Genomic DNA, 134,245 nt, shown 5'->3' on the forward strand with positions numbered 1-134,245 from the left:
CAACACAGGACTCCTTGTCGACGGGGAAGGGAAGAGGCTGGCGTCTGCCCCACAAATGCTGAGGGGCTGCAACTTGAGACCCTGGCACACGGTTCTTCCAAGACGCCCCCCCATGGAAACGGCCTACCAGTCTCCAAGGGTGGCCCTGAGCTGTGACAGATGGCAGGGGGAGCCGGTGGGCAGCTCGGAGCCGAGGGTCGTCCCAGCTGGCCCTCCTGCCGGCAGGGGCCCCCGATGGGACCTGTCCAGGTCTGCAGTTGGCCATCAGGGAGCCAGGGGCCACATGGCCAAGTGCAGCTGTGAGCGCCTGCTGTATGCATGCTCTCACTGTGGGAGGCCGGCAGAAGACATGGCCATGCCCTTGAACCCCTCAGGACCTGCTGGACAAGGGGCCTGAGGGGCCAGCTCTGGGCTGCCCTGGCTGCAGTCTCTGTCACCTCTCCCTCAGATGTCACCTAGGTCCAGTCTGACTCTGCACGTGGTCAGTCCTGAAGCCCCATGACAGGCGATCACTCAGCTTGGTTGGCCATGGCCTACCCCCTACCCTTAGGTGACCCAGGTCACACCTTTCACGGCTGTGTGTTGGCAGCCCAGTCCCGCAGACTCTGCATGGAGCCCAGGCCCAGGACCGCAGCCCACCTGCCTGGCCCTGTGGCCCTATCCCCTTCCACCTTCCAAATAAGAGATCTCTAGTAATATGGCTGAACTGTGTCCTTGGCAGCTTGTGGTCCACTGATACCTTCGGTCTTTTCCTCGTGACCGGATCTCAGCCCAGGACAGTGACTCAGGTCTCTGGGTCGGGACAGGGCTCTCCTTCCCTGGGACCCTCCTTCTGAGACCAGAGTCCTGAAACTGTCTCCCTGTGTGCATCGGCTTCCAGGCAGTCCGCTGGCCGGCGTGTGTCTGGTGGTGGCCCCACCCCAGCCGCCGCGTCCTCCCGCAGCCGTGGCCCAGGAGCTGGAGGCAGGGCTCAGCCGCATCCTCCAGCAGACGGGGGGTCGGAGCGGCAGCCGACTCCGGCACTGACCTTCAGAGCTGCTGGGTTTGTGACGCGGGGGCGGGGGCTTGGCATTTGCACTGGAATCAGCGTTTGTTGACTTCCTCGCTGCTCAGCCGTGTGGACGCCAATTCTCCCGGCTGCTCAGCCGTCACGGCCTATGGCCCAGCCAGCCCAGGGGAGGTGCTGGGGGCCCTCCACCTCAGGACACGGCCACCCAGCTTGCCCAGGGCCTCCCACAGCGTGCTTCCCCCACGAAGTTCTCCGATGGGCCCTCATCCTGGGGCCGCGGTCCCTGGTGAGCCCTGACCACAGCCCCTGTGCCCCCCGTCACTCCCAGGGGTCAGGAGCTGGCTCCTTTTCCCTGTCCACTCAGCACTGACATGGGACAGGCCTACGCTATGAGCTCAGTCTGGCAGGGTCACTCACTGTGCCTCTCTGCCTCCGGCTCCTGCAGCGGCCATGCCCGCCACTGGCACAGATGGGTGACACACCAGCCCCTCTGCAGACAAATGCAGCCTGAAGTGGGAGACTGGGAGACGGACGAGGCCCCGGGCGGATTTGCTGGGAGGAGACCCATTCGGGGGGCCAGCCCCTCCCCCGGCTTGTGGTGGGTGGGGACGGAGGGAGCTGGCCAAGTGGCAAGTGAAGGACAAACCCCAGGCAGGGCGTTGTCCTGGGTGGGGAGGGGTGCTGGGCCCGGCTCCCCAGTCAGTGAGGAGCCAGCGAGAGGCCTGGAGACAGCCCCTCTGCCAAGGAGGCTGCTGGGACTCGGCACCTGTGTGTTCTGGAGTGTACTCGGTCTTCCCGGGGGCTTCCAGACAGTGCACCTGGCAGGACAGGTGGAGGTGGGAGTGGTGAGGGGGAGAGGGGGCCCCAGACTCGCTCTCCTTAGTCCCTAAGTCAGAGAATATGCCATTGAGAGCTTAGTCCCGTGAAGGGGCTCAGAGCCACACAGAGAGTTCAAAGTTCGTCCTCACACCTGAGTCACCCCTTCCCTGCCCTCAGAAAGGCCCTGGACCCCAGCCCACTGCTGGCTCTCTCCAAGGATGCAGGCTGTCCTGGGGGAATGGGCTTCCCAGCCCCAGGTTGCAGGCTGGCTGATCGGGCTGGTGGCTGAAGGGAGGCCAAGGTCAGCGCCTGAGGTCACCCTGCCAGGCAGTGAAGCCACCTCCCGGCTGCCTCTACAAGGCTCCGTGAGGCAGCCACTCGCCCACGGCCATGTGGGCGTGGGAGCCAGGTGGCTGCAGACCCCCACTCTGCTCTCTGCACCCCACATCCCCATCCGTGCTCCCGGTGGGGGGCTGCTGGGTGCGGGTACACACTCACTTGCCCAGGGCAGTGGTGCCCGGGAGCCTCGGTCTCTCCCCGTCCCGGCAGATGGAGGGAGCAGGGCGGGGGGCGGGCAGTGATAGGGCTCCCCAATTCCAGCTCCGCATATGGCTACAGAAACGGTCACGGCATCATGTGTTCACTTTGTAATTTAAAACACCAAGCCAACTTCGATCGCTTCCCCACAAAGGAAGCAGAACGACGAAAAAGCCGGGGTGGCCCAGCCGCCTCCTCCTGAAGCCAAGTCCCCTGGGTCTGTGGCCGTGACCTCCCAGGCTGACTGCGGCAGCTGCACAGGACGTGAGGGCAAGCCCCTTTCTGCAGGCAGCGAGAAACGACCGTATAAATGTTTTATGAGCCTTGTAAAAAGGTTGGGCCTAGAAAGGTCTCTGCGTGTCTGAGCCACGCCAGCCCCCAGGCAGGTCAGCGGGTGGACACTGACCGCAGCTTGAGGTCCTGCCTGTTCCCTGCCGCTGGGGGCCAATGTAGGGGGAGGGTGCCCGGCTGTCCTGGGCAGCTGTGGCTGGGGAGGATGGCTACCTCTGACCGCAGGTCTCTGGCTCGAAAGGGCCGGGCAAGTGGACTGTCCCTGTGGGAGGGCCCGCCCGGGTGACAGTCCCCGCAGTGATGGTGGGGCGGAACCAGTGACAGAGGGCACACGCCCGCACTAGGCAGGATCCAGAGCTGACGCTGCGGGGTTACCCGGGGTCCCAGAGCCCCTCACGGTGGAGTTGCCTCCTGGGGGGCAGCATGGGCAGATGGGGTTTTCCTGGTCCCGCCCAGACCCCTGTGCCCGACCTCACTGAATGGCCAGCCAGGCCACGGGCATGGTGCGCGGAGCTGCCCTCCCCCTGGGGGTGGCCTGAGCCAAGACCAGGGAGAACCCCAGTCCCGGGAGGGTCCCCGGTCTTTCCTGCATTCACTTTTCCTTCCAGCACCCGCCCCAGGACAAGGGCAAGACTTCTCATCTGCTGGCCTGTGCTCAGCCTGCCAGCTCAGCCTCCCTGCGGTGCCTGCGTGTTTCCAAGGTGGACGCTGGACCTCGAGTGCCGTGGGTGAGGGGGGAGCACCCACCAGACCGCAAATCGGGGCGGCGATGCTGCCGCAGAGATGAGCCAGAGGTGAAAAGCCATTGCTGATCCCCAGGCTCAGACAAGACAGCAGGAAGGCAGATAAGGGGCTTGCCCCGGGCCTGGCGAATGCAAGGGCTCAGGTGGGAAGGCCGCAGCCACACCCTTCCCCTTGGCCAGGTCTGTGTTCTGTGCACCTTGAGGGGGCGAGGTCTTCTACCCTCTGCCTGACCCTCTCTCTCGCTGGAGCCAAATGGGAAGGTTCTCTCTGGCCCTTAGTTTCCCTGTCTTCAGGGTGTGTTCCGGAATGAATGAGGCCGTGAACACAGGGCCCTGCTCACTCGCCGGCCCCCGGGCACTGGGCCAGCTTCACGGAGTCCCAATCTCGTCAGCAATCCAGGTCACGGCTGAGCCTTCAAAGGCTGTAGTCCGATGAGATCGGCAGAGGCGCACGCCGGTTGCTATGGAAACACGCACCGGCTGTGGGCTGGGGGATGGGTCCCAGAGGGTCTCCGGTGAGGTGTTGAAAGATGCATGCGTTTCTGAGCAGAGACGCCCGGAGGAGGTGGGGGTGGGGCACCTGGGAGGTCCTTCTGGGAGGCTGGAGAGGAGTGGAGCGGGTCCACTCAGGCAGGCCAAACCTACGCAGGACTCAGGATCATCCGTCCATCCGTCTGCTCCCTGGTGCAGGTGTGCTCAGAGCCCAGCGCTCCCACCTGTAAACACCTTCCTCCCCGCCCCCTCCCCATGTGCCCGTGTGTGGCTCCCCGAGCGGCACCGGAATGAGTGCCCTGGGCTGTCAGCCAGGCCCAGTGATGTCCCAGTGCCCCGCAGTCACAAGTGGCCTCTGTCACCCCTCAGAGCCGCTGTGTGTGGGATCCAGGTCTCACAGACGGCAGCATCCAGACCTGCAGGTGCTTCTGTGACAAAAAGGCAAGGAGCGTCCGGGCGGCCATGGGGCTGTTCAGCCACCCGCCCTCCTGTCTGTGTGTCCCTGGCTCTGCCCCCGAGGGACAGCCAGACCCCAGCCCCCATGTGGGGGTGCAGGGACAGCCTCCTATTCCGGCCAGCACAGGGCTGAGTGGCATTGGTCCAGTCAGGAGACCGAAGCCCTGGGTGGTGTCCATGCTGAGGGCGGTTCTGGTCCCTGACGAGCTGCGGCCCCCGGCCCTCCGTGCTGGCAACACTGTCCCTGGTGAGGCTGGGCCAAAGGAGGGACACATGCCACAGCCAAGCCTGTGGTTCCAACGCCGAGAGAACGTGTTTGAACTCTCCCGGCGATTGTCTTCACGCAGCATCAGGACCCGGTCCAGGGCCCCCCGAGAACAGTCCAGGGGCTGTCAGGAGAAAGCAGCGCACCGGGCGGGCCCCTGGCACCCAGCCAGCCAAGCAGGTGCTTACGCCTGGGGCAGAGAGGGACATCCAGGACCACCTGCCCCGTCCCCAGGGCAGGAAGGAGAGACAGACAGGGGACGGGAGCTGAGAGTCCAGGGACTGGAGCCTGCCGGGGAAGCGGGAAGCGGGAAGCAGGAAGCGGGAATCGGAAGTGTAGTGGCTTAATTGGCAACAATCAGGAAGATACCTGAATATTCATGAGCCATGAGCCTTGGCTGGCCGGCCCAGGGATGCTGGCAAGGGCGGTGCTGGGCCCCAGAGTTGGGATGAGCTGCTCACAGCCTCGCCTTTGCCAACAGGGAGCTGAGCCGCGGGAGGGGGGGGGGGCGGGGGGGGGGATGGAGCCCATGGCCCAGGCACAGCTGGGAGCAGCGTGGTGGGGTGGGGACTGCAGGGCGTCGAGGGACAGGCAGCCATGCCTGGGTGGGCACCAGGCCCTGTCCTTAGTCAGATGACCTCAGCTTTGTCATCAGGAAAGTGACAGAATAATCACACTGCCCCAGATGCTTGTGGCAGCCCATCTGCTGTGGCGAGGGTCAGAGCTCGATGGAAGTCGGAAAGGGTGGCTGAGCTGCCCCTCCCCGCCATGGAGGGGGGTGGATGTGGAAGCCCAAGGGCAGGGGCCATTTCTGCACTAGCGACAGGCTCGGTTCCAGGGATGGGGCCAGCTGGGTCCCAAGCAATGTGCTACTCAGTAGGGACCTCGCCGATAAGCTCTGTGTCCTCCTTCCTCGTGCCTCACCTGGTCCCAGCTCCCCGCTCCCTGTCTGAGGCTGAATTTCCAGCACCCCCTCCCAGAAGGGATGGAGGCCGAGGGCCAGAGGGCCCAGCCAGACGTCACTGCATCCGTGAACCTGGGACAGAAGGTGTAGCAGCAGAAGGAGAGCAGATGGCCTGGAGCTGCAGGCCTCCCCTCTAGCTGGTGCCAGGTGTGGGGGCCGAGACAGGGCGAGGTGACCGGAGGCGAAGGAGAAGGACAAGGCCTTGCTGAAGGGTTTGGCATCATCGGAGGTCACACAGGCACCCTGTCCCCAGGCCTGACCCCGGCTGCTGAGCCTCTTCATCCAGGAGCAATGACTCAGGCTCTCCCACCCTCTCCCTCCCAGCCTTTCCTCCAAGGGGCCTGCCTGGGACATCTGCAGCACTCAGGCTGGGGGTCACTGGCTGGGGGTCATCAGTGGGCACCAGCTGGCCGGGACAAAGGGCTTTTCTCTGCCGGGGGCCAGTCCCGGTGACATAATTCTTCACAAAGAGCTGACGCCCTCCCTCTCCCGACGCTTCGCTGTGTTGCTGGCTCAAGAGGCAGGCGGGCGTGTTTGGGTCCTGGGTTAGGTTGCCTGGGACAGAGCCCAGTGTAGGGGTTCTTGGCCACAGACCCGGGCCTATGCCGCCGGGACGCTCTTCTGCGCCTGGGGTGGGGGGCAGGGCCCACCCCTGGCCTGGCCCACAAGCTCGGGAGGCACCTGAGCTGTGAGCCTGCCCCAGGCCCCTCAGTGGTGGGCACAGGGACCTGCCCTGGAAAGAGCAGAGGAGTGACCACCAGGTGACCCCTGGGCAGCCAGTGGGACTTCAGCGGCAGGGGTGATTTAGCAGCTTCCAGGCCACACCCATCTCACAGCGGGCAATGAGCTGGGGACTGTGGCTGCTGCACCTCACAGCTGGGGACGCTGTTGCTGGGGCTCAGAGAGGTGCCCAGCAATCAAGCTCACGGCCAAACTCCTGCCCGCCGGTCAGTGGCAGGACTGCTAATGGTCTTTACTTCACACGCCAGCGTTTCACTGGAAGCCTGGGGCCTCTAGAGAATGCACCGGTGTTGAACTCCTCAGCAGCGAGGCGGGCAGGGCCGGGTGGGGTGGGGGCGGGGCAGGCGTGCTCATAGCTCTGAGTCGGAGCCGGCCAACGGCGGATCGATACCTGGCCACCAGGATCCTGCAGGGCATGGAGGACAAGGTGCAGCTCGCAGGGTGCCAGAGGTGCTCTGGAAGGTCAGGGGGTGGGGACCCACATCCAAACTCCAGCGGTGGGCCAGGGCCGTGTGTGCCAGGGAGGCGGGGCCCGGAGGAAGTCTGCCCAACTCCATTAGGCTCTTTCATGGTTTAAACCCAGGCTGTGGGGTGGGGGCCCCCTTTAGGCGCTGGACACTTCTCCCCTTCGGGGATGCAGCCGCTGTGTCCTCTCCCCGACCTCACCGTGGCACCTGTGTGGCCCCACGTGACGGGTCTGCCGAAAGCAGGCGCAACCGGAGGAGGGCACTGCCCCTTGGAGACATTGGTCCAATGGCCGCATTTCTGCTGCACCTTGTGGCTTCCAGAAGTTGAGTGGCAGACGAGGCCATGACAGGCTGAGAGCTAGCCATTGCCGCCGCCCCGCCCCCCCCCCCCGCCCCCCCCCTGCCCCAAGGGCTGGGCAGGGACAGAGCTGTCCGTGGTGCTGAGAGCAACCTGTTGCTGAGAGCTGCTCCGTGCTTTGAGGCCCCGCCCGCAGCGTGGAGGGTGCAGCTGGGCCAGCCTGGGGCTGTGCTGGGCTGGGTCCCCTGCGTGTTGCGGAGGGTCCCACGGGCAGGACTGGTTAAGGGGACTGCTTCAGGGGCTGCCTGATTGGTGACCCAGACCTGGGGGCAGGCAGGGTGGCTTCGCCAGGCCCAGGGAGGCAAAAGCCACTGAGGTCACTCTGGTCCGTGCCTGACAGGGGACACCAAAGAGGCAGACAGTGGCGGCTCCAGCCCCTCCCCAGGTCCCAGCACCCTCGCTCCTGCCTGACCCAGTGTGGCCGTCATTTTTCCCTCCCGGGATGTCAGCGGCCTGAGAGCTCAGGGACAGCCAGAGCCCCTGCGTCCTCGTGGCCTGAGTGGGCAGGGCCTGGCCCAGGACGGGGTTGGTGTGTGGCACACAGGGGCCCAGGTGGGCCTGGCCTCCCTTGTGCCCACTTGACAGACATTTGTTCAGCCCCCGCCTGCCCACGCTGAGACTGACCCCAGGAAGAACGGCAGGAACACCGATGGCTGAGTCACCTGTGGGACGAAGGTTTGGGTAAGGCAGGCCTGGACCGCCCCCGCCCTGTGGGTGAGGCCTGGCTGGAAGGTTGGAGGACAGGCAGGACCCTGCCTCCCGGGTGTCACAGAAGCCCCACCAGGGCCTGGTGCTGATGGGCCTCCTCCAGTCCTCTCCATGGCTGGCCTCCCTTCGTCCTCACAGGCTCCCGCCCTCCCAACACTCTGGGCAGCTTGGACTGGGCCCCGAGCCGCAGCTCCCACCTTTAGTTCAAATCGTTGCTCTCACCTGGAACTGGTTACCATGGCGATGTCCTTGGGACAGGGCGAGGGCGGGAGAGCTGCCACAGGGAGGGGGCACCTCCTGCAGAGACACCTTCCCTCTTGGTCCTGGCGTGGCGTGGCACCGGCTGGGGGTGCGTGTGCGAGGGGTCCTCGGGGAGCCTCCATCCCCTCAGCTCCCGCCACGGCCACCCTCAGGGGACACGTCCTGCCTCAAAGGCCCAAGACTCGGGGGCATGGAGGTGCCGGCTCTGTAGAGCTGGTCTTGTTCTTCCTCTGTGAATTGGGGTTTCCCTTCCAGGGAAATAGTTTCGGGAGCAGCCAGGGGAGGAGCCGAGAGGCCTGGAGTAAGAGTCCAACACAGAGGCTGCGCTGGTCACCAGCTTCCTGAAACCGGTGACTTCCAGCAGGCACAGGTGGGGAGGGCGAGCCGTGCAAACTAATGAGTTAGACCCGATTAATCTGGCCGCATTAGCAAATCCACAGGGAGAGCCGAGCGGGGTTGGACAGACGCGTGTGAGCGTGCATGCTGGCAGTCCTGTGCGTCCGCCAGGTGCGCTGGCTGAGCTCACCTGTGGGGTGGCCCGAGAGCCACCCTCTCGGTGCCTGAGTCCAAGTGAAGGGGAGCAGAGGACAGAGCTGGCACCCTCTGAGCTGCTGTGGGTCCCTCCCTGGAGACCCCGGCCCCAGGGGCCACTCCAGCACTGCCCAGGCCGGGGGCGGCAGTCCAGCCTAACGTCTTCACGAGTCCTCAGGCCAAGTCAGCTCTGAGTCTGCGACTCCCTGCGTCAGACCGCCTGCAGGTGGTTGTCATAAGTAGCAGTTTTGGGGAGTCGCTGACCAGGCTGACTAGTCTCAGGGTCTCTGAGGGTGAGCAGCCAGAGCCTGGAGCTGAAGTGAACTCCACAGGCGATACCCTGCACACGGCCGCGTAGACATCCATGTTCCCCAGGGCGCCGTTCCTGTGTGCACCTTCCTCCAGGAAGCCTTCACAGATTGGCCCTGCTCACCCTGCACCTGTCTCTCCCCTGGCTCCAGCCGGACACTCACAGAACACCCAACTTTAACAGGCCCCGTGGGACAAGCCTAAACACAAGGGCACGAGGGAGCGTCCTCACCCCGAAAGACATGTGTGTGAGCAGAGGATGGGACAAGGCAAAGTCGCCGTATCAGCCCCTGAGAAACCCGGTCTATGCCTTGCCTTCCCATGTTGTGGGCCCACTACAGGATGAGCTCTGTGTCCCGGGCATCCTGACCCCGTTGGGGAGAGATGGCCGGCAGCGTGCTGTCCTTGCCCGCTAACAAGAGAACACAGACTCGGCTCTGTACACGGTCACACCGGGCACTGAGCATTTGGGACAGCGTGGAGCCAGGGACTCCTCGTCAGGGCTGCAGGGGCAGGCTCGGGGCCGTCCACACCTCCTCTCACCCAGGAGCCTTTAGCCCTGTCATCACCCCCTGCCCCGGGAGGGGCTCCGGCTCGGTCTAGGCCTGGGTGGCTCTGTCCCAGGGAGGAGGTGGCCTTTGCCTGCCATGGGGACAGTGGTCCCAGACCCTTCTCCCCTCCCGACACCCAGTCAGGGCCAGTTCATCGGCCCCTGCTTCAGTCCAGCTCTCAATCAGCTTGGAGAACATTCCTAGCTCAGAGCTGGCTCATGATGGGACATAAAAATGCCAAAAGAATCCAGGGCCCGGCCCTGCCTGGGGGGCTTGGGTGGGCGAGGACGAAGGGATGAGGGGGTCCTGTTTGGAGGGACTTTGGCCTACCTGCCGAAATGGAACAGAAACTAGACCTGGGTCCGAGGCTGTGGGATGGTCCGTGGGAGGCGATTTGTCAGGCCTGGGTGGCCCAGGCGGTTTCCCTGAGGGCAGACCATGAGGTGCCTCCAGGACATGGTCCCATTAGGGGCACAGGCCAGCCCTGGGACACGCTAGCCCGAGGCTGGGAGGAAGCCAGGGTGCAGCCCCGAGGGCAGGTGGCCTGGGTTGGAATCCTACTGCTGGCTGTGTGACCTTGGGCAGGTGGCTTAACCTCTCTGTGTGTCCATCTCCTCGTCTGAAGGAAGGGAGAGCAAAGAGCCCACCTCCAGGGGCATTGTGGGAGCCCAGTGAATCTGCGGGGTCTCAGAGGCCCGGGCAGCTGTAGGGCTGAGCCGGCAGTCTCAGGGCCCAGCCCTGCCAGCTCCGTCTGTAGCCCGGGCTCCCGTGAGCAGGTGGGAGGTGGGAGGGCCCTGTCACCCACAGGGTGCTGGGTATGGGTGGGGGAGACCGTGAAGGAACCCTGACAGACACTCTGCCCCTTTAGGGGCAGAGGCGCGCATGCGGGGAGCACAGAGGCATCACCGGCCCCTCCTTCTCCGTCTGGTCCGGGACCCCAAACCACTGTTTGGGGGCTCAGTCTCTGCCAAGCCCCAGGCACAGGGTTGGGGGGGGGTGGTTGGAAGACCTGGGCACAGGGATGGCTGAGGGTCCCGAGTTTGTGCGGAGTGCACCTCTCCTCCCTGCAGACTTCGGCTCTTCCCGGTGCAAAGAGGCCCCTCTGCCCCTCCCCCAGGCACCTGCTGCTCGGCCACAGCCACCTTGACCTGCCTGCCCAGGCTCGAAGAGCAGCGGCCGAGACCTCTCGGTTCTGGCCAGTTCTGGCCCCTCGGGTTGAGGACCAGTGGGGGGCACGGGCTGGAACCTTCCTTGGATGCCCTAGGGCAGTGGCCCAGTGTGTGGTGGGGTCACCCTCACACCCCACAGCCCAGGGGCTCTCAGGCTGCTTGGAGGTGGGGCCTCGAGGCTGCAAGATGGGGTTTCACGGGGGCAGGGGCTTGGGGCTCCTTCCCTCTCCCCAGAAAGGCGGGCTGCGGGCCAGGCTCCCCACAGGACGCTCCCAGCCCGGTCTGCCAGTAACAGGCGGATGGGGGTGGGCTGTTTCCCGAAGCCTCGTGGGGCAGATGAAGAGCGACCTGTGGTTTCCAAACGGCAAAGTGGGGCGGAAGCGATGGAGTTAACCAGACCGGTGCAGGGCACCCTTCCTGGTGCCAGGAGCCCCCGGTCCGACGCAGGGAGGGCCCCCACCCACGGCTCTGACACACCCCCAGTACCGGGAGGTTAAGGAAAACTTTACCCCCGCGGGCGAAGCGCAGCTTCCTCCCCTTCTGTCCTCCTCTCCCTCCGGGTCCCTCCCTCTCGCCCTCCTCCCCTCCGGCTGGAGGCAGGCAGGTCCGGGCGGGGCGGCGCCGCTGAGCCCACAACCCAGCTCCCGGCCACGCGGGAGCAGCAGCCGAGCCAAGCCCGGTGGACGGAGCGCCGGCGCGGCACGGGGGGCATGAAGTTGGGCGCACGCGGGCCGCGGGGCGGGGGCGCGGTGGAGCTAGGAGCCGCGGGCGTCTAGAGCCCGCTCGGCGCGCCATGGAGCTGGGGGGCCCAGGGTCGCCGCCGTCACCGCCGCTGCTGCCACTGCTGCTGCTTCTGGGGGGCGGCCTCCTGCCCGGTAAGTTTCGGGGAGCTGGACGGGCCCCCTTTCGCCCCTTTCCGGGCGGTCCAGGACCGCCGGAGCCGGAGGAGGGGAGGCTCCTGGCTGCAGTCCCTGCCGCGGGTGCGCGCATCGGGGCAGCTGCGGGGGCTCCCCACCCCCAGACGCAAGGGCTGTCCTTCGGCCCGCCGGCCGAGCAGGGCAAGGACGGAGTTAATCCGACCGAATGTGGGGAGAAGGGTTTGGGTGGCGTTGGGTAGGGGGCTGCTGTTTGGGCAGCCGGACACAGAAGCCCCACCTTGGGTGGGGAGAAACGCGGGTCTCAGTCACCCCTGCCCCCATCCGGCCAAATCCACCTGCAGACCCCGCCCCCATGCCATGGGCTGTGGGCTGGACATGCAGGGTCTGGGTGTAGGGCCCACCCCAGGGGTGCAGCGACAGGGGACTCTCCCTTCTCCCCCTCAACCGCTGGGGATGCATGGGGCTTGGCCCGATGAGGGGCCCCTTCACAGGCCCTCCCGGTGGGGGCTCCCTCCCGCCTTCCCAGAGGGCAGCCGAAGGTCCACCCAGGAGCTGGGGCGCTGGCTCAGCACTCACAGTGCCCCTCAGGCGACTGGGCCAGACTCGGGGTGCGGCAGCCACTGGAAGCTGGGCCCTTACACTCCTTTTGTCTCCTGCCTGGGCTTGCCCCCCACCCCTTCCTGCAGGCACCCTGCCTTGTTCTCAGGACTGTGCTGGTGGCTGGAGGTGCAGCCTTTGTGGGGGGCTCTTCCGGATCAGAGCTCGTGGGACCTGTCCCCTTCCGGGGAGGGGGCCTATGCTCAGAGGGTGGGGCTGGGAGGGCTCCCCTGAGGGTGTGCCAGTCACACTGGGGGTAGAACCCGAAGCCGGGATTGGGCAGTATGGGCAAAGGCCCTGGGGTGAGAGGCATATGCCTGAGGAGAGGGAAGGAAGCAGGGCAGCTGAGTATGGCCTGGCATGGGGCAGGGGATGGGGGTCAGCCTGGGGGGCCCCGGACCCTGAAGCCGAGCCACCCACCTGCCTGCCTGTCCCCAGTGAGCAGCCACGTGGAGACGCAGGCCCATGCAGAGGAGCGACTACTGAAGAAACTCTTCTCCGGCTACAACAAGTGGTCACGGCCTGTGGCCAACACCTCGGATGTGGTGCTTGTCCACTTCGGCCTGTCCATCGCGCAGCTCATTGACGTGGTAGGTTCGGGGGTGGGGGATGGGGACATCGGGTCCTAGCCTGTTGCAGAGTCCTGCCAGTGGCCCTGGGCTCAGGAGGCTGCAGGGAGTCCAGGACTGCAGTCCCCGCCCCACCCTGGTCCCCCCGGGAGCGCAGCACCTCTGTCATGGGGTCTGGAGGAGGGGCCGGCCCTGTGCGCCCTGCCCCAGGCCCGACGCCTCTCTGGCCTGCATGGAAAACCAAAGTGCCAGTTTTCAGTTTTCAGCTGTGAGTCAGGGCTGTGAGCTTCAGGAGCAAAACTGTCTCCGGGGGCAGGCAGGTGCCCAGGTCAGGCTGTGGGTGGAAGGGCTGCCAGTGTCCCTGGCTGCTCCACCCGTCCCCTGCAGGCTCACATATCTGCCGCAAGTCTGTGCCGGGCGGGAGTGCTCAAGTGTGTGAGTTCTGTGAGTTCACGCCCGTGAGGAGCCTTAGGCAGCCAGGGGCTTCCAGGCCCTGGGCAGATGTGGGGTGAATGGGGCTGGGCGGGCCCCTGGAGAAGGGGGCTGGAAGCTGTCACCTTGAAGCTCTGTGAGCCTGGGGGTGAGGGGCAGGCACAGAGGGCAGGCTGTCCACCCAGAGAAAAGGGCAGCACTGGCAGCTGTGGGTTCCCTTGCTCTGCACTCTTTTTTAGGGGGGTCCCCCTTGGTCAGCTGAGTGGCTTGTCCCAGGTGGACCCACAGGAGAACAGGACCAAGGGCAGTACCTGAGGGTCGGGAATGTGGTCCCTTCTCCTCAAACTGGCTGAAAGGGGGAGCTTGTCCCCTGGGGGAGCCAGCAGGGAAGCACCAAGGCCTGTGCCTTTGGGGACACAAGGCCCCCCCCTGTCCAGAGCCTGCGTAGCAAGTGGGGCCTCGTGCACCCCAAGGTGGATTTGGTGGTAGCAGGAGGGGGCAGGGGCCTGCTCACCTGGGGCCGGAGTGCAGAGAGGCTGCCCCATTCCTCCCTCAGCTGGGAGCCCTGGGGCGCCCCCTCTCCCCCACACCCATCCACAGTTGGGGGAGGGCCAGGCCCCAGATGCCTCTGCAGATGGCCAGACCGTGTCTTCATTTTCATTCTGGAAAGGTTCAGGGCAGCCTTGTCTCCATAGCTCTTAAGTCCCGTTCTGGGCTTGGTTACCTCCAGAGAGGAGGTGCTCATTGCTCCCATCTCAGCCTGGGCCTGTCCTTGTGGGTGAGGACACGCAGGGCTGAGGGAAGTGGGCCCCATCAGGGAGGGCCACGACTGCTTCACTTGTCTGGGTCCTACCTAGGACGAGAAGAACCAGATGATGACGACGAACGTGTGGGTGAAGCAGGTGAGTGGAGGGCCCCACCTCTGCCCCGCGCCAGCGCCCGCCCCCTCGCCCCTACCCCTGGCCTCTCAGCTTCCGCTCTCTGCGCCCGCACTGCCCAGGAGTGGACTGACTACAAACTGCGCTGGGACCCCAGCGACTACGAGAACGTGACCTCCATCCGGATCCCCTCGGAACTCATCTGGCGGCCAGACATCGTCCTGTACAACAAGTGAGCCTGTGAGGACTGGGGGTGGGGCTTATCCAGCGGTGGGGCGGGGCTTATCCAGAGGCGGGGCCCGGCGGGGCAGGGCCTGCGTCTATACAGCGGAGTCCCACCCAGCAAGGCAACTCTGCTCAGGCCTGGTGAGCAAGGGACGGCCTGTGTCCAGGCCTCACCTGAAGCAGCGAGGAGCCTGAGGGGCCCCGTGGCCACCAGGCCAGCCCCAGGACATTGGGTGGCCACCACCTGGCTTGGCCTCGGTCTCTTTCCCATGGGGGCAGGAAAGGGAGCTGGACCCCCTCCCCCAGAGCTGCTCCCCTTCAGCCTGGAGTCACTTTCAGCATCTGTCCCCTGCCCCATGCAGAAGCCCTGGATGGCCTGTCACGTTCCAGCTCTGAGCCCCAGTCCCCCGGCCACATTTCTGTCTGGGCTCTGGACCCCCGCTGGGACCCTCGAGGGGAAGGGGGTTTCCCTGAGCCCAGGGCAGCCTGATGCCCTTCCATGTCCCCGTGTCCCTGCTAAGCCATCGTTGAATCCATGCCCCCAATCCCCGTTTCAGGCTGGGCTGGGGGCTCGCAGAGAGGAGCACTCAGATCCCTGTGCCCCTCCTTGTGCATACAGGACCTGCCTCCCAGCCGGCCGCCCGATCTCCGCACACAGCCTTTCCAGGGCCCCGGGCACTGGGTCTGACCCACAAAACGCTGCTATTTGATTAAGAATGACTGGGCTCCTCTTCCAGCTCAATTGACCCCAGTATGGCCACAGGAGAAGTGGCCACATGTGAGGGAGCTTGGAGGTGCTTTCGGGATGCATTAAGCGAGGGCAGCTCGGGAGCAGGGAGGCGGGTGCAGGGCGGGCTGGCTCTCTGCAAGCCACCGGTCTGCCCCATGGCCTGCCCCACAGGCCCTGAGTCCCCAGCCACCCCGCCTTCCTGGGGTCTGTGCTCAGCTTCCCAAGGCCTGCCCAGGACCCTGGGTCCTGAGAACACACACCAGTGTCAGCTATGGGACCTGGGGAGCCTCAGGTACCCAGGGGAGCCAGAAATTCCCTGTGGCAACTACCTCCCCGAGCTCTGGGACCCGTGCAGCCTACAGCCCTGGATAGTGGGGTCCACCCCTCAATCCTCCTCCCTCTCCTCCCTGCCAGGACCCATGGGAGGGAGCAGGGTGGATGCCAGCTTCTCTGTGGCTGTGGTCAGTGCCGAGGCCCTCTCTGGACAGGGCCCGAGGGTGAGGGTGGGTAGTGAGGAGCTGAGCTGGTGGCTTCAGCCACAGAGGCCCATTTCCAGGGGCAGCAGTGGCTGCTGGCTGGAGGTGTGCACTTGACCACGGCTGAGTGGTCAGCCTGCACTGCTGGATGAGTTGAAAGGCAGGGGGCGGGGCCCGGCTTTTCAGATGGCTTTGGGACACCCCGGTTTGCAGGCCGTGCACCTGAGGCTGTGCTGCCTGTGAGAGGCTTTTCTATGTTGTCCCTTTGGGGCAGAGGGTGTCCCGTGGCCAGTCGTGGGGCCTCTCAGGGCCTGGAGCAGGAACTTGGACCAGCCTGACAGGCTTCTCTGCTCTGCCCTCCCTGCCCCACAGCTGCCGCCCAATGCAGAAGAGGCTCAGGGCTGGACAGTTCCACCCCAGGACTGCTGGGGGCAGGAGGTGGGCCCAGGGAGGAAGCCAGCTCGGGGAGGGGGCCCAGGACTTCCTGCAGGGGTCACAGTCCTGCCCGAGGAAGCTGCTCCTTCCGGCTGCCCTGCTGGGTGGCTGGTCCCACCTGCAGAGCATAGGGCTATCCCTCAGCCCTTCTGGGAACCCTGCCAGGGCTGGATATGCTCCCTGGGGTGCTGAGACTGAAGCCTCAGGGCTGCCCTGGGAGCTTGTGGGCGGACTGCTCCATGGGTGCCACTGGGCCTGTGGGGAAACTGAGGCTGAGAGAGTGGCACAGCCAGGCTACACCGGTCTGAGGTCTGGACCGGGGGCCCTGTGCTTCCGGCAGCAGCGGCAGGACAGGCATGGGCAGGCAGCAGGCACCCAGGGGGTCTCCTCTCTGTGGGGCTCACCCCTCTCTTCCCGCCCAGTGCGGACGGGGACTTCGCCATCACCCACCTGACCAAGGCCCACCTCTTCCACGACGGGCGGGTGCGGTGGACGCCACCGGCCATCTACAAGAGCTCCTGCAGCATCGACGTCACCTTCTTCCCCTTCGACCAGCAGAACTGCACCATGAAGTTCGGCTCCTGGACCTACGACAAGGCCAAGATCGACCTGGTGAGCCTGCACAGCCACGTGGACCAGCGGGACTTCTGGGAGAGCGGCGAGTGGGTCATCGTGGACGCCTCAGGCACCTACAACACCCGGAAGTACGAGTGCTGCGCCGAGGTGTACCCCGACATCACCTACGCCTTCGTCATCCGGCGCCTCCCACTCTTCTACACTGTCAACCTCATTCTGCCCTGCCTGCTCATCTCCTGCCTGACGGTGCTGGTCTTCTACCTGCCCTCCGAGTGCGGCGAGAAGGTCACGCTGTGCATCTCGGTGCTGCTCTCGCTGACCGTCTTCCTGCTGCTCATCACAGAGATCATCCCGTCCACCTCCCTGGTCGTGCCGCTCATCGGCGAGTACCTGCTCTTCACCATGATCTTCGTCACCCTGTCCATCGTCATCACCGTGTTCGTGCTCAACGTGCACCACCGCTCCCCGCGCACGCACACCATGCCCACCTGGGTGCGCCGTGTCTTCCTGGGCGTTGTGCCGCGGCTGCTCCTCATGAGGCGGCCGGCCGTGGTCAAGGACAGCTGCGGGCGGCTCATCGAGTCCATGCACAAGATGGCCAGTGCCCCGCGCTTCTGGCCAGAGCCCGAGGGGGCGCGTGACTTTGTGAGCAGAGTCCCGAGCCGGGGTCCCTCGCCCGCCTCATCTTTCTGCGGCCCCCTGGACGAGTCGGTCAAGCCCCAGCCAACCTGCACATCGCCCTCAGGCCAGGCACCTGCTCTGCAGCCAGCAGAGGCTGGGGAAGCCAGCACCTGCCCATCGCCTGGCCCCTGCCACCCGCCCACCAGCCCTGAGGCCCTGGGGCTGGCCACAGCCCGGTCCCTGAGCGTCCAGCACATGTCCAGCCCCAGCCGAGCCACGGAGGGCGGCGTCCGGTGCCGGTCTCGGAGCGTCCAGTACTGCGTTCCCCAGGATGGGGCCGCCTCCCAGGCAGACGGCCCCAGAGCCGGCTCTCCCCGCTCCCTGAAGGCTTCCTGGGCCAGGCTTCCGCCCCCAGCCCAGGCCTCTTCCTGCACCTGCAGGTGCAAGGAGCCACCCTCGGGGTCCCCAAAGGCCACGTTCAAAGCCCATGGCTCCAAGGCTCCACCCCGGCCCCCACCCCTGTCGCCCGCCCTGACTCGGGCCGTGGAGGGCGTCCACTACATCGCGGACCACCTGAAGGCAGAAGACGCGGATTTCTCGGTGAGTCCCCACCCCAGCAGTGCTTGAGGTGCCCAGGCCCATGTGGGACCCTCTGAAGGAGGGAGTGGCCGGTGAAAAAATGCAGAAACTGGGCCCAGACCTGGGCTGCCAGCTTTGGGGCATGCAGTGGCCGGGCTCTACCCTGGCCTGCTCCCTCCCCGCTAAGCTCCCAGCCCTGCCCCTGCCCCACCAGGTCCCTGGGGTGGAGCTGGGGCAGGTGGCCCAGAGCGGCTCTGGGGGCAGATGGTGGGGACACCCCCTTGGGCTTCGAGAACCCTCGGGTGGCAGGGCAGGGCCCTTAGCCCCATCTGTGCCTGGTTAGCTCCGGCTAACGGCCTGGCCCTCATCAGCGTCCCACTCGGCCTGGTTCTGGTTCCCAAGCACCGCCTGCTCTGGGGAATGAGCGGACTTCACAAAGGGCCCGGGACTATGGGCAGCTTGGGTCTGCGCTGGCTGGCGTTTCATCCTCAGGTGGCGGGGGGGGGGGGGGGGGGGGGGGGGGGGATGTACGGTGGATAAAAGGCAGAGGGAACAGCTCGGCCTCCGGCCCCAGCGGGGTCTGGGCAGACGTTTTATTTTTAAGTGCCCTGCTTACTCTTGGGCTCCCTGTGAATGCGCAGCTGCTTGGGCTTGGTTTGAACCCATCAGGACGCCTGACCACTAAAAAAGCCGAGGGGAAAATGGCGATGGAGAACCCACTTTCCCTCCGCGCTCCCACAATGGGACAGCTGAGCCCTGTGCCAGACGGGGTCTATCCTGCTCTTCGTGCCGGCCTGGGCGCCGGGGCTGCATCCTTTCTGCTCACAGCAACCAGGGCTGTGCCTCTTCTCACGCATGCCCCGCACCCTTGGGGGCCTCCAAGGACAGAGCTGAGAGACCCCACTGACCCCGGAGGTCCCTTAGCACACCTGGGCAACTGGCCCCTGAGCACCTGGGTGGGGAGGGCCATTGGGGTGCCCGCGCCAGGCTCCAGGCCGCAGGGTGGCAGTGACGCAGGCCTGTGTTGCAGGTGAAGGAGGACTGGAAGTACGTGGCCATGGTCATCGACCGCATCTTTCTCTGGGTGTTCGTCATCGTCTGCCTGCTGGGGACCGCGGGCCTCTTCCTGCCACCCTGGCTGGCCGGCATGATCTAGGGGCCCCCCTGGGGTCTGTGCCTGCCTCCCAAGGGGCTCTGCACGGGGCAGGGCCTCGCCACTGGCCAGATCGTCCCCCGTCTTCCGTCTGCTGCCCCCCAGGGACGCCATGCGTTCCGGCAGCTGGGACCCAGGAGGTCTTATTAAAGTTCACCCAGAACTGGGCTGCGTCAGCCGCCTGCACACTTGTCTGCCCTGTCTGTTTTTGAGGGTCCCAGCAGCTTCGGGGCCCTGGGGCCACACACTTCAGCCCTCCCAGTCCCAAGTGCCCCACTTCCCCGTGGGACCTGGCATGTGGGGCCCGGTCCCCTGGTCCACAGGCCTGCTCTCTGTGCCCCCACACACATGGCTGGGCTCTCCTTTGCCAGGGTGGGCCCAAGCTTTGTGCCCGAGGGGCCTTGGGGAGTGGGGCAGTCAGACCTGGTCCCCTTGGAGGAGATGGGTGGCCGGTCTCCCACAGGGGAGGGGCCCTTGGGCTTGGGAAGTCTAGATGTTTGCCTTTCAGGAGTCCTGGGGGTCTTGGGCAGCACTTCTCAGGGGCCCGCAGGTCCCTGTGGGCCCTGGGGGTTTGTGAGGGACCTAGAGTAGCATCCAGGACCCAGGCTCTGGGGCCCCATCAAGGCTTCCTCCCCCAACACCTCTCTGTGGGCTCCCCCTCTGTGCACAGCCCCCACCCGAGCCCCCCAGGGCCGGCTGGGACCCTCACATGTGGTGCTGGGGATGGGGCCCCTAACGGGGTGGTGGGGACCCCTCACAGGCCTCCTTCCCTCGGACTCACCCACTGGGGGCCAGCTCAGCCAAAGGACTGCTGTTACCCCACAATGCAGGGGCCGTCAGCCCAGGGGTGGTGGGGGAGCCTGAGAGCTGGGATGGTCCTGGGGGCCTAGTGTCACCCCCCAAAGCTAAGTGCTGGTGGCACCGACAGTGTGCTCTGTGATATGGGAAAACATTGCCCGGGGTGGCGTGGGGGTGGGCACGGGCTGCCCCCTTGCTGATTCTTTGGGATCCTCAGTCAAGAACAGCATGTCCCCTCCCAGGGGTGACACTGGGTGGAGGGAAGAGGCAGGGGGGTGAGGGGGGACCCGTTTGCACCGTGCTCAGCCAGGGACCCCTCTCTGGACCCCACTGGTCAGGATGGCCACAGGCAGGTGCCTGGCCATGTGTCCTGGGTCCTGAGGCACTTGGGGGAATTGAGGGAATAATTTGGTGAAGTTTGGAGCTGAGCACACCAAGCACCCAGGGAGCCTGGCTGCTGCAGGGGTCGGGCTTGCGGGTCTCAGCTGGCCAGTGATGCCCATGCAGGAGACGGGGCCTACACCCCTCACTGGCGCCATGACTCGAGGGGCCTAACTTGGGCCTAGGGGTCCTCCTGCCCTGGAGCGGGAGGCAGAGGGCCCAGGGTCTAAGTCCCAGGCATCCTCTTCTCCCTGGCCCCCAGACCACGCATGTGGGACCCTGCCTGCCGGGCTCTGCTCTGCTTCCTGGGGGCCTGGGGGCATTATTCCGGGATGCCCTGGCCTTCCACCCCGGTGGGGCGGCTCACCCCGGACAAATGAGACTGAGGACAAGTGAGACTGAGCAGCAGGGACAGCAGGCCCCGGAAGGGGAGCAGGGACGCAGATCTCCAATGTGAGGCCCTCCATCCTCCTTATGTAAGTGGATGGGGCCGCCAGATGCGCCAGCATCTGCCAGGAGCGGGCCCTGGCGCCGGGCCGGCTGCAGACGTGCTTCTCTGGGCCGGGAGGAAGGCCGAGCACCAGCTGTGGGGACCGAAACGACGAGTCAGGAAATCCACGTAGTAACGGAGTGCCCCGTTCCCACCGCAGCAGACGGACCCTGGGCACTGCTAGCCTCCAATGGGGGCGGGGGGCGGGGGCGGGTTCCTTTGATCTAAATTTACAAACGACAAAACCCAGATCTGCAGCCCTCAGATGAGTGAGGGTCACTGCCTTTGACACCAAGGACCCAGGACACCGCTCCACACGCAGGGCGCCGCCAGCCCCGCCCCCAGGCAGGCGCTCCCTGCTGTGCGTGGTTGCCATGGCGCCGGCCTCTTTGCGCAGCCCAAGTCCACCGCTCCCCAGCTGGGGGTGGCGGCCCCTGCACCGCAGCGGCACCCAGCCCACTGTCCCACCGGCGAGCGGTCCTGTGATTGGCCGTGGGTGGCGTTCCTGTCGGGAAAAACCGTGCCCAGCTGCTTCCTGTCCCCGGGGGTGAACTTCGCCTCCCGCGGCTGTGAACACGCAGCGAGGTCTTCGGGGACGTGCGTCCTCATTTCTGGGCATTAACCGGGAGACTGCGGACCCCGGGGGTGGGCGGACAGATGGCCCCAGGCAGGGCCGCGCCCCCACCTCCCGCCATCTCTCGCTCACACTCCAGGCCAGTGCTTTCCGTCCTAAGTCACCCAGGGCCTGGAGAGGAGGGACAGGCCAGTGCCCCGGGGCCTGCTGGGATTGTCCCAACCAGTCACTCCTGAGCTGCCCGGCCCTGGCCCTGGCCGTTCCATACGGCGGCGAGGCATAGCCCTTCTCCAACGAAATCAAGTAACATTCTTCCCTCGAAGGCGCCAGCCCCCTTGTGGCGAGCTTTTGGGTACAGAGCACTTGCAGGTGCGCGCACACCTGTGTGGGGTCACGAGGTCACGGGCCGAGAGTCTTCCTCGCCAGCTGCCTGGAAGCATCTGCGGGCTGTGCCGGTTGGAATGGTTCGCTTGTTGTCTCCTCCTCTGATCTGTCTGGTCTTCCAGTGAGCGGCAGGAGCTCCCAGTGTGTTCTGGTCCGAGGCCTCCGTCTGCCCTTGACCGAGGGTGTCGGGGAGGTTTCCCCACCGTCTGCAACCAGTTTTCATTTTTAACCACGGCTCTGGAAGAAAAGCTTTGGATTCTGATGAGGGGCGATGACTTCTTTGTTCTTTCTATGGCTGTTGCCATATAGATCCCCGTGTAAGAGACCCTTGCCGTCTCCAGTTTGCGAATACCCTCCCACACACACACACACTTCCTTCTGGAACCTTCACAGCGCTCACGTGTCTTCAGGTTCGCCACGTTTTGGGAATTAAGTTTAGTGTCTGGTGCAGTTGAAGAAGGAGCGTCAATGTAGCTGGTTCGAGCCTGCAGCTGTTTCCATTTGTTGAAAACACTGCCCCTCCCCCAGGAAAATGCCTAAAAACCAGCAGCCCCTGAGTCTCCCCAGGCTTCTCAATCCCGGCCACAGCAGGAGCTGTGTTGTGTCTTCTGTCTGATGTGGTCGCAGAGGCCACCTCCTCGATGTGAAGACTAGCCCCCGCCCCACGGCCCCCACCCCTCACAGAACCAAAGCCCCTGTCTCTCAGGAGTCCTGCCTTCTTCCTGCACCACCCCAGTGGAACTATCTAGACTTTTCGATTGCTGCAGGCGGGATTGCCTGGGGAGGCCTCTGTTGTGCGGCCCACAGCCTCCTGCACCGGGGTCACTTCTGAGCGTTGGGTCCGGCCCCTGACCCTGTCCTTTCTGCGGTCATGCCTCAGTCCGGCAGGGGTCTGTCTGGTGCCCGCTCATCCCAGTGGGGGTTTCAGGGGATGTGACATCTGAGTACTTTTCCTTCCACATGCGGAGGTCTCTACCCTCCCAGCTCCGCCCTGCAGCAGCTCTCGTCTGGTGGGGGTTAAAGAACGTTCCCTTCGTCATCCTTATGCTTCGTGGGAGTGAACCTACATTTAAAAAATCAATCCCGTTGACACGCTGAGCCTTTGGATCTGAGATCATAAACTTTCTCTAGGTCTCAGATCTTACAAACCCACTTCCTTCAACATTCCCACCTCATCAACTCTGGGCCCTGCCTGGTGGTGGAGCCTGCAGGGGTGGTTCCTGTTTCACCTCGGCCTGGGGGTGGCCCCGCCCTGCCCTGACTCCTCAGTTTCCAGCTGCATCTGTGGTTACTCAGCCCACTCCATGGATTCATGCCTCTTTTTTAAAGACTTTATTTCAGAGAGAGGGGAAGGGAGGAAGAAAGAGGGACAGAAACATCAATGTGTGGTCGCCTCTCACTTGCCCCCTAGAGGGGGCCTGGTCCACAACCCAGGCATGTGCCCTGACTGGGAATTGAACCGGCGACCCTTTTGGTTCTTAGGCCGGCGCTCAGACCAGTGAGCCATGCCAGCCGGCTCTCCAGATGTGTTCTCTGTGTTGCATATCCAGTCAGCTCCCTGTGCCCCACGCCACTAATACCGCCCCTCCTCCTCAAAGACGCCGTGGTTTTCAGTTAATGGGCCACGGAGAAGGTGACCCCCTCTGTCCGGGTGTCCCGCGCAGCTTTGCTGTGAGGTGCCCCGTTTTCCCCGGCGGATTCATCCCCCAAACCTGAGGAGACTGCTGTGCAAGTGGCAGTGAGTGCGTGTGCACATGTGTGCACGTGTGTGCATGCTGGTGCGTGGGCGTGTGCGGCCAGCCCACAGCAGCGTGTCTGGTCTCAGCTCAGGCCCCAGGCGGGGTGCTGTGGGCAGGGCAGGCAGCCGAGGCCTGGGGTCCCTCCAGCCTCCTTTCCGTGAAGACACAGAAGTGTCCTTACTTGCCAGCCTCCTCGACCACACGTCCCAGGGGCCCCCGGCTCCCCACCTCGCTGTCCCCAGCAGCGTCCTGACAGGTGGCCTCTGCCCCGCACCCTCTGCCGTGTCCCCAGCTCTCTCCCTCCCACCCCTGCGAGGAGCCTGAGACTCGATCCTGAAACTGGTCTGGCCACCTTTGCCGCAGGGAAGCCTGCCCACTCATGGCTTCTGCTCTCCTCTGGGATGGTGGTGCCCACACTTCTGCCCGAGGAACCCTAGGCTCCCCAACCTACCCGCCTGCTCCCCTCTTCCACCTGGCCACTGCCAGCACTGGGAACCTGCTCTCCAGCCCGGGGCCTATTCCCGGGGCCCCCGCCACCCCACCCAGGGGCTCAGCCACCTCCATCCTGGCGGACAGTGGGTGAGGTCCCACCCACCTGGCTCCCCAGGGTCTTTTATCTTCAGGTGGTCACAGCCCTGGGGCTTCCAGCAGCTCTCAGGACAGAACCCAGACCCTCCTGCAGTGCTGTCTGAAGCCCAGCACTGACCCCTCTCCCAGCCCTGTGCTCAGCCTTCCTGCACCCCAGTCCTGCCCAGCCTCGTCCAGCCTCAGGCCTTTCAGGGCTCCGCCCCTGCAGCGCCTCCTCCCACCTTCCCTCCTGCCCTCGTTCCTGCCTCTGCTCCCCAGGTCCCCATGGAGCCCCCTGTTGGCTTCCCACCCTGCTCCCCCAGTTCTTCCTGGTGTTTAGAAAACTATTTGGTGTTGAATCAGTGAATCAGCTGGAGGGGCCCACAGCGGGTGAGGTTTCCAGGATGACCAGGGGCAGACTGCTGGGGGGGCACCGAGACCATCCAGACTCCAGCCTTGGAGGGCAGGCTGGGCACCACTCTCAAAGCCCACTCCCCCTGGGTGACTCAGTATGTGGCTCAGGCTGAGGACCCCTGGCCTGCAGGGGGCCGAGCTCTGGGGGCCGGAGCTGGGGCTTCAGTGTCCTTGAGGGAAGGGGGTGAGCCCCAAGGCAACGGGGAGACTGTGGGGTTGGGGGTCCTTGGGATGGCTCCTCTCTGAGACAGTCGGGGAGGGGATCTCCATGACTTGACAGGGACGCCCACGCCCCTCCCGTAAGGAGCAGCTGCCGCCCTTGCTGCGTTCAGGTTTATGTGACCATGTGACGGTGGGAACAGTACTCAGGGGTCCCAGCCCGCCCTCTCTGTCTGGGCTCCTCCCTCACTGCCCGACCGACGTGGTGTGTGGCACTCTGGGACTGGGGGGGGGGGCGCTGGTCACTCGAGGCAGCACGGGGACTGTCCTGGCGGGAGAGAAGACGGGTGGGTCTGGGGCCGTGGTGGACAGCTGACACCTGGTCCACCCGCCCAGCCCCCACTACCTGGCGAGGCCAGCTGGGCACAAGCAGAGCGGGGATGCCCCCACCCACGTCTGCCCAGCCCAGGGTCCTCCCTGGGCTCCCGCTGGGTGGGCTTCCTGCACCCACAGCCCCGCTGAGCTCCCACGGGACCCCCACTGCCTGCTGCCCCCAGTCTGGGCTCACCTGCTCTTCCCGGGGGCCCCGGGACCCCACTGCCCTGGGGCCGGCGGTTGCCTGTCCAAGCAAGGGCTTCAGGCTCCCCTGAGGGAAGGGCTGTGTTGGGATCTGGGGAAGGCGCCCCTGCCCCTCAGGCTGAGGCCCCAGCGGGCACTGACTGAGGGCTCCGTGGCTGAGGTTGAGGGTGAGGCGGGCTAGGTTGGGGCAACGCCCGCAGCTCAGCTGATCCAGGGTGCGGCGCCTGGGCTCTGACCTGGGCGCTCTCCCACAGGTAGGGCCCCTCCCTACCCGCCCCCCCCACGGTGCAGTGCCTTCCCCACCCCCCAGGCTCCTTGCTCGTCTCCATCAGCCTCTCCAACCGCTCTGTGCCATCAGAGGGACAGACACAGAATAAGGTCATTGGACCGGGTTTCCGGTACATCCAAGGGGAGGAGCGGGGGGCGGAGAGACAGGAGGGGACAGGAGGCCAGCGTGGGCCCTGAGCTGAGGCTTCCTGGGAGGTTGCGGGGAGGTTGCTTCGAGGAGCCCAGGGAGCCGGGCAGCCTCCAGTTCTGCGGGGCTGACCTCTGAGGGGTCTGGTCTCCCCACCCGGGCACACAGAGTCCATCCCCCCGACAGTGCGGGGGTGTCATCCCCCCAGATCCTTCCCCACGGGGCTAGTACCTCTGTCCTCTAGGTGGGGGCCAGCATGTCCCCCACCTCCAGGGAGCTGGGCCACAGTGCGTGAGATTGGGGGGCCCGAGGCCTCTGAGACGGGCAGGGGGGGCCGACTGCTCTCGTGGAGGAAGGAGTCAAACTTCAGCACGTGCGCTGGGGGCGGGGCGTGAGTCAGCAGGGGTGGGGCAGGGGAGACCCCTGGCCTCCCAGACCCCGGGGTGCACAGTGAGGAGAATGACCAGGGGAGGCCGGGTCTGCTGGCACCAGGTGTGGGACTTGTGCCCAGCCTGTCCCTATGGGGATAGCGACATGGTGTGGGTCCTCGCCAGGAGGCTGGGACACTCACTCTGGATGGCAGACTCGCAGGCCTGGCTCACAAGCTGGTAGATGGTGGCCAAGGACTGGGGCTCCCCCTGCGAGGGAAGTCGGGACACAGACCTGTGACCAGGCAGCCCGGTGGGGTGGGGCCAGCGCCGTCCCCTGCCCCCAGGAAGTGCCCCCCCCACACACTCACCTTCTCTCCTCGCTCCCCCTTGGGCCCCGGCAGCCCCTGGGCCAGAGGAAAAGGAGAGAAGTGAGCCCACAGCAGGGAGGCCCAGACTGGCCGCTCCCCTCACCCCCTGACTCTGGCAGCCCTGACCGCTGTGCAGCCTGCCGTCTGTCCACCTGGAGAGAGACCAGGCACCCGGCCCCACGGGTGGGCACAGTCTCTGATCCTCGGAGGGACAGAGCCACAGGGCCCCGGCAACCTGCATCTTGGATGGGGACGGTCCCTGCCACTGAATACCCCAGGAAGGACAGACCTTCCCCTGGCCTGAGCCAGCCAGACCTGGACACCCCCGACCCAGCCTCACCCGCCTGGCTCCCAGGACCCTGCTGGAGCCCTGTCCCTCCCTGAGCCCCCTGGAGCCCACAGTCCCAGTGCCTGTTCCCACCTGTCTGCCCCCAGCCTGGCAGGGGGCAGCCTCACCCTCCCTGCCCCAACCCCACCCTGCGTGCGCAGGCCTCAACACAAACGTGCTGGCCGCCTTCCTCCCTGGGCACCGGCGGTGGTGAGCGAGCACACGTGTGTCCCCTCCCACCATGGGCTGCGGGGCTGTCAGGAAGGGAGAAGACTTACCGTGGGTCCCACAGCCCCTGGCAGTCCTCGCTCCCCACTGGCCCCCCGGGCCCCTGCCATGCCCTGGAATCCCTGGGGAGACACACAGGCTGGGGTCCTGCTGGACTGCAGCCCCCCACAAGTCTGGCCCCCCGCCCCCCAGCCCTGCCTGGTCCTTTGGGTCCCCACTGCCTTGAGCCCAGACCAGGCCCCTTGGTCCGTCCACAGCCTCCACAGACCTGTCCCTACCGCATGCTGTGCCCTGCGTCCCCCCTCAGAGGGGCAGCTCGGCTGCTCTGGCACCTGGCCCGGGAGCCCCACTCAGGCACCAAGCTCAGCACAGACCCCAGGAAGGGCCAGGCTGGGAGAGAAGGTGCTTCTCAGTGACGGAGGGCCCCCAGTCCACTTGCCAGCAGGCAGAGAACCCTGGCACTTCGCTGCTGAGTGGAGTTGGGGCACAGGTGTGACTGGGGCTCCACATGGAGCTGCCCGGTGTGCGGGAGAAAGCCGCCTGCCGGGTGGACGCTGCAGGGCCCTGGGGCCCAGGACACTCTCATGCCCGGTGGGACCCAGGAAGGTGCCTGCCCAGGAGAGTGGGACCTCCCAGGCCACCTCATGGGTGGCCTTGCTCAGTTCAGCCGCAAAGAACCTTGGGGAGTGGGGGTGGGCAGGGTTGGGGGCTCTCGGGGAAGCGGTGCCTACCCGGGGTCCGGGGGGTCCAGGCAGACCAGTGGTGCCCTCCAGGCCTCTCATTCCCTGAGGGCAAAGGAAGGGGGGCTCGGACCCCTGTACACCCCTCCCACCATCCCCAGACCCTTCCCACTGGCTTCTCTCCCACCTTTGGACCCTGGAGGCCGACCTTCCCGGGGGCGCCCTGATGGCCGGGGTAGCCCTGGAAGAGAACACAGGCACTGGCCAGGCTGGGCCAAGTCCGACCTGGGGAGGAGGCGCTGTCCCTGAGCCCCTCCCACAGCTACCTGCAGGCCGGGGGATCCGTGGTCCCCCTTCTCTCCTTTGACCCCTGGCGGACCCTGGAGGAGAAACAGGCTGAGCAGCACAGGGGTGGGGGGGGAAGGGGATGGGGGGGCGGGGGGGACAGCGGGGGGGAGGGGGAGGGAAGCAGCACCTACCATGGGTCCCTGGACAGTTCGGCCCTGGGTCCCTGGTGACCCCTGCTGCCCCCCAGGACCCTCAGGTCCAGTCTGTCCGGGTGGCCCCGGCTCTCCCTGGAGACACAGGCAGGGGAGGGGCTGAGCAGGCCCTCAGTCGCGTCCCTGGCAGCAGCCCTAGGCCTGTGGCCGGCCTGAGGCATCCAGACCCCGGGCCACAGAGCGGCTCCTACCCCACGGCTGCCCCTGGGAGAGGCCCCACCGCGTCCACCCTGCAGCTGGGACCTGGGCCCGAGGCTGCCACTCCGGGCCCAGAGCTGGTGAGCAAGGAAACCCCGGACACCAGGCCTCCGAGGAACACAGAGGGCAGCACCCAGATTCAGACGGAGACCACGGGGAAAATGCCCTTAAGTCATCTTTGTGGATTAGCGGGTCAGCGCTCCGCACTCCAGAGAGAAACCCAAACTCTCTGGTGACCGTGAGCACGAAAATCCAAATCCAGGACCACAGGCAAGCAGCTCAGTCCCACCAAGTACAGAGCCTCCGAGGGAAGGGGAGGGGGCCCAAGGACGCGTGTCCAACAAGAGTCCCAGCGACTTTCCAAGGCGCCACCGCTGCTTGGGAGGGACTCAAACAAGTAGCCAGGGTGCGTCTGCCCCTGTCACTGGGCCAGGACCAGTCAATGACAGGGTCTCGGGCATGTGGCAGGCAGCTGGTCCCTTCCAGGGAGGCCCCTCCACCCGGGGTCAGGCGCCCTTGTGGATGTGCTGGGGGCCCTCCCTGGGACCCCCACGACTTACCCTGGGCCCTGGGACTCCCTGATGTCCTGGGGCTCCGTCCCTGCCAGGGAGGCCCTGCGGGGACACAGCAGGGCTGAGCCCAGCACGGCCCACGGGGAGCAAGGCCTGGAATCCAGTCCCTGCTGCCGTCGGTCCCATGGCGCCCTGGGCCCCTCTCACCCCCACAGCCGCTGGCTGCCCTGCAGGCTTGGGAGTGGGCGGCCCCGCACTGGTGATCTCTGCATACCAGCAGGCCCAGGGAGAGGCTCATGGACCCGGGGTGTCCCTGCTTTCAGCCCTGGAGCCTCCCTGGGGGGTGGCAGAGGGGCTGGGCCTGCCCCACGGTGGGGAACATGACCAAGCTGCAGGCAGAATGTTCCTGGGCCTCCTCCTCAGCTAGGAGAGGTGGGACATGCTGGGTCCCTCACTAGAGGAGGGGACCAGCTCAGGAGAGGGGGCCAGGAGGGGTCCCATGGACTGGGGGTGGACAAGACAGTGAGGAGACACAAGACGTGTGCCCCACATGGGTGGCAGGCCTGGGGACAGCTGCTGGCGCCAGGCTCCCACCTAGGAGCATGGGAAGGGGCCTCCCTCCTCCGCGCGCGGCTGGGAGATGTTGCCAGGCTCACCGGAGGTCCCTGGGGTCCTGGGGGCCCAGAGGTCTCTGAGGAGCAGGTGCAGGCAGACAGGGAGGCAGGGCAGGCCTCTCCATCCTTCTGGGAGAAAGGAGACCCGTGGGTAAAGGGGCCGTCCCCAGGCTCTTGTCTGACCCTAGGTCTCAGGGAGCTGTCACACCCATGCCTGGGAGGGGTAGGGGCTGGCTCCTGGGGGCGAGCCCAGGCTGCCCATCATGAGCCCCAAAGCAGGAGCCCCTCTCTCCCTGCCAGGCAAGACCCCAGCCTGGCCAAGCCCAGCGTGGGTGCACGAGGGAGTCCCAGGAACAGGGTGTGGCCCCATGGGCTCGGCTGTGAGCACCCTTCGGCTGGGTCCTTCCCCGTCAGCTCCAGCCAGCTGTGTCCCCAGGGACTCCCAGATACTCCCAAGAGGCTGCCTCCTTCAGGAAGCCCACCCGGGTGTCCCCCAGCGCCGTGATGACCCGGATGGCCCATTTGCCCGCCGACTCTCAGTCCGTGGAGGGCACACACCCACCTACCGATGCGGGGAGCTCGCAGCACCTGTCCCCCTCCGCCCAGGTGTCACTGCACAGGAGCTGCAGCGTCTGGAGCTGCAGCTGCAGATCAGGGCGGCAGGCGGTTGGCGACTGTGGCTCTGCTGGGCAGTCCGCCAGCCCCCAACCCTGGCTGCCAGGCAAGACAAAGCCAAGCTCACCGTGGCCGAGCCGCCGCGGGGGCCCCGGGCCTTGGCCAGCCTCCCCAGCGTGACAAAGCCAGAGGCAGGAGGGCTGCCTGCCGCCCTGATGGGCCTCTCGGCCACCTTCTTGCAGTCCACGTAGAGCCGCACCTTGGAGAGGCCCACGGCCACGTGTACCTGAAAGCGAGACAGGTTCCCACAGCCCTGGCCAGGCTGTGGCATAAGGCTCTGGGCCCCCACCCCCTTGCTGGCCCTCTTTCCCCTCTGTGAAATGGACCAGGTGTGCCCATGTGGGCGGGCCCGTCCTGGGACTTGTACCCGGGACTTGTACCCGGGACTTGTAGGGGCAGATCTGTTTCAGAACTTGGGGGCAGGCGAGGTCCTTAGGCAGGAGAGTTTCAGTCCTTCCAGAACCTTCCAGGACCTTATGGAAGCTCCCAAAGAAGATCCTCTTCACTTCGGGCAGGTCAAAGGTCACCTCCTGCAAGGCCGCTCTGGGGTCGTGGCTGAAGTAGGTCAGGGACTTCCTGCCAGCTGTGGGAGCAGAGCGAGGGGCACGCTGTCCAGGGTGGAAGGGGGTGACCCTCAGCCCAGCCTGGGTGGTTGCTCAGGACCCACAGCCTCCGAGGCTCAAGGGCCGCTGGGCCTGCTGCCTGCCCACCCTTGACTGACCGTCTAGCAGGACCCCTAGGACAGGCTGGAAGTCCTCGGCAGTCATCTGCCACAGCGCAAAGGCCTCCCGCGGCGTCTCGGGCAGGAGGCGCAGCAGGAAGACCACCGTGTACTCCAGGGGGAGGGGGACCGGGGAGATGTTGCTGTGGGAGCACAAGGGGTGGGGCCTGGAGGGGGCACAGCCACTCCCCAAGGCCCAGGCCCATGGGACAGCAGAGTCGGGTCCATGGGACCACGAGCTCTCCCACCTTGGTTTCCCCACGTGTAACACAGGGTCTCGGGGAGCTCCTTCCCTCCCGGGTTGTTGTGGAATCAACCAGAGGTGCCCAGGGGGCCAGAAGGCCACCCCATCACAGCAGATGTCTTCCCCCTGGGCCACAGCCCCTCCCCTGGCCGCCCACCTGGCCCGGCGGGTCAGCTGAGCGTCCCTGAGCAGCGTGAAGGTCCTGGCGGGGCCCAGCACTGAGGGCTCCATGGCGACGCCGCGGATGGACGCGTAATCCTTCTCCACCAGCCCAAAGGCCGCCATTAGGTCGAAGCCTGGGGCCCGGTTGGGAGGGCCCAGGACGGACGGGATGGGAGGTAAGGGTGGGGTGGGCAGAAGGCGGAGGGAGCAACTTGGGGGTTGGCATTGTGCAGGGCTGAGCCGGGGAGACGCAGAGAGGATGCCCAAGGCCGGGAGGTCAGGGCAGAGATGGGACACAGGGACAGAGACAGGCAGGGAGGAAACGAAGAGGCACAGAGGGGAAACCTGGGGCCCTTGGGTGGTGGGATTCAGGAGCTCGGGGTCTCTCCAGGTGGCCACACCCTGACCCCAAGTGGCCCCTTCCCCTCCACTCTGACCTGGTCCCACCGCGTCCAGTCTCAGCAGCCTCATTGCTCCCTCTCGGGACACCCCAGGGAGACTCAGCGAGACAGAACAGGCGGCCCTCCCATGCCCAGTGGACACCCCCCCGACGTCAGCCCTCTGTGGAGAGGGTCTCAGACTCGCCAAGTGGCTCCGGGGACCCCTCTGCCCACCCAGAGCTCGGTCAGCAGGGCCAACAGGGCTGCGCAGGACCCAGGGCCCCCAGTGTTGGTGCCGCTGCGCCCGTCACAGATGTGACCTTGGACAGCGACCTTGCATAAGTCTCAGTGACTGGGACTGTGAGTGGGGGATAAAGGTGCTGGCCACTCTGGAGGGACCCTCCTGTGAAGGGGTGAGCCCGCCTGGATGACGTCCAGCAGCCTGGCCCCATTCCCCAGAGGCCCCAGAGGAGGAGAAGCGGGTGGGGGCGGGGAGGGAGAGCGCATCACTACGAGGACCCACCTGCAAGGGAGCTGTTTGGGCGGAGGGCTGGGCAGGCTGCTGAGGGGCGACAGGGAGTCAGGGTCAGTGGAGGGGCCCTGCCCTGTGGTCTGGAGACAGTTGCTGTCCCGCCCTCTCCAGGTTCCCAGGCCTGTGGCCCCTGTGGCTCAGTGACGGGGAGGGACAGGGGTGGGGTCCTGGCATCTCAGGGGTTGGACTTCCAGCCCCCGGACATCCACAGAGAGGTGCCCTGAAGGGCTGGGCCAGGGAGATGCCTGGGTGTGTGGGGCAGGGGGCGACAAGCCCCGCAGGTCCTGGACGTCTGAGGCTGCCGGGTCCAGGTCCCTGTGCCCACTCACCCGTCCGGCCTGTGGTGGCCACGGCCACACTCTCCCCAGCCCCGTACACTGCAGAGACCAGGACCCTGTACTTGGTGGCTGCCAGCAGGTCGGGGAGGGTCACCTGGCTCCTGGATCCTGGAATGGAGACCTGGGGGACCCGGTCACCTGAGCCTCCTGCCCAAACACCTTGGCTCGCCTGGCCTCTCAGCTCCTTTCTGGCTGTGTCCTGCTGGTCAAGCTCAACAGACAGGCAGGACACGCCTCCCCCACCCCTGCCAGCAGGGCCCTGGGGTCCACGAGGGGCAACGGGTCCCCGCTCTGCCGAAACCCACCGATTTCTCTGGTCCAGAGCCTGAGGCCAGCGCGTAGGTAAGCTGGTAGTGCAGGACGTGGCCAGTCGGGGGCGTCCAGCTGACCTGAAGGCTATTCGGTGACTCAGAAGCCAAGGCCAGGTTGGAGGGTGGGCTCCAGCTGACTGAGGGGGTGGGGCTCAGAAAGGACAGGGCCCGAAGCCCATGCCATGCTCCGCCATACCCACCCTCATCCTCAACCCATGACCCTCACTCCCTCCCAGCCCCACGGTGCCCACCACACCCCACTGCCCTGTGGCCTCGGGATAGACAGGGCTGCCAGCTCAGCCCCGGGACCCCGTGAACAAGTGTCACGCCAGGTGACTTGGACCCTCAGCCACCCCAGGAGCACCTGCCCCAAGGGCTCAGGGAGGCCCTGGGACCCCAGCAACCAGGCTGGAGGGCCAGGGACCTGGGGAACTGCCTGTCAGCGGTGTGGGCTCGTGGAGTGGGGGGCCTGGGGTCTCCCGGGCTGTCACTGCCCCACGAAGCTGAGGGCCACCTACGGGGGGCGTAGCGCAGGGACACAGGGTCGCTGCGGGCCCCGTCCCGGTAGTAGGCCATGATGGTGATCTCATGCTCCGAGCGCCTCCCCAGGCCAGGCAGGATGGCCGTACCCTGGTTCCCCGGGACGGAGATCTGTGGGGGGAAGGGACCAAGTCCGTCCTGCGGGTGGTGGCCTCACACCGGGGCCCAGCTCACAGGCCAAGGGCCGGGCGGGCAAGTCCCTGAGGTGTTGCACTGGGGCGTGAGACCCCCGGGGCTGGGTGTGGGGAGGGGCCCTGCTCCCCCACACCTCATGGGCCTTCCCGTCCTTCCCGTCTCCCAGAGGCGTCCACTTGATCTGATAGGCAAGCACACTAGAGGTGGCCGCCGCCGCCCATGTCAGCCGGACCTCGTCCCCCGGCAGCTCGGTCACTGACAGCCGGCGGGGGCTGGGGACTTTCCCTGGAAAACAGGGGGTCAGACTGAGGCTGGGCGGCAGGGCCAAGGTGACACCCTCGGTGGCTCATCCAAAGGGCTCTCGGGTGCCTGGTAAGGAGGTTTCAGGGCCATGCCTCACCCTGGGGGCTGAGGGGACCCCACTCTCCACGTGGTGGCTGTCCCCACACTCCCCTCTTCCCTGGACTGGGCTGCAGACCGAGCCTGGGCCTGCTTTCTGGAGGTGGCCCAGCCCCCAAGTCTGCTCCACACCCAGGGCCCCCTTGCCACGTCCTGCACCCCACCATCACCCCTGTACAGGTGCCCGTCCCAGCTGGCTCAGGGCCACACAGAGCAGACACTGTGGCACGCGTGTGGATTTGATGCACCCACAGGGCAGAGGGTTGCAGCCCGACTGGGACACGCCCCCCACCGCCCACTCACGTGTGGTCAGGCGTCCAGTCATCGTGGAGGAGCTGCCCCCGGGGAAGAGGCAGGTGACGCGGACGTTGTAGGTGGTGGAGGAGGAGAGGGGGCCCAGGGTGACTGAGGTGGCGTTCCCAGGGGCCTCCGCCTGCAAGGTGGGTGGGGACGTGGGCCAGGCCTGGAGCTGCTGCCCAGGATGGCCCCTCAACCCCCTAGAGTGGGGAAAAGGGTGGGATCCCCACAGTGGGGCCCCACCCGAGCCCTGGACAGCCTAACAGCTCCATTTTCACCCCCACAGCGTCCCACATCCCCCATTGGGCTGTCATTTAGGGTCATTTTAGCATTCTTTGCTTCACACACATCCCCCCAGCCCAGGCCTGCCAGACTAGGGACCTGGGGAGGGGTGGCTCTGTGGACCCCGGCACCGGGCAGTGAATGCAGAGCAGGGCAGCTGGGTGCACCGGGCCCCCAGAGACCCCATAGGACAGCAGCCTGCTCTCACCTGTCCTGAGTGGCTGCCGTCACTGGACATGTAGCTGACCCTGAACAGGCGCACAGGCCTCGGGGGACCCTCCCAGGACACACGGGCTGAGTCGTGCATGACATCCAAGAAGCTCAGGTGTCTGGGGGCAGCCAGGGGTGCTGCGGACACAGCAAGGCCTAAAGGACCGGCCACCACCCCCAGGTGTACAGGGACATGAGGGTGGCAGCCGGGGCAGTGGGCACTCACGGGTCCTGACACGGATGCCGCGGGCCTCGCTGGCCTGCGCCCCCTGCAGACTGCGCACCAGGACGTCGTAGTCCCTGCCAGGCTCCAAGCCTCCCAGCAGCACCTGCGGCCGCCCCACCTGCACCTGTGTGGGCGGTGCTCACGTGGCCCGCTTGGCTCCACCCGTCGCCCCAGCCGCCTCCGCCATCCTCCGCCGCCCACCTCTCTGGCCTCCTCCTCGCCCTTCGGGGCGGCCGACACGCACTGCACCAGGTACTGGGTGGCCCCGGCCGAGGGCTGCCAGGTGAGGCGAATGGTCCTGGGCGTCACTGCGGCCAGGGCAAGCGCCTGGGGCGGAGGCAGGGGCGCTAGAAGAGAGGACACCACAGGCAGAGGTCACGCCACAGGCCGGGGCCACGGGGTCCCCTGTAGCCAACCCTAAGTGTTCCCACATTTCACCCTGGGCCAAGCCGCCAGCCCACAGCTCTGGGCACACGCGGCCACCTCGCGGGCTTCTGCTTAGGGTGAGAGGGCCGTGGTCCCCAGCGGGCTGCCATGGGCTTGGGCTCCGGGGAGAGCTAAGGGGCGCGGGGCTCGTGCTGTGACCGTGGTGGCGGGGGCACAGCTCTGCGAGCGCACTCGGAGCCGGTGGCCTGTGTGCCTCACACACTTAGTCGTAGGCTGAGTCCCGCCACATGTGACAGGGGTCAGGGCAGTCTGGGCTGTGGCCCAGTGTGGGTGGGGGTCCCAGAAACCCGGGAGAAGTAACAGCAGCAAGTCCCAGTCCAGGTGGGCGGGGACGCGCATGACGTCACTGGTATTCGGAAGAGGACACCGAGGGTCAGAGCGGTTCAGTGACGCCCCATCACACAGCAGACGGGGGCGGTGCCTCGCTCTGGATGAAGACTGGACCCCTGACTGCCGACGGCCCCCACCTGTGGTCACCAGGGTCCGCAGGCCCTCGCCGACCCCCGCCTCGGAGACAGCGTGCACCGACAGCAGGTACTCCGTGCCGGCGGTCAGGTCGTGCAGCTCCGCGGACGAGCTAGTCCCGGACACCACCACCTGGAATGGAGCCCGGATGGGGCGAGCAGCGTGTGGCGTGGGGCAGGGGGCGCCGCGGACTCGGGCGGGCTGGGGTCGGCCCTGGCTTTCTAAGTGCCCTGCACCCCTGCACCCCCGTGCCGGGGGAACCGAGCAGTCCTGGGCCAGCTACACCCTGCTGTACAGGCCGGAGTGCGCCCTGAGGACTCGGGCCTGAAAGGGGCCACACCCCGTGCCCCTCCCCCACGCTGACTTCTCATCCGGGACTCCGCCCGGGGCAGCAGGGGGGCTGCTCACCTCCCAGGGGGCGCCGCCCCTGGAAGGCCGCCACACCACCAGATACTTGAGTGGAGGCTGTGGGGCCGGAGTCCAGGACAGGTGGACGCTGGAGGAGGTCACCTGGGTCAGGACCAGGCTGGTGGGAGTGGAGAGGGGGTCCCCAGCTGCTGCTGGCTTGGCTGAGGGAGGAAAGGCAGCGGGGTCAAGGGTCCCTGCCAGCAGCGGGCGCGAGAGGTTCTTCTGCCCCCCCCCTGGCGGCCACTTGAGGTAGCACAGTGGGGACTGCGGACGCCCATGGAGCCGGAGCCACGGAAATGGGGTGGCAGGGGTTTCGGGAGGCCCTTGCAGAGGCCAGGAGCTCGTCCTTTTGCCTAAAGCGGCTGGGCAGCCAGTGTGGGTGGCCCCACCCTCCAGCCCCCACCCGCCTGCTCACCTGGGCCCTGGCGTGGGGTCTTGCTCTGGACCTTCTGGCAGATGAGGCGGCTGAGCAGGCCGGCCAGTGTGCTGAGCTGGGGGAAGTCCTGCACGTTGTGAATGGTAACGTCCAGCGGCTGGGACGCCAGCAGCCTCAGCTCGGCCTCGTCAGCGTTCTTCACGCCTGCCCATAGGGCGAGGAGGTTGAGGCGGGGCCTGGAGCTGCTGCCACTTCTTACAGCTGGAACCCCCGGGCTGCACCCCAATCACCCAGTGGGCCAGGGGCCGTCCCAGGCCTGTACCCCAGGCCCCAAGGCCTGGGCGGGGCTGCTGGGCAGGGGCTGGTGCAGAGGCGGGTCGGGGACGTGTTTACAGAGGATTCAACGCTCCCCATCGGCTGTGTCAGATCTGCAGCCACCATCCAAGTGCCCTTGGGGGCTCACGTCCTGTCCTGGGTACCGTCACCACCTCCAGGAGCAGGGACAGGCCTTCCCGCACCGCAGACTCGGGGCTGAGGCTCAGAGAGGCCACCAGGCCCCTGTGCGAGACGAGGCCGGTGCGGCAGGAGGCCCGGGCTACTCACCCACAGTGAAGACGTCGACACCCAGGCCCTTGAGTACTTGGCCAACAGTGCGGGCATCGTCCTGGGACTTGCCGTCCGTCACTAGGACCACCACTGTGGCTGCTTCCGGACGGGGACCTGCTCCAGGCCTCAGGTTCTGCTCCAGCACGTGGGTCAGGGCCAGGCCTTGGGAGCAGTGGGGACACAGTGCAGGCCCACACGCTGACCCAGCACCCTCCCCACGGGGCCACTCCTCCAGCCATGGACCCCGAGCTCTGCCCACCAAGGCCAGCCATCCTGGGCCATCGAAGCCAGGGTGTCCGCAGGGCAGCGACATCTCCTCCCTGCCTGCAGAGGCCCTCTGCAGCCTGCCAAGGAGCAGCTGGGGTAGTTGGGGCAGCTGGGGCAGGGGGCCCTGTGTGGGGGTGTGGGGAAGGGGAGCAGACTGTGCCAAGGAAACACCCCTGGGGGCAGGGCCTGCTTCCAGCAAGGCCACACCCATGCCCACTGGTGGCCCTTCCAGAGCTTCTGTCTATGGGAGGGACTGCTTACTTGCTGCGGACAGAACCCACATTCTCCCTGAAGCGAAATCGTGTGATTCATTGTTCACGCAGGTGGGCGTGGGGTCGGCTGCACCCAGCCCTGGGCCTGGTTTGTGCACAAGTTTGCAAGTCCAGGAGGGGCATATGGAGGGAGGCCAACTCCTGGGAGGGGCTGCGGGGACAGACCTGTGAATGTGTTTCCTCCTCTGTAGTGCAGGCTGCGGACGGCTGCCAGCACCTCCTCCTTGGTGCCGAAGGTGTTCAGGTCCCACTCGGTCTGGGGGTCTCCACTGTACTGGGTCAGGCCTGGAAAGGGGGTGCCGGGCACGGGATCACTGAGGACAGAGCCCATGCTCACAAGGTCCCCGCTCTCCACAAAGGACCCACCAGCTGTCCTCCCAGGAGCTGGCAGCCCCATCGGTCCCACAGGGGTCCCACAGGGGCCCAGCCTGGCGGCTGCAGGCCACACTGCTACACACTGGTCAGCAGAAAGCTCTGCTCCGGCCCCTGGGAGCTGGGCCAGAACTGCGAGGGCCACGGCAGAGGGGCCGCAGGGCAGGGGGCAGGACCCACCGACTTGGACTTTATCCGGCCCGATTTCAAAGGGCTCGATGACTCTGGCCAGGAAGTCTTTGACTTGCTGGAAGTGGCTGTGGCCGATACTCCAGGACCCGTCCACCAAGAAGATCATGTCCGCGGGTGTGGGGGGTGTGCAGCGGAACTGGGAACCAGCTGGGCAGGCAGGGAGGGGGGTGCATTGTGGGCAATGTCCAGTGCTGCTGCAGGGTCCTAAGTGGCTCCCACCCTATCCCTGGCCCCGCGCAGGATTGCCTTCCCTGGGGAGGTTGGCGGGGTGAGGGGCCGCAGTGCTTGGCCTCCAAGTGAGGCCAGGGCTGAGTCTTGGAGGAGGACAGGGACCTCAGAGGTGCTCGGGGTTCACCAGACTCAAAAAACTCCTTGTGTGCCCTGGTCCATGGGGTCGGCCCCTCTGCCCTCGGAGGCATGGCCAACTGGCCACCGGGCATGACCACCTAGTGAGGGCTGCTATTTGAGGCCATCCCCCCCCCCCCCACACACACACACACACAGCCAGCTGACACCCAGGCCCAGGGGCAGAGGCTGCCCAGCGGTGGGGACTGGGGCAGTGGGTCAGCACCCTGGACAGCTCTGCTCGACTGCTGAGGCCTCACCATGGGGTGTGGGCTCGTCCTGAGCACCCAGGAGCTCTTTGGAGACAAAGCCTTGCGCCTCAGTCTCCAGGGCCCTGCTCCCTGAGTTTTGCCCAGAGTCAGGGCCAGACTGGAGGCTCCTCAGAAGGTGGGTGGCGTGGGACCCCACCTGACAAGGGAGGCACGGCCCTGCCTGCCAGGCCTCATGCAGAAAGCAGTACATGGCGCCCCTGCCCTGCAAGACCTGGAAGCTGGTGCCCTGGATGCGCTACTGGGCTTCTCTCTCTCTCCTGCAGGACCCCTGGTGTGGCTCTGCCTCTCTGGACTGGGCAGGGCAGGGGCCTTCCCCTCAACCAGGGCCCTCCTCGGCGCGGGGGCGGGGGGGCACAGCTGTGTCACCTCCCACCAGCCACCCCCTGTGGGTCTGAGTGGGCCCCAGAGAGCGGCTACAAGCTCCAGCTAAGCTCCAGTGGAAGGTTGGGCAGGAAGGAAATGTTTCTAGCCACATGCAGAGAACTCAGGAGAAGCCTGAGCACCACGGCCCCCACCCCACCTCAGCTACTTACCCCCGCCCTCTGTGGACCCACCAAGAGCGGGCGGGCCTTGGCTTGAGGCTGAGGTGACTTGGAGCTCAGGGTCCGGGCTCCCCTCAAGGGTGGGCATGGGCTCCACAGATTCCCCCAGGGTCTGTCGGCTACTCCCACTCACGGGGTGACTTTTCAAGTCCTCGACTGCAGGCAAACACGGGGGGCTCTCAGGACCCCACTGGGGCAGGAACAGAGCCTCAGGGGGCCTGGGGGCCCCTAGGAGATGGGCAGGGGCGTCAGGGGTGATAAGCGAGGCTCCTGGTCGGCTACTTGGGGGCAGAATGCAAATCCAGGTCCGGGGGCCCCCACCCAGAGGGGCTGCCAGGCTCAGCTCCAGCCACCCTGCTGCGAAGGGCCCCCCACCCCACCCTGAGGCTGAGAGCTGGCAGAGGGCAGCAGACTTACTCACAAACTCCCGCTGAGCCAGCAAGACGCGCCCGGAGCCCGTGAGCTCGAAGATCTGCAGGATGTACCCCTTGGAGGGGCTCAGGCCCCCCACCGTGGCCTTGGGGGTCTTGGTGGTCAGCATCACCTCCTGCTCTGAGTCCCCTGGGGCGGGGGCAGGGAGAGCTGTTGAGGCCACCGAGGCTGGTGTGCATGCCAGGTGCTGACATCCTCCAGGCCTTGCCCACTCTCTGCCCTTCCCTGCGGCTGCACACCTGTGTCTGTGAGCTTTCCTTAGGGTTTTTAAAACTCGCAAACTGGTCACGGCTATGGATCTTGGTGGCAGGCCTGCTTGGGCAGGGCCTTGCAGGACCCCCAGGCCTCCCTCCTGTCCCGGGCATCCCTCTGTGCCCACTGCCGGCACACACAACCCAAAGGGGCTCTGAGCAGGAGCAGAGACCCGCTGATTTTGCTAGAGTGGGAGACTGGCACTTTCTGCCTGTGCTAGGCACCAGCCCGTGTGGGACATGCACGATTCCCCGGCTCCGTGCCCCACCCCCAGAGCAGGTGTGGCGGAATCCCACAGACGTGTGGGTGCTGAGATGCAGAACGGGGCGCAGTGAGGGCCGCACATGCTGCCACCCTCACAGCGACGGGGAGGCGCAGGCCTGTACCTGCCATAGGCTTCACCTGCACCAGGTAGCCGAGGCCAGGCCCCTCCGACTCTGCCCACTTCATCTGCAGCCGGTCCTCGGGCAGCACTGCCAGCCACAGGTGGCCGCTTGCTGAGGGGATGGGACAGGGTGGGTGGTCAGGACTCACCACCAGTGACCACACCAGCAGCTGGGGGGTGGTGGCTAGGGTGCCTGCTCTATGGTGTGAGGAGGCTCTGGCCCCACTGGTGGGCACCTTGAGAGGAGAGGCCCCGTCCAGGGCTGGAGCAGGACCTGGACCTCCTAGGGGTCCCAGGTGCCAGGGCTGACCCTGCTGGCTCTCTGAGGGGTGTCCCTGGCCCTGGCTGAGGGGGGCCCAGGCAAGCTTCCTGGAGGTGTGATGACCACCCTGCCAGCAGCTGCAGGTACTGATCCCACCAGGCAGCTGCTGCCTGCCCAACAGCTGGAGCGTCCCGGCCTCCTGGCCCGAGGCTGAAGGGGGAGGGTGGGCAGAGCAGCTGTGTGGCTGTGGCTGCCCCCCAGCTTCCAAGGTCACAGCAGGTCCACACAGCCCCATGAGGGTGGGGCACCCTGGGATGTGAGGGTGCCATGGGCAGTGGGGGTGCTCCACAGGAGTAGGGGTCCCCTGGGGGTGGCCGTCCTGGAGGATGGGGACAGCAGTGGCCTGAGCCCTAAGGCAGGGCCTGAGCTCCTAGGGAGGCTTCTGGGAGCCCCAGAGTGGGGGCAGCTATTTTTGGAAAACAGAGATGGGTTTCTTCTGGCTGCTCCACAGCGGGCTGGGGTGCGCGGGGCAGGGGGCCGGGGCTGGGGGTGCCCAGGCAGACACAATGCTGGCTTCAGAGCAGGGCAGAGGAGCCCAGCTCCGGGTGGCCCAGTGGCTCCCAGGGAGTGTGGGGCAGAAGGACAGGAATGTCTGGTGGTAGGGGGGGCTTTGAAAAGCCACTTGTGAGCAGGGGGCCCAGCTGTGGCTCATGAAGGGCCCTCTGTGTGTGGCTGTGCCTCTGAGGACCCCATGCTGTCTTCCGGGGCCCCACACAGACCACTGGGGAACCCCATCCGCAGGCCTCCTCGGGGCAGAGCCGCCCAGCTCAAGAGTTCCAAGCTCATGTTGTCATTGGTCACCTAGTCACTTGGCTGCACCCGGTTGTCTTGTCAGAGCCACGGAGACCAGAGGACCCCCCGGGCAGCTGTCACCCCCCCCCCCCCCGGCACAGAACCAGACAGAGGACGACGTGCCACAGACACAGGAGGGCAGGTCAGCCCCCGCCTGCCTGGCTGTGGGGCGCCCAGCAGGTGAGAACGTGACCCCCCCCCCCCCCCCCCCCCCCCCCCCGCTCCATGTGCCTTAAACGAGCTGGGAAGGTGCTAGAATCCAAAAGCCAACATGCCACGTTCAGGGTGGATGGGGTCACTTTTACTGTAGGCTTCTGGTGTTTGAAGGTTTGACATGGAAAAAGCATCCATGGCAGAATTAAAAATGAAACATTAATACGAGAGAATGAAGAGCGGTGGGCTAATACCTGGTTTTAAAAAAAAAGAACCAGAAAACAGACGCATCCCCAAGGCAAGGTGAAAGGTTGCAAGGCTGAAGGTCACGCAGCAGCTGGGGCCTAGGCTTCCGCAGAGGGGCCCACACCAGCCCTTGGGCTGTCCCGCCCTGTGTGCTGCCGACTGGGCACAAATTTCACTGGGGATAACCACAGTGGGGGTCGGGGGCATTCAAGGGCTCCGTCCCCAGCAAGTCCCTACCCCGTGTCCTTACCTTGTCCCCAGCTGAGGCCCAGGGCCACACCCAGCCACAGCCAGACGCCCATGTGGGGGCGCATGTGGACGCCCATGGTGCTCGTTCTGCAGGAGGAGAGGCCACTCAGCTCAGCCTTCTGTGGTCCGTCTGTCTGTCCTCTCCTGACCACCACGCCAGAGCTTCCCCACCCATGCCCTGTGGGCCAGGACCTGAGCCCACTCTGGACGTCCAAGTACAGTTGCGGAGACCCCGAGTGCTCATTCACAGCCAGCCACCTCCCCAGCAGGGCCCCCCACCCCAAGATGCTGGCTCAGTCACTGCCTGGCCACATCCCACCCTCACGACCCTGTCCCATGGGCCAGTGTGCGTCCCGACCATGGCTGCGGCCCCTCGCTCATCACGAGACCAGACTAGGATGGCTGCTGTCAGGGCCAAGCGGCCTGGGGAGGAAACTGAGGCAGGGCAGGGGTAGGACCCTGGCTTGTGCAGAACCTCTGGGCAGGTTGGGGTCCCTGGGGGGCCCTCTGGGGTCACCCCCACAGGCTACCTCTGGGCCTCTGCTGATGGTTCAGAGGGACACCCAGCATAGGGTCTCAGGCCCCAGCCACCCTCAGCCCAGCATCACCCAGGGAGGGGCAGCCAGGATGGGCATGCCCCTCTGCCGAGCTCCTGGGCTCCTCAGGCAGGGAAGGGGCTGGAGGGCTGTGTGGGTGCCTCGGTGCCTGGCCCCTCCTGACCCACACTCTGAAGCCACACCGTTCCCTCCCTGGAAGCCGGGCCTGACTCAGTGGGACCTTTTCCAGGGGCCCAGAACCCTCAGCACCACCTCCACCCTTGGAGCCCAGCCCCTGCCAGCCTTTCTGAATAGTCAAGGTCACAGGCCTGGGTGGACCCCCAGAGCCTCCTCATCCACCCAGCCCCCAGGACTGCAGGCCACTCACCAACCCACTCACGCCCTGGGGTCCTGCCTGCCGCAGCCCCAGGGAGGCTGGGCTTATGAAGGCCCCTACCCTCGACGTCACTGTCCAGCCCACCCCTCGGCCTCTTCCCCGCCCCTGCTCTCCACCCTTTCCAACAGCTGCCCAGGACGTCCCTCGAAGAGCAGGGGCACAGTGGTCCCTGTGTGAAGGACCCCATGTCATGGTGGGGCAGGGACCCCTTTCGGTGGGGATACAGCCTTGACCCAGCACCTCTATCCCTCACTCCATAGGGCCGGCCCCAAAGAGTGGCACTGGAACAAAGGCCATCGTGGGTGGCCCTGGACACCAAGACGTGGGTGACAGGCACTGGGATTCTCTGGCAGCCTGGGGGTGGAGCAGCACCTGGAGCCCGGGGCCACACCCACCTGTACCCCAGCCCATGCCCCCGATCTCCCCAGATCCCCTCACACAGGCCATGAGGCTCCCATCCCCTTGGTCTGTCCCTTGGGGAGCTTGGCCCCTCCACCCACCCAACCTCCTTGGCCCAACCCCAGGAACCTGAGCCTAGACGGGGCACCCAGTCCTGCCCAGGGAGTTGAGGGGTGGGGAGCCTGCCCACTGGGTGCTCTCAGGGGCCGCTCTGGGTCTTGCATCTGCAGAGGGGCTTTGGGAGGTGGGCGCGGATGGCACAGGCCTCCGGCTGTAGGTCGCTGGCTGAGGGGGATCCACTGGAGGCTGGCCAGGTGGGGCAGCCCTCCCTCAACTCCTGTGGGGGCTCCCCACCCTCCCAGACCTCCCCTGGCCCCCCAGCCTGGTCCACACACTGGAAGCCTGGATGAGAAACCCAGCTGCTTTGCCCCAGTGCCCCAAGGCCCCTGCTGAGCCCTGCTTCTCCCCAGCTGTCGCTGCTCCTGCAGCCAGGAACCACCCCTCCTGAGAACTGGGGTGTCCAACAGGGACCTGTGGGCCCTGGGGCAGTTCCAGGACCCACATGGGCCATCCAAGGGCCCTGCAGTCCTGGGAAGCAACCAATAGAGAGTGCCTGGGCAGGCGGCCGGTCACCAAATGTGGCTCCCTGGCACTTGGCACGCATGTGCACTCACATGCTCCACACGTGAGATTTGTCTTGGGCCTCACGGCTGGACCCGTGTGCCCGCCCACGTCCCTGCACCCAGCAGGCTGAGGCCCAAGACGCCCTGCCAGGGGCACAGCTGGGAGGGGCAGGGCAGCCTATGTCCTGGCTGTCACCCCCGACCTGTCCTGTGAGGGCCCAGGGCCCACCCCAGCCCCTTGAGCGGGGAGGTGGCCCCAGGGGCTGACTCTGACCTGAGGGAGCAGAAGCCCCCTGCTCCCCTAGCTCGGGTGTGGGGTTCCAGGGGCCTCTGGACAGGGCTGCCTGGCTGAGCAGGGAGGGGGCCCAGCCGTGTAGGAAGGGGGTGGGCACCAAGGGTCATAGGGGAGTCCCAGGATGGGAAGTTAAGTGGGGCAGAGGCTGGCCCTCACTGGCCTGTGTCCCGCCCGCACCCCCAGGGCCCCAAGTCACACTGGAAGCGGCCCTTTCAGGGCTCACCCAGACCAGACTGCCTGCTACCTGCTGTGCTGTGCCACCAGTGGCCCCATGCAGGAGGGGCACCAGCAAGGGTGTCAGTGCTCTGCCTGTGGGGGTCTGAGACCCCCACACCCCGGTGCTCCAGAGAGAGGCCCAGGCCAGGACTCATGCTGACCGGGTCTGATATCTCTCAACCAGCTTCACTGTCCTCACCACAAAGGGGCTCCTGGGCAGACCAGCTGTCCTGTCTTCCTCACACTGTCACCGGGGCCCCCTGCACACAAAGGCCCCTTTGTGGCTGGCCTGGTGCGGGAGGGACCCACCTTCCTGCCCGACCACCCCTAAAGCCCCCGTTTTGAGCTGTGCAGGGCACCCTGGGGCCACCGCAGGTTCAGAGGACCAGGCTAAGGCCCAGTGCTGACCCAGCTGGGGAGAGGGTGGGGGGTGAGGCAGAGCCCCTGGTGGAAGGTGAGGCAGACACAGCAGGGGCCCTGGTGCTGCCCTTGGAACCTGTCTCCTGAGACTCGGGGCATTTTCTTCCCAGAGAGAACGACTGAAGGCAGGGAGCTCAAGGGGCAGCACGTCACGGCAGGGACACTGGCTGCCGTGCAGCAGGGGGGAGCGTGTTTATTAGAGCGTGTGTAGTGGCCTCCCGCAGTAGCGATTCCGAGAATGCAGGACAGTGGGACACTTTGGGTGAGACAGCGGCCCCGCCCCTGCCACCCACGGCCACTGGGCCTGCAGAGTAAGCCCCCAGCCCCAAGTCCCCGGTGTGGGCAGGCAGCACAGCGCCTGGCCCCAGGTGCTGTCTCCACATCCCGGCCGGTGTCCCTCAGGCCACGTGGAAGGAGATGGAGGAGAGCGAAGGGCACACGTGCGGCCGCCCGGGAGCTACCAGTCCTGGTCGTCCCAGCCCTCGTCCACCTGCGCGGCCCTTGGTGCGGCCCTCCCGGTGGGCTTGGCCGGGCCCTCTGCGCCGTCACTGTTGTCGCTGGCCCTGTGGTTGGATGCGGAGCCCGCGCCCCACATGTCCCAGCTGTCTGAGCTCCGCTTCTCGGCGGAGGCATCCGCGCACGTCCAGCTGTCGCTGCTTGGGGACCTGTGGGCCTTGGCGGGGTCGGTGCTCCCGAAGGTCTCCCAGAAGCTCTGGTCGATGGCGCTGTTCTGGTAGCCCTGGCCCTCCAGGGACCTTGGGAAGAGGGCGGCTCTGAGCAGCCGTACCCTGAGCCCCCTTTCCCTCAGCACCTCCCCTGAACACCCCCCCCCCAACGCTGAGCCCCACTGGGCCAATCCTCCCGGTGCCAGAGCAGACGAAGAGTGGGTGTGTGTAGCTCCCGCATGGCCTGCGGGTGGGACTCAGATGGCCTCTGCTCAGCACGTCAGTAAGTGGTGGCCTTTGGCCCACAACCAAGGGGAACATGTCCCATCCCAGAGTGGACCAACACGGCCCATAGGGCTGGCCAGGAGCACCTGCCCATCAGACAGACCCTCAGCACCCCGTGGGTCAGAGGACAACAGACTGGGCTCCAGAAAGAAAGCCCGGGCTCAAGCAAAGTACAGAGGGCGAGCGCCAGGACAGGGGACGGGCCACCAAGGAGCCCGGCTGCCCTCCACACAAGGCCTCCTGCCCACCCCCCAACCCACTGCCACCCTGGCCTGCCCCCATCAGCCTGCCCTTGGGGGTGGAGTGAGATGCCCCCAGCCTAAGGCAGCAGCACCCCCCACCTGGTCAATAGAAGAGCACTGAGTGAGGGGTGGGGGCACAGACTGGCCTCTGCACTTCTGGGGGCTCCTGCCCTGGGACCCCCAGAGCCCTGGGACCACTGCCCCCGAGAGACCCCATGGGAAAGTGCATGTCTGGACGGGGAGCTGGCCTACCTGTCTGAGGGGTCCTCCCCTCTCCCAGAAAAGAAGGTGGTGACATCTCGCCATCCCTTGCTGCCAACTCCCTGGACCTGGAAGGGGATGGGGATGCAGCTCAGCCGGGCTGGGACACCGAGCATGCATACAGCCTCTGTTCAAGGACCCGGCAGAGCTTGAGATGCAGCCACACAGCCCTCCCCACGGTCCCCACTGTCCCCACGGTTCACCCAGCCGGGGTCTGCTGGAAGGTGGGTGCCCGGGCCAGGGAGGGGCCTTGGCTGGCCCTCAGCAGGGAGGGCAGCAGGCACACACACACACCCACTCAGCAAGGGGGTAGATGCAGGCGTCCCAGCAGGCCCAGAGGGCCGGCACTCACCGGGGACGGTCAGCGGCAGCAAGGAGGGGGCAGAAGAAAAGCGACAGGTTAGAGGCTGTGCCACCCCGCTGCATGCTCCACATTCCCGCAGCCGTTGGCACCGAGGGCCCTCCTGCCCTGCTCTCGCCTCCGGCATGGCAGCGCCTGGGCCCGCTGCGCCCGGCCCTCGGTTCCCGTGCCGGAATGTGGAGACGCTCAGCGGTGCCTGCACGTCAGCAGGCGCCCTACCTTAGACGCCAACTGAGAGACCCCACTGGACACATCATCAAAGAGCTTTCCCTCCTTCACCTGCGTGGGTCAGACAGTGTCATTAAGGAGGGCGGAAGCACCTCGCCCACTGGCGCAGCTGCGTCAGGGGAGACTGCAGCCCCACAGTGACCCCGCCTCCAGAAGGGGTGGGGCCAGCAACACTGCCCCTCTCTGGGCGCACAGTGCGTCCTCCCCTGGTCGCACCTACCACACCCTCCCAAGGACAGGCTGCATGGCCCCTGGGAGCCTCTGCCCGGTGTGGGCCTCCTCCATGCCACGGGTTCACGGGGCCCCTCTGAGCCCGGGGAACACACAGCCTGGGGCCCGGCATAGGGAGGCGGCGTGTTACCTTCTCCTGGGCAGGTTTAAGGACGCTCTCGTTCAGGCTGTGGCCCAGTTCTGATGCCTGCGTGAAGAACAGACTCCATGAGAGGTATGTCGGGGGGCCCCTAGTGTCACATGCACCCAAGGGTGAGGGTCGGCACAGCGGCCGCCGACTCTGTGGACTGTGGCGGGGAGCAGCCCACCAGCACCCAGGACGCCCTGTCTCACAGCAGCTGTGCCGCTGTGGCCCCCAGCACCCTGGGGCCCGGCCTGCTGCCCCGCTCTGCAATAGTGCGGAGGAGCCCAGATCAGCACAAGCCGTTGGGTCCTTCCTGCCCAGTGGGGACAGCCGCATGCTGACAGCCGGCCACACGCTCCCCCAGAGGTGCTGGGGGTGCACCTCCAGCAGCCCAGAGTGGCCCCACCTGCCCTGAAGCGGGCACTCAGGAGCTGGCTGCAGAGAAAGGGACAGAAGCTGACTAGGTGGGTGTGGGGACAGGCATCAGGACGTCACTCCCCCAGCAAGATGCCTTTGGAGGGTCTGGCTCGAGGTTGTCCATCTGTGGAAGTCTTGCCCAGCCGCTGCAGGGGCTCCGAGGACATCACCCCTCTGCATTCCGGTCACAGAGGCAAGTGAGGGTCCCCAAGCAGCAAGCACGGCCCCACAGGAGCCTATGGGCTGCGAGAGGCTCTGAGCATGCACACACGGAAGCACAGACACGAGACAGGAGGCAGCACGTAGCATGCGGTCGGCTCGGAGTCCCACACAGAGAAAAGACGGCAGGTGGGGCGGACGCAGGGCCTTACCGGCTCTGGCTGCGGCTTGGAGCCCCAGAACTTTGCCCAGCGGCACGGGCGTTGGGCAGGGAGAGAGAGGAGAGAGGAGGCAGTAGCACGCAGCACAGGCGCCCCCAGGAGGCACCTCAAGACACATCACTAGCACCCACCCGAAGGGGCCCGGGAGTGACCTTGGAGCAACCTCTCCCACCATAGAAGCTGACCACGCTCCACTCCCACCTTCTATCGCCCAGACCCTCAGGAGCCCCAGTGGGCAGGGGAGACCATCCCTCCCACACTTGGGCAGGGACAGCCCCATGGCTGCTGCTTGGTTCTCAGTCCTGACCTCCAACCCTGGACCAGCCAGCCCAGGGCCTGGCACCAAGTGGGCCACAGGGCCACAGCCAGGGTTTGAAGAAAAAGGGCCAAGGTCAGAGACCCCACCTCCAGAAAGAGAAGGCACTGACCCGGGACAAGCCCCGCCCTGAGCTTCCAATGCCGGTGCGCGGGAGCCTGCTCCTTCCTGACTGGGAGGCTTTGCAGTGGCCTCTCAGCCGCCCAGCACCCAGACTGTGATAGATGGGGTGATGGCTTCAGCACCACAGGCCCTAAGCGGGTGCAGCCTCTCACCCCACCTGCCCAACCGGCAGCCACCTGACGTGCCACGTGAGCCTGGGAGACCAATCCCCTGTGGGCCTGTCAGTGCCCAGAGCACGTGGCATTGTCTCCCCTCCCCGAGTGCCCAGCTCGGGGAGGGTCACCAGGGCTCCCCGACCCCTGACGGGATGCCAGACAGGGACTTCACAGAGCACAGGGTGGAGGAGGCTCCTGTTACCTTCTGACTTGCCTGGGATCCCAGCTTCGTAGCCTGGAAGGAAAACAGACAGACGCTGTCCCGGGTGCACCAGCGGACACCATGAAGGCCCCTGAGCTCGCCCTGTGATGGCCCTCAGGGCCTGACAGCAAAGTGGGCCCAAAGCCAGCCCCCACTGGAGGGAGGCTGGCGAGGGTGGGAGGTGCCTGGGCAGCCTACCCAGTCCCACCTTCAGTGGCCCAGCCCACGCCACTGGCCCTTGCTGGCCAGCGGGGCCCTGCACCCCAGGCAGCACCACTGTAACAGGGGAGAAAGAGAAGCCTGGCCACATACGTTCCCACTGGAAGGTGCTGGACCCCGGCCGCAGCCCACTCACGATGACCTTCCCTCCAGGCCAGCCAGGCTGTCCGGTCCTACAGGGCCAGGCTACTTACACCCTCCTTGGCAGCTGAGGCGAACTTGCTTGCTCCAGTGGCGAAGCTGCTCCAGCCCTGGAAGGACGCAGAGCCTGCGTCAAGCTCCAGCCCAGGAGGCTGCTGTCTGGCCCAAGCACGTCCCCTCCCTCAGGAGGTCCAGCCATCACCAGTCCCGGCAGGAAGGACTCTCGGGAGAGCCAGGCCTGGACACCAGCGGAGCACCACTGGCCCGCCCGAGCCCCCACCTGCCCTGAGGGGCAGCAGTCCCGGGCCCACTCCAGACGGACAACCCTGGGTGGGTGGCCACTGTGACCCGCCCTCTCCTGTCTGAGTTCAGGGTCCTCCTAAGCCTCCAGGAAGCACAGATCCGCCCAGGGACACAAACATCCCCTTTAAATGCACCGGTGCCCCCTGCTCCCAAGGACACGCAGAGGCCCATGTGGGCAGGGACACTCGTCCGCTCAGGCCCCAGAGACCCCTGGTGGGGGTGGTCCTAAGTGACTCCTGCTGAGCAGTCATTGAGCCAGGCGAGAGAAGGCAGGACAGAGCGGTGGGTGAACCACCCGCTGTGCCTGAGTCAGGACCCCACAAACGGCCGGGAAGGGACAGCTCCATCACGCACATGGCGCAGACGGCCTCACGGTCGCCCCCACTGACACCGGCGTCCCTGCTGGCTTCCTCCATGCAGCCCCTTGAACACCCCGCCCCCGCCCCTCAGGAGGAGACCCCCGCCCCAGCTAGGCCCTCAGGGGTCTGCAAGGGTCCCTGTCACAGCGCAGCTTCAGGGAAGCATAGCCACCCATTTTTTTTAGAGGAAGAGAAACATCAACCAGTTGCCTCTCGCTCGTCCACAACCAGGGACCCGGCCCACAGCCCACCCATGTGCCCTGACCTGGAACTGAACCAGTGACCCTTCGGTCCGCAGGCCGGTGCTCAGTCCACTGAGCTGCACCGGCCAGGGTGGCATCGCCATTTGCAAAACCAGCAAGAGTCTCCTCAGAGCACGACGGTCTGGCTGGGGGCGGTCGGGGCAGGCGGGGGCAGGCTGGAACTGCGCGTGGCTGCGGTGCCGTCCACAGAGAGCGCTAGAGCATGCAGCTTAGAGCTGTCACCTCTGCTACCAAACCTCACAGTCCCCAGGCTGGCCAACCGAGCAACGTGGGCCCGGGCGGGGCCAGGCCGGTTAGCCGGCACTCTCTAGGGGGACACGGCCACACGGGACCCTCACTGGATGTGCGCTCTCTGGAGGAGACGCGTCTCGTTAACTTGAAATGCAGTTGTTGCCAAAGCAGGTAAGTCAGTGAGACCTTCTGGGAGCTGAGTGACTCCCAGAGTCCGTGATGGGGGGGCTGCACAGGCCACCCCACGACGGGCTCCCGGGCAGCGGGGGGGGGGGGGGGGGGGGGGGGCTCACCGAGTACAGAGACGACATGGCACTGTTCAGGAAGTCCTCATCTTTCTTCGGAGGCGGCACTGTGTTCCCAAACCCCACGTAGCGGCTCTCCTGGGTCCTGGTGGGAACACAGCAGCCCCGCGCGGCTCACGGAGGCCCCCGCGCTGCCCCCAGCCAGGGAGCCCCCACAGCCAGGCCCAGGATGGGAATGGGTCTGAGGGTCAGGCTCCCCCCACCCCAGCCCCAGTTCACAGTGGGCCTCACCCCTGGTAGGAGCCGAGGTCCTCGTCCAGCCAGTCCTCGAAGGCCTTGTCCGAAGATGCGGTGGAGCTCTGCGGCTGGCCTGAGGCCCTGAAACGGAGTCCCGTGTTGGTCCGGCCACCAGGGGGCAGCAAAGGCCCGCCCAGCAGGCAGGACCACCTGGTCCCACAGGGGGCCAAGCTGGGCCCTGCTCCACCTGAAGGGAGCTCAGGAGGACAAGAAGCAGGGGGACAGTGTGGCCTGACGGTGGGGCCACCTAGACCTAACACGAGGGGCAGCAGGTAGGGAGACCTGGACACCCCAGGGTGAGGGAGCACCTCCCGAAACCAGCCGCCCAGACGGCAGCCTCCTAAGTGTGAGACGCAGCCGACAGCATAGGGTCGGCTCACCCCCAGCGGCCTGCGCTCTAGGGTGGCGGGCGGCCATGAGACAGGACACGCGTGTCACGTGCCTGTCCAAGCATGGTCTGCCCTGGTCTGCCCTGGGCTGGCGCCTGAGGGGTGGGCGGATACAGGTTTCTTCCAGACCCTCCCTCACTGGCTGGCAGCTAAAGCCCGTGTGTCTCCACGACCCAGAGAGCCGCTTCTCCCCACCGCCTTCAGGAAGAGCTCGCACTGAGCTGAGCAACAGCTCGGGTCAGGGCCAGCCAAGGACAGCGGCCAGAGGGGCAGCTACCGGTGGGCAGTGGACGGCAGCGTCCTGGACTGCGGCGGAGTCCAGTCCTGCGCAGGCGATGCCTCCAAGGACCATTCTCTCCCCTCAGCCAGTGTGGCCACCTGCCGAGAGGACACAGACCTATCAGGGCAGCTCTGGTTGGTGTTGGCTCCGGGGAACTCGCAGGCCACGGGCAGGGTCTCTGCCGAGGGGGAGCACCGAGCCCAGGCCTCTCAGCAGTGCTGCAGGCGGGTTCTCAGTCGGGGCTGCAACCCCAAGTGTGGGGGACCCACCTCGCTGTCCTCAGGAGTATTCTAGCCAAGATGGCCGGGGGTGGGGAGGAAGGCCCAGCCCCCACCCCTGCTAACTACTGGGTCCTCCCGCTTCACTGGTGGGGGCTGGTGGGGAAGGGGAGGGACGGGCGCACCCTGTCCCGGAAGAGGGCGGCCGCTTTGCTGCTGTACTTGTCCTGCAGGGACCAGCAGGGGTCGTAGTCCTCTTGCGACTCCAGGAACTGACGGAACTTGGCGTTGCCGCCGGCGCGCATCTTCTCTAGCTCCACGTCCTTCCACTTGTCCATGGTGGCAGAGCGCACGAAGCTGGGGGCAGAGGAGTGCTGGGGACCTGACCACGAGTCCCCCTGGGCTGGGGAACGCAATCTTTCAGGGGCCGAGGTGCTGACGCCCCGGGGGGCGTGTGGGGCTGGGGAGGGCGGAGCCCGTGCCTCCCTCGCTCCTGGCCGAGGAGCAGCGCTGACCTGAGGTGCACACCGAGCCCGCGGTGCTTGCCCGAGCACTCCAGGCAGATCCAGATGCCATAGGTCACACTCGCCCACTGGGGGTTGAACGCACCGCACTCAAAGCACACCTGCGGAGACGGCCACGTGCGACTCGGCCAGGCAGCCATGGGCAGGGCCCAGGGACCCCCAGCCCCAGAGGGCACGGAGGCAGAATGGATGGGAGGCGGGGTGGGAGACCAACAGTGACAGGGAGGCGGGCTCAGGGCTGCCAGCAGCTTCTGGGAGGCTTGCCAGCCCCAACCCAGGCCGCAAAGCAAGGCCAACACTCACGTTGTTCTCATCCTGCACCCTGACTTCCTTGAGAACTTTCCGGGTCCTTGGGCTGGCCATGGCACTGCAAAGGAGAGAGACAAACTCCTGAAACCCCCAAGGTCACCTGATGAAAAAATCCACTGTCCACAGACCGCAGCTTCAGAGCAGTTCCACTGTGTGGCTCAGCAGCAACAGGGCACGCCCCGCCCTGGTGGCCGTGCAGAGTGCCTCTTCCTAGAGAAACCCACTGCCCCTCAGGAGCACCAAGAGCAGCTTGGGGGACTGGCCAAGGCGGTGCAGCCGATCACCAGAGGCGACACAGGTGTGCCCTTGGCGCTACGCACCACCAGACTCGGGAATTCACACCAAGCCCTGTCTTTCAGTGAAGTCCACCCACAGAAGGTGGCCTTTCCTGCCAGGCGCACAGGCTGCCCACTAAAGGGCAACACCCCAGAGATGGGAACCCCTCGCCCTCTCCCTACCTGCCCCATGTGGTGCTGGGAGGTTCCTGGCCTGGGGGTGGGGGGTGGGGGCACTGTGGTGGCCCTGACTGATGCATGAAGGGGCTGGCTCATGGGAGGGTCCGTCGGTAGGTCCTCCGTGGGGTCTTCATGAGGGATACAGGTGACAGCACAGCCACAGTGGGGCAGACCTGTCAGGGTGCCTCACAAGGACACTGCTGGGGAACAGCGGGCACACAACTCAGCTAAAAAACCATTTGTTTCTTTACAAATCTCCTGGCTCTGGCCAAATTCAGCTTTCTCTGGTGGTCCACTGACTCCGTGACCAGAAGGGTCAAAATGACAAGACTCAGCAGAAGGCAGGAGTGGGCACCAGGCACAGAGTTCAATGTAAATGTTCCCCAGGGTTCCTGGGCCCACGCCCAGGAGTCAGACCCCGGTTCCCCCCCACTCTGCTGCCTCCGGCCCCCACCGAGTGTCTGCAGACGGCCCCTCTCTGGGCTGTGAGAGGAACCTGGGAGGCGCCCCTCTGTCTCACGTGGCCACCCACGCCCTGTGGACAGCACACGAGGACCGTCAGTGTGATACCACAAGCCCAGCACGCTGCGGGCGTCCCCACACCTCCACCAGGTGACAGCTCAGACCAGCGTTCGCGCTACCCGTGGCGTTGCAGCTTCACGTTGAGATGCAGGTGAGAACGAGACCAGAAGACTCGCCGCCCAATTCTGACTTTAACATTAAGTCCCTCCCTGAGGGGAATCCTGACCCTCACACACCAGGCCCCCTAGGCCTGGGAGGCCCTGACGCTGACGCTCCTTGGTGCCCACTTCTGAGCCAGATGAAGCGGAGCACACGCTGTTTTCTGTAGCTGATGGAAACAAACCAGAGTTCACCTGCGGCTCCCTTCCGCCCTGGACTTCTCTGCGCTGCATGGGGCGGTCCCCGTGGTCCTGCCCTTGACTGGCCCCTGGCCCGGCCCTTTTGAGGGGAACGCTGTCACCACATCATGGAAGGCAGACGTGGGGGCACACACACGTGGAGAGATGCTCCGGTGGGTTTGGATGCACAAAGCCCTTTGCAGACCCTGGTCTCACGGAAGCCACAGGAGAGCCCACAGGGGCTGGCGTGCAGGGCTGACATGAAGGCCTGCCGTACGGGTTCCCACAGAGCTGTGCCCGCCCCCTTGTTCTGGCCGACAGGACAGCAGGCAACAGAAGTCAGAGCTGTGGGGAGCCTGCTCTGCGTTCTCACTGTCAAACAGCATGGAAGGAACGTCTGCACGACCACCGCAGTGAAAATACGTGAAGGGTGAACGACTTGGCTTGGCGGTAAGAGGAACCCCCTCCGCGACTGGTTTTGGCTGTGAGGATCCCTGAGTTCCCTGAAGCACTGTTTTATACAGATGCCTCCACTCTTTCAACACTTTAACTACAATTTATCCTGAAAGACGATCCCTGAACTCCTGTTTTAACACTGGAAACCAAGATGGTCCAACGGAGCTCTTGGTGCAACTGAGCGTCACCTCGGTGTCCAGGGAGGACGCGGTCTTCGTGCAGCCACCCGCCAGGCTGCCGCATGTGTGGCACCGCCTGGTCCTCAGGGCTGTGACCTGAGAGACAGGCAGAAGGCACCGACGGTGGCTCCATCCAAGAACAGCGCTCAATGTTTCCACAGGTTATTTCTGAACTGGGGAGGGCCCGTCAGGACGCCAACCCCAGCCAGGGGCACCACCGCAAACGAACAGCGCGGCAGGACCATCGGGCCTGCGTGCACCCGCACAAATGCTTCTCCCAATCGGTGGCCTGCAAGGAGGTTGTGTAGCCAGCCAGGCGAGGAGCACCGTTCTTCTATGTCCATCCACGTAAACGGGGAAGAAAACGGAAGGTCGTCTCCCTGTTCCCCCTCCCAGCCCCCGGACGATCATCCACCGCTAAGGGCGGGAGAAGGGCAGGAAAACGGGCCGAGGCTGCCCTTTTAGACCAGCGTGGCCCCCCGACACCTGCGGGGGCGCTGGAAGCCCCTTTAGGCTCGGCCGGCCCGGACGTTGTGTGCAGGTCAGCCCCTGGGTCCGACCGGGGCAGGGGCCGGGCCGGCTGGGCGCAGAGCGGGGGCGATGGTAGCGGCGGTGACCGCGGAGGTGCGGGCGTGGGGGCAGCTTCAGAGGCAAGGGTAGGGGTCCGGGGTCCGGGCGAGGGCGTCCGCCGAGCCGGGCGTCGGGGACTCGGGCCGCGCGCTTACCGGATGGGCTCGATCCTTGGCACCGGGATCGGGCGGTGTCAGCGGGGTCCGGGCCCGGGTCCGGCCGCGTAGCAAGCTGCACCGAGGACTGTAGCCGGCCGCCTACCCCGCCGCCACCAGCTTCCGGCAACGTTGCATTCGCAAGGCATCACGGGAAGCCGGGAGCTGCTGGCAGGGGCGGACCTTCTGCCTCTGCCCGTGGGACCGGAAGTGCCGCCCAACCACAGTCGCCACGGGGACGCGTCCCGGGTGCGGTGCCGCTGCCCCGGCCCGCGGGGGAGCGCACGGGAGCAGGAGGCCCGCGCTGACGGCCCGGGGGCCGGACCCCGGTCCTCTTCGCGCCGCCCCGCCGCGTCCTGGTCGGCCCTGCGGCCCCCAGCGGGCCCGCCACGGCTCGCGGACCGCCCGCCGCCCCTAACTCGGACACGGAAGGGCGTCCGCGTGCACCGCCGGGATCTGAACGAGAAACGGATGGCCTGCTCAACGAGGGTGACTTGAGGGCCGTCTATTTACAGGGGGGCTAACTAGGAAGGTGTGGTGGGTTTGGGGAAACCACTGTGATTCCGAGGCTCCAAGGAAAGGGGCAGCGGAGGGGTTCCCGCGCCCTGGAAGGGGAGCCTTCAGGGCCGCTGCCACCTGTGGTTGAGGGCATCGCCAGCCCAAGGTGAGGAGCAGAAGAGGCTGCCAGAATAAATACCTGGCGTGTCTGGCCTCTCGCCTCTGATCTGATTTCGCCTCCCGTTGGACGAGCCCTTTGCTGCAGTAGGAGGTGGAGAGGGTGGGAGGGGGTGTGGAGCCTCTGGAGAGAGAGGGCGGGAGGGACAGACAGACAGGCCGACACGGACGGTGAGAGATGGCTACAAAGTAGTGTGCATAGCAGGAGCCGGAACATGTGACCATGTGACTGTGGAAAGGTGACTGTTCTCAGTGAACTGCTCTGGGGGGCATAGCTGCAAGTGATACTTGGTATCGTTTTCCTGTTGTGCTTTCTGTGCGTGCCACGTGTTTTCATTGATCTTTGTGTCTGTTGGAATGATCGAGTGTGGACATCTCCCTGAGATCTGACCTACACTCAGTTAGATGTGCAGTTCGGCGGGTTTTGACAAAGGCATGCCCCTTAGAGAGGGGGGGAGGGAGGGAGAAAGAGAGGAAGAGAAACTTCAATGTGTGGTTGCCTCTCACATGCCCCCCACTGGGGACCTGGCCTGCAACCCAGGCAAGTACCCTGACTGGGAATCAAACTGGGACCCTTTGGCTCTCAGCCCACGCTCAGTCCATTGAGCCACACCAGCCAGGGCCCGTGCAGCAGGTACTTAAAAACATGTAATGTGTTTTAAGATCCATCCACGGGGTTGTGGGTGTCTCTTCTAGGTGTTGCCTATAAAAGGAATCGTGCAAGATGTGACCTTTTGGGGGTGACTTTCACTGAGCATCGTGTTTCCAAGGCTCCTCTATGTTGTCCCATGAATCAGGCCCCCCCCACTCCTTCCTATGCTGAATAGTGTCCCACTCAATGAGAGTGCCACACTGTCCACCCACACATGGATGCTGGAATCGTTCTAAGTTGTGACGATGTCGAATAAAGCTGAGATTCACGCACAGGTCTCTTTGTGGTCATAGGTTTTATTTCTCTTGCTGGATGACTTAGGAGTAAAATCTCTGGGTGCTGGGGTCGGTGTAAGTTGGACCGTATAAGAAGGGGGCAGTCTTCCGGCATGGCTGCACTGTGTGCACTTCCCCCAGCGGCCGGGGAGTTCCCGGTGCTCCGCGTCTTTGCCAACACTTGCTATTGTCAGTCTTTCCATTGCAGCCCCTCTAGTGGGTACAAAGTGGTATCTCACTGCAGTTTAATTTGCCTTTCCCTGCATCGCTGGTCGAGCAGAGCTGGGTGCTTGTCTTAACTAGCATTCCCAGCCTGCCCTGTGCCCAGCTGGGCACGTGCACCCCCCACCCCAGCAGGGCTGCCCATAGGAGGAGTCATCAGTTCCTGCAGTGAGAAGCTGGTGGCATTCAGAGAAGTGGCAAGGGCTGTGGCGATGTGGTCGCGGCACCGGTGGGGTCTACACAGGCGGTAGCGTGAGGCTGTAGATTTCAGACCCTGTGGTTGGGCCTGTGTAGGCTCCACGGGTTCAGAGAGTGACAGGCAAGTGCTGGATCAGTCACCGTGGGCTTCCAGGAGGAGGCAGGCCAGGAGGGGAGAGCCGCTGAAAAGGAAGGAAGGAAAAGGGAAGGCATCCTGGAGAGAGGTCTGGGACCACGTTCACTCCAGAGCGAGGCTCATGTCCCCACAGCTGTCTTCCCAGGACAGGGCAAGCCTGTCGCCTCACAGCCTCTGCCTCTCCCCGCTAACCCAGGGCCGGTAGGGTGACGATGATGATGGTGTCACAGAGAAGGTGAGACACTCGCTGACGAAGGCACCTTGGGTGCTGAAGCGTGGAGTGGTGCAAGGCTCGCAGCAGCCCACGCGTCTGTCTTGCTCCGTCCAAAACGTGCAGGTGGTGTGTGTGCTTCTCAGAGGGGCCAGCGGCCGTCCGTCAGCTTTCAGCCCCAGCGCCGGGATCCTCTTTGTGGTCCCTCCCTGGGGCTCTCGTGGTCCTCGCTGTGGATCAAATGGAAGGGAGTTAAAGGGCAGCGACACGGACGCCTCAGAATCAATGGCTGCGCAGTGCTGGGGGCTCCTGGCATGGGGGTGGGGGGCACAGAGGGGAGCAGGAGGGAAGCCCCTGCACGCCAGGCAGCAGCTCAGATCTGTGGGGTTGCTGTGGGGCCTGGGGGAAATCTCTGTTTCATCTCGGACTCAGTTTCCCCATCTGGAAAAGGTCTCCAATCCCCCTTCCAGGCCAGGGGCCGGGAAGCTCCCACCAGCAGCCAGGCCAGGGGCCTGATAAAGACGCACCGTTTAAACCGGACAGCTGAGATGCGCCCCCTGTCCCGGCAAAGAGACTGAGTCCGCAGCTGTCCCCAGAGCAGAAGGAGGGCGTGCAGAGCTGGGCCTCTGATCCGGGACCCAGTACTAGTCTCAGGGCAGAAGCTCAGTGGTTTTGTCCCAAACATACGCAGGTCACGGAGAGCCCAGCCACGGGGCTGTGAGTACTGGTTGTCACAGGGCCCTCAGCCCGGCAGCCAGGTGTAGGGGTCGGCTGTCTCTGGCAGGGGTGGCCCAGACTGGTTTTCCCAAGTCAACACGTGGCTGGGGTCACGCTTCCCCCACACCCAGCGCCTTGCTCGGCGGGCACATTTCCTGCCAGTCTTCGCGGACAGACCTCCCTCTCCTGGGCACGTGTGCGTACCCTCTGTCTGTGACTGGCCCCCGTGGCAGCCCAGGGTTCCATGGCCCCCACTGCCATCTCACTTCCCCACGGCTGTGTGGGACGCCCGTGTCTGTGTATGATGGCATCTGCTCACGCCTGTTTCCAGGCATAGAGCTCTGGAAGGGGGCGTACTGGGTCAATTTGGATCGGTGCCATCAAGTCGCTACCCCAGACTCAGTACCACGTGCCCGCCCTCATGCGCAGGGCTATGCCTGTGGCCTCTCGCTGGCTGGGCATCACCGAGCTGGCCATCTTTGCCAGAAGCCCTCCTGTCGTCCTCGCTGGCCTAGTTTCCGTTTCCGTAATGGTGGGGAGGGGAGGCAGGGGGCAAACACATGTGGGCAGAACAGCATGCACCGCTCCTGAGGACCGGCTTCTGCTGGCCGCCTTCCACCACCAGGCCCTCCCCATGACAGCTCTGTCCTCACCTGGAGAGAAGAGCATGGGGCTGGTTCCGGTCTGCATGGCTGGGCGCCCGCTGCTGGCCTCGGGCTGCGGGCTGCTGGGACTCCGCCCCACCTGACGCCTGGCTGCTGCCTCTGCATGATGCTCAGGAAGAACTGGGACCAAGACAGAGGCAATAGAAGGAATGTCAGGGCATGTGGCCTTGCTAATTCGAGAGGCTGCATGTCCCACAGAATTGCGACTGTCCCTGAAACTCTCCCAGTATCATTCTACCCCTGACACAGCCAGGACACGCCCAGGACCAGCAGTTGTGCTGGATGGCACTTGTCCCACCGGCTAAGGAGCCACGACTAAGAATTGTGGAGACTGGGCCAGCATCTCAGATTGCCAACCCGATGACTCCGATCCTGGGGCTGTGACCGGAAGGACCCTTGGCCCTGGACCACTGGACCAAGAGCAGCAGCCCACAGCTGATGGGAAGCCCTGCCCGTGTCCCCCCACCCCCATCCCCATGAGGACCTTCCTGCCCCCCAGCCACGTGTCCCTCCGTTCAGGTCCCCCCAGCCCCAGGGCCTGACCAGGACCATCGCCTGCCTCCCAGCACAAGGTACCCCCCTGAGGACAGGCGTGACCACGGCTCACCCCGACCTGGGGTTCAGCTTACCCAGCCTACCCGCAAAGCCTCCAGACCCGACCCAACCTGCCTCCCTCTGGCCATCTGCCCCACAGGGAGCTCAGACCCACCTCCATGCCTTGGTCCAGCGGAGTCCGCCCCACACACAGGGTCCCAGCCCCCAGGCTGCCAGCAAACCCAGGTCTCCCCACAGCCCAGCCACTCTCAGAGCAGACCTGGACAGCAGATCCCCTGCATTCCCTAGGCCAGTGGAGTGCTCCCACTCCTGAGCCCTCACCCCCAGGAGGGGAACCTCTGAGCCCTTGACTCAGGTCCAGGACACCTTGGGGTTGGGAAGCCTGGGGCCCCCGCTAGGACAGAGTGTGATTGGGAGGGCAGGTCACACCAGGGCTGGGGTGGTACCCGGAAAAGGGTTCCTGGTGGAGGGGCAAGGATGGTTATCCTGGGGGAAGGGCTTGAAGCAGCCTCAGGTCTGTCGTGGGGCCACTGGACAGCCCCTCTGCGCTCCGGACGCTGGAGAAGCCGGGCCATCGCCCCTTTAAGAATGAGTCCCACACCCCCTTCCCAGCTGGTGCCAAGTCCCTGGAGGCTACAAATGGAGGGCGGGAGAGAGAGAGGCGGGGCACAGCTGTTATTCGAGGGGGCAGAGCTGGGCAGGGGACCAGGACCCAGGGAATGGCGGTGCAGGGGACAGGCTGGGAATGGGGAGGGGTGGCAGGAAGCACTATGGGGTGGGACCCTGCCTGCCTGCAATGGCAGGCGGACCGTGCTGCGTCTGAATCAGGGTTGGGGGTCGCCCCCCGGGTGCGGCCAGAGACTGTGGGAGAGCCCAGATAGCAGGCCAGGGAAGGGCCAGTGACTTTGGGGACTCGGGAGGAGCAGGGGTGGGGGGGGGGGCATGGCCAGGGGAGCCTCTGGCCAAGGCGTTGGGCTCTCTGCTCTCTGTTTCCGAGTCCAGACAGTGGAGACCACGCCTGCGGGTTGCGACGGCACCATGGGTTGTTCTGGCCGCTGCACGCTCACTGTCCTCTGCACTTTCCAGCTGGTAAGTGGCGACCCCTCCTCAGTCCCGCAGCCCCTGTGCACTGGGGGATCCGGGCGCGGTCACCGCCCTCAGCACCCCCCACCCCACTGTGTCCGCTCTGGCCTGTGGGGCTCTGGGCCAGGAAGGGCTCGGATGTGTGGGCTTCTGTGGCTGAAGTTCTCTGCTGCCCGGGGGGCGGCGAGGGGTCAGGGGCGTGGGAAGCCAGTGCCCTGTACGTGACCCCTCCAGTCCCCAGCACCACCCCCCTCCCCGCCCACCCACCCCCACGTCCCACCCGGTGCGCCCTGCTTTGTGCGTGTAGAGCCTTCGGGCGGGTGCCTGGACCCTGCTCTTGCTGGAGCCCCAAGCCAGGGGCTCAACATGTGCGGTGTGCACTCGGGGTGAGTATGGGTTGGAGCGCTGCTGCACGCTTGGTCCACATGTGTCCATAGGCATCTGTGGCTCGGAGGAGGTGCCCAGGTGAGCAAGTGTTCCCTTACCGAAGCCAGCGCCAGGCCCCAAGTGAGGAGCCGAGCTCCGTTTCTGAGGCCTAACAGCCCATTGGGTAGGGGGTGCTTGTGAGTTTGGGAGTGCGAGGCGATCCAGGCCCAGCCCGTGCCTCCCAAGGTTAAGGCGGTGGCCCCTCACTGCTCTGGGAGGGGGGCTGGGCAGACGCCGAGTGGACAGGGTGTGGGAGCTGGTGCCCAGGGCTGCACTTGGATGCCGTTTGTGTCTGGGATTAGCTGGGTCCCCAGGACGCAGCTTTGTGGAGAACTTGACCCTCGGTCAGCCATGTTTCCAGTCTGCCCTTACAGATAGATCCAGGTGCCAGGTCAGGACTCTCCCAGAGCTCAGGGTGGGGGACGAGTAACAGGTCTGCGTCACCGGGCTGGGGAGCATCTGCGGATGGCCCCTGGGTCTCCAGTCTCAGAAAGGAAATGCCGCTTCGCCAAGGCCACACTGGGCGCACTCTTGCACAGCCTGCAAGCATGATGGGCACAGCGTGGCGGGGTCAGAGGACTAGATGGCCCCCCTGCACCCAGCGTTGCGCAGGGCTGGGTCCCGTCCTTTGCCTGGCAGAGGGCATGCTGGCTGAGCAGACACGGAGCGAGATGCACCGCCCAGCCCGTGCGCCCAGCCTGGAGGAGGCTGCTTGCCTGCGGGGTACTGGGAGTGGTGGGAGCCTGAAGGGGCAGAGTGAGGGGACCACGAGGGAGGTGTGGGCGGCCTGCCGGGCTGGAGCTCATAAGGCTGGGAGAGAGCCTGTCCCTGCATAAGGCTTTGAAGCCCAGAACTGTCCTGCCAGCAGCGGAGCTCTTGCCAGCCTCAGGCACAGGAGTGGTGCCACTCTGTGCCTTTCAGTGGGAAGCTCCCTGGGGGGCAGGAATCCCTCCAGAGGCCCCTGGGACAGGGAGGGGAGGACGGGGTGACGGGTGAAGGGCAGCCTGGAGCCCGGCTGCTGAGCAGACAGCAGGAAGCAGCGCGGCTTCACGGGTTGAGGCTGGTGTGTGGGATGAGCTTGGGCCAAGCTGACTGGGGCAGGAAAAGCAGAGGCGCTGAGGGACGGGTGTGACCTTGGGCTCGGAGGGGTTGGGTTGGGCCGTGCTGCCTGTTTAACCCCTGAAGTGAACAGTGGGCAGAGGGGCGTCCCTGCAGGCCCTTGGAAATTTGGGTGCAGCTTAGGAGGAGGGGAGTATCTTGGCTTGAGGGCCGCAGGCAAACCGGGGGCCCCTGGCAGACCCCTAGTCTCAGCCAGGCGGGCCCACGGGCCAGAGCTGGGTCCCCACACAGCCGGCTGGAATGCAGCTTGGGGCTGTGAGGATGAGGAGCCTTTTGTCCTGGGCCAGTGGAGGGGGTGGTAGAGGAGGAGCCTGAGGTCTGACATCACCCACCCACTGCTCTGGTCACTGTGGGTGGGGTGGGGGTCAGCGGGGAAGCCGAGGGGGCATCCTGTGGCTTTTCTTTTCTCGTTTTGACAAGTGTGAGAGTTTCCTGGTTACCCGGCTACAGGACAAAGGCCCGGGAGAGCATGCCTTCCCAGACCCTTCTCCCGGAAGAACAGCGTGAACTCTGCTGCTCTGAGCCAGTGGAGTGGTGGGGCCATTTCCCAGGCTGTGGCCCACCACCGTGTCAAGAGGGCAGCGAGGCCCAGCAAGGGGCCTGGGCAGCGGGTGGTCCTCATCTCCTCCTTGCTCACAATGTGGCCTTGCCTTCCGGTGCCTGGGCTTAGAAACGAAAGGACAAAAAGACGTCGCCCCCCCCACCCCCGCCCATGGCCTCTGCTGTGCCGGCCACCCTGCCAGGCTGCGGGGTCTCTTCTGGGAGAGACCCTGGGGCCTCCCACCAGACTTGGAGAGCCATCAGCACGGACACGCATGACTCGCATCCCGTCCAGGCCACACGCCCACTGTGTGCCAGGAGCTGAGCTGGCGGGATGAAGGTTGAGCAGAATTCAGACAGCCCGGAGTGTCCGAGGCCCACCCCCAGCCCGGCCCTGGTGATCTGCTGAGACTGTGGGCTTCGCTCAGGCCTCTCAGGAGAGGACCAGCCACCGCCTCCTGGCCGCAGCCACCCAGACACGGGGACTTGTCCGGAGCACCCATGGCAGGCCTGTGGTGGGAGGGGCTGTGACCTGAGGTAAAGGGTCTCGGAGTGGAGGGGTGTGTGTGTCTGGGGGGCAGGTCCCCTGGGAGTGTCCTCATGCTCTGCGTGTGGTCCTGCTTTGTCTTCCCATGCCCAGCTGGCTCCTAGGGCCAACCCCAGCCCCCACAAAGGACATGCTTGGAATTTCCCCCTGGAAATAGCCGCCACCCCCGTCTCAGGGCCATCCAGAGTGACCAGATTATACCCAGGACACGCCCACAGTGGCCGTTTCTGGGGCTGGTCAGGGTCCCCTGAGGGATCCAGGACACAGGCCAGTGCAGTGGAGAGGGGCTGTGGCGGGGAGAGGCTGAGTGCCCTGGCCAGGGTCAGGCACCTTTGGCCCTGTGACCCCAGGGAGATCCGTGAAGGCTCACCCTGCCGGGCTCTGTCCCCAGTCACTATGGGGCTTGCCAAGCCTCCCGTCCCTCCTTCCCCTCCCAGAGCCTGGCACACAGCCCACACGCCAGAGGCAACTCAGAGTCAGGGACAGGCCTCTGTCACTCCCCCAGGGCCAAGGGTGGCCTGGGTATACAGGAGGCCGCAGCAGAATCGTGACATGCAGCGGCGGGCCCTGCTGGGGCACCCTCCCTTCTCTGTTGCTGTCCTCCCAGGAGTGGGCCAGGATGCCGAGGATTCGGCTGCACTTCCCCCCAGTGTCTCCTCAACACCAGCACGTGTGCCGGGCCTGGCTTACAGGCATGCTGAATGAATGAATGAATGAATGAATGAATGAGTGCTCTGTGGAGGCATCACTGAGCACTGAGCCTGTCGGTTCCCCTGCATATAAACAAGTGCCCCTCGGCCGTGGCCATGAAGCTGGAGGGGCAAGAATGGCCTTCGGGTGGAGAAGCAGCCTTGCCCAGCCTCCCTGCCCCCCCATAAGCACAAGAGCCCAGGAACTGTGGTGTGGCTGTGGAGACCCCCAGCTTTCAGCCTCCAGGTCCTGCCCCCCAACCCCGTGAGTCAGAGCTGCCCTGGGTGGAGCTCCCACTTGCCAGGTTCAGAAACTAAGGATGGGGCGGGGGCCTTTCAAAAGAGAAGGATCACCCGTTTTCCAGCCGCACAACCTCGTGGCGGTGAGTCCGCTGTGCTCTAGTCCCCCCCACCCTGCCTGAGGGCTTGGCCCGATGACCTGCATGGGGCTCTCCAGTGGTCTGTTGTCCTAGAGGCCAGTGGAACACCCAGAAAGACCAGGGCTTTAGCCCCCCACCCTCTCCCCAGGCCCCCAGGCTCACACCTTCCCACAGCCTGCTGTTCCCACCCAACCACTGAGGCACAGGGTGGGGAGCGCACCCCGAGTACCCCAGGTCAGGCCCCTGCACCTGCTCTCCTGCCCTGGACGGGCTCGTAGGACGTTCAGGAAGCCCCACTCTGGTCAGCGCAGCCTTTCCAAGTGCAGGTCAAGACCACGGGTCTAGGGCCGGGTGTGCGGCAAGCCTTTCCTGCAGAGGGCCTGCGGGGAGGTGTTCCAGGCCTGTGAGCCATCATCGCGGCCCGGCACAGAGGCCGCCCTGAGCACAGTGGATGTGGCGACGTGGCAGAGTCCCAGTCAGACTGTGCTGCCGCGGGCACTGGCCCGGCCTCCCCTCTGCAGGCAGCTGTCCAGAGCCTTCTTTTAGGGGGGGCACTTGGGGGTGCTTTGCAGTTCAGGCTGCTCATGCCCTTGGTTGTCATTGATCCACCTTGGATGGGCTGCTGGCATTTCTGGGCCAGGATACAGAGCGAGGGAGGGGTCCGGCACACCTGGCTCTTCCCAGTGGCGCCCCTCCCCTGGGACTCTGTAGCAGGGACCTGGGAGCAGAGCCCCTGTCCCCAAAGAGGCTTCGAGGAGTCTCCTCCAAGGACAAAAGCACGCTGGGCCCCTCCCCCTGAAGAGCTAGTTTCCCCCCACCCCTCCCCTGTATGCTGGCCAAGTACAAGTTCATTCTCCCTAGTATGCTGGGTGGGTGGCCATCTGGGTCACCTGGAATGTTTTCATTACCTGTTTCTACCTGGAGGTGGGGGCCTCTCCAAGGTGAGCCAAGTTGGAGACCTGTGCAAACAGGGCACTGTGTATGTTAGTCACCTGTACCCCCCACACACACACAGAGGCAGGGTGGGGGGCTGCTCACGGCTCTGTCCCTGGCCCCTGGGACAGGCCTGGCCCCTAGCAGTGAGTCATTGAAGGTCTGGGGAAAGACAAGTGGTCTGATGGGTGGAGGAGGGGCTGTGGGCATTGGTGGACTGGTGGCCTCCAGCTAGGGAAAGATGCACCGGGGAAGGCTTCTTGGAGGAGAGGGCCTCAGGAAGCAGCTCCTGAAAGGAGAGCCAGGGCTGGGGGCCAGGAGTGGAGAGACAAGCCCTGGCAGAGGCGTGCAGGTCGGAGCACCACCTTGGGTGGCCTGGCCTGGGCCAGACGGGGCTCTGTCTGCCCTCCTGTGTCCTCTGGGCCACCCCGCCCCCTCAAACCCTGGCGAAGTCCATTGGTCCCTCCCTCGGGGTGGGGTGGGGGCTGCATCCAGGCCCCTGGGAATACCCTTGGCGAACAAATCCCATCTGAGCAGCTATTCTGGGCACTTGGCATGTAGCACTTTATTGCGTCCTTGCAGGAAGCTCAGAGATAAGTCGTGAGAGTGGGGAGCAGGGTGGGTTTGAGCCCAGGTGCCTGGCGGGGAGCGGCTGGGATGGCTTCAGTGCCCGTGTGCCCCACGGCTGGAGCCCAGGGTGGAGGCTGGTGGTGCCACTGGTGCTAACCTGGTCCCATCCCCTCGCCCCCAGGACAGTGAGCTCCTGATCTTCAACCTCTCCAAAAACCGCTCCTGGGGGCAGGAGCTTGGCCCTGGCTGTCAGCAGGAGGGTGCAGTGGCGGGCTTGGGGCCCCCTGGCAGCCAGGCCCTGGGACCAGGCGCTGGCTGCGCCCTGGAGCATGGCTACGTGGAGGCCCTGCACAGCGCCCTGCAGATCCTGGTGGCAGTGAGCGTGGAGTGGGGACTCATCAGCGGGGGAACACACAGGGGACCACGTCCCAGGCCTCTCCTGCATGGAGGACCACTCAGCCCTCTGCCAGGGCAGGGTGCCCTTCCTTGCCCCCATCCTGGCCCGAGGGGTTAAGGGTGCACCCTGCTATCCCCGCCTGTGTGGCCTGAGCCACGGGACCCTCAGCATCCTGCTCTGTAAAAGGGGCTCAGGACCAGCTGTGCCTCCAGGGGCAGTCTGAGTAGGGAACAAGGGGGCAGAACCTGGAGGTTCTGATGATGCTGTGGGGCTGGGCACGTGGGGTCTCCTGCAGTCTGTCCCCTCTCAGCCCTGGAGGCAGCATGGGCAGGGCAGGAACCCCAAGAGCTCCACCCTGGCCAGCCAGGGGGACCATTTCCTGGCCACTAGGCCCTGGGGCCTGGAGAATGAGGTAGAGACTCTAAAAATAAAACCTTAAAAAAATAATAGGCCTTTCTGTTAAATTTGAATTTCAGAGAAACAACAGGCGAGGCTGAATGTGAGCGTGCTCCGTTCTGTGGGTGGGATACATTCACACCGCAAACCAAAAGCAAACAAGCCAAAAACCCCTGTTCCGTCTGCATCTGAAATCTAGATCCAACAGGGAGCTCTGCATGTTACCTGCAACCCCAGCCGAGACAAGCAACTTCCTGTAAGGGGCAGGGCCGGCAGGGGGCGCTGCAGAACTCAGGGGCACATCCGTGGCCTCACCCACACGGCCTGCCCTCGCTGTTTGCCTTGGAGGGTCCAGGAGAAGCGGACCCTCGGCTGGCCCCCTGCAGTCCTGCCAGGAAGAAACCCAAACCAGCCAGAGGGGCCAGAGTGCCCACTGCTGTGGGGTCTGAGGCTGCAGGTCCTGCGGGCATTGGGACAGCTTTGGGGAGGGGCTGGGGCGGGAGCCCTGAGATTGGACCACCAGGGGCTGTGGCAGGTGGGGTGCCCTCCCCCGGACCTGAGCCCCGGGAAGAAGAGCAGGGAAGCAGGATGCAGTTTCAGCACCATGGCCAGCTGCCAGCCCAGCTCCTGCCCACGCGAAGGCTGCCCCCAGGCCCACACAGTTTGTCCTTCAGGGGCCAGCAGAAGGCCCACAGCCTGAGATGATGCTCCTGCGTCTCACCTGTGCCTTCACCTTGGCCTCTCTCTCCATGTCTTTCAGCTGGTGGGCTTCATCTGCGCCTGCTACGTGGTCAGTGTTCTCACCGAGGAGGAAGACAGCTGTGAGTGTGCAGCCAGCTGGCTCTGGCTGCAGGGGAGTGAGAGGACAGCAGAGGGCTGGCCACGGTGGTGGTGTTGCCGAGTTCTCCTGCCCTCCTCTCTTGGATGGGCCCCATGCCCAGTGGTGGGGAGGTGGGGTCCCTGCCTGAGCAAGGAAGGGGATGATCCAGCCACCTGAGAGGAGATGAGAGGAAGTTCCAGGTTGTGGGCACCAGGGGTCAGCTCACCCCATCACCCCGAGACCTGCAGGTTCAGGGGCTCCTGTGCTGCAGGGCTGGCCCCCACGATCCCACTGCTGCTGCAGGTGGGGCTGAGCCCTCAGACCTACGGGGGACGGGCCACTCTACCTTCTGGCAGCTGAGAACAGGGTCCCGCTAGGCGGGTGTCTCCTAGGCCCTTGGGACTGGCCTGGACCCCCTGAGCAGCGTTTCCCCTGTTCCCCCACAGTGACCCCCTTCCGCTTCCTCCGATTTGCAGCATCAACACTCAGCCCCCCCCACCCCCAGCCACCAACTGCCGGCTCTGACATGCTGCCTGGGAAAGCCCTGCAGAGAAGGGCAAAGCCAGGGTGGGTGTCAGTGGCTGGGCACCCCAGGGGGCCCTGGTTCCTGTGTGCAGGCCCTTTCCTGGGGTCAGGGTCAGACCTCAGAGCCTCTGTCCCCAGAGTCAGGGGGCTCTAGGGTGGGTGGTCCACCTGTCCACCCGACGGCATGAGAGCAGGCTCACCCCCAGACCAGCTCCCAACAGCTCTCTCTCTGCGCGAGCACCCAGCTGTCCCCAGGCTGCCGCTGGCAGGGGGGAAAAGGATTCCCATGTTGGTCACATTTAAACACACCGAGATGGAAGCCAGTCCTGGGGCTCAGAACTGGGTTGGTTTGGCCCAGAAAGCCCCTACCACCCCCCACCCCCCCCGCTCGATGGGACAGCAGGTCCCTGACCCCTGGGGCCCAAGGCCCCGGGGCCCCCAGACCACTTTCTGGGCTGAGTGGTCCCTGCCTACTGAAATGTTTCACCCCTGGAGTCCCCTGCTCCGCCTCCAGGTGGCCCCCCTAGGGCCCTGCCCACCGCCTCCCTGCCATCCTTGGCCAGTGGCCACAGCGGGGCCTGTCCTTCCTCCCACCATCTTTTCCATTGGGTTTTGATGTATTTGGGTCTCGATTTCTTTCAGTTGATTTCATTGGTGGACTTGATCCATTTCCTCTCTACCATGTCTCTGAAAAGCCCTCTGGCCTCTTGTTCAAGCAGACGCACTTGTAAGTATGGCCAGCGCAGCCTGCCCCTGCTGGGTCCGGCCCTTCGGGTCAGCACAGCCAGCATCCATCTGTCTGTCCATCCGTCCATCCTCTATCCGTCCCCCACTGTTCTGAGGCCAGTTGTGTGCATCTTCAGGCCAGGGATGGGGGTGCGGAGGATCTGGGCTTGGTCCCCCACCCCCGGAACTCCATGCCCGGTGGAATCTGTGGGAGTTTGGGGCTCAGCCGGTTTTGTGCCCGGGGCCGGGGCACTGAGAGGCCCCCAGCCAGGTGGGTGATGTGTCAACTAGGCAGGAAGTTTGGGGTGTTGGTTTTCTGCTTTTGGAGGAACAGGCTTCTTCCCTGGTGAAGGGCTGTGTTTCCGGGGTGCCCGGGCCTCTGCCACCCCCTCTCTGAAGCGGCCCTCGCCACCAGCCCTGCCCCTCGAGTCATCCTGAAATTGGCGGGTCAGATTTGGTGGTTGGTGGTCCCATGTTCAGTCAAGCCGCCCTTCCTGTGTCCCACCCATACCCTCAGAGAGCCTGCCCTTCAGGTCCACACCTGCGGCCACCCCCTGGGGCCCCTCCTGGCAGACCCCCATACTTTCTGCCCTGTGAGTGAGGGGTATGCCCCAGCCCAGAGCCCCTCCTCAGGGGTTCTATGACCCTCTACTCTTGACCCCACAGGCCTGTGTAAGTGACGAAGGGCCCACCCTGCTCCTGCCTCCAGTCTCTGACCCGCCGCAGATGGCAAGGGGACACCTGGCTGTGCGTGGGACCCGCAGGGCTCTCTGACCCCCAGGCCCTGTCGGTGGCTACATCACCCGCCCCAGGCCAAGCAGTGGGACACCAGCCAGTGCAGCAACCCAGCGCCAGGCCAGGATGGCCACAACGCCGAAGGAGTTTGTAATTTCTTTTTTTCTAAAGAAAAAGAAAAGAACGCATCCTCCGTCCACACCAGGCCTGGAACTGTGGTCCGAGGAGCCCCTCCCTCGGTACCCTGGGGCCGCTGGGCCCCACAGGCCACACCACAGCTGGACAGGGCAAGGGGCTGGCCTCAGGGACTTCCCAATGGAAAGCGTGACCCCACCTTAAACAGGGGCCCACGCACCCCCACGAGCAGGTTCCTGATGGCACACCTGGTAGGGCTCTCCCCAGGCAGGCCCCCACCCATGCCAGGTGCTGTGACTGTCACAGCCCCAGGGTGGAGGGCTGAGCTCACCCAGGCGCAGGGGCCCCTCCGCCTTCAGGGCAAGGAGGTATCTGGACCTGTCCCTGGACAGGACCAGAGGCAATAGCTCTACAGCATCCCCAAGGTCCCAGTAGCTAATAAACCGCATTTCCTCAGAGGCAGGAGTTAGGGGGGTGATTACCAGCTCGGGCACAGCAGTGGCCTTAGGTTGGCCGAGCAGAGTCTAGGAGCCCTTACAATGCTGAAACGATCAGACCAGGGGATGGGGGGAGGGGCCGGGAAAGGCTCCCCTCCACCGTGAGGAGGTGTCTGTGAAGAGGTCTTTGGGGAAATGGCCGGGAGAGGACTGCAGGCGTGGGTGCTGCCTTGCTGGGGAGCAGAGGTGGGGGGCTGGCAGTGGGGAGCGGGCCTGTGGGTTTGGGAACACAGGCTGCTGAGCAGCATCAGGGAACACCTATCGCTTTATTGTGACTCTTCAAAAGCACCCAGACTTAGGTAAAACCACCCCCCCCACATACACACCAAGCCCCTTCCACCCTGAGCTGCTGGGCAGGATGCGGGCAGGCAGTGCGGGAAGCCAGCTCGGACTCCTCGGCAGGCCCACTGCATGGTCCGCAGGACTGGCCGAGCCAGGCGAGGGCCCACGTGGTAGACACACGGGGAGCCTGTGGGAGAAGGGGTGAGTCCGAAGCCCCCAGTTGGGTGCCCCGCCCCCTGCCCTCGTCGTCCTCTTCCTTCTGCCCCTGGAAGACCCTTGCGGAGGTCTTGGGGCCCACAGACCGTGGAGGGCCCTGTGTGGACCGGGCTCCTGCCCTCCGCCAGCCTGACAATCAAAGGGGGGCGCACCCCCACCCCACATTCCCTCCAGCCTGGAAGGCACGGAGCACCGCCCACAAGCCTCCTCCCCGGGCTGTCTGCAGCCCTGTTTGCCCAGCTGGACAGCCAGCAGTGTCCGCCACCACAAGGTGGAGCACGGCGCAGACGTGCCCCACCCCCAGCCCCCTGTAGGCTTTAATGCGCGCAAGCAGAGTGGCCGCGGCCCCCACCTCAGGTGCTACGTTGGGGAGGACTCGGAGCAAGACTCCTGGCATCTGGAGAGCTCTCAGCCCCGTTCGGGCACCTGCCAGGGCTGTGGGGAGTGGCGTTGCCATGCCTGCCAGCCCCAGTCAGGGTGGCAAGCTGTGTGGGCCAGGGCATGCTCGGGGTCCCTGTCCAGGCCCCTCTGCCGTCCCCCAGGCCAGAACTGGAAATGCCCACGTTGGGCCAGCTCTGAGGCCAGCCACTCACCCGGCCTAGGACAGGAAGGTGCGCACGCAGCTGTGGATGGGGGCCCTGCAGATGGGGCAGAGCTGCAGGCTGGGCGCACACATGGTGCAGACCAGGTGGCCGCAGGGCACGAAGACGATGCCCACAGTGCGGTCCAGGCACACCTTGCAGGTCCGCTCCTCCCGCAGCCTCCGCAGCTGCTCCTCTGCGTCCTGGGCTCCTGGGGGCTCAAGAGCCCACAGGCTGCATCTGTCTGGGCTTGGGCTCCACCTGGTTCCCCCAAGGGGACTGGGCCTATGACACCTCCCCTCACCCCCAACCTCCACCCTCCTTAACAGGCTGATGGGGCAGGTGGGTGGGAGCCAGACCAAGAGTGTCTAGCATCAACCAGCCCCAGGGGTGCCTGCCCCTCCCACCCTAGGTGCAGCAGAGCTGCCCCTACCTGCCCACCTTGCCCCATGGGTCCCATCCTCACCTGGCTCCCTGGCACCCGCTGAGCGGGTCTCTTCTCTGGGTGTGGGGTGGGCAGGAGCTGTGGGCAATTAGGGACAGACCGTGGCTGAGGCCCCCAGGGGAAAGCAAAGCCAGGCCCAGAGACAGGGCAGGGGTGGTGGCAGGACCAGCCCAGGCTCCCCAACACCATTCCCCCCAGAGCAGAGTCCCCAGAGCCCACCCCTCTGCAGGATGCTGCGCCCAGCCAGCCTTCGTGCAGGGGCCAGGGGTGCCCAAGGGGCTGAGCAGGCAGGAACCACTGGGAAGGCCAGCAGTGCCCACAGAATGGAGGAAGCTCCGCCTCCTGGCCCCGGCCCCGCCTTCCTCCTGCAGCAGGTCTGACACCAGCTCTGACATGGATGTAATGATTGGTACTGCACAGGGGTACCTCTGCCGCACCCGCCTCCACCCGACGCTCCCTTGGAGTTTGGCAGGCCCTACCGGGTGCCAGCTCCACCCAGAGCACGTCTAGCCGCCCCTGGCATGTGTGAGGCAGGGTGAGGGACAATGGACAGAGGGCGGGAGGGCTGGAGCCTCGGGTCAGAGGAGAGAGGCAGACAGCCTGCCACGGTGGCCAGTTGCCAGGGCCACCTCAGCGGGGGGCACTCTGGGCCTCACAGCCTTCCATCAATGCCCGAGTGGCACAGCCAAGGGTCAGCCCCCTGGACAGAGGGGCTGTGCTTCCCTGCCCCCCGGGGAAAGCCAGGAACCGGATCCACAAAAGCCTCGAATGCCAGGCACCACACCCAGAGAGTCACGTGGGCCCCGCTTAATCCTGGACAGACTGTCCCCACATGCTGACCCAGGGCAGGAGGCTCAGAGGGTAACAGAGCAAGAGCTACCCGCTCTAGAAGCAGAAGAGCTGGGGTCTGAGCCCTGGAGCCCTGGGACCCCTTGGCTCCCTGCCCCAAAAAGCCCAGGCACAGGCGTGGAGGGAGGAGTGGAGCACAGCACAGCCAGCTCCTCTGTGGGCTCCTGGCCGCAGAGGCCAGTGGGACACAGCACCTCCCCGCCCCACACTCCCAGGACCTGCCCTGGGACTGGCCTTGACTGGGCACTGGACACACAGTGCCAGCCCAGCCCCCCACACACAGCCAGGCAGCCTTCACTCTCCCTGCTATCCAGCATCATGGGGCACCTGACGACCAAGCCACAGGGCAGCCCACAGGTGCCCACCCTGAGGTGCAGGTGTGGGCCCCGTGCTAGGGCTCACCTGAGGTGGCAGGGACTGCGTCTGCAGGTTCCTCCCATCGGTCCTGAAAAGAGCCGGCTAGCACCTGGGCCCTGAGCACAGGGAGGAGCAAAGTGGGGGCCCACCCACCCAGCCCACCCAGCCTGAGGAGGAGAGGCAGGACTCACCCAGGAGCCCAGAGGGTGGCGGAGGGACTCCTGGACGCTGCAGACAAAGTCCCTTCCTTTGGTCCGGAGCAAGAATTCACACCTGAAGAAAGTGAGCTCAGAAGCCCCACGGGCAGAGGGGAGGTTCCAGCTGGGGGAGAGCTCCCCTCACTGTTAGATTCCAGCTGGAAAGCTCCTGGGCCCTGGTCCTCCCCTCTCCCCTGCCCCCCTGCCCCCCTGCCCCACGGCAAAGGGCCGAAGAGGCTGTTTGGGAAGCAGCCTCTGTGGAGCATCAAGGAACAACCTGCAAAAGTGCCGTCCCCGGGGCGTGGGGGGACTCAACCCCAAGATGTGGCACCCGAGGATGCGGAGACCCAGAGCCACCTGCAAGGCCCTTACCTGGGGAACCACTTGGCGTGCTCAGTCCAGGGGTCATCTCCTCGCTCCCAGGTCTGCAGACCCCCGGAGCAGAAGAAGCACCTCACCTTATCCTGTCGGCCTGCAGTGGGGGGAGGGACAGAGATTCTGGCCTCCCCACACGGAGCCCTGTCCCCTGGGCCAGGCGTGTCCTCCAGGCTGCGGGCAGGGGCTACCATGAGCTCTTTCCTGATGGGGCGGGGGCTCTCAGAGGTCCTGCATGAGCCTTGGGGGCTCCCACTGGCCTCTGCCACCCCCGCCCCCCATGTTCTTCCCAGATTTCACAGGCAACCGGTTTCTCAAAGGTGAAAGGGCACAAGGGCACCGGGCTCCTGCCAGCATCGAGAATGTTCATGAGAGAGTGGAGTGCACTGCTCACAGAAGGGCGTGTTAGGGCACGGGAGACAAGCCCCGGCCCCATGAACTTGGTTATCTTGGAGCTTCGGGGGGCACAAGTACCCCCGGGCACCTCTACCCAGGTGCCACCTCCTGCAGGGGGCGGCGCAGCAGGCATGTCCCACCAGCAGATCCCTTGAGCTCCTGGAACGCCTGGCCTTGGACTCCCAGGGGCCTCACAGGCGTCCCATCTCCAGGCTCCAGCTGTCCCACCACTGGCCAACCCCATGCCCCCTCCGCCCTTCCCCCCCCTGCCAGGGCCCAACTATCCTGTGTGGCTCTGGCCCCTCCCAGCTGCACTGGTCTGAAGCCCCTGCCCCGGAGACTCTAGGGCTGGGGACAGGTGTGAAGGGCTGCAGGCCCCCTGCCCCCCTTCCTCAGGCCTGGACCCTTCCTGCAGTGGGGCATGGGCTCCTCATAGGAGGTGGACCCCAGGGCGCAACCATCCCAGGACTCACCGGTGTGGAAGAAGCCAGCAGCGGCCAGCAGCTCAGGCCGCACAGTGGTGGTCGGCGGCCAGTCACAGAAGGAGGCCAGCCGCAGCTCCTCGGAGCCCATCTCAGGGAAAGCAGGCCTTGAGGATGGGACAGCCCAGGCCCCATCCTCTTCCTCCTCTTCCACCAGGGCACGCAGCTGGCCCAGGATCTGCCCGTCCATGTGGTCCTGGCCTCCCCACAAGGTGTCGTCAGAGTCCTGGCCCAGGACGTGGCCACACAGGGAGCAGGGTCCACAGTGTCCCCCCGTGGGACTGCCTCCAGCTGCCCAGCGACTCCGCTCTGGGCCACAGCACCAGCACTGGGCCCTTTCCTCGGGTCCCATGGAGGGCACGCCAGCCCTGAGCAGTTCTGCTGCGGTGACAGGGACCCTAGAGAGCCAGTCCTGGAGTGTGCCCAGCCAGCTGGCCTCTGGGCTGCTGAGCACCCGGCCCTGCCTGGGGGCAGGCGTGGCCTTTGCCTGGAGCAGCTGGGAGATGAGGGTGGACCCTGTCCAGCCCCCGAGATGGCCCAGGTTGGGGAGGGGCCATGGGGCCCTGAGGGCCGCCGCTGGGGCCCGCTGCCCTCTGGAAGGGGCTATTGTGGCAGCCAGCATCAGGAGCTCACTGTGCTGGGGGTGTGTCATGGGGCTTGAGGCAGGGTCCAGGCGGTGGGGGGCCACTGTGGGGGCGGCTGACTTCCCTCCACTCCACCAGGCAGGTGGTGTCTGTAGGACTGGGGGGGGGGGTGGCACAGAGCACAAGACCCTCTCAAGGCGGTGGAGGGCTGGCACTGGCTCCAGGACCTCTGGTGGGTGGGGAGTGGGGGAGGGTCAGTGACGAGTTCCTGAGCTCAGAATTCCAGGCCTGGCACCAGAGGCAGCTTCTGGAGGGAGAAGGTTCCAGAAGATCTGAGCTCTGCTGCCCTGGAGGGAGGGTGTCACCCTGTCCCCAGGCAGCAGGGTGAGAAGAGGGAGCGGTGGGAGCCCCACCCTTCCTGAGGGTCCCAGGCTCTGGGAAGGGGCTGGGCCTGCACTACCGGCCTCCTGTTTCACGCCCCCCTAGGCCTCAGGGAGGATCTTCGGGACTGGGTCCATTTCAAGGTCAGAGCCCTGGCTCCTGGCAAGGGGGGCCTGGGTGTGGGGCTGGTGCTTGCTCCAGGTGCAGGTCAAAGCTGCTGGCCAAGTGGGGTGCACCCTTCCCAGGAGTGGCTTCTCTCAAACCTGGCCACGGCCACATGGGCTCCATCAACCAGCCCAAGCCCAGGGGCCCCAGTGTCCCCCAAGCCCAACAGGTAGGGACCATGAAACAAGGGACAGAACTTTAGGCAAGCCAGGGCTCCTGGGAGGGCAGGGAAGGGCCCCAAGGTCACGAAGGCTCTGGGTGGAAGGGACGGAGGAAGCCTGGATGGTGCAGGTATGCCCCATAGCCACTCCCAGGGATGAATCTCCTTCCTAGGCTCATTGGCCTCTTCCTCATTGCCCCTCCCCCACGGGCCAGCCCCTGCCTGACCCCAGAGCCTCAGCCTTTCAAAGACAAGCTCATGAAGAATAAAAGAGAGACCAGGCTACGAAGGGCCATTGCTAAGAAGGGACAGGGTTCCCAGGGCCTGGCTGGCAGGGCGGAGCTGGAGGAGGGGGTCCCTCACCAGAACTGGAGCCCCCACGCCCTATGGGCTCCAAGGGCTGCCCCTGCGGCCCTCACTCACCTCCCGCCTGCATGAGCAGCACAGACCAAAGGCTGGGTCCGCCCTCCTATATACCAGCCCACAGGGGCAGCCGCAGCTGGGCCTTGCTCCCACAGGTGGGGAGGTGGGGGTGGGGGCTGCCGCCTCACCCTGCTCAAGACCCCATCACTGTCACACTCTCTGCTGCACCACCTGCTTTGCTCCGATGTTGCCAGAGTTCCAGAGTGTCCCCAAACACTCTCCTATCTGGGGCCAAAGCCACTGGGTTTCCTGCAGGAAGTCCTGGCAAAGGGCGGGACCCAGGGGCATGCCCACCTGTGGCGCAGGGCAAGGACTGCAGGGCACCAAGGGCACCAGGGAGCCTGCTAGGGGCCCAGGAGGAGGCTTCGGGCTTGGGCTTCCGGAGCAGCAAGACCAGGCAGCATGGGTTGAAGAGGGTGGGGATGGTGGGCACCGCACCTGACCCCGCCCCTTGTGTGCACCTCGGGGCCTTTGCAGCTGCCCACGTGGCAGTTGAAGGCTCGGGGCTGAACGCTCTGCCATCCCCACCTTGATGTTCTTAATACTCATCTTTCCTTTTGTGTTTTGTATAGTGACTTCCAGTGGGACAATGGGGCATGGTTTGGGGGTGTGGGGCCCCCTTGTACTGAGAAACTGTTCCCAGGGCCCCCTCCCCACCCCCTCCCCATGACTATTGCCACCCCCACCCCAGCGAGGCCTAGGGGTGCCACCAAGTCCTGGTGGTGGGCCTGGGACTGTCTGTGAGGGTCTCTGCCGCCCTGTGAGCACAACTGCTTGAGGGACTGTGACATTAAGTAGGACGTGGAAAATTCCAGGACAGGGCTGGAGAGAGATGGCAGAGGGGCAAACAAGGCCCCCGGACCAGGCTGTGGCGGCTGTCCCGCTGGGCTGGGCCTCCCTCCCAGCTGTCAGGTGAGACACCTCTGCTCCCGGAGCAGCTCCAGGTGGTTTTGCAGCAGGTGCCAAGGCCCCTCTCATTGCCAAGGTTGACACCACCTGAGCAGGGAGGGGCTGCCGAGCAACCCTATTCTGGCTGCTGCGGGACGTGGGCCGCGGGCAGGTGTGTCCACATCCTGCTCCCGCACCCTGGAGACATCTGGGCCCCAGACTGTCTTTGGGGACAGAGGACAGTTTGTGCTGAGGCAGAAAGTACCCTTGCCAAAGCGGAGTTAGGGACGTGCAGGTGCAGCTGCCATGCCGTGGACCAGCACTGGAGGCAGCGGGCCCTGGGGGAAGCCCCGCAGAAGGGTCACAGCCCTGGGGAGCCCAGTGATGACAAGGCCGGCCGCCCGGGCACCAGGAGCTGGTCAAAGTGTTCCAGACACCAATTAACTTTAACTTGCAGGAGACCCCCTGTACTGCGTGCCTACGGGGACTCAGCATCTCCAGGCAGCCAGAGGATGAGCGGGGGTCAAGTTGGAAAGGGCAGTGGCCAGTGGCAAGAGCCTGCTGGTCCCGGCACAAGCCCGGAGCTGGGCCACCCCGACCCAGAGGTTCCTGTGGTCTTCCAGAGCCTGCGGCCTCCACACCCCCTCCCTGTGCCAGGAGCTGCTCTGTTCCCAGCCTGCAGGGCCAGACCTGCTGGTGCCAGCTAGGCTGGGAGGGTGAGGATGGAGCAGCTCCTGCCACCCCTTCACGGGACTCATGCACTAAGCTGCTTTGGGGCCCATACATTCCCTGCACTAAGCTGCTTTGGGGCCCATACATTCCCTGCTGTCTGGGAACCATGCCGCCCTCTGCTCTGGCTGGCCGGGGGTGGCTGTCAGATCCTGCCTGCCCTTCCCTAGCCAGCAGCTTGCGTGAGTGCTCCTCAGTCCTCTCGTTTTGGGGGGTATCTCCTTCCCCATTGTGGGTGGAACCCAGCTTAGCCCCTGGGTGCTCTCCAAATTTTCCATTTGACATCACCTCTGGTCCTTGTACTGGGCTGAAGTGTCCCTCAAGTTCACACACCTGTGAATGGGGCCTTATTTGAAAACAGGATCTTTGCAGATGGAAGTTATTAAAATGAGGTCATACTGAATTAGGGTAGGCCCTAAATCCAATAAAGTGAAAGGACCATGTGACAATGGAGGCATAGTGCCAAGGAACAGCAGGGACACCTGGGGCCACCAGAAGCTGGAAGAGGCTGGAAGGATCCTCCCCTGGAGGGAAATCCCGGTCAAAAACTTAATATTCAAACTGGATATAAACTGCGGAGCCCCTTGGAGACCCAAGAGAGCGCTGGAAAAGCAGCACACTCGGGGACACCGGAAGTTGCCCTAGCAGAATGGGCCACAAACCAACCTCAGGCAGCCCTGGACTAAGGCCCGAGGTCCCAGAGCTCACACCCTCTGCGCCCCGACGAGGGATGTTGGGCGTTTGGGGCGAGCTGCAGGGTAGACTGGACTCCGGTCTGTGTAAGCGGCGTTAAGTAGCAGGCCGCACTCGCTATCTGCACGTCTTCACATCTCCGGCATAAGCCTGAGGGTGCGGTAGGATCGCCTCCGGGAAAGAGCTGCGGCCCCGGACCGCTGCCCACGTGACTTCCTGGACTCGCTCCGCCCCCGGCCCCGCCCACACCGCGCGAGTCTGGGACCCCCGCGCAAGATGCGTCCCGCCGGGCTACAGCGCGCAGGCGCGGTGCGTAGCGGCTCGTCGGCGCTCCCGGTCTGCCCCGCGCGCGTTGACGTCGCGCAGCCTCGTCTCCGCCGTCGCTGCCGCCGACGCCGCCATTGGAGTCGGCCCCGCGTCCGTGTGTGCGGTTCCTGTTCACAGCGCAGCGTCGCGCCTCGCGAGCGGCCCGCGCGCCCATCAGCCGCCGCCGCCGCCCGGCCGGCGCCCGGGGAGGGGGCGGCGGGCCCGGGACCGCGAGAGCCCGGGTGACAGGCCCGGCCTCGCGGGAGGCCCGAGCCGGCAGGCGTCCCGGCCCCGCGCTGCGCCGGCTGTTCATGAAGCATGTCGGCTACCAGCGTGGACCCCCAGGTAGCCGGCCGAACCGGGGTCGCGAAGCTGGGGCCTGGGGTCGCGAGGTCGGGGGCTGGAGTCGCGGGATCGCAGCCCCGGGCGGAGTCGCGTGGAACCGTGGGGCCCGTTCGCCCTGGAGCGCGCCGCCGCCTGGGAGGGGTTCTGGCCAATAACTTAGCGTTTCCCCTTTCTCCGGGTGTGTCCGCTCGCTCGTGCTGGCCGGCGGCGGTGCAGAGAAGCAAAGGACAAGATAATAAAGGTAAGCGGATTCGGGCGGCCTGTGCAGGCCGGGAGCGCGGGAGGGAGCTGGACGTGGCGGCGTGGGCACTCTGGCGGGGGGCGGGGGTAGAGCAGGTCTAGGAAGCAGTGTTGAGAAGCGACAACTTCCTCCTCGAGAAGCGACAACTGCCTCCTCGGCTTCGGGGGAGACAAAACGTTTGGGGAGACTTGACAGGTGGGAAGCAAGGGCTTTTCGTGGGTGGGAGAGAATCTCTAGGGGGTCGTTTGGATGGGCAGGGAAGGAAGCCGAGGGTCCCAGGTGTGAGCAAGGGGCGGCGCTGGGAGGAGGACCCTGGTCCTTACAGCCTGTGTCTTCGAAGCCCTTCGTCCTCTTGTGACATTCTGGCCTGGAGTGAACCCCCAAAACTCGCTTTGTGAGACCCTGTACGTGACCCTCCGTGTGGACTCGGGAGACTGTTCTCACCCAGTGTGTGTGTTGGGGTGTAACCAAATATGGCTCATCGTGTTTTCAGTTGGAAAAGGCCCAGCACTGTATTTACCTTTCCTCTCCTTTCCTGGCCAAGCCTGGCAACTGGAAAATGCACCCAGAGCCACACAGGAAGGAGCAGAGGAGCGTCAGGCCTTGGCCGTTTGCTTCCCGGCTGCACTGATGCCACCCCAACCTGGTCCTGGCTCCCCTGGCTTCCCGTTGGTCTTCTCAGAGCCCCTCCTATCACCAGGACCTGGGTCCAGGTCCTGCAGTATCACATCCGGGCCTCTGCTTCGTCCTTGTCTGCCAAACGCCGTCGGGATCTTTCTCAAACCCGTAACCTCACTTAGTGGAAGTTTTAACTAATTGCCGTTCTGGTTAGATGTGTACAGGTTCTGTGCTGTTTACGTCCATTTTTAAACAAAAGCATTTTTTACCAGAAATTGACAGGTACAGACTTTACTACTCTTAATTTCCATGCTTAAAAACATCTTTCAAAAGTCCAACCACAATTGTACTACTTATTCTAGTGCAAAATGGTTCTTTGCATCAGAAGGACGCAGTTCACGACAATGACTTCGAGCCCTATCTGTCCGGACAGTCGAATCAGGTGAGTTCATCTGCAGCAATTACTTCACCTGTGTTTTCACTGGGTCTTCCATTCTGACTTTGCGTTTTAAACAACGAAGAGGCAGACTGTAAAGTACGGGAAATGGTAGAAAGCTTGCTAAGCTGACCGCTGGTGCGACTGCAGCAAAGCTGGGTTTCTCTGGACAGTTGCTTGCGACGCTGCGTTTCGTTGTCCTCTGCAGCTCAGAGCCGGCTCTGAGTCCCAGTCCCTGCCTCAGGTTCGACTCTCACCCCTACCACTGACGGCTGCTTCCTCAGACAGCTGGCCTGCTGCGCCTGTCTCCTCTTCTGTGAAGCGGACAGTGGCAAGGGTCTCACAGGAGTGTTGGGGGGGAGGACAGAGGTGCCCACAGAGAGCTTGGTAGACTACACCCGAGGTGGGGCCCTGTGAGTCGCAGCCACCAGCTTTCTTGGAGGTTTTTGGAAACACTTCTCATTTGCATGATGTAGGGAGTTTAGCAGCCTCCTGGGCATTCTTCCACCAGGTGCTGTGAGCAACTGCCACCCCTCTCCCCCCGCCCCCCGGCCCTGGGGACAGCCAAAAGTGTGTCCTGGGGGGTGAGTTGCCCAGGTTAAACCCACTTGGGGTAGTTGGAGTTTAGGCCTAACATCTAAATGTTTATACTACCTACCACTTTTATTTTTATTTTTTTAAGAATTAGTTTACTTATTTCTAATGTAAAGGAAGGGAGGGAGAAGGAGAGAAATTTTGATTGGTTGCCTCTCGAGCACCCCAGCTGGGGGGACCTGGCCCGCAATCTGGGCATGTGCCCTGACTGGAAATCGAAGTGATGACCCTTAGGTCCTCAGGCTGGCACTCAGTCCATGGAGCCACACCAGCCAGGGCTGTGCTACGTACCGCTTTTAAAATGCACTGTGCTTGCTGGCTTTGGGTCAGAGACTGGCTCTGCCTCTCCCCTGTGGTGGAATGCGGCCAGTCTGCCCTCTGCCAAGTGTCTCGGGTCTTCCCCCACCCCGCCGGCACCGCGGGGGCAGCAGCGCCCCTGGGAGGACCAGGTGCTGTGGAGTGGGGCTGGCCTGGCCTTGGGCTCCACCAGAGGTGGTGACAGAAAGTGAATGGGCTTGTTTTTTGGCCAACCTGGTTTTTCTTTAGATGACTTAAGTGCTATAGAAATGTTATGTGTTAACCATGACCAAAAGGAAGGGGGCTAGCTACACCTGGAAGGTGTTTCTAGGAGGCGGAGCTTTCATGGTCCTCAGGGCTTCGTTTCTAAATGGATAGGTGGCTGCTGGGGTCAGTGGTGTGGTCACAGCTGGGTTGCCCTGGGGGCGCCAGGTGGAAAGACCCTCGCCCTGGAGGCTCCTTGTGAACAGCCTGACTCTTTTCCTATTTACGTAATTTTTTCAAGGTTTTTTTGTTGCCTTTTTAAGTAAACACTTTTCAGCCTAGTCCAAAAGTGTTCTGTCCCCCTTGGGCTTTTGAAGGGACCCCCTTTCTCTCTGTGCTGCCTGCTCCTGGTCACTGGTGGCTGAGTCACTCACTGTACGTGAAGTTGCAGCCTTTGCTGTTTGCAGAATTCCTTCCTTCTCAGAAGAACGGATGTAGGAAGCAGAGGTTTCAACTTTAAAATAAACGGTTCTGGTCATTCAGAATGAGGTTTTTTTTGTTTTTTGTAACGTGGTTAAATTTGGTAAGTATGAAAAACTCCATTCTAGAATGGACGTATAGCTCTGCCGCACCTGACCGTTTGTTTTTCTGGAGAAGGTGGTCTGTGGTGGCTGTCCCTGGCAACGTGAGATTCGTTTGGCTTGCTGTTCCTATTCGCTGGCCACCTTGACCGAGTCACCGGGCGGCCCGCAGAGCCCAGCACTGGGGCAGCTTCTCTAAGTCAGGAGGCTGGTTTTGCCTTGAGCGCCGTCCCCAGGTGTGAGCTGAGTGACCCCAGGGGCTGAAGCAACGGGGCCCCGGTGACAACTGGCCGTGGTGATGCCCTCCTAGAACACAGGTGTCCCAGCACTAAGAGCAGGGCCGGGACTGGGTGTCCTCACCTGCGTTGTTGTACCGTGTCCTGGGGGATGGACTCCGCAGTCACCCCTGCGGGAAGGGTGGTGGACTGTCACGGGGCCCTGCTGAGGTGTGTCTGGGCTGGAGCCGCCTTTCCGTGTCCTGTCTGGGGAGCGATGCTGGCTGAGCCCAGGGCCGCTCCGTGTCTGTTCTGTGTCTGCATGTGGAGGGGATGGTCTCAGGGTGGTCTAGTTCCCTGCAAGTTTGGGAACCGCCTTTCTCGGGAGGCCAGGCGGGAGGCTGTGGAGTGGCAGGCAGTCCCGAGTGCAGACCACATGGGGTTGCCTCTGCACTTCCTTCCTGTTCAGGGCGGCTTGTTCCAGGGAGCGTGTCGGGTGACCACAGCACTCCTGGAGGGTGGGGGCAGGGGCAGCGGGGTCTCCCCTGGCTGGGGGAGCAGCCTGACACATCCCTCCTGTCCCCGCAGAGCAACAGCTACCCCTCCATGGCTGAGCCCTACCTGCCCAGCTACTACCCACCTTCCATTGGGTTCCCGTACTCCCTCAACGAGGCGCCGTGGTCGACTGGAGGGGACCCTCCCATCCCGTACCTCACCACCTATGGACAGCTCAGCAATGGTGACCATCACTTCATGCACGACGCCGTGTTTGGGCAGCCTGGGGGCCTGGGCAGCAGCATCTACCCACACCGGTTTAATTTCTTCCCCGAGAACCCCGCCTTCTCGGCCTGGGGCGCAAGTGGGTCTCAGGGGCAGCAGGCCCAGAGCCCCGCCTACGGGGGCAGCTACCCCTACCCGCCGAGCTCCCTGGGTGGCACACTGGTGGACGGGCAGGCGGGCTTCCACGGCGACACCCTCAGCAAGGCCCCTGGGATGAACAGCCTGGAGCAGGGCATGGTGGGCCTGAAGATTGGCGATGTCACCTCCTCTGCGGTCAAGACGGTGGGTTCAGTTGTCAGCAGTGTGGCGATGACCGGGGTGCTTTCTGGCAACGGTGGGACAAATGTAAACATGCCGGTTTCGAAGCCGACTTCGTGGGCTGCCATTGCCAGCAAGCCTGCAAAGCCGCAGCCAAAAATGAAAGCCAAGGGTGGGCCTGTGATCGGAGCTGCACTGCCCCCTCCACCTATAAAGCATAACATGGACATCGGCACCTGGGACAACAAGGGGCCCATGCCCAAGGCCCCAGCCCCCCAGCCAGCCCCGGCCCCCCAGCCTGTCCTCCCGCCTCAGCCGGTTGTGCAGCCTCTGCCTGCTCAGCCTCCCCCTCTGGCCCAGCCGCAGTACCAGAGCCCGCAGCCACCGCCCCAAACCCGCTGGGTTGCCCCACGCAACAGAAGCGCAGCGTTTGGGCAGAGCTTGGGGACCGGGGGTGATGGTCACGCCCCTGGAAGCACCCAGCCTAGCTCTGGCCCGAGCATGGAGTCCCACCCGGTCCTTGAGAAACTGAAGGCCGCCCACAGCTACAACCCCAAGGAGTTCGACTGGAATCTGCGCAGCGGGCGCGTGTTCATCATCAAGAGCTACTCGGAGGACGACGTGCACCGCTCCATCAAGTACTCCGTCTGGTGCAGCACCGAGCACGGCAACAAGCGCCTGGACGGTGCCTTCCGCTCAGTCGGCAGCAAGGGGCCCGTCTACCTGCTCTTCAGCGTCAACGGCAGCGGCCACTTCTGCGGGGTGGCCGAGATGAAGTCACCTGTGGACTACGGCACCAGTGCCGGGGTCTGGTCTCAGGACAAGTGGAAGGGCAAGTTCGACGTGAAGTGGATTTTTGTCAAGGACGTGCCCAACAACCAGCTCCGGCACATCCGGCTGGAGAACAACGACAACAAGCCGGTCACAAACTCCCGTGACACCCAGGAGGTGCCCTTGGAGAAGGCGAAGCAAGTGTTGAAAATCATCGCCTCCTACAAACACACCACCTCCATCTTTGACGACTTTTCTCACTACGAGAAGCGCCAGGAAGAGGAGGAGGTGGTGCGCAAGGTGAGTCGGGTGTCCCGGGCTGTTGCCTCGCCAGGCATAACCCTGGTGACGCTTGAGTGGATGGCAGTACGTGACTCTGGGTCTTTCTCAGTTTCTACGAATTAGCGACTGGGACCACGGTGCACAGCCTGTAGTGAAGGGCTCAGGGGTGACACGTTCTTCCTCGCTGAGCTATGGGCTGTGTGGAAGTGTGCTTCCTGGTCTCTGTCCAGTCAGGGATGCTGGGCTTGCAACCGCCAAGGGAGGGCAGTGCTGGTCTGCAGACTGTCGAAGACCCAGTGTCCTGTGGTGTTGGGAAAGTTGGTCTGGTTCCCTGTGGGTGGCGAGGGCGGGGCAGGGGTGGTCGACGCAGAAGCTTCAGAATAGCCCAGCGTGCAGTCGGGTCTCTGGGAGTCTGCCGCCCCCCCGCCCCCCCGCCCCGGGTGCAGAGACACCTGGAGCCCAGGGCGGCCGCCCGCCACGGTGGGACCTGCATCGCACAGAGTGGGCACAGGTGCCCACACCTGGCCGGGTGCAGGCTGCAGGGGACGGCAGAGGGCTCCAACAGAGGGCTCCCACGGCTGTCTTGTTCCAGACTCACCCTGAGGATTTCTCCTGTGTCTGTTTTTATTTAGCTTTTTCCTCATTGGTCTTGGGGTGGGGGCATAAGCAGAGAAACATCGGTGTCAGAGAGACATTAAAGATTTTATTTGCTTATTTTTATTAAGGGGGAGTGGGCAGGAGAGAGAGAGGGAAACATCAGTGTGTGGTTGTCTCTCACACGCCCCCTACTGGGGACCTGGCCCACAACCCAGGCCTGTGCCCTGACTAGGATTGAACTGGCGACCCTTTGGTTTGCAAGCCGGTGCTTAGTCCACTGAGCCACACCAGCCAGGGCGGTGTCTAAGTTTTTTAAATGTCCTTTTCTTCATGAAATGTGAGTTGATGATAGGGAGATTTTCCCTGTATTTTTTGGTATCCCACGTCTGATAAAAACCTCGCGCATCTGTGAGCGTCCTGCTGTGTCTCAGCCGACGGCCGCGGTAGGCCTGTGGTGCACAGTGTGGAGGGCACGCTGTGGGTGACAACTCAAAGCCCCGAGAGTGGGGAGGTGTCTTATGCCCCCTGCTATGGAAAAGGGAAGGGCCTGTCGTCCATCTCCACTTACTGAGATTCTGTGGCCCCCCTTCTGGGTGCGGCGTGAAGTGCCTAAAGTAAACAGCGTGCCAAGTGCGCAGGCCGGGACAGTGCTGGGGTTTGCAGCGAGACCCCTGGGCATCAGTGGGGCGGATGTGGAGAGGTGAAAGGTCGCAGTTGGCCCTGGCGTGCAGATGCGAGCCTCCCCGCCAGCCCAGTGGGCCTTTGAGATTCCTCCAGAGCACAAGCTGCACCCTGCACAGCCTTCTTGGGCGCCCTGGGGTGCTCTGGACAGGGGCCGGCCTGGTGCTCCCCAGGCTCTTGGGAGTCACCTGCGCTCGCATGATGGGAGGGCAGGCGGGTCAGACCGGCTGACCTGGGCCCAAGGAGCCATGGATGGGCAGCTCTTGGCCTGCTCCCCAGCGCCTCCCAGCAGGGCGCTCTGGGTTCTCTGGTCCCTGGGGCCTGGTGGTGGGCAGACAGAGAAGAGGTGTCTGTTCAGACGCGGGCTTGTGCCGCGGCCACCTGGCTCTCAGGACACCTCGGAGCAGAGCTGCCCTTTGTCAGTGAGACACAGGTGATGTGTGGCAGGACTGCTGTGCCCTGTGGACATATGGACCAGTCCCCAGGGAGCACAAGCTTCTAGGAGTTGGGTGAAGCCCCTCCGGCGAGGGTGGCCTGTAGGGCCTGGCTCTGCCTCTGTCACAGAATTCTGCCTGTGGGTCCTTGGCTTGAGGCGAGCTGGGCTTTTTGGTGACGGATTCTTTTTAAGGGTGCAGAGCCCAGGGCTGCAAGCCGTTCAGGGTTAGAGGTTGGTGGGGAGGGGGTGCCAGCGCTTGGGGTGGTGCTGCCTTTCGGGTTGGGTGCGTGCAGCGGCGCACCTGCCCTGGGTGACGAGGCGGGGGCGGGGCAGAGGGTGGGGCGTGCTGCTGGCCTAGAGAGGCGCTGCGGCCTTTCAGCAGAAGAGGGCCGTGCTGGCTGTGTCATGCTGTCCAGTAGCCCCATCTCGGGGGGACCAGAGGGGGCGCACCCGGCGTGGGGGTGCGTGCTGCGTCTTGGGCGCTGAGTTTAGTCTCAGTGTTGTGAGGGACCTTGCTAAGGAGCTACAGGCAGCCTTGTCACCTGCCCCCCGGACACACCTCCCAGAGGAGCCTTGGGTGGGGTGGGGTGGGGTGCCCTGCGCAGAGGTCAGCAGGCCCAGAGCCCAGAGTTGCTGGAATGGCCGATCCCAGCAGAGCGCAAGTCCTAGTCTGTGGCCACCGCCCCTGGCACAGCCAGGGACGGGGTTTGAGGGACTCTGCAAGCATGTCCACTGCCCGCCTTAAACCGGTCTCTCTTTCCTCTTACAGGAGCGGCAGAGCCGGAGCAAACAGTAAGGGCAGCAAGCCAGTCTCTCGTGTGATCTGATGTTCGGTGAACACGTGCTTGGTGCTGCGTCCCTGTGGCGGCCCCGCCTCTTCCTGCACAGGCCTGGTCTCTGCATCTGCATCCTGCGGGGAGCTCTGTGCACATGGCGCCACGCCCCTTGTGTTTTGCCGTGTCCGATAGCATTGTAGACCGCACTAATAAAGAGCGTTGTCCTCGGCCGCCGGTCAGACCCACCTAACGCAAACCACAGGTTTCCTTCGGAGCAGAAGGCCTGCTGCATCCCAAAGAGTTGTTCTGGCAGAGATGGCGTTCTCACCCCTGTTCTGTTCTTCTGTTCACAGTCCTGTAACGGTCCTGTAATGTCTTTCTTTGAGAGCCTTTCTCACCCGGGTCGCTCCGCCCTGGGTGTGGCAGATTGCAGGCCCTTCCGTCACACAGTGTGTTTCAATGCTTCCCTCCAAGACCTGCAGGCGGCCCCCGACTGGCTGGCTCGCCAAGTCTCATCAGTCATCTGCCCAGGGCCGTGCTGTCCCCGTGGTTGTGTTCCTAGACAGAAGATGCATTGCGTGTCCACTGTGGGCGACACTGCCTCCTTGGGGCGGTGGGACCCGGTGGGTGGCGGTGGGTCCTGTGTTCAGGCGCCCTCGGCGCCTCGTTTTAACCCCTTCCCTGCCCTCGCACACCCTAACGACGTTTTATGTTCCGCACCAGTGACACTGAGCTCAGTGTCCTATCTGAGGCACACAGTGCGTCTCAGTCCCTCTTCCCCATCCGTGGTGAAAAAGACAAGCGAACGGACCCCTGACTGTGCTGTCACATTCTGCGGACCAAGGGCCCGCTGACCTCGCCGCCTGCTCCAGGCTGGGCCAGCGTGGACATGGTGCTCCTCCGGCCACGCCGACACACATCTGCTGTGCGCGGCCCCGGGGGTGGGAGAGCAGACTCCTTCCAGATGCTCGTCACCACAGAAGCTGCTCCGAGTTGGAGCTGGAGCTGTGTTATTCAGACTTGTATTCAGAGTGCATCCTGCTCTGAGCTGTCGCCCCCTGGACGGAGTGGAGGACGACCTGGGGCGGTCTGCTCTAGGACAGTACAAGCCTTAATAAACAGCCCTGTCTAGCAAGCCCACTGTCCTTGCGTTCTTCCCCCGGTCTCACGGGTTTGATCGGGAAGCCCAGTCAAGGGGCACCACCCCAAAGCCCACAGGTCCCTGCTGGGGACCCGACGACCCCAAAGACTAAGCTGTCCCCTTGCGCTCGTGATTGTGCTGAATGGGGGGACTGGAAAGACCCACATGTGACTTGGAGCTGACAGGCTCACACATCCTCCTGTAAGCTGCGGAGGTGGCAGCGTTGTGCCGTGAGCGGCCTCTGCCCACCATCCAGTTGCTGGCTGCAGGTTCCCAGGCCCCACCCCCACCCCTCCTACCCCACCACATCACCCAGCCCTCACCCTCACGCAGGGCACTTGACGGTGGGCGGAGCTGTCCCTGCCCGGCCACCCATCTGCCAGGAGACCGACAGCTTCAGCTTGGCTCAAGACTGCCTCTGTGGCTTTCCTTCGGGAGTGTGTTAGGCCTGGAGGGTCAGCCCCTCACGTCTGCCTGTCATTTTCTTTGTGGTTGGTCACTGGGCTCCCTGAAGTGGCCCCGGCTTATAAAACGAAGGGCGTGCACAATGTGCTGGGGGTGCCACAGTTACCGTGGGGTCCCCCTTAGAGTGTTGGGGACTTCTGCGGGTGGGTGAGCGGGGGCTGTGGCTGGTCAGGGATCTTGGGCCCTGGGTGGGTGTCGAGTCCTCAAGTGTCACCTGCTCTGAAGGCCCCCTGCACCCTGGGGACCACGGTTGGCTGCCCTGCCACAGTTCCCAGCACTCCAAAGTGCCGGGGTGCAGGAACTCGGCGCCCCCAGGAGGGAAGATGAGAGTGGGCTGTGCAGCGGATGCATCGGGGTGTCGGGACGTTCATGTGAACAACTGCCGGCCAGGTGCGTCTCCCCACAGAGCCACCAGGCCGGCGTCTCCCGTGACCCACCCCATAGCCTGCTGTGCAAGGGTCCCCAGCCCCATGGCAGGTGCTGTTACCTGCTGTGCTCTCTGAGGTCCCTCTGGCTCTAGGAGTGTCCTCGCAGGCTCTGGCGGTAGGTAGGTGGCGGGCAGCATCCTCCTAGAGGGCTGTCTGCTGTGGCCCCTGTGGTCTCCCCTGAGCCTGCAGGGCTGAGGCAGCCTCAGGCCAAGGCCCCTGAGCAGGCCACTCGCCTGCCTGTGGCCCGGCTCTGTCTGGGCCTCCCTGTGCCTGTCTCGGAGCCCGCGGTGGGAAGCGGTTTGCTTTGAGGGCAGCCAGCGCGGTGACGTGCTCTTCCTGGTCCCCCCTCACTCCCCTGGGCCCTCCCTGCACCAGCCCCACAGCCTCATCTGCAGCCCATAGCTGCTTTTGACGTTGATGTTAAATTATTTTTTTGAAAGCAACTGGTTAGAAAAAACGTTTGGCCCTGGCTCATGTAGCTCAGTGGACTGAGCGCCAGCCTGTGAACTGAAGGGTCACCAGTTCGGTTCCCAGTCAAGGCATGTGGCTGGGTTGCAGCCCAGGACCCTCAGTAGGGGGCGCAACGAGGCAACCACACATTGGTGTTTCTCTCCCTCTCTTTTCTCTCCACGTCTCTCTAAAAATAAGTAAATAAAATCTTTTTTAAAACATTAAAAAAAAAAAAAAAGACTTTCCAACAGCTGTCCTGCACTGCAGTTCTACTATAGTTTTTCTTTCTGTGGAGGAGAGTCACGTGGTGGTGACATTTGAGCTGAAAGAACACACCGTAGACGGTTTCTTCCCAGAGTCCATCTTTATTTCCTGGAAAGGGCCCCAAGAAGACCCAGGTGAAGGGGAGACTGTGCCTTCCGAGCAGGAAGTGGGACAGCTTGCCCCAGGGGTCCTGCACGGCTCTGGTGTGAGGGGGCTGGGGAGGTGCGGTTGGGGTGTCCAGACGGGTCTTCCTGGCTTGGGGAGGGCTATGGGGAAAGGGCATTGGAGACTGCCTAAGGGTCAGCTGGTGCTGGGGGCTGGGGGCCTCTGTGGCTTGGGGAGAGCTGGGGGGTTGGGGACCAATGTCACACAGCCAGCTGTATGACTGAGCCTCCCACACTGCACTCAGCTCTCAGCCCTGCCTCTCATCTCCTTGGCATGTGGTCACCCCCCTGGGAGCACATATATCTTTTGAATGACCACTGGGTGGCCGCCATTCCAGTGGCTCTGCCGCCTCTTCATTCTGCTTGCCCACCCCTGCTGCGGCACCAACCTGAAAACAGGACCCCCCATCCCGTGAGAGTGGTGAGGGTGGTGAAGGTGATGGTGAAGGTGAGGATGGTGATGGTGATGGTGAGGATGGCGAAGGTGAGGAGGGTGGTGGTGATGAGAACTGCTCACCTTCACTGAGTAAACATGTCTTAGCTCACCCTGCAGCACAGATGAAGGAGTCGAGACCCAGAGAGGCAAGGCCTGCAACCCCCGTGCCCGACGGCGGGGCAGCCCCTTCTGCCCAGTGTCATCAAGAGGCACATGCTCGGCCCCAGACTCAGCTCCTACCAGGTTCCTGGGCAGAGAGGATGAAGAGCCCTCAGCAGTTCGGGGGCCTCTCACTGGGAGCTGAGGGAGGGGCGCCACGAAGGTGGCCTCTGGGCCCCTCTGCTCTCCACGCTGTGCTCACACGCCCCAGCCAGGCCATGTTGGTCTTCCGTTCCTGCGGACTCCACTCACAGGGCCAACTTCTGCGCTCACCACAGATCTCAGTCCCAGCGTAGGGCTCTTGGGCGGGTCTGAGTGGTCACACACAAGGACAGCCTAGGTGCCCTCCCCAAGTATCTGGAGCCCTGGGCATAAACCTGTGTGGAGGTGCAGCCCTGGTGCCAGTTGGGAGCATCAGATGGCTGGACTCTGGGTCCAGAGTGCTGTCCCCCACCAAGTGGTGGTCCTGGGGTCAGCTGTCCCAGGAGGCCGTGTGGTCCCTGGGGGAGGGAGGCGTGGCAGGGGGCCTCCAGGCATCTTAGGGCAGCCTGGCCAACTCGCTGACTTGGCTGCAGACCTGGCACCTGTGAGCAGACGGAGCCTTGCTATCTGTTGGAGGGGCCCAGCCTTGGTCAGCTCCCCACTCGAGGTCCTGGGGAGGGACTCAGCTGCCTTGGCTGCTACAGGTCCCCTCCCCCACCACAGCGTCTGCAGAAGTGGCTCCTCAAGGGGCCCCTTCTCCATCATTTTTGGCACCTGGTCCCCAGCACAGGCCTGATGCCCGCTCCTGCCCTCCTGCTGTGAGCTCCCTGGGGGTGGGGGCTTGAGGCTGCACCTGGCCTGCTGTGGTGGGTGTAGACCTGGGACGCACAGGCGAGTGCCCATTGCTGTGGCCATTCTTGTCTTGGCTGCTGCTGCCAAGTGCGGGGATTTGGAGGGCCGCAGGACATCGGTGGGGTGTAGGTTTTGGGCCATGTGAACAGTCCTTCCCAGGCTCCTCCGGAAGCGTGCCCCAGCTCTGGGCTGGTGGCTGCCCAGGCAGCCCCTCCTGTGGGCCCCTGGGAGCCACGCGAGCCTTTCTCCTTTGGGCAGAGAAAACAAGTTCTGCAGGGTGCTGAGGGGAGGTGGGCCAGCGTGCAGGGGGTGGGGGGTGCAGGCGTGCAGTGCCTTGGCCCAAGGGGGCGGCTCCTGTTTCCCAGATTCCACAGGGATTCTTTGCCCCCCACGAGGGGTGAGAGCCTGGGGGGTGGCATGTGCGTGCATGTGTGTGAGAAGACGTCACCACCTTCTTAGTGCCTCTGGAATGGGGGCCCCAGACTGAGGCAGACCCTCCCCTCCCCCATCACCTCTGGGGGCAACCCTCGCCATCCCTTATGGTTCTCACTTCTTCTGTTGCAGTTTCCCCCATCAGCTGCTGGGAGCCCAGGGGTGAAGTCTGGGCTGCCGCCCTCCATGTCCAGGCTCAAGGCCAGGCTGGGGGTGGCCAGGCAGACAATCTGAGAGCCTGGCTCCCAGCCTGGGGCTGCATTTGAGGGGTCCTGCCTGGGAGGGTGGGGTCAGTGGCCACCCCAACCAGAGCTGACCCCTGCCTGGCCCTCCTGCTGCTGCTGCAGCAGGCTCCCCTGGAGTAGGCCCCCCGGGGTACCTGGAGGAGCTAGGGAGGGGCCATGGGCTGTGGGCATCAGCCTCAGCTGTCGCGGGGTTTTACTCAGAGCAGCAAGGTCCTCTCTGCAGGACTGGGTCTTGGGTAGGCCAAGTTGGGGGTCCCTGGCTATCTGCTTGTGTCCCCCTCTCTGGCCCCACACTGGGGGGTGGCCCCTCCTGGACAGCCCCGGGCTGGACCCCAGGCCAGTGCCCAGCTAGGCCTCAGGGTGTTCCAGCACCCACCCAAGCTCACTGCCCCTCAGTGGGACTCCCCAGCACCTCTGCAGAGCACATCTGATGGGCCGTCCCTCTGCAGGGGCACAGGGTGTGAGTGCGGGTGTGTGTGGAGCATGTGGCCGTGAGGGGGAGGGAGGCTGCGCGTGGACATGCAGGGCTGTGTTGGGTACCAAGTGCAGGCTCTGGGCACGTGGACCAGCCCGCACTGCGGCAGCTGTCCAGCGGGGTCTGCTCAGGGGAGGCCCAGGGATGCTGCAGAACCTCGGACCCACCCAGGCACCTGGGGCACGGACACAGCAACTTCAGGCTGTCTTTGGGGGAGGAATTAGGAGGAGGAAGCCCCTCAACTTGTTCCGGGGGACCCTCCCCAGAGACCCACCAGCCCAGGACAGTGGCTGACAGCTTGGAATGCCATCTGGTTGGGAGCGCCATTACCAGGAAGGGAGGTGAATGAGCACGGTGCCCAGCGAGCCAGGGGGGCAGGCAGGGGCCCCTTCCCTCAGAGGGACCTTCTGGGCAGCCCGGGAGATGCCTCAGAACGGACAGGGGCCACGCTCCCTCCGCACCCAGCAGGGACACCAAACCCAGGCTACCACAGCCCCCCTCCACACACCCAGACCGCAGGAGCCCCTAGGGGTGCTGTCTGCACCCCTCGCAGGGGAGGAGCAAGGAGGGGCCGCCTTGCCCAAGGCGCACCATGCCAGGGACAGCCGGCTCGCGGGAGCGGAGACAGAGGGACCCTGTCTGGGCCTGGCGGTGGCTGCTGCCTGTGGAGGCCTGGTGCCTGAAGTGCGTCCCAGGGAGGAGTGCAGGTCTGAGCTGAGAGGAGAGGGCGAGGGGCCACCTGACACTGACGTGGTCCTTTCTGTGCCGGTTTTCTGTCCCCTGCCTGGGGCCCTCGGGCTAGGGGAATTTGGGGGGAACATGCCCTGCTCAGGCCTGGAGCCTGGCCAGAGGAGCTCTCCCCGCCTCCCTGCAGAAGAAAAGCTGCGCGGCTGCAAAGCGGGGCTGGAGACTTGCTAGAGGAGGTCAGGCAGACGCGCTCCTCCGACCCTCCAAGAGTGCGCTGACTTCCCCAGGCAGCCTGTGACCCAAGGGGCAGCCGGGGATGGGGACCCGGGTGGGTGAAGGGAGGCAGGAGGGGCGCCCCCGACAGAGCGCCGGCCAGGTGGCCTGCAGGTGGCGCCGGCTCCCGAGGACAGAAAAAAACGCCCGCAGCACAGCCGAGTGGGAGTCGCTGCGGCTGCGGAGGGCGGGGGAGGGGTTGCCACCGGCCCCGCGCCGCGCTGCTGCGGAGCCTCACGTGCCTCGTCCCGCAGGCTCCAGGGCCCCGGTCTGGGCGCGCGGTGGTTGGGCGCACCCACCCGCCCTTGTTTGGACCCCGGACGCACCTGTCGTCCCCCCCTTCCCCATTTTGAGCCTGGTCCTCGAGGCTGGGGACAGCAGCAGAAGCTCAGTGAGGTCCACCCCCACCCCGCGGCCCAGCGGAGACTAAGGGAGGACAGACTTTGCAGTGACCTCAGACCCTACTCCACCCCGTCGTTGCCATGGCAACTGTCCAAGGCGCCCAGGTTTTAGGCAAGTGAACCTCGGGGCACCTCAAGCCCTGAGCCCGTGGCGCTCCTGTCCCGCGGGGGCCGCCCCACCGCCAGCACCGCGGACAGCTCCCCGGCCGGCCCGCGGGGTGGCCCGACCTCCCTAGACGCCCCCGGCCCCTGCCGCTCCCACCACCCCCTCCGCCTGCCCCGCGGAGCCTGCCTTTGTCTCCCGGCCCCCGCGCTCCCTTGGACGCCCGCCCGGTCCCCGGTGCCCGCTGCCCGCTGCAGGGCTCTTCGGCGCTCCGCGCTGCGGACGCACGTGGCCGGGGGCCACGGCAGGGTGGCCGCAGGCTTCCCCCTCGGTCGCCCCCACCCGCCTGCGCCGCCTTTGTGTCCCGCGGCCAGGTCCCCGGCCCGGCAGCTGGGCCGCCCTCTGGGCGGGCTTATTGTTCGCCGGATTTGTCCGCGGCGCGAGGGGCCGCCGGGGGCCGGGCTCGCCTTCCTCATGCGGGAGGGGCGCCGCGCTGGCCGGGCTCGCGGGCCATTTCCATGAGAAAGGAGCGGCGGAGGCGCCTCTCTTGGCATTCACCGCGTGCCTTAATTGTATAGACATTAAATCAAGGTCCGCTGTGAACACGCAGAGGGGCCCTCAGGGCTGCGGCGGGCGCCCAGGGCGACCGGGGTCGGGGCCGCAGCTCCGGCTCGCGTGGGGTCCGCGCGCAAAGGGCGCCAACACTCCGGCGTCTTCGCCGCGGGGCGGGTGGGGCGGGGGCGCTGCGCCACGCCAACGGTGCTTCACGGACTCCGGCCCGGATCCGCCCCCAACTCCGAGGAGCCCGCTCTTCTCTCCCTTCCGCATCGGGGAGGGGCGCCCGGGCAGCCCTCGCCGCGTCCTGGGAGCCTGGCGCCCTGCGAAGCGCGGCGCGGAGGCGCCGGGGCCGGGAGTGAGCGAGCGTGTGCGCGCCCGGCCGCCTCCCGTGGGCCGCCCAGAGGCGCAGAGCCCGCTCCGAAGGCGCAGCGCGGGCGTCCCTCCCTGCGCTGCCGCCTCTCCGACCCGACCCGCGAGCGCGCCACTAATGCGGGTAAAATAAAGAATTTCGATGCTTGGAGATGAAAACCAGTCTTTTTACACCCAGCAGCTCGCCCTCCGCGTGCGCTGGGGCCCGGCGTGAAGGCTCTCGAGCTGTTGGGGGAGAGAAATACGGGGAGACCCGGAGAAACCGCCTGCCGGGCTCCCCCCGGCCCGGCCCGAGCGCAGTTACCCGTTGCGGGCGGGAGCTGCTGCCGCCGCCCGCCTGCCGTTCCTCGGCCGCCGCCGCCTCCGCTCCCAGCGCCGCCCGTTCCCGCCTCCTACTCGGTGCCCGTGGACCCCGCACGCCGCCGCCCCGAGTGGAGGAGGGCGCGAGGACGCCGCAAAAGGAGCCGGGCCAGTCTCCGAGCGCCGCCGGCCTGCTGGGAGCCGAGCGTCCGCGGAGTCAGCGCTGCGGACGCCCAGCCCCTGCTCGCCGGCCCGGTCGGGCACCGCTGTTCCCGCGCCCTCCGCCGCCGCAGCTGCCTCCGCGCGTATCCGCGCTAGGCTCGGGCACCGGGCGATTATCACTGGGGCGCGCGGTGACGTCACCCGAACACCGGCTCCGCCGCCGCCTCCCCGAGGTGTCCTTGAGAACTGCGGGGCACGCGCGCCGCGCACACGCGCACACACGCGCGGCTCGCCCGGTGCCTCCCGCGCACCCTCGCCTCATCCCGCCCCGCGCGCTCCTCCACTCCCACGGACGCCGCCTTGGAGCGCCCTCGACCGTCCTGGCGCCCTGCGGCCACGCGTGAGGCCACGGAAACGCCTCTCTCTCACGCACAACCTCGGACCTCTGCGGAGTCCCATCCGAACCCACGCGAACGCTGCTCCCGCAGCCCAACAGCTGCAGCCCCTCTGGGAGCCCAGTGACACCCAGTGGCCGCACCTGGCCTGCACAAGGTCTGGCCCCACCGCGGACACACCTCCCCACCGAGGCCTGCAGGGCAGGTTCCGGCTCCGGTGCTGGGTACTTGGCCCCTCAAACGTCCACGGGCTGAGCTCCTCACCATCACTCCCCAGGAGCCCCTCCCAGCCTGGGAGAAAGGGCCCTGCAGAGAACGCACAGCTGCTCTGGCCGCAGCCCGCGAAGCCGTGGACCCTGCCCAGGTTCCAGCCGGGAGGGAGGGAGACAGCGAACCCCGGACTGCTCCTGGGTCTCTCCCTGTGCTGGCTGGGGTGGGCAGTTCTGGCCCCCAGGCATAAGCACAGGCCACACCTCACAGCCCGAGGGCCTGGCCAGCATGTCCGGACCTGGATCCGCTCCTCTAGGGCCGGGGTCAGGGGCTAACCTAGGCCACCCCAGCTCACGTCTCCCCCATGAGCCTTTGTTCTGGGGAGAGGCCCGGCCACCAGGCCTCTGCCCCCTCCTCCCCTCCAGGCCACCAGCCCCTGAGCCACCTGCCCTCAGAGCCGAGTCACTGACCCTCCCTCCTCCGGGGTCACACTGGCCTGCTTCCTTCCTTTCCCACTCGCCAGCCTTGTGCGACCTGGGAGAGAGCTCCTGTGAAGGAGGCCTGGACTTTGGCCCCCAACCCGATGGCCCCCACTGCCCCAGGACGCCTCTCCCCCTTGCGTTTGGCGTCGGTCTGGCCCTAACCTGCCCAAGTTTCTTTGCGGAGGTCAGGCACGACCCTTCTCTCTTGCCTGTGGATGGCAGCCCCCTCCCCTGCCACTCCTCCACCTCCACACGGAAGCGACACCTCCGCCCACCCCCAGCCCAGCGCCTGGGAAGCAGCCCCAAGACCGCAGGGTTGGCAGCACAGGCTCCAGCTGGCCGGACGCAGGCACGGGTGGGCACAGGATGCCGGGCAGCCCCGTTCCAGCTTCGTCAGACTGTGTGGTGTGGGCCTGGCGTGTTACCCATGGCTGCAGGGCGGTCCCCACACGTGGGGCTCGCTGTCCATGGTGTTGAAACCCATCCCTGAGCCCCAGCCTCATGTTCTCCCGCCTCCCTCTGGACTTTCTGCCAAGTCCTCTCCCATGAAGGGCCAGGACCCAGGGGAGCCCAGTGCAGATCACCTCCTGCCCCAGCCTGGATGGGCTCAGGCCCACTCTGGCTTCCAGCTCCCTGGAGACAGTTTGCATTCTAAGGGGAGGGCTCCTTGGGTTTACAGACCCAAAACCTTTTTTCAGATGCCATTTCCTACAGGCTGGCCCCACCTGAGGCCAGGGGAGGGTCTTCACAGACCTGGTCCCTGCCCTGGCCAAGCACCTCCATTCTGCCTCCCCCCACTGCCAACAGACCTCTCCCCAGGGCAGGTCGGGGCACGCCTACCTTTGGGTCTTGCCAGCCTTCTGCTCCTCCCCAGCACAGCCCAAGGCATCTCCTCTCGCCATTTTTACCTTGCACACTCCTGGCACCGACAGGGTCATAGGCTCACCCGTTCCACTCTCAGCGACCTGTGGCCCGGACACTGGACCCCTGGGCATGGAGGGGGAAGCTACCCGGTGGGTGCTGTGTGGGAACAGGGGCCGCTTCCAGCCTTTACCCGGCCTGTCCGCTCCCCCCACCCTGTGCCAGCCAGCTGGGGACATTCCCGGTGGCCTTGACAGTTCCATAGGTGCCACAAAAGTCAACTTACCGCTGCAGACCCTGGCATGCAAGTACTCCACTCCGCTCTGCCCCTCGGGGCACCCAGCCTCACCCACCCAGCCTTCTCCTCTCACCAGTGCCCAGGCTGCAGCTTCTTCCCAGCACACTGAGAACTCGCTTTTGTGGGTGTAGTGAGCTGCCCGCTCCCGGGATGGGAGTGAGGGGTGCAGGAGCAGGCAGCTCAGGGCTCTCAGGTCCCGGCAGCCGCCTTCAGGCCCACAAAGGCCCTGTGCGCAGGCCAGCAACTTGGATACGGGTCAGGTGGCTCCTTGGGGCGGGGGCAGTGAGGAGGAAGGGAGGGAAGCATCCGGACCCCGACCCCTCCCCTCCCTTTCCCACCCTTCCCCTGCCCCCCTCCCCTCCCCTCCACCACCAAGAAAGCCCGAAAATAGCGTGGGATTAAACGAATCCACAGAAACCGGCTACGAGCCCCCTCCCTCTCTGCTCCTGCTTCCTCATCACATCGCTGCCCCCTCCTGCGTGCCAGGCCTGTCATTCCTCCAGAAAGGGGCGGGGCTGTGGTCACATCTGGACACAGCTGGCTCTTGGCCTCTTGACCCTGCCCTCCTTCCAAGGTAGGGGAGGAATGGGATGGGTCTTGCTGGAGGAGGCCGGTGGCAGGGGCCTGTGGTGCAGATGTGTTGGGGGGGGAGGTGCGGGCTTTGGGAGGAGGGAACAGGGCTCTAGGCCCAGCCCCTGCTCTGGGTCCCTTGCAGCCTCAAAGTGGTCCACAGCTTCCTGGCTCCAGCTTGGGTGGTCCTGGAAGCTGAGAGGCCCCGTCCCTCCCACCGTGATTTCAAACCTTTTCCTGAGGGAAGCATTCCCATGCGGGGGGACCTCTCCCATGGCGGGACCAGGGCGCCGAGATGCAGCAGGTGGCGGATGTCCTGGGGTGGCTCCACAGGACCCCACTGGGACCCTGTGCTCCCCCACCTCCCTGCCCTGAGGACACCTTGCCTGGTATGTCACCCTGTGTGGCTGGGGGGTGGGCGCGCCCACACGGCCCAACCTGCCCTTCCTGCCCATCTCTCCAGGGCCTGATGGGGAGAGGGAGTTCCTCCCCTCCCTTGTGAAACAGGTGGGGGGCCGGGACCCCTGCCACCCTGAGTGCTGAGGGCGGGAGCGGCCACCACAAAGGCGGTGATTGTGAGCAGGGCCAGGCTCCCAAGGGGGCGGGGGCTCAGGGGCCAGGGGCTCTCAGGGAAAGGAGGCCTCAGCCCTCTCCTGCCGCCCCACCCCCTTGCTCCCTCCTCCCTGACCCCACAAGGAGGGACTGACCAACAGCCCAGGGCCCCACAGCTCCGGAGGTTCAACTGCCCCCACTCCGGTCCAGAGACATTGGTCACTGGGCCTGGGGCTGGGGTAGCTGCTGGGCCACCATCATGCAGGGGAGGCCAGGTGAGTGACGCGTGTGGGCCAGGCCAGATGCCTGGCTGGTGGCAGGAGCTGGCCTTTATCTCCCTGGCACCCCTGCCCGGGCAGAACCAGTGCCAGCCGTCCTCCCCACAGGCTCCCAGCCCCGCCCCCAGCTGAGAACACCCCCAGGGCTGGGCCCCTATTTTGGAGCAGCCCCCATGGCCTCCATGTGCAGCCTGGGTCCCCAATGTGTGTTAGACGAAGGGACCCTGGCTGGGTCCCACTGGCCATACTGAGGGGTCTTGGTGCAGCAAATCACTTCCTGGAGGGAGAGGAGGGCTTGCCTGCAGAGGCCCAGGGCACAGGCCCCCAGGATCACAGGAGCCTGGGGTGGCAGACACCCATTTAGAGGCACTTTCCTTCTGGAACCTGTCTCCGCATTGTCCCCATGTCCTCAGCTCACAGCCAAGGGGACAAGAGCCTGTGGCCAACCCCTCAATTCCGGCAGCCCCCCAGACCTTCCAACAGTGCCCCCAGGGAGGCCCTGTCCAGTCCCACTGACAGGATGTGTCCCGCTCCCAGCCCTCAGGGGCCCCAGTGCGCAGGCTCTGATGCAGAGAGCAGCCAGCCTGGCATTGTGGGACCTGGGACGGCCTGGCCCTGCCTCCTGGGCGACTGGCATCCCCAGAAATGGCTCGGCCCTGGCGGGAGTGACTGGCTCTCCTTAGCCAGGCTCACGGGCCAGATGGAGGCCCCGAGCCACCTTGCCCCAGGGAAGGCACCAGAGTGGCCTCCCGCTGGGCCTGGCTTCCTTGGTTCAGCCCCTGCCTTGCCCCCCTTTCCTATGTCCCCCCAACTCTGCCTCTGGGGATTCCTCCTGCTTTCCAGCCTAGGGGTCTCTCTCTCTCTTGCCCTTGCTCCTCCCTCCCACCCCGTCCCTGTCTCTGTCCCCTGCACCTCCCTTCACTCCGAGAGCCTCTGTCTCCCCTTTCTCCTGAATCCACATGTCCTCCAGGGTCTCTACCCTCTGCTCCTGGGTGACCCCAGCAGGAAAAGGAAGGGGGGATCCTTGGAGGGGCCCCAGGAACACTTCAGACTTCCACCTGCTCTCAGGGACAGGACAGGGGGAATGGCAATGAATGTATCTGCAGGAATGGAGGCAAAGACTGAACGTTGTCTGCCTGCCCATGCACCACGGTCACCCTCGCCCGTGACCATCCCTGGCACCACTCAGAAAGGCTCTGTTTTCACAGCCTCCGGGTCTACTGTCTCCCTGTAACTCCCTTTGGAAGGGGTCCTAGGCACCAATTCTCACTAAGGTGTGACTGACTGCCAAGATGTGCTGTTTCCCTTCCAACCAAGGCCTCTTCCTCTCCGCTCTGCGGCCACTCACGGGCTGTGTCTGTGGGCCCTGTGCCTCTGGCTTCCAGGTGGCTTTGGCCCTGGGAGGCACCAGCAGGTCTGAGGGAGGAGGGGACGGTGAGCTGCCGACCTCACGCCCTCCGTGTGGGACGCGCTATCCGGGATGGACACTGCAGCCTAGATCACGCACGTCCAGGGCTGCAGTTGGCTTCACCAGGAGGGATGGAGTTAATGGTAGGCTTTCCTGCACCCCCCACGCTGGGGCCGCGAGAGGGCTCCTGGGCTCCCCTCCAAGGTCCAGGAGGGAGAGACCAGCGTGCTGTTGAGGGGGGTGGAAGGACAGGGGCCTCACGAGGGTGCACTCCAGGGGCTCCAGCAGGGAGTGGGGTGGGGCTGGGTGAGGAGGAGCCCCTGATGGCACCTCTGGTTTTCCCTAAGTCCCATACGACAGGGTGGCTGGGCCTCTGGAACGAAGAGACTCGGAGTACACAGGGGTTGTCCTGCTGGGGGCAAGGAGGTGGCTGAGCATCCCATCTGACACCCCAGGATTCTGGTGACTCTGGGGACACTTGGGGCTGACCCAGATGCTGCAGAGGGCGAACACCCACCACTGCAGGCTCCTGGGGGCAGCAATGACAGCCAAGCGATTCCTAAGTGTGCTGAGAGCCAGGCCCGCAGCCCATCCCACCTCTGACGGAGGGGAGTGGGGGAGGGGAGGGGGTGCTCTGGGCTGAGGGATGGGGTCCTAGCTGCATGGCCTGGCTGTGCCAGGACAGGAACCAAGTTGCCACCTGCTCTGTGTCTGGAATCAGCTGAGAGAGAGTGGGGGCACCGCAGCAGGGCCCGAGGCTCAGGGTGTAGCAAGCCAGCCTCCCGGGCCAGCCCTCCCAGTGACTCAGACACCTGGTTTTGCCTTGAGGAGGGTGGGGGCTCCGGCCCACAGCCTGTGTCCTTCAGGGTCCAAGCCGGTTGAGCATTTTCTCTCCTTCCAAAGGCGACGCACTGAACAGGTGCCCTGCTTGTCTCTGCCGACCCTCCCCAGGCCAGGCCCCAGCACTGCCCAGGGAGCCGCACACCCTCTGTGCTGCTGGTTACAGGAGGGGCACCCTTCTCCCTGGAAATGGGTCAGAGATGGAGGGAGGGACAGGCCTGGTGCTGGGAACGGATGGGACATTTCCCCAGGGTTGCTTGGCTCTCCAGTGTGGACAAGGCCCTCAGGGACCCACCCACCCTCAACCACAGCCCCTCTGTCCTCCCCTGAGAGGTGCCACTGACCGGGCCAAGGCTGATATTGATAACGCTGATGAGAACAATCAGTTCCAATGGAGTGAATGACACCCTCGTGATTCCTCGTGGCTGCAAATAGATTTTCTTGTAAATCACCTCGGAAGTGGACAGCCCCTGGGGGAAAGACGCTGCTGCATGAGGCTCCCGAGGCTCTCTCCTCACTGTCCGCCTTCTGCCCTCTGGGTACCTGTTGCTCCCAAGGTCCTTCCTGCAGGAATCTGGCCCTGCTCCCCACCCCCACACTGAATTTGGCCAACTCAGAGGGGTTGTTCTCTGTGAGGGTTCTGGACACAGTCTCCCCCTGGGGTCAGTCTCAGCCATCTTCACCGGGCCTGGCCTTGTGGCCTGAGAGCGGACTCTGGGACTCAGGTGGGCATGCTTCCTCCTGAGCTGCTCTGAGCCCCCCGGGTCCAAGACTGAGAAGTGGGGACAGAAATAGCCCCTAAATAGGGAGGATGAGGATGAGCAGCTATTTCATTTGTAAAGTAATGTTTTAATGAAAATGCACCTGTCTGAAGTACAGGCAATCCTGGGAAGCTTTACTTGTTCAAACCCCCTTTCTCCTGTTTTGAGGGGCCCCACCTCATGTAAGAGTCCAGGTTCCCACCCGGATGGGGTGTGGGGAAAGGGCAATGGAGGTGGCCCTAGTGGGCCTTCGGGGTGGCCCTGGAGTGTGGGCCACTGGAGGCCTGACAGTCTCAGGGCAGGACAGGGGTGCTGAGGCGGGGGGGGGGGGGGGGGGGGCGCTGCTGCTGCTTTCTCCCCTCCCCCAGCCCCATCAGGCCGCCCTGGGGACCCCAGGTGAACTGAGTTGCTGATGGGCCCTCAGCCACGGAACAGGGAGGGAGGACCCCCCAGGAGGTGCACCCAGGACCTCTGCCCTGCTGGGGGGGGGGGCGGGGGGAGCTGTCTGCTGAGAGCTGTCCGAGGTGCTGCCCCAGTGACTGGGCCCGAGAAAAAAAAAACCCGGAGCATCCACTGGGCCCTGGGCCCCAGCAGTGCGGGGACAGGCGACTCAGGACCGTCCCCTGGAGGTTAGAGCTGGGGTGGGGGTCAGGCCTGGACAGGCTGACCACACAGACGCACCTGGTCTCTGGCCAGCAGCTTATCTGGCTGCCCAGGGAGGGACCTGCCCCCGCGAGCGGCCCCCGAATGCATAAAGGAAGGGGTACAAGTCAGCTCCCAAGGACTGAACCTGGACCAGAGGGAAAGGGGGACGGGGGGGCCCAGGCAGAGAAGCCCACTGTGTCCTGGGGGCCACTCTGAGGGGCAGGTCCTCTTCCCAAACCTTTGGGAGGAGCCTGTACCCCTCGCCTCAGGCCGTGCGTTCTGGGCACCTGGGCCGAGATGGGCTGGGGCCCTGGGAAGTGACGGGGTGTCGCTGGCGAGGCTGGCAAAGGCCTTGGCCACCGCTGTCACTGTCCCTGTGGACAGGAGCAAGGAAGGGCGTGAACGTTCGGAGGGTCTTCTGGGAGCCCCACTGCGTGGAGCTTGGCTCCTGGTAGGCAATTTGAGTCCTGTCTGGGGTGGGCGCCAGCGGCCCAATTGCAGGGTGGCAGGGACACCCAGGATCAGGGCTGGGACTGGCAGGAGCGAGGGTCTAACTGTGCAGAGAGCTCTCAGGGCAGCCGGAGTCTGCGTGCCTTGCCTCTAAGCCCGCGGTTAAAAAACGGTGAACGGATCCGGGAGAAATCGAGCCTGCAAGTGGTTAATTGGCCTTGCCGCAATCAGCGCAATGAATATTCATAAGATACGCGGCCCTCCTCCGCCGCGGTCTGCACCCGCCCGCGGAGCGTGAGCGCGGAGCCGCCTCACTCCCTCCTCCTGCGATGACTGACAGCAGCCTGCACTCGACGCTGATTGGCCCAGCGGCTCTCGGAAATGCCATAGCAACCCCTGGCTGGTTGCCTAGCAATTCTTCCCTTTCTTCCTCCCCCCCCCCCCGCCAAAGCCAAAGCCAGTAATCCATAGGCTAAGTGTGGAAACGCCTTTGTGCCGCGGTGTGTGCACGCGCACGTGTGTGCGCACTCAGGTGCGCAGTTACCTGTGGGTGGGCGTGCGAGGAGGGAGCTGGCAGGGGACGTCCCCTCCCCCAGCAGATCCCAGGGACTCGGGGACGAGCTGTGCCCCAGAACTGCCCAGCTTGCCCGCCCAAACTCAACGCAATGATGGGTGCGTCCCTTGCTTGGGAGAAGGAGACGGCCCCAGACCCCCAGGCAGGCGGGAGGGCTCCCCGCTGGTGAGGGGGCCGACGCTGACGCCCAGCCTGGTCCACAGCCGGTGTCAGACTCACAGCATCCACCTCCTGGGTGGTCTTGGAAGCGCCCACTTGGCTTGGCCGGTCCCATCCCTAGAGGAGGTGGGACCCTGCTGTGTCCTGGGCTGACTCCTCGGGGAGGTTTCCAGGGGATGTGGAGGGCCCAGCCCCTTGGGAAGAAAGCAGTGGGCTTGGCGTTGCCCCTCCTTTGCTCAACACAGACTGAAGGGGAATTTCAAACCAGGGAAGTTGAGGACGCCACCCAGATACCTTTCACAGCCCAGACCTGGGATGGCAGAGGTGAGCCCGGGCCTGTGCCTCCGACCCCTGCAGCCCACCAACTTGTCCTGGGCTACCTTCAGGTCCCTGGGATGGAGGTGCCTGGCCACCAGCCCGTCCCCCTGCTCCCCGGCTGTCAAGTGTGCAGACGTGCATGTCGGTGAGAGGACCACTGCCGGAGGCAGGCAGGGGTCATCGGGGACACGGGGTCTCAGTGCCTTGCCCAGGACAAGCCGAGCCAGAGCGGGCTGCCCCAGGAACTCCAGGGGCTCAGTGGCCATGGAGGATGCTGGGTGGGGGGCCAGTTCTCGTGTCCAAACACGCGTAGGGGAGGGTGACTGTTTTACTCCTGGGAGGGGGCGGGGGAGAAACTGCAACAAACGCCCTGGAGGTTTGTTACTGTTACATTCCCTTTATTTCAGGACGTCAAAGAACTTCAATGTCGGCGGCAGACGCACCAGGACCAAGAAATCAAGGGAACCACGCCCAAAGTCAGCCATGAACGTTTAATCACAGCGTCCCGAGATGGGAAAACGGAGAAAACCACCTGCGTGCAGAGGCAGGTGCTCCTGCCTAACCTGGAGGCGGCGTCTCACCGCCGTTGCCCCCGGGACCCCGTGTGTGGGCTGTGCAGCCAGGGAGCTCGAGGAAAGCTGGTTGGATGCCCCTGGTGACCAGCGGAAGCAAAATGATTTGCGCCCCGTGCTGAGTCCTGGTCGGCTGCCCTGTTCCTCAGGCGAGCTCTTGGATGGAAAGCCCGCGACAAGGCCTCCATCGATGGCCAGGGAAGGAAGTCAGCCGCTCTCCCGGGTCCCAGGAACCTGGGAGCAGGTGTTGTAGGCATGTGGCTGGTTCGTGGTGACGGAATTAATGTGGGGTCCTCCTGGGGCAGGAGGGAGCCCCTGGTCAGGTACTGCTGGGCACCCTGCTGGTGTCTCCCAGACCCCCGCCCAGGGCTCAGGGGGCAGCCAGCACAGTGCCAGCCCAGGTCCCAGTTCTATATGTCAAGGAGGCCGGCTGGATGGAAGTAAGGGTGGGGTCCATGGAGGTGCTCCACGTGGGGAGCCTGAGATGGCAGCCCCCCAAGGGGGTCTGGCCACCCTTCCCTTCCTCCTGAGGCATGGAGCCCCCCTCAGGAGTGAGGAAGAGGGGGACAGATGGACTGCATAGGGCCAGCTGGTCACCTGGCCTGCCCAGTTCCCCAAAGACCTCCAGGGAGGGATGGGCACCCCTGGGACCCAGATGGGCATTGTGGTGCCTGGGAGGGACCCCTGCCTGGGGCTCAGGCCCACCCCATATGGCTGGTGATCCAGGGTGGCCACCCCTCCAGAAGGGGAGGCCCAGCCAGCGGTCCCCTCACACCTCTCTGTGTGCTGGGCCTGGCCAGGCCCCTCTGCTGTGGCGTGGAAACTGAGGGAGAGCGGCCGTCACCATGGTAACAAGTCGTGTTCCGAGGTGAAGCCTCCAGAGTCTCCTCCCCTCTCTCCAAGGCATCCTCCTCACTGGACGGCAGGAGCCTCAGCTCACCAGCTGAGGCTTCCTGGTCCCAGGTGTCCTCTGCTCCACCACAGGGGACCACAGCTGACAGGTCTGGGAGGGGAGCTCTGGGGGCTGTGGAGGGGCCCTGGGCCACTCCCAGCATGGAGTCACCCATGGTCCTGCAAGCCACCCCAGGGCCCAAAGCTTGGATCCCCAGAGGGGACCCAGGAGGGAGCCGCAGTCACCACCCACCAGCCTTTCCTGCTGGAAGGAAGGGACAGCTCGGGTGGCTCCAGCAGGCACGTGCCCCGGTGGGCAGCCAGCCAGCCTGGGTCAGTCACGCTCCCGCCAGCTGGCAGGCAGCAAGGCGGGGAGTGGATGAGCCCACAGTCCCTGTGCTCCTCACTTAATCCCTCCCACTCCCCTGGGCCAACGGCACCACAAATGGCACCACAAATGTCACCACACTCACCTCGGGCTTTGTCCTCAGAAACTAATCAAGCTCAGAGCGGGACTAACCAGGACATCCCTTCCAAGAATGGTGCCCAAGGTCAGGGGACACCGGGGCTCCCCACGGCCGGCCGGGAGGCCAGGGCCCTGGTTTTCTGAAAATGGAGCCCAGGAGCTGCCACACTATGGGGGTGTAGGTGGGGAGAGGTGGGCGAAGGGGCAGGGTGTGGGCTTGGGGGCCAGGATAGAGGTGAGGCCGGGCTGCAGGTCAGGGTGGGGGGTCACGAGCATCCTCACCGGAAGCCACTGGGACCCAAAATGTCTCCCAACCCCCACTGCTCCCTGTGCAGGTGGGGCAGCTGGAGGTGCTGCAGCCACAGGTGAGGGGCTGCAGGTGAGAGGGGCTGGAGACGGGAGGTCAGCAGGGGCCTGGACCATAGACACCAGGAGGCCCCCAAGGCGAAGCTCCTTCCTGCCCAAGCTCACAGTGGATCATAGGCCAGGCCTTTGCAGCCACCCTGCTCCTGGACAGACCACCTTGGGGTGGACCCTTTTCTCCCACCCACTGCAGGGCCCGAGTGGGCGTGGCCGATAGGGAGACAGGTGTCAGGGGCCTCAGACTCACCAGGTAGAGCTGCTCCTCCTAAGGAGCTCCAGACAACCCCCACTGCTGGCACAGGCACCTGGGACTCTGGGAGAGCCCACATGGGAAGGGGCTGCCCACCGAAGCCCCCTCCCCTCCCCCTCTCCTGTGTCTCACTGGCCAGACCATCTGGCCTCTACGGGGCATTCGGGGTGGGTGGGGCTTGTCTGCAGGGCCTTGGCTGGGGGAGGTGGATCCCCATTTCTGAGAAATGGGGTTGTTGGCTTTAGTCTCTTCCTGAACTTGGGGTGATCAGAGATTTGCTCCTTCGCCACTTTCAAATGGTTTCATTCTGTGTGGGTTTTGGAAAGTGCCCTTTGCTATGTTGAAAAGTATAGGGCGGCAGCCGCCTGGTCCTGGCAGGTCCAGCCCCCCCCCCACTCTCGTCCCTGCAAACAGTGAAGAGAGAAGGGGGAGGAGGCAGGTAGGGGAGGGCACAGGAGGGACACCTGGGAGTGGCAGGCCTGAGAGCTGTGGATCAGCCCCTTGCTGGGCTCTGAAGGGATGTGTGTGGGGGGAGGGCCCCCGAACCTGCTGCTTCCCTGCCCCTCCCAGCAGCCCCCAGGCAGTGCTTCGGCCCCCCTCATTCCAGATGGGGAAGCTGAGGCCCCCACTCCCACCCCCAGCCCCACATCTTGCAGGCACCTCAAGGGCCACTGCCCCAGCCCGCTCTCCCGCACGGCTGCCCCTGCCAGACTGGTGCAGGCTGACCAGCCAAAGGGCAGGCAGAGGGGGGCTGTGGACAGCGGCTCCTGCTCCCACCTCCTTCCTCCTCCTCCACCCCCTTCCTTCTGGCTCTCCTTCCCCTGCCCACCTGCCTCCCCATCCATGCGGTCCAGCTGCTGGAGAGGACAGCCCAGGGCAGGTGTGTCCTGGTCGAGTCGAGACCACTGCTCGAGTCTCTGTCCCTCAGGTACCAGGGGCGCCTGTGAGCACAACTGCCGCCACCAGGGGCCGGCATGGCTGAAAAGAGAGGGTTCCACGTGGACCTGTGCAGGGCTGTGGCTGTTCATAGTGACGTGACAAGTCTTCCCCATGTCCTTGCCCATTTTCTTAGATTGATTGACAACCTGGGCTCATCAGCCGCCACGGTAGCCTGTTTGTCACCGGGCGCCTCCCGGCCCAGACACAGGGGTGCACCCTGAACGCAGGCTCAGCCCTCACCTGTGGGGGTCTGCCCCGCCCCTACAGCCTTTATTTCCTTGTCAACTTGGAAAACAGGTCATGGGAAATTAAATTGCTTAAAATAGGTCAATTATAACTCCGCATTCTATTAAAGGAGAACATCTCTGAAATCTTGATTCGTTTATGGTAATTAAAGGCCAACTACTTGGAGGTGGACCACTGCGGGCTGTGTGCATGGTGGCCACACCCCTGCTGGGCGGAACAAGCACCCAGTGGACCCCCGGCCATCTTGACCCCAGTCTATGAAAATCCCTGCGTGATGCAGGTCCCGGCAGGAGCAATGGTAAGCGTATCTGCATCAGTATGAGCGACCATGAGACCAAGTTTCATCCCTCAGCGAAATGGGGTCACTGTCCTGAGAGCCCCCCACCCCCGCCCCCGCCTGGGGGCCCCGCTCTCTGTCCTCCAGCCTGCAGGCGGCAGATACAGGGTTTCTCAGCTTCTGTGATTGTGGGAGCCAGCCCATCTATCGGTGGCTTATCTACCTGTCCTCTGTCTGTCTCTCATCTGTCAGTCTATCCAATTCCAGCCCATCTCTCCATCTCTCGGGAGAGCCGGCCTGACTGGGCACAGACCCCTCCCAGTGGTCCACGTCCCCAAGTGCAGTCCCGGCTGCGGCAGTGGTCACGCGTCTGCTCTGTGGCTCACTGAGGTCACGTGCCGGTGCCTCATTAGCAACGTGGGGAGAGTGGGGCCCTGACCCTCTCCAGGGTTCGCACCTATGGGAGATTTTTCATGAAACCTCCTGCACTGACCGGGGAGGGTCACTCTCATGCCATCTAACCTTGACAGGAGGGGTGGTGGCCACGGTGAACTTGGTCGGGGCATGAAGCCGCTGCTCCTCCTCCCAGAAGACACCTACCGTGGGCTGCCGTGCTGGGCGGGCACCTGCCCCCGGCCCCCCGGAGTGCCCCCAGCAGACTCAGGTCCCCTTTCACGATGCCCTTGACAGAAGCCACCTTCGGGTTTCAGCAGGTCTGGGTGCCCGAAAGCAGCGCCTCAAAACTGCCCTTTCTGAGTGAGCCTGTTGCATGCGTAAGTGCCCAGCACCCCGGCCCCAGGGGCATCCAGCTGAGCTGGGCATCTGCTCTGCTGTGTGTGGTCTCGCTGGCTCAGGGCTGGGGACAGGAGGGCTGAGTGGGGCCCTGGCCTTGGAAGACGCTCAGAAACATTGGCTTCAGCACGGGGATAAACAGCTGCTAGGGGGGACCGGCGATGGGACCAGGTGGGTGTTTGGGAAGTTTCACCAGAGGGGGCAAAGACAGCCAGACCCCCTGGGCAGGGGGCACCTGGCAGGGCCCCAGAGTGACCTGCCATCCACTCAGGAGCAGGGCTGTGGTCCAGCCGCCGGAGGGCGCACTGCAAAGTGTCCACAGCAAGACTGTGGTTCACCAGAACAGGGGCCTGATTGTATTCCAGTCGTCACCGCTGCCGCCAGTTAGCATTCCCGAGGCTGCTCCAGCAAGATACGTCAGCTGCGGCCCAGACCGAAACGTCCCTGTGGGTCCGCCCTGCGCCCGGAGCGAGGCCCTGACAGCTGCAGAAGAAAGCCTCGGTGCGGCCGCACACGCTGGGGCATCGCACTGCGGCCACGATGTGGGGACCCTCACCCACAGCTGCATCAGTTTGGGGACCCTCCTGCTGTTTCCTGCCCCCTGGCTCCACAAGGCCATGGCCGTGGGTGGCTCTTGTTGCGTAAACAGACTGAAAAACAACGGTTTTGACAATGTGGCTCTTTCGTAAGTTCGAACGTGGGATAAACGATCCTGGCAGAGTGGTCACCGCGTGCCAAGGTGTCCTGGTGCTGGGCAGCGCCAGCCCTTCCTGCAGCCCATCGACACCTTCAGGTGTTTGGAAAAACACTTTTCACATTGAAATGAGGAGACCAGGCTCCCAGGAAGCCGCAGACTGGCAGCACACGGACGTCCCGGGCAGGCCCGTCCTCTGTGACACGGAACATCCTTCACCACAGCACAGCATCGTGCCAGGTGTCACGTCATGCTCCATGCGTGTTTGGTCTCCCCGTCTGTCACACGTGGGGGTGCCCGGGGCCCCCACCACGACCCACACTTCGTAGTTGCCCCTCCCAACCCGCCTCCTCCTGGAAGGCTCCCACGCCCTGCAGCCACCGACCTCTCCAGCTCTGCCGTTTTGTCACATCGAGAGTGTTGTATGAATGGAAGCAGACGTGTGCGTGCTCATGCATGCGTGTGCGTGGACATGCGTGCACAGGCGTGTGTCGCTTCGGAGCAGCCTCCCAGCATGGCCGGCCTGTGGGTGCCAACTTGGGGCCCCGGTCTCCCCAGGACTAACGAGCCCACGAGCCCTCGGGCCCCGCGGGGGAGGAGGAGACAGCCTTTCATACACGGCGCAGGGGGCCCTGGGCCCGAGCTGGGGGTGAATTTCCCCCTGGGCACACAGCAGGTGATGCACAGTCCACCTTCACCCAAGGGAAGAATGAAGTAGCGTCTGAGACCATCTTTAATAAAGAGAATCAATCAGGCTTAACCACCCAGTGCATCTTCCAGTGCTGGTCGCCACTCCCCACCTGGGGTGAGTTTGCCAGTGAAGGCCAGCAGGGGTCCAGAGCCACCTGCTCTGGTGGTGCTCCCTGCCCGCACCTGGTGGCTTCACCTGGGGGCTGGAAGCAGAGGCTCTGGGGAGGTTGCTGTGCCTGCGTCAGGTGGCATGAGTCCAGGGCAAGCATCGACGCCCAGGCCGGCTTTGCCTTTGTCTCCTTGCCTGCTTGGGGAAGCCCTTCCCATGGTGTCAGGTTCACGCCATGTGTGGCCCACGAGAAACCAGCCAGCGATGCCCCGACCCTTGCTCAGGCAGCAGTTACAGGAACACACCCCTCTGCCTGGTGTGGAGCCCCTCGAGGGGCCAGGACGAGGCCCACAGGGGCAAAGAGCCCATGTAGGGCGCTGGCTGGTGTGGCTCAGTGGGTTGAGCGTTGTCCTGCAAAGCAAAAAGTTGTGAGTTCGATTCCCAGTGAGGGCACATGCCTGGGTTGCAGGCCAGGTCCCCAGTAGGGGGTGCAGGAGAGGCAACTGATAGATGTTTCTCTCCCTCTCGTTCTTCCTCTTTTCCCCATCTCTGAAAATAAATAAATAAAATCTTTTTTTTAAAGGAACACATGTAAGGAAACACATGTACAGATATGACACCCACATGAACACGCAAGACCCAGCTCCCTGCAGGTCACCCTGCACCTGTGTCTGTGCCAGATGTTGCCCTCGGGCCCATGAAGAGGGGCAGTCAGCCCCGGGCATGGGTGCCACGCTCAGCTGAGGTGTGCGTTCTGCAGGTAATGAAACAGCCTTCGGGTTGATTTTCTCCAAAATAAGAGCTTTTCTCCAGACGGTAAAGGTGTCGAGAGGTCCTGGGCCATGTGGCTCTGGCCCTTCTGGGTTGGTGTGACCTGCAGTGGCCCCCCTTTTGGTCTTTGGGGGTGGGGATCCCCAGCGCTGGTCCTGGACTAGGACCTGCAAGTGCCTGAAAGGGGGGAGGGGAGCGCCCAGAGTGCCGGGGCCCGCGGGCGGGCCCTCGTTTTGCATTTCAATGGGTCTCATTAACCCACCTTTGTGCACACACAAATCCCTTTGAGCTGCGAGGGGCTCGTGTCAGCTGCCTCAGAAATAAAAGAGAACGTGTTACTGTTACTCTCAATACACAGATGTTTGTCCCCCCGCCTGCCCCCCCAAGCCTCACTGCTGTCTAGTCAGTGATGCTGTAAATAGGACGTGTCTCCCGAGCCTTTGTGTTCGGGGACAGCAGCCTATTATGATGTCACGCTATGGGACAGTAATAACCCCGCACCCGAAAACCGTAACTCAGTGAGAGGAGTGTGGTGAGGGGGCAGGGGGAGAGGAAGCGGATCCTAGAGGGAGAGCCCTGTGGGCAAAGGGCTGGCTGACAGGGGTAGGGTGCTGGGGCCGGGGCGGGGTGAGGGGGACCTGGACGGGCTGGCATCGGCCTCACCCCCAGCCCTCAGGACAGGCAAGGGGGTTCAGCCTCCCCATAGAGAGGCTCATCCAACTCAGGCTCAACGCCCCCCCCCCACCCCGCGCTTTAACTAAATTGCTCCGATCAGCAGCAGCCTGCAGGCAGGAATGCGTCTGGTTGGGTGTCCCCCGAAGTTCAGCTTCCAGTCCACTGGCAGGGGCACAACACCCTGCAGAGATACCCTGGCTCGTAGGTGGCCCAGAGCTCCCGCCTCATCCACCCACATGGGCCCTGCTCTCCCGGGCCAGCCTCCTCTGCTGAACGAGCACACAAGGCGTTGATGCCTCAGCCCCGGGTCAGCTCAGCTCACGGCCCTTGCCCATGGGTTGCAGTCGGAGGGGAGGTGGATGCCAGGGTCACGGGGAGGTGTGTGGTCCGAGGACTCCAGGTGCCCCCGGGGCCTGCTGTCCCAGCTGCCGATCCTCCTGATGGTTCTCACCTGGGGGCACCGGGGACATCTACTGCCCCCCACCCCAGCCAGAGACAGTCCCTGAGGGTGCCTCTCCCAGCCCCCATCCCGCCCCACAGGGCAGACATCAGGGTTGTTAGAAGCTCCCAGCAAGCAAGGAAGTGCTGATGGACGCTGGTGTCTGGGGGTGGGGGCAGAGGAAGACAGCGCCTCCCCTGCCCTCCCAGGACACCCCTCATGGAGGCTGGACTTTGTTCCCACCCAGGTAGGGGGGAGGGTAATAAGGAAACAGCAGCATCAGTCTGTGGTTGCTTTTGTTCTCTTTGTTCTGAGCAGTGACAAGGACTCCCCGCGGAATGCAAAGTGCAGGCCGGGTCGCCAACGCGCCCAAGTCCAGGGCCTCGCCTGGCTGAGGAGACAGGCCCCGTGGGGCTGTGGGGCAGGTGGGGGAGCCGGGGCGCAGTCCTGGGCCTGAGAGAAACAGAGAGATAAAGAGAGAGACAGAGGGAGAGACAGAAATGGGGGCTGCGGATGGAGACAGAGAGTCCGTCCCACCTTCCTCTTTGCTCCTGAGGGGTGGCAGCTCCCGGCCTAGCACCCCCAGCCCCATGATGATATGGCAGGGTCCTGAAGGGGAGCTGGCTCTGGGGACCCCCTTAACTGGCAGCTCCCAAGCCCTGGAGCCAGGAGCTCAGAACCCTCCACCCCGACTCCAGGCCCCATTCTCCAAGGGACTCCGTCCCCATCTGTCCCCTTCCCTGCGCCCAACACCCACGCACTCCCTCCCGCACCACCCGCCCCATGGCCACGTCCCCATGGGCGAATCTGCAGGCTGGGCTGTGCTTGGTGCCTGGTGTATGGCAGCACCCTGGCAGACACACCACTGTGGCCGTCCACTGTGTGTGGGGAGATGACCCAGACAGGGGGGTGGGTGAGGACCCCTCATGTCAGCGGAGGGCTGAATGGTGACCCCCAAAAGCTTTGTCCACCTCCCGACCCCCAGAAGCTGTGAACAGGACCTTATTTGGAAAGCGAGTCATTCCAGCTGGGATCACCCTGGGGTCAGGGTGGCCCCAGAGCCGGTGAGGGAGTCCTTCTAAGAGAAAGGCTGGGAGTCAGGAGCAGGGGGAGGCCTGGAGCCAGTTTTCGGAAGGAACCAAGGCTGTCCACATGTTGACCTTGAACTTCCGGCCTCCAGAACTGAGGGACAGTAAGTTTCTGTTTGCGGCCACCACAGAATCCTAAGCCAGATGCCAGGTGCACAGCGGTGTAGGTCTGTTCACGCCCCTCCCACCAGCCTGTCCCCAGTCGGGGAGGTGGGTGCCGGGGAATGTCACACTAAGAACGCGGGGGGCCCTTTGGCTGGACACCACGTCTCTGCACCCCGCTCTCCCATGGACAGACGCCTACCTCCCTGCCGGCTCTGCATTGCTGCTCCAGTGCTCCTGGCCTTGGCGGGGAGGGCTCGGGGTGCACGTACCTCAGCTCCTCTCCGCCTGGGGTTGGGCTGTCCCTGACCGCGCCACCTTGCCCCTGGCTCACACCACACCCCTCATCGACCCCCCACTTCCCCACACCCAGCTGGATTTCCTAAGATCACTGCCAGGTAACCATGTGTGTGCGCAGGCTGCTGGGGGCCACAGTGGGAGGCAGGTCTCAGGCATCAGTCCCAGAGGGGGTGACAGGCCTTCTTCCAAAGCATCGTCACCCCTTGGAAGGCCCCGGCCCCCTAAACAAGCCATCTTGGGGGTGAGCGTGGAACCTTGTTCCATCTGCTAAGAGGAAGGAGGAGAGAGGACGGGGAAAGTCCACAAGAAGGAGGTGTGGAAATCCACCTTGAAATTGCCAGCTCATCAATTACATTAAAATTCCTAAATCTACTTCTCCTGCAATGGTTTTTGGAAAGAAGATTTTTTTAAGAGCCATTTTGGGTTCCCAGGTAATTACTTTTCAGAGTAGCTTGGAGATGGGGAGGAAGGGCAGGCATCAGAGTCAAACCAGACAAAGAGAGCCTTTCGGGGGAGGGGCGCTGGGCCCGGCTCACCAACTTGCAAAGGGAGGCAGAGGGTTGGGGGGATCATTCCAAGCGTTTGCGGGACCCCCACAAATTCCCCAGTCTCATGGGAACACCGGTGCAGTCCCGCCTGTGTGGGGTCCAGCAGCTGCAGGGATGCCCCGCCCCCGCTGCTCCTTTTGGTAGCGGCCGGGACACACCAGCTGGAGGCCCGTCACCTCCCCGGCTCCCGGAGGACCTCTGCCTGGCTGGGGTGATGGCCAGGCTGTCTTCAGCACAAAAATGTCACAGCCTGCCCCCCGGTCTGTGGTGTGCACCCAGCTCCCCAGACAGCAAGCTCCACCGACATCTTATCCACGTGGCATCGGGGACCCGGGGCCCACCGAGAGCCCCTGGAAGTCCCGCTTACGTGCAGCCAAGGGCCCGCGGGGTCTGGAAAGTGACAGGCATCGTCTGCAAACGCAAACACTGCGCTGGCTGTTCCCTCGGCACTGGGCGGTGAGCGCCCTCTGACCGACCTTGAGATACTCAGCCTATGACCTTGTGAGCCCTGCCTGCGGTGTCGTAGCACCCGGCCCGGGCACCGGGAGGCCTGCTGGACACCTTGTCTTTCAAAACCCCTCCAAGCCGGAGCCAAACCCAGTCACTGAGTCTGCAATCAGCGGGGATGCACTCGGACACTTAGTCCCCAGCTCCTCCGCCGCACGCGTCACATGAAGCAGGCCACTGCTGCTCACAGGGCTTCCAACGATGATGCTCCTGTGACTCTGCGGTGTGGGGGCAGCCAGGTGGGCCATCAGTGTTTTTGAGCCTCAGATTAATTTATCCAAAGACCCAAAGGAGCCCTGGCCCGGTGGCTCCGTTGGTCAGGGTGTCATTCTGTACACAGAGGGGTTGTGGGTTCAACCTCCACTCAGGCGGGTACAGGGGGGAAAATGGGTCACTGTTTCTGTCTCACACGGATGTTCCTCAGTCCCTCTCTCTCTCCTTTCCACTCTCTCTGAAGTCTATAAACATATCCTCGCGTGAGGATTTCAAAAATAAATCAATAAAAATAAAGACACAAAGGACTGGAAACAAATAAACGGCGTGTTCAACTCAAGAACAGCTACAGAAATTCGAAGGGAGATAAATCAAGAATTAATTGAGCAGAAAGCAAAGAAGCAACAGAGAGGCCAATAAAACCGATCAGAGGGGAAGATAACGGAGGCGAGAGAGGGTTTCAAAAACAGGGCACGAAAATTATGAGGGTGTCTGTTTGCGGGCGCAGTCGAGATTTTATTTATTTATTTTTAGAGGGAGGGGAGGAGAGGGGAAAGAGAGGGAGAGAAACATCAGTGTGCGGTTGCCTCTCAAGCGCCCTGTACTGGGGACCTGGCCCACAACCCAGGAATGTGCACTGACTGGGAATCAAACCGGCAACCCCGTGGTTCACTGGCTGGCACTCAATCCATTGAGCTGCACCAGCCAGGGCTGCCGTGGAGATTTTAAAAACCATAAATCACACCGAGCACTTTTATGTCAGTCGATTTGAAAACATTGATGAAATAATTTTATAACGAAATGATGGCAAAGCTGACTTGAAAATACACAGGGAATGAACACACCAATTCCCATGAAACATTATATCCGTGACAGAGCCTCTCTCCACCCACACCTCACGACCCTCGTTTTACAGGCAAGTTTCACCAAATGCTCCAGGAATAGAAAATAGCCACCTGTGAAAGCATTTCACAAAAAAGAAAAGAAAATCACCCACATAATTTTATGAGGCTGGACAAGCTTGATTTCAGAACAGCGCAAGGACCAAAGCAAATGCTAGGAAAGCAGATGCAGCAGCGTAGAACAGCTCCCAGGAATGCAGAGCTGGCTCGAGCTCCGGAGCCTCCGGCATGAAGCACGTCGGCACCAGAACGGAGAACCGCATGTGACCCTGTCCGCATGCAGCCCACAGACCACGTCCCACTCGGCCAGCCCGGAGGACAGGGCGGAAACATGCGGCACGTGCCGTGAGTTAAAAAGGGGACTCTGGAGGCTTTTTCCCACGCTTCGAAGTCCCCGTCATCCCTTCTGTTGGGTTTGTGTTGGGGATCGGAGCCCGAGCCTACCAACCAGAACAAAAGACGTTGAGAAAGAGACAAACGGTGGCTCTGATTTGCATAAAGCAGAATGCGCAGAAGCTCAGAGAACTGGGCGCATAAACTGGGTGCCCCTGGACGGGCCTGCCTGGTTCCCAGGCCAGGTCACGGCAGTGCCAGGCAGCCCAGGGGCCAGCAGGAAGAGAGGGCCCAGGTCCCAGCCGCACCACGCGGTACCTCTGGGTGATCCCGCCATTAAAGCCAGGGCACTGCCACCACCACGCAGAGAAGGGGATTTGCATAATTTAAAATTGAAGAAAATCTCTAAATACTTTAATTTTGATGGAAACTGTTTCCACGGCTGACATGTGTCTACACCTATAATTTCAGCTGATAAATTGCTGTAATCTCTCCTCCATTCCGCGGTCTTTCGAACATTAATTGTCAGTTGCGGAGTCAGACACTCTCGCGGAGACAGGGAGAGAATGGAGCCACACCGGGTGCACGACTCTCGGGGTGAGGCGGAGCTCGCAGAGCGAGTGGGACACGTGGCACCCACAAACATGCGTGGTCGGCCCTAAACTGAGATGTGTGCCGGGGGCTGATGGCTGGGCTCCGAGCCATGGCAGCTGCCGCCCTGAGGAGAGTGTGGGGACTCTCACATGTACACACATGGATGGACTCACGCTCACTCACACTGGGGTGTGCGTGCGTGTGCAGAGGGAATTGTCTGCCATCCAGCTGCAGGTGCCTTGGCTGGCCAGTCTGGGGGCGGAAGGGACAGGAAAAAGTGGACAGTGGGTGCCTCCCACCCACCCCCCGTGGGAGCCACACCCGCTTGCTGCCCCTGGTCTCCTGGCCATCTGCCTGCCCACTGAGACCGCCCCTCCCACACCTGCAGGCCTGTGCCATCCCTACAAGTCTCCAAGTGGCCCAAGAAAGCCCGGTGCTCAGGGCTCAGTGCATGCCCTCCAGCCAGCCTTTGCAGCCAGCCCCACCACGGCACCCGGGGGCTGCCAGCCTCACTCCTGCCCGAGCGTCTGCTGAGACTGCGCAGGAGTGTCTGCACACTCCATGTGCAGGGGGTCCTCCACCTTCCAGGTCAGCTCCGCATCACACACCTACAAGGTCAAACTCACATCACACATCTATATTCAAGGTCAAACTCAAATCAGACGTCTACCTTCAAGGTCAGCCCATGTTGCACCTCCACCTTCCAGGGCGGCACCTGCCTGACCACAGTGGACCGACCCCAGAGGGACCCCTGGCCCAAGCTACACCAAATGGGCTCTCTGTCCCAGTGCTTGGACTCAGCAGAACAGCCCCACGCATGTCCCTACGACCTGCTTCCACCACAGGCAGGGGGAGCCGGTGTCTGGAGCCGCAGAGAGTCTGTCCCCTGGCCCAGGGATGTCCCTCACTCTTTAATTGACCCCTGTGCTCAGCCAGACAGCGTCTCTAGGTCTTTGATGACTAGAAAATGTCCTGATTTCTGCCAGGGAGAGAAGAGCATTGGGGAAATTTGGAAATTAGGAAGATGAATGACAGGTCCCTCCACAGGGTGGCGGGGTTGGGGGGGTCAAGGTCGGGGAGCTCAGCCTGGTGTGCCTGCGGAAGAAAGGGAGCTGTCCAGGCCCCGCCTGCAGTTCCAAGGCTCCTCAGGATTCGGTCCCAGCCCCACCCTCTGCCCACGATGGCTCTGGAAGTCCCTCGTCCCCACAGACAGCTCGCCCCTGAACACCCGTCCCGCTGCCCGCCCTCCGCCCCATGCTGCGGCAACAGAGCCCACTCTCACCCTCCCTGCCACGCGGCACCACCAAGTTATGCTATTAATTTATTATTCATGATGAAAAATTATTCTAATAACATTTTCCACACTATTAATATTCCAGAGGCAAGCCGTCTACAGCCCCTTCCCGCGGCTTGTTCCTGGCGAGAGCCCACCCGGTTCTGACGAAGTACATTGAAAATAAAACCTGCCCAGGGGCCACGGGCTGAGTTTCAAGGTAGGTTTTCGGAGGAGGCAGGACGGGCTGTGGGGGGCAGATGCATGGGGGCCAAGGGCCTGGCTTCACGTTTTGGTGGCCGTGTTTAGCAGATAGAAGCTCAGGGAGCCCGTCCACCTGGGACTTCAGAGAAGCAAAGAAGCGTGTTTTAGGGAAAGTAAATATAGCAGAACCCGCCCTGCGTTTCTGGGCTCCCTCGGCATCGCACCCTGCTTTACTGTTGTGGAGCAAAGCGGAATTTCCTGTCGGAGAGATGGGGACATGATGTCACCCCGCAGCCCCAAGGGTCAAGTGCCGCGTGGACAGTCCCCGAGGGGCCTGAGGAACAAATGGATGCAAAAGGCAGATGGGGCAGGTCCTGCCTCCGATGGCTCAGACGCACGTGCGTGTCCCTGACTCCAGGCCCCTGGCTCTGAGCCTGCGCTTCGCCGCTGACCCGAGACAGGTGACGAGGACGCCCAGGGCGGTCCGGAATGGGCTCCGAACCCGGCGGCTGCTTCTCTCTGATGGGTCCTGGCTCCCAGCGTCGGCATAGATTTAATGCTGCATGGCCGGGCCAGGGCGGTGCCCCCCATCCCGGGAGCGGTTTCTAGCCCCACCAACAGCCCTTGGCCCCCTGGGACCCCACAGCCCACCTGAACCCCACCTCTGACTTGCTGCGTCTCCCAATGTGCATGCACCACACCCGCCACGGGCCCCTCCCTACGGGAGGACTTAGGGCTGGTCGGCCTGGTACTGGTTTGTCTTTTCTGAGTAAAGCAGAAAAGTGGGAGAGTGCTGGTCGCTGTCTCGGCTCTGAGTGCAGGTTATTTCCTGATGAAGCCAGAGGGCGAAGGTGAGGATATCACGGGGCAGTGTGGCTGCCGTGACCACGGTGCCATTCCCATCACCTGCAGCTTGTCATGTCACGGGATCTCCCAGAGGAGATGAGGGGAACAGAAAGCGGCCACCCCGCCTCCAGGCATGGCTCACCCGACACTGAACATTCCAGATGGAATTCCAGTAAAGCTCCTGTGTGTCCCCTGCAGGGACGGACACCCCACCGACCTCTCCTGGGCACGCCGGGATCTTTTCCCACCAACCCGCGGATTTTCCCAAGGAAGCGTCCTCAGATTCACGATCTCCTAAGGAGCACCTGCAGGCTTTGTCCCCACCCGGGACCCACTCGGCCATGCGGGTCTGAGTGCGGCGTGTGAGGAGCCTTTCGGGGAGAAGCATGTCCCCCAAACTCTCCCCCTCCTGCCAGGTCCAGTAAGAAGTTATAATTAATTTCTTCAGCAAGAAAGCAAAGCTATTTTTAAATTGCACGCCTGATGAATTAACAAAATGTTAGACAATTAACAGGCCGCTTTCTAATTTTCTCCTGTCCTTTAAAATGCAGATTGAATCTCACTTTTTCCTCGTGCGTCCTCAACATCAGTGGAAGGGGCCGAGGCGGGGGACGGGTGGCGGAACTGGGGGTGCCACCACCCTCGTCCCAGGCTGCGCCTCAGCATCAGCGGGCGGTTTAGGGAGGGTCCCACGTTCCTGCCCACCACGTCTCTGCTCCGCAGGCCGCCCTGGTTTCCAGTGTTGCTCCCGGCTGAACCTCCACCCGCCTGCCCTGTGGAACGCGGTCCACTCCTCTGGGACAGGGGACGGAGGACAAGGGCCCTCGGTCCTGGTTCTGTTGGCAGGTGGGAAAGGTCAGAGCTGGGGAGCTGAGGGGCCAGACCTTCTGACCCTCGGGGCAGCGCTTGGCGCTGGGCCTGCGGGAGCCCGGGTGGCCAGGCCGGTCTCTGCTCTAACCTCTGTCTGCCTCCCTCCCATCAGGGCGCTTGTCAGTGGGTGCAGGGTCCCCCAATCCAGGGCCCAGAGCCTCAATTGTACTTACAAAGACCTTTTTCCAGATAGAGTCCCACTCACGGGTTCCAGGTGACATACTTTTTGGGGCGGGGGCGCCATTCCACCTGCTACAGGTACAAACTCAGGGTTTCTTGCACACACCAGGACAGAAATTAGGCGAAATGTCGTCAGAGTGTTGGAAATGTGGAGCAAATGGAACTCAGCATGAGAGGATGCAGCCAGGGCGCCACCATCACCAGTGAGGATGCACCCTGCACGGGGACCCCTAAACACCCCACGGACTGCTCGGCACCCTCCCCAGAAACCAGTTCTCTGCATGACACAGAATGAGGAGAACAGTGGGGAAGGCTGCGGGATCAGGGAAGGCAGAGCATGATGGGATGGGCTCACATCTGTGTCTCCTGAATCTGGTGGCGGGGTGGACACAGAGCATGGACACAGCGGGTGGACACTGCTTGAAACCCCACAGCCGGCCCTGGGGCACGGGGAGAGGGGTCAGGGGGCTGCTCCCTCCCACCCTCTGGGCCATCGAGGTACCAGGCGACCTACGTCCTAGTCTCCTGACTGGAAACCTCTGACTTTTGAAGCCTTGGTGATTTAAAACACAGTTTATTGAGGCAAAATTCACGTGACATAAAAGTAAGCATTTTAGGGTGTGTGGTTCGGCAGCACTTGGCACGCTCACGAAGCTGTGTATCGTCACCGCTTCTGGGGTTCACCAAAACCGGAGGTCCCCACGGAGCCCCGGCCCCGCCCCCACCCTTGCTGGCAGGTTCGCAGAGCCCTCTCCGGGGCTCACACACTCCTGGGAGCCAAACCCACCCCCGTGCAGTGGCCGCCTGAACCCCACCTGTTTGGCTGCCCCTCCCCACCCCCCGCCAAGGAGCCCACCTCTCCCGTCTTCTCCGGCTCCTAAAGAGAGTCTCTCCGTGAGCCCCTGACAGAAAGGAGGCGGCCAGTCTAAGTTAGGACAATAGTGACCTTTTCTGCTTGCCCTTTTCTTTGTGACTAAATTACAAGGTGCGGCCAGATGTGCCTTTCACGGCGCAGCACCCAGCGACCCTGCATCGGCGCCCCCCCTTCTGCCCTGAGTTTAATTAAGGGGCAGCCTCACTGCTTGGGCACGGGTGAGAGCAGGGATGCCGTACTCGGGGACCAGGGGCAGAGGGACCAGGGCTGCTCGGGGCCCCGTGTCCACGCTGTTCCCCGGAGGACGGAGGGGGGCTGCAGGAGGCGGCATGGCCCTGGGACGGCTTGAGCCGGCCTGCAGGGCGCCCCCAGCCCCCTCGCACCCTGCTCTGCTTCCGGGTCCCAGCACCCTAAGTGGGGAGCCTGTCCTTCTGTGGGACCACTGACCAGGTTTGGGGCACACCCAGGGGCCCCCCCAAGGGGCAGCATGAGGCCCCTGCCCGACACCCTTGCAGGCACAGGCTTTCCTGATGGATTCATTGATGGGTGCTGGGCGCCCTATCGATCAGCCTCTTATCACCCCTCAGGTGAAGCCCTTGGAGACAGGATTGGCCCAGGGGCAGGAGTCCCCCAGCAGGGTGCAGGCGGGGGCCTCCACGCTAACAGGACATCGCTGAGGTTGGGGCGTGACGCCGGCCACCGGCAGGACACGCAGGCTCAGAGATGTCAGAGGGACCAAGCTCCAGGCCCCGTGACAGAGCATGTCACATCATTCATCAGGGAGCTTCCTCTCCTGCCCTCTTGTGAAATCACGGTCAGACGAACCCACCAGTGCCGAGCCCAGCTGTGACACCTCCCCACTCAGGCCGAGGTCCCAGCTGTCCTTCCACGCCCCGATGTCTGGGAAATGGAGCTGCTGAGCAGGCCATTAATCCTGTGGGTTGAGCGGGCTCCTCACCCCATGCCCCACAGAACCCATAAATGTGGCAAAATCTGGCCCCTGAGCTGGCCCTAGAAGGTCAGGTTCCCGTGTCTGCTCACTGAGGGGGAACAGCACTCACTAGGTGACCCCCATTTCTGGTGCACTTGGGAGGCCTTGACCTGGAGATGTGCAGCCTTCTCTGGGCACCCCCACATCCCCAGGCTGCACTTGGGTGGCTGTCTGGAGGCCCACGGGGTGGAGCTCAGTGTCTCACTCTGGTGGGAGAAGGCTGTAGGGGTGTCTCCCCAGACGACTAGGTTCCCCCTGCCGGTGAGCAAGGCGGTTGGTGTGCTGGGAAGGACTTCAAGGGCAGGGGAGAGATGCTTTGTCCTGCCAGACGGGGGGGGGGGGGGGGGGGGGGGGGGCAGGAAGCAGGTCCTTCATGTCTGTGGCCTTGGCGTCCTGAAATAGGCAGGGAAGGGAAAGGGCAGGGCCTGCTTAGGACAGGCCCAGGGCAACGTCACCGGCTGAGACAGCCCCTCAGAGATGCAGCTCCTTGCCCAGTGTCCACAGGAAGCACCTGCTGAGTGGGGCGGGGTGCGGGCATCTCTGGGAGGCACAGGGCTCCAGACAGAGGAGCTGGAGGAACACGCAGCCGGGCGTCCAGGTCTGGCACCCTGGTTCTCAGTGAGTGCCAGTGGCGGTGTGTTTCTTCTTGTCCTGGTCACTGCTGTCACCAACAGCCACCCTGACGAAAGTGACTTGGCAGAACGGACCGACTTCCCCAGATCCAAGGGCTGAGGTTCTGTCCTGGCCCCTGGGCTCGGACCGTGGCCGCCGGACCATGGCCTGCAGCTTCAGGACGAGTTTGCTGTGGCCTCGAGCTTTCTGCGATCTGTGAAATAACCAGGTAGGCGTGTCAGTTTGGAGCGTCGCAGGCTGTCACTTTTCCTCCTCGTCTGTAATTCCTTTGTCTAAAGCGGGGAAGACTGAGAAACCACTGGAGGCTTCGTTTGGCCTTTGAGTGCTTCTGGCCTAGAACTGCCCACCTGACTTCAGCAGGGGGGAACGAGTATGTAATGAGTCACTTAACTTTGGTTACTTTGGTTCGAGCCAGGTGTTCTTGAATACCAGCCGCCCCGGGATGTGGCCGCCGCATCCTGCTGGAATTCATGGGGCTGGGTCCGGGCCTCCCCTGCAGCCAGCCAGGGGTCCGAGCCTTCCCTCTAGACTTTAAATCCTCCTCATTTAAAGGAAGGACACCCCTCCCCCAGCTCAGGTGGGGCCTGCACACTACCAAGCACCCCCTCAGGTAGGGCCAGAGCTGTGGGGCCTCTACTCTGAGAGTACTGGGCTCCCCCATTCCATTCCGGTGGTGGCCCTGACCCTCAGCCCTCAGTCCCCCCTAGATCTCATGGGCCTGCCCAGGGGAGCCTGCACCCCAGTCCCCATGGCAGCCCCTCCTCCCAGCTCCCAGGGGCCCAGGGGCCATCCGGTGGTCCCGGCTCAGAGCCTCTTGCAAAGGAAAGGCGATTGGGGTGGGGGGGCCCGGGGTGGGGGGCCCGTGGCCAGGAGAGTGCACGGCCTGAGGTGATCAGCAGCAACACTGTCGTCATTCCACGCCGCTAATTAATTCCCAGCTTCATTGCATTTCCTGCGGCTCATTTGTGCTCCGGCTGATTTGATTAAACTCATCTCTATGCTAATAAACGTGTCTCCATTTGTCTTCGTGGCTGAAGGGAAAGGGTCCCCTCTTTCCATATTTTGACGTTTACCAGAGAAACCGGAACATCTGAACTAATTCCTCTCCAGTTCGAAAGGTTGTGGGAAGGATCAGGGGCCAGGCCCTTCCTGCCAGGGTTCTTCCTGGGGTGGCTGAGCCCTGTGCCTAGTGTGAGGTCTCCCCTCCGTCTCCCACCACCTGCCACCCCTGGTGGGGAGTCGAGGTGCCCACAGGTCCCTTCGGCCAAGCAGAGCGTTTCCAGGGACAGGACAACCCCGGCTCTCACACCCCGGCCCCAGGGCAGGGCACCGGGAATGGGCCGTTCCCATCAAACCAGCCTCATCTTCACTTGGGCCTCATCGCCCCCAGCTTCCCCTGGCCTCCCTGTGATGCTTCACAGGCCCCATTCGTGTCCTTGCGTCACTAGGATCCCTGGCACCCACGCAGCCCCTCCTGGGACCTCCCCACGCTGTGGGGTCCCCGAGCCCTGGTGACATTGCCCATGGGGCTGGTGAGGCACGGAGCCGAGCTGGCACTGGCCGGGGGCGGGGGGGGGTCTGGGGGGGACTCGCTGCTCATCTTGCATTTCCTCCTGGTCATCTCCATCAGGACTTATGAGGGAGCCCAGCCCAGGTCAGGGGCTCAGCAGTGGCATTCTGGCCAAGGGGCAAGACACAGACTCCAGACGCTGTGTCCCCAGCCCACCCCCCTTCTCAGGACATGACACCAGGGCCCCTGCGCCCCATCCCTCTCTCTCCCCCGCTAGTGTCCCCGCCCATCTCTGAGAAGGACACAGAGGTCACCCCGCTTCTTGATGGACTGTTGGTCCCCCAAGGGCTCGGTGGCCCCACCCCTGCCCTGCACGTGAGTTTGGCAAGGGCTGTGGGAGGGAGCACAGTGTCCCTCGTCACTGTCCCCTCGCTGGGCCCTGACGCGTGCCCCCCGCAGAGGTTGGCCTCGAACTCCGGCCCAGGGACCAGAGCTGAGAGCAGCAGGTCCCTGATCTCAAGGCCGCTTTACAGATGGGGAAACTGAGAAGCCACTGACATCCTCATTCTCCAAGGTCGTGTCCTCAGCGGCAGAGACTGTCCAGCCCTCGCCCTCTTGGCCTCCCCTAACCCCCCACACCCAGCCGTGCTCCACTCTGGTCCACCTCCACGCCAGCTCACCGGGACCCAGGCAGCCCACTCCCGACTCCCCACACCACATCTGTCCTCCTCCATGACAAAGATGAGGGATGAGGGATGTCATAGAGGAGGACAGACGGACGTTGTGATGCCGAGTGCTGGGTCCGGGTTCATGTCCAGCAGCAAGGGCCTGTCTCTCTGCCCCTTGGCCGCTCACAGGACGAGTCCCAGGTCGATGCAAGTGGCTATTCAGCCAAACATTCTGCCTCATTAAGTGCCACACGGACTGAGGGGTGGGCCTGCCCCCCGAGGCTCCGTATCTCATTGAGGGTCCACAGAACTCGGGCTGCCTCTGAGAGTCTGTACTTTGGGGTTACAGGTGGCCCAGGGCATCTGTTCTGCCCACCTGCCTGAACCCCAACTCTCAGGATTAAGAGGAGCTAGAAATTTCCAAATCACTTTCTCAAGGGACCGAGCAGGGGAAGCATGTCCTTCTCTGCCCCCTTGGGTCACTGCCATGAGGAGGGAGAGCAGAGAGGAGGCGGCGGGAAAGGGGGAGGAAGAGAGGGGCCAGATCGGGGACGAGGTGAGAAGGCCCAAGGTCTGATCAAGGTCAATGCACAGGGCTCGGTCCCCAGGGACACGGGACAGGAGGTCACTCAGAGCCACCGGAACTTCCTGTCTTCAGCACCGTGGAGAGCGCCCAGGCCCCGAGAGAGTCTGGGTCCTGGCCTGTGGGCAGTGGGCTCAGCTCTCTCCAGGCAGTGGTGTGGCAGGTGGCAGCAGGCAGCTTTGCCAACAGCCAGGTGAGGGTGGGCCTGCGCTTCCACTGAGCTGTCTGTCCTCCACGGGGCTTCTGGCATGTGCCCCCACCAAGCCAGAACACCTTGGCTCCCTTGGGGTCAGCAGGAGCCACCTGGGGCCAGACGTTTTAATTGGCCTCTAACCAGGGGTTGTCCCCGTGCTGATGCCTGGCAGCAGGCGGGGGTAGGGGCTGGGGAGCAGGGGCGGGGATGGCACTGTGAATGCAGCCGTCCTTGCTGAGCCTCCCTGCCCTTCTCCCCTGGCACTCAACTGTCCCCAGCCCTGGACGAGGCCTCTCGAAGCACAGCTGCTTCAACCTCGTGAGCAGCGAGTCCCCAAAATACATGAGCGAGGGAAGAAGGGAAGCAAGGGGCACCTGAGGAAAAACACCCATCTCAGGGACAAGCAGCACGCGCCCAGCAGGCAGCCCCCCTTGGGAGGAACAGGGGAGTTGGGAAGCAAAGCTAGCCTGCCAAGGCAGGGACAGAGTCTGAAGTTGGGGGGACCAGAGAGCTGCAGGAGCACCCCCAGACAAGGCCCAGCTGGAAAGAGAACCCTGGAGGTGGGGGATCGGGGGCAGGGACATAGCTGGGCACCCGGCCGTCAGAGGAGAAAACAGAAAGGGCAGGGGGCTGTGTGCTGTGTGCCGTGTGCCAACGCAAGGAGAGCACTCAGCGTGCACTGCATGTGGGTCAGACCACGGCCAGCCGCCCACCTCCCAGGGGTCTCACAGCTCCTGGAGCCCCCAGAAAGCTCCAAACCCCGCAAAGGGTGTGCCGGCAAGGCCGGGGCGGCTGCGGCAGGAGCATGGGAGCTGCCACAGTGGCCCGGCCTCCACGTGGAGCCAGCGCCTCTGGGTCCAGCCCCAGTCTATTTCTGTCCATCCCTGCCATCCGCTGTCGGAGTTATTTTAGCATCTCTGACGATGGTCCAGGACTTGTTTTTAACCATGAAAAGCAGAGCTTGTGATGAACAATAGCTTCTAAAATTATTTCCGTTCCAACACTCGGGGAGGAGCTGGCTCCCTGGCGGAAGACACAAAGACGCAAAGACACGGGTTTTCTTGTCTTCGCTTTAAGATCGCCCTGGAGATGCGCATGGCGCCCGCGCCCACAGCGGTCACAGTGGAGGCCGGGCCAGGCCCTGCCCTCCCACCCGCTCGGTTGTGTTCGCACAGGGCAGGCGGCTCCGCAGTGGGACAGTGGCCGCTCCTGCAGGGCGGCGTTCACCTTCACACAGGTGCAGGGCGTGGGTGCACTCGCCCACAGGCAGTGGGAGGGGCCTTGTCTGACATAGTCTGAGGCCTGGGTCAGGCTCCCCAGCTGCCGGGCCGCCTCCACTGGCCCCTTGGGTCCTGCCAAACCGGGGTGCCAGGGAGGGGACCCGCCCGCTCTGCACCCCGTGTCTGGAGCTGATGCACTCGGTCATTCCTGTTGCAGGTCACTCCCGCCGACGCAGTTGCATCGACGTCCTTTCTGAGGGGCCATTTTAATTCTCACACGCCGCTTCACCTCCCCTAGTGGCCACGGCCCTGCTTCCCAGGGTGGACGCCGGGACGCAGGCCATCGACAGAAGGCTGCGGGTCGGTTTCTAAACCACGTCTGACCCCGAAACAGCTTCTGGACAGAAGCTGGTGAGGAGACGCCCCAGGCCCCCCATTCGGGGAAACACGTGTGAGTATTCCAAGCCGGGTCACGGAAGCTGAGACGGGAGCCCAGGGTGCTGGAGGGCGAGTTTGGATGAGAAGAACAGCACGTGGCAGTGTCAGCCTCTCCCCAGAAATCCCGCAAATGCGCAGGCACGGGGCCTGCCCGGGGCCCGCGTCCATCCGTCCTTGAAGGGAGACCAGGGTGAGAACGTGTCTCCCTGAGGGGTACCTGTCTCCCAGGCTGGGCTGCTGTGGGCCCCCAAACCAGTCCCGCCTGTGCCAGCTTCCAGAAGCTTCCTGCCCAGGCCCCACCCCCAGAGTGAGGCTGTGGTGACCTCCAGCCCTGGCCGGCAGGGCCAGTCCCCTCAGTTCTGTGGGGCTATGCGGTCCCAGGCCGTGGCCCCAAGAGGGCAGACCGCCAAGGCCAGGTGCAGCCTCCAGCTCTCATAGTGCAGCTCCCAGCTCAGCCCCGGGGGGCTGGGCAGTCTCCACAGGGACCTCTGTCCAGCCAGACCCACCCCACCTGCCCTCTGCAGTGACCCACAGTCAAGCCTGGGGCCTCTGGAGGCCTTGGCAGGGTCATCTTCCCGGTCATCTCACCTCCACTCCACACACCTGGCTCTGGCCATCCACCATGCCACGCCTCCACCCGAGCGGGGCGGGAGGGGGTTCGAGGCCTCGCCCTGCACTCTGACCCATCTGTTCCGCCCCCAGGTCCTGGGTCCACAGCTCCTTAGCAGGAGGGCGAGCCCCGCAGGAAGGAGGGCGGCTTCACACCTCCATCTCCTCGCTCCCCTCCGCCCCCCAGACCCAGGGCAGGATTTGGGGTGCTGTCTGGACCACAGCCACCAGGGTGGGCAGGCAGTGAGCCCTTCGCCCCTCCCACCCGCCCGCCGTGGCTCAGCTGGGGCTGCGGGAACTTCCTCCAGGTGTGCAGGCCCCAGGCAGAGGGTCAGCCCGTCTGCATCTGCAGACGGAGTCACTGCCAGCAGTTTAGACAGTTTCCTCCTTCCTTCTGGCATTTTCTCTCCTTTCTTCGCGGATGAATTCCTCGAGTTGGAGAGAACGTCACAGAAGGTTTGTCTCCTTTGTTTGTAGCTAAGGTGTCGCTGGTGGGGTGGGTCCTGGCTCAGACCAAAGGGCCAGTCAGTGTGCTGGTGGGAGGCCTGGAGGGAAAGGTCCCCGAGTATGAGTGAGGAGGGGATGAAGGAATGAACAGGTGAGCCCATGGGGCGAGGACCAGTGCCAAGGCCGTGGCAGCTGCCCTTCCGGTCCCATGAGCAGCCCCCAAGCACTGGCCTGTGACCAGCCCGAGACTGTCACTAAGCTGAGCTGGGGGCTACAGGGGTCGGGCCGTAAAGGTGCACCCACCCTATGGACGTGCCAGCTAAGGGTTGTCCCCTGCCTGCTGCTCTCCGCATGGAGCCGGCCTCCTGCCTTCTGGGGGAACATGGAGACCCCAAATTGCAGGGCCCCTGTCCAGCAAGGCCCACCTTCCCCACCCTGCTGAGCACCAAGCCACCACCGCCCTCTGCTGGCCACACCGTTCACCGTGCTCCTGACTCCAGTGGGAAGGCGGAGGGGACTGAAGGCAAACGGATAGGGTGTCAGCTCCTGTCAGCGTCACGGAGCCAGTTGCTGTGGCAACGGGAGGGTGGGGGTGGAGGGGCTACAAGAGCCTTCTGGAAAGCAGGGAATGTGCCATCCCAGCTGGAGCCAAATTCCACACTCTGCCTCCCCAGTGCAGCCCACGTGGCCACCCAGGCTGGGCACCCAGGACAGGGCGGCCCCCACCCCAGGAACAGGACCCAGGTACCACCAGCCTTGCCCTGCTTGGGACACGGTCACCACCAAGCTCCTTCCTCCTCACTGGGCGGGTGATGTCCCTTGAACTCTCTTGAAGGCCATACCCCCTCCCATGGGTCTGGAGGACGTTGAGGCGGTCACCTATGGCAGTCATTTGGGCCTCCCCCACCCCCACCCAGTCACTGGGAGGGTTGGGGCCTCAGCCAAAAGCAGAGGCCAGGAAGGCTGATGCAGAGCAGGGCCCCTGGATCCCAAGCCCCTTCCTGAGGCTGCTGCGGGGCCCCGGGGAGGAGGTCTCCACATGCACGGGACAGAGCTGCAGCCTTCGGGAGTCACTGGCACCAAACCCACTGGCTACGAAGCAGAAGCCAGGCCGCCAAGCTTGGGGCTGGCGTCCAGGTGACCGGGGTGCGTCGGCCACAGGAGACAGCACCCGACAGGCCCTGGCTTTGATCCCTGAGATCTATCTGGACTCGGGGATGGTCCCTCTCAAGGGGTCAGCAGGCCAGGCAGGGCCCACCCAGCTGTCCAGTTCTCGGGTAAGCAAACAGGACTCGCCGGCCCCCAGGAAAGGTGTGTGTGTGAATCAACACGTCACATTCTCTCCTGCCACAGAGTGCTCTGTCTCTGGAGGTGTCTCGGTGGACACAGTGAGGGGCGTAACGGTGTCATTTGCATATGCAGATATGTCTAATTACTCAACCCACAATTAAAGGCTTGTGTGTCAGCAAATGAGACTAATTAGATAATTCATCTATGAGAATCAGCTTTTTACAAACTAAATAGATCCCCCTTCGCTTCCTTTGCAGGGAGATGGTGCAGGGGTCCCCTGGCCAGTGGCTGAGGGAGGGGCCTGCAGCGCCCTCCGCCCCAGCTAGCCAGGTGGCCACAGAGGGTGTCCGGGGATGCAGGGCAAATGGAGGTGGAGAGTGGAAGGTCCCGGTCTTGCAAAGTTGAGGGGTGCGGAGAGGACTGCCTCTGGGCCAGAGAAGGTCAGGGGAAGCCCAGAGAGATGCACAGTCCAGGGAGGGCTTCTGTCCCCTGGAAGGAAAGGCAGGTGTGTCCCCATGGCAGGTGGGGGGCTGCCTGCAGGGGTGCTGTGGGCGTGGCATCCCGGGTTCTGGAAACTTTTGCTGGGTGGTATCACAGGCCCTGGCTTTGATGCCTGAGATCTTTCTGGACTTGGGGACAGTCCCTCTCAAGGGGCCAACAGGACAGGCACCAGAGACCCCTGCCCCCTGCTCCAGCTCCACATCGTGGGCGGGAGGACATCAGAGCAACACCACGGCGTCTGTACAGGGGCAGACCGCAGCTGCCCCCCAAGTCGCAGTCACTGCGCACGGCCAGCTCACCTGCTCAGACCCCCGACTCACACCCCCCACCCCCCACCCCCCACCCTCGCCTCCCAGCTGCCTGTCTGTCTTCCTACTGTGCACCAGGCCCCATCTGGGGATGGGACACCTCCGAACACAGAATGTGAACAGAATAGGGCACAGGGCAGGAGAGCTGCCCTTCGGGCCTGGGCTCAGGGCGAAGGCAGCTGGCACAGGTGAGGCTCTGCCAGGCTGCGTCCAGGGTCAGGTGGGGCGCCCAGGCCGGGAGTGGGGCCACCGTCCCTGCAGGCTCCCCGGACCGGAGCTACGCACGCTGACGCATGGAGGAACTCCACACGCTCTCACTCCCTTCCCCTTCCCGACGCCTCTGTACAGCCACTCATTCTGGAGCCAAGAAGGCCTTTATTTGGAAAAGACGTGACATCCAGTTTCCACGGCGGAGCAGCTTTTTAAGCAGCAAATTATCGGGAGTTGTGAGAGTGAGTGGCTGGGGTGGTCCCTGAGAGGACAAAGGCATGGTCACCAGAGTTGTCCCACTGGAGCCCTGAGGGTCAGTCTCTTTTCTCTGCCTCGTCCCCAGGTGAGCCAGGGGCAGGGGGCGGAGGGAGCTGCGGGCAAACAGACGGCAGGGCCTGCACCCCCGCAGCTCATCCCGAGGGCCCCACGCATCCTGCCTCTTTGCAAACCGCTGGGCTTTCAGCTCTGATGCTGCCACAGACTAGATGCTGCCTCAGCAGGTCCCCCTGGGGTTGACGGAAATCTAATTAGACAGCGGTCGGCACCGAATGTCCTGATTTCCCCAATGCCGAGGGACGTGAGCGTCTTTCACTGCCGGGCCTCCCGGGCCCCCCGGCCTCGCAGCCTTGTTTTCCAAGCCGATCTGTGGGCACGTCAAAGACGATGCCCAAGGGAGCCCCTAATCGGTCCAGAAGCCCTAATCAACCAGGCACAGTGAAAGGCATGCACAACGGAGCCCGGTGTGAGCAAGCCCAGGGCAGGAGAGCAAACCCTGTCGCACACTCCACAGTGCCCAGCAAAGCTCGGGTGCGTGGCTGCTGAGGGGACCATGCTGAGCACCCACGGCCCAGCTGGTCAGGAGCGAGGCCTCCAGGGACTCTGTCGGCCGAGCTGCATGGGGAAGCAGCCCACCCACCGTGGGCAAACCCTTGTGCAACATGGCCTCCTGAGCTGGCACGGGCCTGTGTGTGTTCAAGCGTGCACACAGCACTCTCCAGCCACGGGTTCAGGAGCCCCTCCCGTGGTCGTCCAGACTGGCATGTGTGTCTCCAGCCTGGACACCTGGACACAGGCCCCGTGGCCCTCCCCTTCTTCAGGCTCTGCCCTGTTGCTCTCTCTCCCAGGGAACCTGGCACCAGCCAGCCCTGCCTGCAGGTGACCCCCAGGGGAGGAGGGGCTGGGGGGAGCCCAGAACAGAGGAGACCCCTCTCGAAGAATTTGCAGGTGACAGACAGGTACCCAGGCCTCTTAATCGACCCCCAAAAAGAAGCCCCAACTGCACCCTTGGACGTGGGGCAGTGGAGGCTGAGGCCCCAGTGTGGAGTCTCCTGCAGCAGCCGGACCCAGCTGGGAGGACAGAGCCCAGGCCCGAGCGTCTACTCAGGAGGCAGTGTCAGTGGAGCTGGACCAGCTAGAGAGACAAACGGGGTGGGGGGACAGGCGAGCCACAGGAAGGTACCCCCCCACCCCCGCCCAGGACTGCGGGCCAGGGACACTGGCGTCTGTGATGAGAGGCCTCCTTCCAGGTGACCTCACACCCTCAGGCAGGCAGGACCCCGGTGGGGCCGAGCGGGGCCTCCTCATCCCAGGTGGGCGTCTGGGGCTCAGAGGCAGGAGAAAAGGGAGCTCCCGGCAGGAAGGCAGCCCAGGCCGCCGGGTGGGCCTGTGCCCTCTGTGCTCTTGCCCCTTGCCCTGGTTGGTCCTCGCATTTTGCCCCCGGGCCCCGCAGGGCAAAATGACGCCGGGCACCCTGCACAAAGCCCAGTACTTCGCCCCAAACCACGTCCCACATTCCGGGCTTTGGGATTTGGAGGCTGAGCTTCATTTTTGACCAAGTCCACGTGCAGAAGCGGTACCTGTCTCGGCGGAGCGTGCACTGCCATCTGACTCTGCACGGTCGTGGTCTGACTCTGAGCCCTGTGTGGGCTGTGGGGCAGACAATGACCGGATGTGGCCATCAGGGGCTCCACAGCGGGATCGACCCCCCACAGCAGAGCACTGCCTCCCTGCTCTCCCCCTGCACCGGCCCGACCACAGAGATGGGGGGGTGAGACATTGATTTTGCCTTTTTCTTGCCAGGGACGACGTCATGCTTGCACATTCCGCCTGCTGCCTGCAATGGCAGTGCTGGGACCAGCAAACCCTTCATGAGAACGACGTGGCACTTGACCATGAGGCGTCTGATTGGCTGGCCATTCTCAGCAGCCTGAGTCTGTGGGCAGCAGAGGTGGCTGAACATAGGGCAATTCCATGGGGTCCTCAGGGGCCGGGCATTGGGGCCACCTGGCCACACCGTGTCCCTGCCTGCTCAGGGGACGGGACAGAGCTGCAGGGCCCAGGCTTGGCTCCTGTCACTAGGACAGGGAGCTCCCTCTCCCACACCCCACCCAGACCTCCAGCCTCTTCACGTCGCCCCAGGCCCTTCCCTCCAGCCCTGTTCCAGGCGGGGGACCAGTGCCCCCACCAGACGTTAGTAATCACCGACCCCCACCCCTGGCTCACCTGCCGTGGGAGCCCCTCGGCCGCCCCAACCACTCAGGTCCCACCCGCCGGCTCCCGGATGCCTGGCTCCTTCCTGGCACTGGTCACATTGCCAGTGTGCCTCCAGTCCTAGGAGGACTCTTGCTGACTCTCAGGGCCTGTGACCCTGAAGACGCAGCGAACGGGGCAGCAGATGCCGGGGGCTTGGCCCTGATGAGGATGTGGCTTTAGTGACGTGACAAGGAGAGTGGCTGAGCCTGAACCAGATGGAAGGACTCGGACAGGGTCCTGCAACTCGGTTAGATGGGAAGCCCGTGCACAGCTGCTAAGGGCCCTGCCTGGGTGGCCCATGAAGCCCTTCCAGGGGGTCAGGCCCCCAAACCTGAGGAGTCAACATTAGCCAATGTCACGCAGCTTTGGGGGGCCAGGGTCCCTGGTGAATGCAGCCCCAGGCACCCATGTCTCCCTGGGTTTGCCCAGGCTACCGGGCTAGATGGCAGATTGGGGACCACAGCCCAGAGGCCCGTCCAGCACTCCCTCCACTTGCCAGGTGGCCCCAAACCTCCCACAGGCCAGACAGGTGCCTGCATCCCTGCTCCGGGCCCAGCACAGCTGTTGCCCAGGCTGCTCCCCACACAGCCATGCACTGGGCTGTTGGAGGTTGCCCCTGAGAGGATGAGGGAGGAGATGCTGCAGGCGGGGCCCCTGTCCCTCAGGTGGAAGCCTGCCCTCATTGGGGGTGGAGCTATTTCGTGTTCCCCCTCCCTGGCGCAGGCCGTGAAACATTCCTTTTCCCTCATTGGCCTCTGTGCAGAAGCTGCTGCAGACCAGCTCACACAGGACCACAGAGGAAATGGTTCCTCCACAGCCTCAAACCTGAGACCAGGGAGGAGGCTGCGGCAGGTGTGTGTGCCCAGAGAGCCCCACCCACAGAGCCCTGGATGCTGCCCTGGGCCCCCTGTCCAGTGGACATGTGGGGGACAGAACTGGAACACATCCCGGGACCCCGTGGTACAGCCCAGGCCGAGAGGTCAACGTGTGGGGAGGGGGTGTGTGGGCCTGGGCCACAGAATGAGCCTCGGAAGGCTTGGGGGCAAGGGTTGGAAGCGTTCAGAACCTTCGCCAGAGGTGGTAGAAACTGTCGCCAGCAAAGAAACAGCAGGTCTCTGTGGGGCTCCTGCTCAGACCCCGTGGGGACAGCCTTTTGTGTCGAAGAAGTTCCCCATCTATTCTGAGACCTGAGCTTCTTAAAAATTGAGAAGCCATTG

The 134,245-nt window shown here is 64.2% G+C and overlaps 6 protein-coding genes across 16 annotated transcripts; 3 read left to right on the plus strand and 3 right to left on the minus strand.

The window, feature by feature from the left end:
• Positions 1 to 11,324: 11,324 nt before the first annotated feature.
• CHRNA4 (cholinergic receptor nicotinic alpha 4 subunit) lies at positions 11,325 to 18,995 on the plus strand. 4 transcript variants are annotated; one of them, XM_053926607.1, is made up of 7 exons: positions 11,325 to 11,546; positions 12,585 to 12,736; positions 14,005 to 14,049; positions 14,148 to 14,257; positions 15,829 to 15,894; positions 16,314 to 17,688; positions 18,698 to 18,995. In XM_053926607.1, the coding sequence occupies exons 1-7, from the start codon at positions 11,465 to 11,467 to the stop codon at positions 18,821 to 18,823; spliced, it is 1,956 nt and encodes a 651-aa protein (XP_053782582.1). In that variant the 5' UTR covers positions 11,325 to 11,464; the 3' UTR covers positions 18,824 to 18,995. The 4 variants fall into 4 exon arrangements, with proteins under 4 accessions (XP_053782582.1, XP_024415354.2, XP_045050640.2 ...); XM_024559586.3 differs by lacking the exon at positions 15,829 to 15,894; XM_045194705.2 differs by lacking the exons at positions 11,325 to 11,546; positions 12,585 to 12,736; positions 15,829 to 15,894 and having other exon boundaries at positions 14,031 to 14,049; positions 16,450 to 17,688.
• Positions 18,996 to 24,628: 5,633 nt separating this feature from the next.
• On the minus strand, positions 24,629 to 43,310 carry COL20A1 (collagen type XX alpha 1 chain). Its single transcript, XM_053927401.1, has 37 exons — positions 43,295 to 43,310; positions 41,968 to 42,144; positions 40,206 to 40,316; positions 39,553 to 39,696; positions 39,127 to 39,291; positions 37,965 to 38,123; positions 37,578 to 37,697; positions 36,871 to 37,035; positions 36,307 to 36,471; positions 35,892 to 36,052; positions 35,486 to 35,615; positions 34,773 to 34,918; positions 34,572 to 34,695; positions 34,344 to 34,483; positions 33,860 to 33,989; positions 33,291 to 33,442; positions 32,997 to 33,133; positions 32,477 to 32,633; positions 32,163 to 32,292; positions 31,825 to 31,863; positions 30,917 to 31,055; positions 30,516 to 30,658; positions 30,268 to 30,377; positions 29,862 to 30,020; positions 29,686 to 29,763; positions 29,162 to 29,248; positions 28,554 to 28,607; positions 27,775 to 27,870; positions 27,622 to 27,675; positions 27,483 to 27,536; positions 27,347 to 27,400; positions 26,666 to 26,737; positions 26,060 to 26,095; positions 25,892 to 25,958; positions 25,588 to 25,698; positions 24,895 to 24,996; positions 24,629 to 24,654 (listed from the first exon to the last, which is right to left on the minus strand). The coding sequence occupies exons 1-37, from the start codon at positions 43,308 to 43,310 to the stop codon at positions 24,629 to 24,631; spliced, it is 4,110 nt and encodes a 1,369-aa protein (XP_053783376.1).
• Positions 43,311 to 44,992: 1,682 nt separating this feature from the next.
• ARFGAP1 (ARF GTPase activating protein 1) lies at positions 44,993 to 55,431 on the minus strand. 4 transcript variants are annotated; one of them, XM_053926976.1, is made up of 14 exons: positions 55,296 to 55,431; positions 52,615 to 52,678; positions 52,303 to 52,412; positions 51,973 to 52,144; positions 51,567 to 51,667; positions 50,895 to 50,981; positions 50,652 to 50,748; positions 49,256 to 49,312; positions 48,843 to 48,875; positions 48,038 to 48,067; positions 47,256 to 47,312; positions 46,886 to 46,945; positions 46,297 to 46,373; positions 44,993 to 45,607 (listed from the first exon to the last, which is right to left on the minus strand). In XM_053926976.1, the coding sequence occupies exons 2-14, from the start codon at positions 52,672 to 52,674 to the stop codon at positions 45,310 to 45,312; spliced, it is 1,239 nt and encodes a 412-aa protein (XP_053782951.1). In that variant the 5' UTR covers positions 52,675 to 52,678; positions 55,296 to 55,431; the 3' UTR covers positions 44,993 to 45,309. The 4 variants fall into 4 exon arrangements, with proteins under 4 accessions (XP_053782951.1, XP_053782953.1, XP_053782952.1 ...); XM_053926978.1 differs by lacking the exon at positions 46,886 to 46,945 and having other exon boundaries at positions 46,297 to 46,367; XM_053926977.1 differs by lacking the exon at positions 48,038 to 48,067 and having other exon boundaries at positions 44,994 to 45,607.
• Positions 55,432 to 60,570: 5,139 nt separating this feature from the next.
• Positions 60,571 to 68,757, plus strand: NKAIN4 (sodium/potassium transporting ATPase interacting 4). The gene is given in 8 exon segments (XM_045194549.2): positions 60,571 to 60,690; positions 62,650 to 62,732; positions 64,129 to 64,270; positions 65,247 to 65,307; positions 65,310 to 65,326; positions 66,070 to 66,264; positions 67,442 to 67,502; positions 68,669 to 68,757. Coding segments are annotated over 8 exon segments (699 nt in total). The 5' UTR covers positions 60,571 to 60,639.
• Positions 68,758 to 70,413: 1,656 nt separating this feature from the next.
• BIRC7 (baculoviral IAP repeat containing 7) lies at positions 70,414 to 74,921 on the minus strand. Of its 5 annotated transcripts, none has more exons than XM_053926622.2 (7): positions 74,291 to 74,920; positions 73,419 to 73,518; positions 73,041 to 73,122; positions 72,895 to 72,937; positions 71,665 to 71,721; positions 71,211 to 71,416; positions 70,414 to 70,588 (listed from the first exon to the last, which is right to left on the minus strand). In XM_053926622.2, exons 1-7 carry the CDS (start codon positions 74,649 to 74,651, stop codon positions 70,415 to 70,417), a joined length of 1,023 nt encoding a protein of 340 aa, XP_053782597.2. In that variant the 5' UTR covers positions 74,652 to 74,920; the 3' UTR covers position 70,414. The 5 variants fall into 5 exon arrangements, with proteins under 5 accessions (XP_053782597.2, XP_053782602.1, XP_053782600.1 ...); XM_053926625.2 differs by having other exon boundaries at positions 70,522 to 70,588; positions 71,211 to 71,406; positions 74,291 to 74,919; XM_053926624.2 differs by having other exon boundaries at positions 70,522 to 70,588; positions 71,211 to 71,409; positions 74,291 to 74,918.
• Positions 74,922 to 78,676: 3,755 nt separating this feature from the next.
• YTHDF1 (YTH N6-methyladenosine RNA binding protein F1) lies at positions 78,677 to 87,875 on the plus strand. The gene is made up of 5 exons (XM_053926811.1): positions 78,677 to 78,973; positions 79,190 to 79,214; positions 80,195 to 80,274; positions 82,748 to 84,268; positions 86,734 to 87,875. The coding sequence occupies exons 1-5, from the start codon at positions 78,947 to 78,949 to the stop codon at positions 86,758 to 86,760; spliced, it is 1,680 nt and encodes a 559-aa protein (XP_053782786.1). The 5' UTR covers positions 78,677 to 78,946; the 3' UTR covers positions 86,761 to 87,875.
• Positions 87,876 to 134,245: the final 46,370 nt, after the last annotated feature.

Source organism: Desmodus rotundus, chromosome 6 (genome assembly GCF_022682495.2).
Source record: "Desmodus rotundus isolate HL8 chromosome 6, HLdesRot8A.1, whole genome shotgun sequence".
Classification (NCBI taxonomy): domain Eukaryota; kingdom Metazoa; phylum Chordata; class Mammalia; order Chiroptera; family Phyllostomidae; genus Desmodus; species Desmodus rotundus.

Coding starts and splice junctions, on each gene's coding strand:
- YTHDF1 (XM_053926811.1), top strand. CDS start 78,947: ATGTCGGCTACCAGCGTGGACCCCCAG. Junction 80,275..82,747: donor TGTCCGGACAGTCGAATCAG/GTGAGTTCATCT, acceptor CTGTCCCCGCAG/AGCAACAGCTACCCCTCCAT. Junction 84,269..86,733: donor AGGAGGAGGTGGTGCGCAAG/GTGAGTCGGGTG, acceptor TTCCTCTTACAG/GAGCGGCAGAGCCGGAGCAA.
- ARFGAP1 (XM_053926976.1), bottom strand. CDS start 52,674: ATGGCCAGCCCAAGGACCCGGAAAGTTCTCAAGGAAGTCAGGGTGCAG. Junction 48,876..49,255: donor CCTCAGCTGCCAAGGAGGGT/GTAAGTAGCCTG, acceptor TTTTCCTTCCAG/GCTACGAAGCTGGGATCCCA. Junction 47,313..48,037: donor CCAAGCCGCAGCCAGAGCCG/GTAAGGCCCTGC, acceptor TTCTTCACGCAG/GCATCAGAACTGGGCCACAG.
- BIRC7 (XM_053926627.1), bottom strand. CDS start 74,921: ATGCTGGCTGCCACAATAGCCCCTTCCAGAGGGCAGCGGGCCCCAGCG. Junction 73,519..74,290: donor TGCTGGCTTCTTCCACACCG/GTGAGTCCTGGG, acceptor CCCCCACTGCAG/GCCGACAGGATAAGGTGAGG. Junction 73,123..73,418: donor CACGCCAAGTGGTTCCCCAG/GTAAGGGCCTTG, acceptor CACTTTCTTCAG/GTGTGAATTCTTGCTCCGGA.
- COL20A1 (XM_053927401.1), bottom strand. Junction 39,697..40,205: donor GCAGGTGAAGCCTATGGCAG/GTACAGGCCTGC, acceptor CCCCCGCCCCAG/GGGACTCAGAGCAGGAGGTG. Junction 34,696..34,772: donor GCGAGGAGGAGGCCAGAGAG/GTGGGCGGCGGA, acceptor CCGCCCACACAG/GTGCAGGTGGGGCGGCCGCA.
- CHRNA4 (XM_053926607.1), top strand. CDS start 11,465: ATGGAGCTGGGGGGCCCAGGGTCGCCGCCGTCACCGCCGCTGCTGCCA. Junction 12,737..14,004: donor TCGCGCAGCTCATTGACGTG/GTAGGTTCGGGG, acceptor GGTCCTACCTAG/GACGAGAAGAACCAGATGAT. Junction 15,895..16,313: donor AGGACTGCTGGGGGCAGGAG/GTGGGCCCAGGG, acceptor CTTCCCGCCCAG/TGCGGACGGGGACTTCGCCA.